The sequence below is a fragment of the Uloborus diversus genome, chromosome 10, assembly GCF_026930045.1.
Source record: "Uloborus diversus isolate 005 chromosome 10, Udiv.v.3.1, whole genome shotgun sequence".
Classification (NCBI taxonomy): Eukaryota; Metazoa; Arthropoda; class Arachnida; order Araneae; family Uloboridae; genus Uloborus; species Uloborus diversus.
Genome location: NC_072740.1, coordinates 119,510,648 through 119,632,543, shown reverse-complemented (window position 1 = coordinate 119,632,543; position 121,896 = coordinate 119,510,648). Strand labels below are relative to the sequence as shown.

The window sequence follows — 121,896 nt, the reverse complement described above, 5'->3', positions numbered from 1 at the left end:
ATGTTTTCATCCAGAAGGCAAATGCGTTCGAAATGTTTTGCACCAGTTATTCATTCCGAGAAAATGACACGTTAGCACGCAGCTACCAAAGGCAAGTTTCCCAGCATTTGCTGCAAAAAAACAAATTTTAAATATAAAATTTTCTGGGGAATCATTTAGAAAACACATTTTTATTTTCGTTTTTGACATCATCCCCGCACCGTCTGTGGTAAATCGTACTCGAGAGCTTTTCCAGCTTTTGGTTTTGGATTGGGTCATTTTCGGAAAGAGAAGTCAAACTCAAAGCGCTAATAGGGGGGTCTGGGGGGATGTTTTCGAAATATGTCCCAAAAATGCATTTTTAGGATACATTTGGTCACTTCAGAGGGGGGGGGGGGATCATGGCCAACATAATCTTCCCTCTGGATCCGTGCCAGATCATACTACGGATGCACAAATATAAAATAGGAAACATATGATTTTTTTTAAACAAGCAATTAAAACATTCATAATTATGAATGTTAAATTAATTGTAATTATTTATAACTTATCTATATTACTTCTCGTAGTCTTATCAATATGTTGTGCGTGTAAAGTAATCATACTTATGTGAGAGCCTGTAATAAAAGGCTACACTTTTATTATTCTGTACTTGGCGTCAATTCTCTACATAACACTCAATGAAAATTTTAACTATTACTATCGTTACAATCGTGTTCAGCGTGCAGTGAATGCTAAATGTTTTCTTTCAGGTACGCAAAACTAAAAGAAAAAATTCTTTTTAATTAAAAATTTTCATATATTAATGGGAGGCGGGGGGGGGGAGTCCAAAAAAGATTGAATCCTATTTAAGCCTTTTTTTTATTGGTTACTAATAAACGATATTTAATAAAATATTGTCAAATGCCAATCAAATTCAATAAGTTGCAAAATATGGCGTCCCATCTTTTTTCACGCGGTGAGACTGATGTCTATTTTAGGTAGGATTTAGATTTGTTAACCTGTTTGGAAGAGAAAAATTAGGATTATTAAATAGAATAAAAATGTCTCCTAAAGAAAAATGTTAAAAAATTTCCCCTACTTGCCAATGGCGATCAGAAAAGTTCCTTAATTTTGATCTCCAAAAAAAATTCCCCAGTTTTGCATTACTCAGAGGTGTCTATCTCAACCCCCAAATGAGCAATGGTGCCCCCCCCCCAATACTACAAAGACCCCCAAGAACGAGTGTCCCCGGAAAGAAAAACTACCCCCCCCCCCAAAAAAAAAAAAAAAAAAAAAAAATCAACGGCACAGTCTGCGCTCCTTTGGAAAGCACCCCTGCTTTTTTTTCTCCAGAGAATGTGATTAGGTAAGGTTAAAATAAAAAAGACAACTCAACCTGCTACCTGCTAGTTAACTTTTTTACTTTAACAAGTGCAGGTTTATGCTGTTTCTCAAACACACGCTGCTTCTTTTTCCCCTCACTTCAAGAAAATCCATCTCAAGACCCAGCCAAAACACAAAAGCGTCTGCTACGAATATGATCCTTTGTTGTATCTAGCTCATTTTGCAGGCAGTTTGGGCCGGGAGACGCAGACCAAGGGAAAAGGGAAAAAGGTAACTTCGTCCAACAAGCAACCAGCAACCGGTCTGCATCAAAACTTCGGCGACTCTCGATGCGACTGGTTGTGGAATAGCAGGTGGTTGCTTACAGCAGATGGCACGAATGTAAACAACGCGAAAGTGTGCTTGCCCGGAAACGAAGCGCTCGATTCGTGAACGTTATGTGTTGCTAACTTGTTGATCCTCCCTTGAATCACGTGTGTGAAGTTGGAAAATTAAAATCCTTGTTGTAGCACATGGTTGTCTCTGCAAACTGAAAAACTGACTTTTTAGAATGTGCATTGTACGTTTTGTTTCCAAGGTAAAATGTAAAATCTCACTTTGATTGGAAAATGGAATGACTATTTGTGATCACCGTTATTAAATGAAATATGAACGTTATGATTTCGTAACTTGTTGATCATCGCTTGAGTCACGTGTGTGAAGTTGAAAAATTAGGATTTTTGTTATAGTCTTTGGAAAAATTAAGATTAAGCTTGTGCAATTTTTAAGAAAAGTGTCTTTTTAAAACGTGCATTATACGTTTACTTTTGAAGACAAAGTGTTAATTCTCACTCTGATTTTAAAAAAGGAGTAAACATTTGGAATCATTGCTGTCAATGAATTGTGAACGTTATGTTTTCGTAACTTGTTGATCATCGCTTAAACCACAAGTGTGAAGTTACATATCTTCGATTCCACGATTGTTTTTGCAAACTTATATGCAATTTTAAAACAGTGACTTTTTGAAATTTGCATTGCACTTTTGTTTTTAAGGTAAAATGCAAAGTCTAAGTTTGATTAAAAAATGTAGTGAAGATTTGCTATTCCAGTCATCAGTGAATTAATCAAAACATGACATTATTCTTGAAAATGCTAACGAAGAGTGCGAGTGCGGTAGGTGAATATTATGTGCTCGTTACTTGTTGATCATTGTCCGAATCACGTGTGTGGAGTTGATAAATAAAAATCGTTGTGGCACATGATTGTTTTTGTAAATTTTTATCCAATTAAGAGAAGTGACGTTTTAAAACGTGTATTGTACGTTTTGATTTAAAGGTAAACTGCAAAATCTCAGTTTGAATGAAAAATTAGATTTGTGATACCAGCTATCAGTGAACTACATCAGAACATGGCATTATATTTGACAAAACTAAGAGCAAAAATATGATGGATGTACCTGTACGACGTCGCAATTTTTGAATAAATATGAAAAATGAGTTTTTTAAATATAAATTTATGTTTGAGCCGATTTAAGCAATGCCGAGACATTTCAGACCTTGCCAAATCAATTTTAAAAATCGATATTGCTGTTCATGAATGAAAAGTCAAGATGCCTTTTTATAAAAAGATCGGAAATTTCAATTCAAAAACTTTTAAGTTTTCTGGAAGAAGTGAAACATCTGAATATGATGCTGCAAATGAAATGCTCGTTACTGTTCTAAAACACTTAGCCGATCTTGTCGAATTATCTAGTGATGTTTTTGGTTCCGTTGAAAATGAATGCCGTAAAGTGTTTGAAAGAACTCGTAAATTAGCAATTAAAATAGAACGGTGCCAAGAAAAAGTGGATAAACTGAACGCCAAAACTGCCATTGTTCGTAAGTACAGTTTGATTTTTCTCCTTTTTGTTAGTTTTGAAAATGAGTGCGATTAGGTATGTTTTGTTTTTGTCTTTAATTGTTTTTCACAGTATTTGACAGCATTGCTAGGGTTTTTTTTTGGGGGGAGGGGAGCAATTATATAATGTGACCGCGTTCGCGTTCCGCTTATAGTGTATTAGTTGACGTTAATTGAAAAGAATATATGGTGTATTTAGTAAGACTTTTATAGACGTGTATTTTGAAATGATGAAAACTTTGTTTCATAAAGTTAATTTGTTTAACATGAGAGCTTGTTTTTCTTAACGTTTCTCGCTTAAGAGCTTAAGACTTTTCATTATTTCAAGTGTAAAAAAAGTTATTTCACGTTTTTAGCTGTAGTTCCTCGTTTTATTTCAGATTAATATTCGACAAAATTTTTCTTACTCTTACGAATTCATCAGTTTGTTTTGTTTTGTACTTGCTATTGCTCTTTATAATTCAGAATATTATTACCCTTTCGCATTATTTTTCTTATCAGTCTTAAAAATGCATAATTTGAAAATTAAATTAATTTCGTGCAGATATGCTATAAATGTACTGCAAAACATTTTAGTATGAAGAGACAAAAATTTCCTCCATTTCGGACGCCACCCGGGCGACTAAAAGTACATTGGCGACTTTTTTTTCAGAATGACACAATAATAATGTATATAAACTCCGACAATCTATTGTTCTGGCGACTCAAAAATTTTGAGGAGGAAATTTAACTAGGGCGGGGCTCCAGAAATTTGTTAAAAAGGGTGCGATTGATTTTTATTGCATCCCCCTTACTCAGGCATGCCGACCTAGGAGGGGGGGGGGGGGGGGCATGGCACAGATTGCTGTATTAAAATTTTTAGAGGACGTGTTTTGAGGGGTACTTTCCTTTTGGGGGGCTCTTGCTCTGGGGGGCCCCTTATGGTATTTGGGTCGAAGGGGGTGCGCCTTTGTCTTGAGGGAGCACCCCTGTCTTACTATGTATCAAATTTACACTCGCATGGGAAGAGGAGCCTCCCATGCGCATGCGTTTGTGAAAACTCAATTTCGAAAATTTCCCGTGGAAAATCTCTGAACACTCTCTCTTCCCTTGACATTACCTGAGATGGTCTATGCGTCTTAATGAATTCAGTTTCGAAAACTGCCCTGGCGTAGGCCCCCGAACCTCTCTGCTCCTAAATCACTAAAATTGTCTTTTTTTTTTTTTTTAATTTCAAGTTTGAAAAATTTCCGAATCAGTGTTCTGAACCCCAATCATTCCCTTTACTAACGTAATTATCGCTCCTACCTTGCATCTACCATTGGAATTTAGCTAGCAGTATTTTCATGTATTGAAAAAAAAAATCTCAGCTGTATCTCCGATTACACACAATGCCAGTTCGCTAGTCATTTCATCAGTATTTAAGCAAGAATTTTCTCCCGGAGAGGAGGAGTCAAAACAAAGCCTAATTTTCACCCGATAGATTTTTGTCATAAAAGACCTTACGTCGAACCCGTCATTTCAAATTCCTTCCCCGGTGGGAGGGGGGGGGGCAAAGGGTACATGCATAATATTTATTGTTGGGGGAAAAAAACACCAAAAGGCATAAACAAATGTATAGTTACATTGTTTCCAAAGTCCAACACTCTTTGGTTGTGAACCAAATGACGCGTCTGCTGCTCACGTTTATATATATATATATATATATATATATATATATATATATATATATATATATATATATATATATATATATATATAAACCCCACCTGTCAGTGTTCCGGATTTACACTATGTCTTGTATGCAACGCGTTTGCAATAATATCTTGAATATGCAAAATATATTGCAGTTAATTAAATCACCAAAAAAAAAAAACTTTTTTTCCTCTCTTGATAAAATTCCTCTGTTGGAAATGCAAACTGCAAAACCAAATGAATATTTTAAACCACTTTCACTGCTACACTTTAATGTTGAATGAACGCTTCTGTGAAACACATGAATCTGTTTCAAACAAATGAACACGCGCTTCTAACATATTTTTGATTAAAATATACATATTTAAAAAATTCTCCTTTTCTGTTACTCTTAGAAGTAAAATACTCCGAAGAATCGGGATTCGTTACACACAAACACCTGTTCTATATTCCTTAAAACATGTGTGTCATTTTTTTTCTTATCGCTTTGAGCGATTTGAATCAAAACTTTGGATCAGGCGACCAATGAATAACGCATTTCAAATGGGTCACACTTCTGCAACTGTATTCCCTCTTTATCTAAACCTTTCTAAAATATTTACCAACCAAAAAAAAAGTCTTCTTTTTTTCCAGTGACGCAATAAGAGTTCTGGAGCGTGCGCCCTTGATTCGATGGAAGAAGTGTTTAACATTTGTCAACAAGCAACGAGTGATGGGTTGAAGTTGAAACGGATCTTTTTAGAATTTCGCTGAATTGAGCTAGTTTCGGACTCTGTTTATGAGTAAAACACTGTTTATTTTTCATGGTGTCTGAATTTGAAAGATAAGGGAGATCAGATACAGTATTGCAGAGAATTGCTTTTGTTATTATAATTTAATTTAACGCGGTATTAAATTATCTCTGGTTTTATGCAAATAAATAAATAAATAAATAAATAAATAAAAGAAATAGAAAAATGTAAAAATATCCCTAGGAAAAAAAGATCGCTTTCTAAGATTTTAAAATTATTTTAGGGGGGAGGGAGAGAGAACCCAATGACAATGAGCCTCCAACAGAGGCGGCGAGTGGGGCTTTTAAGTGCAGGGGCAATTTTTTTAAAGAAGTTAAAGACTATTTTAGGCTATCTTGAGTGACTAGGGGGGGGGGAGGGGAGGGGGGCTTTTGATGTTCTCTCGCGTAAATGTTATGGAATTGTAGTTTTAAAAACGCCGTTTTAGTAGAGTTTTGTCAACGTTTGAGGAATGGAGAAGAGTTTCCAGGGTAGTCCTGTAATGTTTTTTTTAAATAAAGTAACTAATAATAATAATAACGAAGAAGTTTGGACTGTCTTTGATAATGTAAGGGTAAGGAAGGCTTTTCCCGGAAAAAATCTTGCACTGATTTCTTAAAGACGCAAATTAAAGCCATCTTTAGTCAACTTAGAGCAAGGGGTTTGGGGTTCTCTTCCAGAAGTTTTGCAAAGTTCAGAACATTCTTTGAACGTAATTTAAACCGTTATTACAGAAGGAGGAATAGGGTTCAGAAGTTTTCCCAGTATTTTTTTTTTTTTTTTTTTTTGAACTGATGAAATCCTAAGAACTCTTGAACGTCTTTTGGAGACTTCAGAAAAAGATCTCCGTTTTTTTTTAATTGCGGGTGTCTTAAAAACGCAGTTTTACGCTATCTACGGGGCTCTCTTCCTGAATTTTCCCCCTCAAACTGGAGTCTCCCTTACGTAAAGTTAGGTCATCTTTGAGTTTAAAGAAAGGAGAGAGTACGCTCGGAGATTTTCTCCCGAAAAAAAATGCAAAACTGAAGTTTTAAAACTGAAATTTTAAACAGTATTTAGTGACGTTAATGTTCGAGTAACCTCACCCAGAATGTTTTGAAATTGAAATCTTAACGTTGAGGCAATCTTTGATGATGAAAAAAGTGTGGGGACAGTCGCCCTCCTCCTTGCCGCCCCCCCCCCCCCGATTTGCCGCCACTGGTCTCCCAACTTGCTCCAAATGTTCGTGCTGTTGAGCTTCGCACCTCTCTAGCCCTTCAGAAGAATATTTTAATGGTTAATATAAAACTCTCTTCCCCTCAAAGGCAATAAAACTGGAAAAATTTCGGTGCGCCACTTCCAAAAAGTGGAGCGTTAGGGCTAAAAACGATGGTCCTATTTGGATTCAGGGGTCATTTTACAAGTAAGATGAAGCAGGAATGGTGGCAGAAGCATTTTGAAGGGGGTTTTTCTTTGCAGCGCAGTATCATTTTGTTTAACCTCTACTTTCATTAATTAGGACGACCTAGATACACTATATGACCGGATTAATGACGCACTACTGTATTATGTTTGTTCAAAATATTCATTCTTTGATTATTTTTTTAAAAAATAGCGAAGAACAGTATGGAAAAGCAATTACAGAATTCAAATTTCAACTTATTCTTACGCTTTAAAAAAACTATTGTTGAATGGTTAGAAAAAGCAATGATAAATTTAGAACCAAAGGCGCCCTTATGAGGGGCAAGGGGGGGGGGCTAGAGTACCCCCCCCCCCTCCTAGAAATTAGAACGTCCTTGCAGGTCTTCCTTGCCAAGCCTGATCGACGCCGTCGTGCAAATGTTTTTTGAGCCCCTTTATACACTGGCTTTCGGGGAAAATGTAGTAAACACGTGGAGTGACGGTTTGTAGACAAATATAAAATGGAAAAGAATATGTTTGGCACTTAATTCATTTAAAAAATAATGTTCGAGTGTTTAAATTTGGAGTATAATATATGTTTTTACTTAATATCTCCAAATTATTTCGAGTTCATCAGCTCCTCTGATATGCTAATAATGCGTTTTGGTAAAAGAAAGTATTTTAAATATCAAGTTAAAACGCCGCTTTGAGTATCTGTCTAATTTCTAAGTGATGAATTATTGATAAAACTTTTATGCCTGTCAAAACATGACAACAAGAGCAATGGCGCAACTAGAAAATAGTTGTAGGGAGCATACTGTAAAAAAATATTCTTCTTTAAAAAGACAGGTACGGGGTAGTGATTGCAACACCGGTATACCAGTATATCGGATACCGGTATTTCGAGCAATTTTGCAATTTCGTAATACAGTGAAGCACCGTTTATACGTTTCTCTTTTATACGTTTTTATCAATTATACGTTTTTAGAATTGGTGCCTGCAGAGTCTAATACACATTAACCTATACCTACTATACGTTTTTTCATTTGTACGCTTTTTTTGTACAGTCCCTTCAAAAACGTATAAACGGTGCTTCACTGTACCAGTATTTTCTGAGGTAAATTACCGATATTTTCGGTATTAGCTGAAAATAATAAAGTTTCAATTAAAGAAATTTCAATTTAACTTATTAAATATCTACTTATGTTTTAAATGTACATTTCTTTTCCATGACACAGAACCAAAATCAATCTATTGACGTACCAATTTGGCTTCAAAAGCACGAACTAATAGAATATATCATTAAACAAAAGTAGCAAAAAGATTGCAAAATGAAATTTTCATTGCTAAGTATAGATGGTGAGATGAATCGCATTTTTGTGCGTTTTTGTGCACCATGTTTTTATTTTCTCCATTTCCCTGATCACTCACTTTCCCTTATATGAAAGTTAATTTCGAGTATGATTTCGAATGTATTTTTTCTTTGAATAATTTATCCCAACCATCAATTGCAGTAATACTTAATGATATTTTCTTTAAATATTTTTCTCAACTGTACTGAATTTTGGTGAAATATTTTTTCTTGTTAGCAAAACAAATGGTAATTGTTTGTCACCGGTATTAGTTTGTTGTCATATCTCCCTTTATACTTAGCAAGATAATGTTTAGAAATTATAGAGTGCCTTGAAAATTTGCATTGAGGTTAAGCATAATATTCACATAGTTACATGATTATAATTGTAAATAATTTTGAAAAGAACGCGAAAACGAATAAGATTAAATTTAGTCAAGTTTATCGTAAATTTAAAACCAAAGGGCTAATAATAAAAATCAAACACGAGCCTCTCCTGATCAAGAGAAAATGATGTTAATTTTGGAAAAGTATCGTCTCCCGGAAAGAAATTACAACTAGCTATACATCTAAATAATGATAATAATAATAATACATACAATACAGAAGAAATACGCACACAAAAGAATTTTTTCCAAAAATAATGCATAAGATTTGAAGATGAAGGACTTCTTTCTAGCTTCCACCCAAAAAGAGGATGTGTATCACGCATTGTTAACAGTACCACCGACCTGAAATTGAATTCAGAAAGAATATTTTCAACTGTAGGAAAGTTGACAAAATGAGTTCCAGGCTTAGAGACAATGCAATAGATGTAGTATGTTTCTTACTATTATTGATTTTTTATTGTGACATTTGTTCCTTCATTATATATTTGATTACAGTACGTTTTCATAAATAATACAATAACTGTACAAAATTGTGAAATGTGGCAACGAAACAATATGTTTTCAAGCATTTTTTGAAAAATTTCAAGTACCGGCATTAATACCGGTATTCCGGTATCACTTTTTAAAAATACCGAATACCGGTATTGAATTTTTGGTCCGGTATTGCAATCGCTTGTCCGGGGGGGGGGGGGGTTCTCCTCGGAAAAATTATGAAACTTGTAGTTTTAAAAACGCAATTTTAGACGGTGTTTGGTGGGGGACGGGAGGTACGAGGGGACCCGCGGAAATTTGTAGAAGTTGAAGAAGCCTTAAAAAGCGATTAGGCCACATTTATTGACGTTAGAACAAGGGATGGAACTCTGGGACTCTCCCTGATCGTTTTTTTTTTTTTGAAAAATAGATGGAAATCAATTTTTCTTTTCCCTCCAAATTTTGGAAATAAAACTTCAAAAAACGCAATTGTAGATAACTGGGAAGATTTTTGCGGGAAGAGGAGTCCTGGAGTGTTTTTTTTTTTTTTTTTCAAAATTTAAGTTCTAAAAACAAAACGGAAGCAATATTCTATGATATTAGGATGAGAGGTTCGGAGGCTATTCCACTAAAATTTTTCTTAAGTCACGTTCAAAAAATCTAGTTTTTATATTAAATGAAAGCGGTTCGGAGGCCCTTGCCCGAATATTTTCTAAAATTGAAGTTTAAAAAACACGATTGTAAGACCATATTTGGTAACACAAGGACCCGCAATCTTTCGGAATTAAAGCTTCCAAAACTCAATTTTAGGTGATTTTCGAAAGCAGTTTCAAGCGATGTTATTTGGTAATCGGGAGCATTCCCTGGAAATTTTGCGAAATTGAAGATCTGCAATCGAAATTTGAGATGCTCCGTAATTCTTTTAAGGGGAGAGATTCATAGGAGTGGCATTCTTAAGACTTTAATTTCAGACGAACTAGAAAAAAGAAAAATTATAAGTAAAAAGAAAAGGAATAGGATTGGCGGAGTTGGGTAGCAGAAAAATTAGAAGTAACTATTGAAAATTTTGAATTCAAAGACTTCTTTTTAAAAGACGTCTAAGTTTTATCCCAACATCATAAGTTTACCCCAACAGAGCTCGGCGCCTTTTCGACTCAGGCGCCGTCGTGCGATGCACGATTTTGCACATAGGGACGGTGCGGCCCTGCTTCCTTGCTTTTAGTCATTTTTCTTTGCAAAAATTTAAAAACGTCTCTTCTCCAGCCATCAATGAATCGGTTATTAAAAATGTCAAACTTTAATGACTATAATTTGTCCTGAAATCGGTTTCCATGGGGAAAAGATCCTGCTAAACTATGGTTAAAATATCTGAGCCCTCTCCCCCCCCTTACAATGTCGCATATTATGGGTGCCTATGTTTAAAGCCCCTTTTTTCAATATCATAAAACAGCATATCGTAGCCTCAGAGCAACAGTGAGATATCTTAGTGTTAGTTCTGGAATTAGATATCTCTTACTGTTGCTCTGAGGCGACGATATAGTCGACAGAATTCGCACCTCGTTGCTCCAGTGTTAACGCACCGGTGATAACGCCTTTACCCGAGAAAACTGTTATTTCAAGTATGCATCACCGACATCACCCGTATCCTGGTTTGCTTATGTTCATCACAAATGCTTCGGTGCATTCAAAGCTAAAACTTTTTTGCTTAATGTATCGGCTATTTTGCTTCAATTTTTTAAAATTGTTTCATGGATTAATATTTATTTATTTATTTATATTTTATTGATGTATTAATTTATTGCTCTTTCTCTTTTAAATTTTTAGTTTTGCATTCAATATTAATTGTTTTACTGCAGAAGATTCGGAGTAATTGATTTCGTTGTTTGTTTTTGAACAAATGGCATCTGGTGTCTGACAGTGAAAAATATTGATGCTGACGATAAAATTTGCTCTTTTAAAAAACGTTCGTTTGTTATTGAATGTAACAACAAAATCTCATTTTAGGCGTTTCTCCGAGCAGCAGATTTATCGAATACAAGAGTACGAAACCATTCATTTTATTTCTTCCATGACGAAAATTAATTGAAGCTAAGTATTGTTCGAGGTAAATTTGTACCACATAACGATTGTGTTTCCATGTTTAACATTTATGTATTAATAACAAGACAAGGTGTTGAATGTTAGCTATTCACAAAACGAGGCAAGGATAGTGTTATTAAAGTGCTCTATTGTGAAGGTGAAGCTCATGTGCTGTTCACATCAAAACTGAAGTCTGAACAAGATATTATGACCTTAATTGCTTGATGAAATAATCGTACTCATTGTAAAAAATAAGTAGGTAACAAAATCACTCGTTTTTCTTGTCTGTCGAAACATTCAATGATTTAAGACGCTTTGTTACATTTTTCTCTATCTAATTAAAAACATTCATTTATTTACTATTATTTTTCATCTGATTTAGAACGAATATGCGAAACTGAAGAAATCAAAATAAGGAAATGTGAAATGAAAATAAAATACAACACAGCGTATCCAAACTTATTTGAAAAAAAAAAAAAAAAAAAATCCCATGGATGTCCAAGGTAAACTACTTGTTTAACGCAAGTGGCAGCGATTTCTTATTAGCACTTATTGCTCGCTGTCAGTTTAGCTATTAGGCTAATGTTATGTGGCTGTTGGCTCGAAATTCATGATGCGTAGCGCAGTAGTATTTTATTAAATCTCTTAACTGGTGGGGTGGGATGTCTACACAGGGGTGTCCCCCCTAAGAAAAAGGGGGCACCCCCCAAATCGCGAAGACAACCCAAAAAGCAAGAGCCCCTCCTCAAAAGGGAAAAGTACCCCTAAAAACACCCCCCTAAAAATTTCAATTGCGCAGACAGCGCCATGACCCCCCCCCCCTCCCTAGGTGGGCACCCCTGTCTTACACCCCAGAAGAATTATACTTGTGCATTCGAACGTTTTATAATGTTTTCATTTAGGGCTTTATAGTGCAATAGGATGATAAAGCGTAGTATCAGAAAAAAATTCATTTTTTGCATTTTTGCCATCTATTGTACCGGGTGATCAGAAAACGAGTATACATTTTGAAAATTGAAAATACCCGGAATAATGAATTTAGATAGGTAAAAATTGATACACATGCTTGAAATGACATGGGATTTTATTGTAACCACCGTTTATTGTAAGTTTGTAAAAGCATTATTACAACGGGGAATCTTCTCTCCAATAAGATGGTTGCAGCTAAATTTTGCTGGATTTAACCGATTCCTTGGTGAACATTGAATTTGATTTTTAACAGTATAAGGTCTCATGCAAAAAGAAAATGAGTTGGGAAAAATTAGTATGAAAAATGGCAATGTAGGTTCGGATCCATTGTATTTTTTACTACTGCTTCTAAAAAGGGTTGAAGGTCTAAAAAGCAGTTGGTGTATTGAAACTGTCTGCAAACCTGATGGCTAAGGTCTGGAGTCGGTGCAGCGTCAAGCTTATACATACAGTCTACAGTCCGGTTTGCAACATCCAGAGACAGCAATGTGGCTCTTGTTTGGCCTTGATGGGCTCATCAGTCTGGAACAGCTACAACAGAGCTGGAGGGAGGTGTTCTCTCTTTGATTACCTTCACCCTTCACACTGGTAGCTAAAATTAATTTAACACACTAGCGAAAGTCCACAAGCACAGTGCGGCTCAACCTGTAAAGTTAAGGTAAAAGTTTAGGAAATAAGCTGTAAGTTACCGCTCATTTAATTTTTGCTCTTAGTGTGAAGGTAATCTCATGTTCAATGAGACGACATCTGCCTTCCGCTCGGTTATCACTATTCCAGAATAATGCGCCCAAAACAAGGACGAAACTGCAGTCTCTGAATGTAGTAGCTGGGTTGTCGGTGTAAGTTTGTAGTTTTGCTTTAGCTCCGGTTTTATGCGAAACTTACAGCTTATTATCAAGCTTCTGTGGAAATTAATCGAAAAACTTTGGAGAAAGCCCCATAGGGACTCAGGATATTATCTAAAATGCAGCTTGTTTACAAATGTGGATGTCTATAGAATTTATCAAAACTGTTTATTGAGTTTATGAAATGTCTATAAAAATGGCTAGAAATTTCTAGATTATACCTAAACCCAAGAAAAAATGTATACTTTGCAAAATAAATCATATACATTATCTTATACATAGTTTATATGGTTACAGTGTTGATTCATAAACCTATAAGAATGTCATTGTCCATACATAGATCTCATGAATTTTAAATGTAGTGTTTTATAGGGAATGTGTGCACTTGTTAACAAGAATATTTAGTCTAATGTAACTTTTTGTGCAAAAACTGTGTACAGATTTTGTAAAGGTTTGTCGAGAGGATGTACGGAATGCGACAATGATTTTGTACCTAACTTTTATATTAAGCGAAAAATATTGCTAGAACATGTATGAATTATTTTTCTACGTTATAACGATGTTGAATGAATATTGTATTTATTTTTTGTGGTTATCATTTTAAAATGTGTCAATGTTTGCACTTAGATATACATTGCAATTACGTCTTCATTTGCTGTTTTGATCTATTGTACAACATTGGAAGAAAATGCTTTCCCAAACTTTATAGTTACCTGTGATTTACTACTTTACAAAGGGGTTCTCCCAGGGGTGTGCACGGGTAGGGGGGGGGGGGAGAGAAGGGACACATGTTGTTCCGGGCCCGAGCCTGAAGGGGGCCCGAGGTTTTTAAAATGAGGAGTGATAGATATGTAGAAACGTAGGGGTAAACAATATGGAGTAGGGACCGTAAAACTCATTTGTGACAGACCCCAAAACTTCTGTGCACGCCCCTGGGTTCTCCAATTCCTTTAGAATTTTGGATGGAGTTCGCAAGGGAAAAAAGGTTGGAAACCAATTATCGCTAGTATTTAGTAAAATTCTTTATGGAGTGTGTTGTATAAATAACTAACTGAGAAGGAAGTTTTATGTTTGCCATTTTTAGGCAGCTTTGAACGGTCTACCTCAAAAATAAAAGTTGTGTCAGATGACGTATGTTCAACAGTCAGGTTTAAATAAAACAATAAATAAATAAATAAGTAAATAGTGTAAAATTACCCATAAACGTGCAGAATTATTGTCATTAATAGGCCAAATATTCCATTTGTCGGATTTTCTGAGGAAACCCCTCTATGTGTTGTTAACTGTTGATTTGTATACGAAAAACCGGTCTAAGTGAATTCATGAGCATCAAAGGACCTCTGTGTTAAATTTGGCAAAGATCCGCCGTAAACTATGGGTTTGCATAAGGAACATACATGCACACACTCACCCACATGCAGCCCAGGACCGTCATTTAGGCGATAAGGGGGATCAATTGACCCCCCCCCCCTCCGCTGGATTTTAGAAACATAATGAAACTAGGCATTTTTTATACGTACTTTGTTGCTTTTTCCCAATAAAATGTATTGAACGCAAACCCTTCGTTCCACCCCCCACAGAATTGTGAAATGACGGTTCTAATACAGCCATATAAAAGCATATATGGATTTCTATTATTTTTTATTTAATGAAAAAAAGGAGAAATGTACGTCATATTGCTAAACCTGTTACATGTTTAAGTGAAGAATTCCTCACAAGAACGAAACAAAAAATGAGCTTTTTTTTTTGCTTTATATGTAGTATATGCGCCCTGTTGAGAAAGTGCAATTTCACTAAAAGCCAACTACTAATGATTCATCTCACATAACGTCAAAGCGCTTGCGGAATGTGAGAATTGCGAAGAAATTTCTTTTTCTTGAGAATTATTACGAGGCATAGAAAACTGGTTGCTGGTGGAGGTGTTGTCAGATTTGAGTCCAGCTTTCAGATATTTTCGTTGAATTTGAGCTCTCCAGACAAATGGCTATGCAAGAACTGAAGTTGACGAACTGGTTATGCAGTTAAAGACTTGGAAAATACTTAGGGTTCAATGGAAATTAAATTTTAAAAAGAAATACCGAGGTCAAGATTTGTCGTGGAATTCGTAGGTAAAGCTGCAAGAGTATGACCGCTTGTTTTTTTTTCTAAGCGGATCTGTTTAAACCTAAGGCCACTATATAAGGGGAGCTGACTTATCCGACATTTTGGTTCCAAAATTGCAGGGGCACAAAATTAGTTTTTATGAAAAAGCCTCGTTGCAGAAAACTGGTGCTCAAGCTTATTTAGCTAAGTTGCCTGATTGCTGTTTTATTATTTTATTCTGTAAATGAAAAAGATTTAATTAATACAAGTTAAAAAACAAATTAGGTGTGGAAATGACGTTCATTACAGTAAACATTCCCTGAAATCAAGGGCGCCCATATGCAAAATTTTAAGGGGGGGCTCAAAAATTTTCTCCATGGTTTAGCAGAATATTTTCCCCATGGAAACATATTTTAGTACAAATTAGAGATATTAAAATTTGACATTTTTAATAACTTATTCATTAATGGCTGGAAAAGTATTTTTAATACATTTTTGCAAAGAAAAAAGAACTAAAAGCAAGAAAGTTCTCATTTCTAAGGGGTGGGGGACTTGATCCCCCACTTGCCCCCCTATATGGGCGCCCTTGCCTGAAATATTTTTGTTTAATTTGTGAAATAAGTTACCTTTCTAGATTGACCTTAAGTAACAGTTTACTCAACTAAACATCAATTGTTTTACGCCATAGCAACCAGCAAATGTAATAACTTATTTATAAACTAGCCGCCTGCGGCGACCAGCTGGTCCGCCTTTTTACGCCAGGGGTGCCGCCTTCGGCGGCTGCTTAAACAATTTAGCGACGACATTAATCAATGTTTTTCTCTATAAATCAGTATTATCATTCGTTTTTTTACGCCAATGTTGCCGCCATCGGCGGCTGCTTAAATTAATTTCGTGGCGGTTTCAATCAATCTATATCTATCTATATCATTAATAATTTGAATAAAGTATTTTCTAGATCTGTCTCCAGTTTCGTCGTTTGGAATATTTTTAAAGGAGGGGGAGGGGAGACACAAACGACGTACTCTTCATGCAAATTTTGTCGAATAATAAACAAAAAGCACTTCCACTTTTATGTGAAAGCATTGTTTTTTCAAAGTCATGGTGTATGTGGAGGAGGGAGGGGGGCATTGACACCCAATGTGCAAGCAGCCACCTACGGCGGCTGTTTGACTAACTTGTCATTTACCTTTTTACTTCAAGTTTGCCGCCTTCGGCGGTTGTTTAAATAAATTTGGCAGCATTATTAATCAATCCATCTCTATCTTTTTTTTTGTGCCATTCATATTTTTACGCCAAGATTGCCGCCTTCGGCGGCTATCTACCTTAACAATCTATCTCTACATTTTCTTATCCATCTCTATTTATTTTGACCTCCTCACCCATTTCCTAATAAAAACAAAGAACACTCAAAAAACCGCTTTTTTTCATTTAAGTAGAGCAAAAAAAAAAAAAAAAAAAAGCTCAAATTCCCCGTAGTGGGCAAAAGCGTTTGACAAAGATAAAAAAAATCTCGCTGTTTTTATTGAATTAATGCGCACAACTATGAAATGTAACGTAATATAGATACAGCAAAAGGTCCAGCTTGGGAGGGGGGGGGATGGAAAAAGAAATAAATGCAATCCCTAAATAAAACAAAAAAAAAAGGAAAGAAAAAAAAGCAAGCGCTGCCGAAAAAACACGTGGTCATCACGTCAGAAAATGAAGTAAGCTATATAGTAAAAAAAAAAGATTAACATTGCTTGCGATTAAGATTCCATCGTAAATATCGAATCGAAACCCAAGTAGTGACGTCACAGGCATAAAGGATTGAAGAACGCTTTTTTCGACTGATGCGTGAAAGGACATGATGTGTTCAGCATTAAAAATATTGTAAAAAAAAAAACTTTTGCGTATTTTTAAGAACTTTTTTCTTCTGAAGAGGGCGAAATGGTTTTACTATTACCAACTTAAATTTCAGAAATGAGGCGTTGATACTTCTCGCAGGATGATATTAGAAAAAAATAAAACCCAGGAAAACATGCAAATTAAAGGTTTTTTCAAAAATTCATAAAAAATACAAAAATTGCTCTATCTTCAAAATTTTTTTGTTCATCATATTTAAAATTAAATTTCCGACACTATAGTATCAAAAATATTTGCCTGGCGCGATTGGTTCGGAGTCTGTGAGGTTAAAAGTACTAAAAAGTGCTAAAAATCACATAAAACATTAAATAACTTTTTTTCTAATTAAAATATCAAAAATCGAAGTCCGAGGTGCACAACTGCAGCAAAAACTACACCTGTATACCAAATTTCATCTTTCTAGGCCTTACCGTTTTCCCGGGATGCGCGCCACACACACACACACACAAACATCTCTTTTTATTATATGTATAGATACTAGAAACAGGGTTGGATTCAAAGCTGTCTTGGAACCAAAATGTCGGATAAGTCGGCCTGTCCTCTTATAGGGGTTTTATTTAAACCCATCCATCTGAACTAAAACCAGGGGTAGTCAACTGGGGGGGGGGGGATCATGACGTAGATTACAACACTGTCATTACAACATATCTTATACATTAAACCATCGAAAATTATTGATCTTAAAATTGAAAACTTTATGTAAGGGAGAAAAGAATATAATTAATCCGTATTCTTTCTACAAAAAAAAAAAGGTGGTGGTGGGGATGACACCTATCCCGAAAAAATATTCTAAATTTACATCAAACATCGCAGTTAAAAGCGGCGTTTGGGAGGAGGGACGTTCTCTCCCGAATCCTCATCAAAATTGAAGTCAGCATTTTAGCCTTTAATGACGTTTAGGAAGTGGGAAGTTTTCTAGAATATTTTCTAAAATTTTTGTTTTAAAAATATAATTTAAGTTTATCTTAGAGGAAGGGAATGGGGAAGGTTCAGGGGCTCACACGGAAATATTTCAGCTTTGAACACTGAGAAGCGCATTATATAGTTAGACGAAAACCTTACATTTCAACTTTTTTTTTTTTTTTTTTGCTTCCAGTAATAGATTTAAAGTATGATTCCCTCATTTAGATTTTTTTTTTCATCAAAGGAGCTGAATCGCCGTCCCCAAAAGTATGTAGCCCGGGGCGGACCACCCCCTCCGCCCCACCCTAGCTACGCCACTCTCTATATCTCTGTACATCTTAAATTCAATGCAATCTATTTCTCACATAATGTGTCGATTTTTTCTTTCTTTTTTTTTTCAGCGCGTTCTTTCATAGAGCAGAAAATTTCTGCTCTGGAAAAAAAAAATCCCACAGGAATAAAATATGGAATAGGTAAAAATGAGGTCAAAATGCGATTGATATTTTCCTGTAAGACATTTTTTGATAGCGCTGAGGATAGACGTTATTTGCCTCAAAACAATGGATGTCACCTTTCATGGCCATCGTGGCTTGAAAGGCTTCGAATTGATTTCTGCGTGCTTTTATATTTGTTTTGTGTTGATTTGCCTCTAGGCTAGTCCTTCATATGAGATTGGTTACTAACCGAGGGCCTATGTTGAAGGTCTTATTCAGCTTCAAAATGATGAAAGAAATATTTTTTGAAAAAGATTTAGGGGGAAGATTGGATCCCCTTATCTATGAGTGATATTTTCGTATCGATTGTAAATATTTTAACAATTGAATTATGGTGGCTTTATTTGAGGCCACCAATTTTTTTTCAGCCATTTGTTGAAGACACTATCAATTGGCTGAATATATATATATATATATATATATATATATATATATATATATATATATATATATATATATATATATATATATATATATATATATATATATATATATATATATATATATATATATATATATATATAAATTAAAATTGGTGGCTTTAAATGAAGCTACGACCGCGCCTCAAAGGGTCCAACATCCAGCACACAACATCCACTCCTTGGCATTAATTTGAATTTCGACATCTTGAATTCAAATTATGATTGCGATAGGAGTTATTTAGAGAAACAAGAAACCTAACCAGACCCTTGAATTCAAATTATGTTTTTCGCAGACACAAACTGCGATAGGGCCTGGTTAGGTTTCTTGTTTCTCTAAATAACTCCTATCGCAATCATAATTTGAATTCAAGATGTCAGAAATCAAATTAATACCAGGCGCATGCTGCACGTTTTTTTTTTTTTTTTTTTTTTTTTTGTGCGTGTGTGTATTGGCAGGGTCGAGAAAATTTTTATTTATAGGAACAAGAAAATATTTATTTAGCATTTAAATATATATGAGAAAATATTTATTAATTTGGAAAAGTCTTGATACTTTCTAAAAGTAAAATCTCTAAAAACCCTAGATAAGTAAATCACTGTTTAACCCGTTTTTGCTGCTTAAAAAAATCGATGCTTTCTTCATAAAAAAAGAATAAATCGTCGCAAAAATTTTTCTTTCTTGGACGTCCTCCAAACTATCTCTTATCACGCTATGCTATATTATATTCTTAGATAGTCGACATAGAATGAGGGGTTAGTTTGGCAATGACAAGAAAAGGTCGAATAAAAAGATTATCCAACCTTTCATTCTACACGAAATCGGAAAACGCTATTTTATGATGGAATTATTCTCAGATTTTAATTTTAAAAATCCATTAGCAATGAAAATTTGATGAGAAGGAAATGAATTGCTTCTGACATCGCGTGGAGATCATTTGTTCTGTGTTTGCTAGTAAATATGGCAGATGGAACTGAACTCACTCTGTAAGAGAGGAAATCGTTTTCAGGAAATGGTTTTATATATATGGTAGAATCCATGTCAACTCAACAAGGGCTGTAACATGATGGTCACGGATTTTTTTGAATTTAACATATGTTAAAATTCATAAAAAATCACGTTAAATAATATTACGTTTTTTTTTTCTTATACTTTTTTTTTTTTTTTTTGCGCAAAAAATTCCTAGGCCGAGATACAGGCCGCCAAAGATGGCAGTCCTGTCATGATTTCTCACTTGGGATTTTCGTCAAAATCTTTTAAAGTACATTTTCCAAAAGAACGGTAGAATATTTTTTGTTGCAGTTTGTTTTATTTAAAAGGATATTTTTTCTTGTTTAAAAAATATGCAACATTTTGAAATATGTGCTTTAGTTTTTTCCACAGTACGTATTTTGAAAAAAAAAATAGTTTAAAATAATGTTTTTGAATTTTCTCAAATATGTCAATTTCAAAAATTTTCATTTTTTTTTACAGTTTATTAGTACTACTGAGCACTACGTTCCCTGAAAATGAGAGCTTCCACTTTTTCGTTTTACAGATTTTAGAGGCACTTGAAAAAATGAGGGTTTTTAAGGAATTCTTTACGTAATTGCAGACCTGTAAATTCAAAAAACATTTTCGCAACAATTGGCAGAAAACACTTTTAATTAAGTTATATAATGAAATTTTCATTTTGAGTCGCCATTTTATTCAGGATATGAAATTTAGTGAGAACATTTAACTTAACGATTCTTTCGGCGCTACGCTGAAAGGTTGCGTGGGGAAATACAGCGAATCCGGCTGGAGATCGTGCGTTCTAGTTTTCATTAAAAATAAAACTCCTGGATAAAGTAGAGACTCAAAATGAAAATTTCGCTATATAAACTAATTAAAAGTGTTTTCTGGCCACTTGTTGCGGAAATGTTTTTTGAATTTTCAGGTCTGCATTTATATAAGGAGTTCCTTAAAAACCCTCATTTTTTTCAAATGCCTCTAAAATATGTTAAACGAAAAAGTGGAAGCTCTCCTTTTCAGGGAACGTAGTGCTCAAAGTTTAAAATTGACATGTTTGAAAAAAAGAAGAAAAATAACTTTGAACTTTTTTTCAAAAGACTGTGGAAAAAAAACTAAAGCACATATTTCAAAATGTAGCATATGTTTTAAAACAAGAAGAAATATCCTTTTAAATAAAACAAACTGCAACAAAATATATTCTACCGTTCCTGAGATAATGTACTTTAAAGATTTTGACGAAAATTCCAAGTATGAAATCATGACAGGACCGCCCGGCCCAGAATTTTTTTTTGGGGGAGGGAGGGGGGCAAAAAACACGTATTTCTTAATTTTTTATGAACTTTAACATGTGTTAAATTCAAAAAAAAAAAAAAAAAAAATCCGAGAGCATCATGTTACAGTCCTTGTTGAATTGACATGGATTCTACTATATATATATATCAAGGGGTTGAATTTGCAAATTTTCCAGCACCGGAATGCCAATGATAAATAATTGAATCCTGTCATGAAAGATTTTATGTGAATAGGAGAATCTCTTTTCCCAGCGGGGGTGCCCTCCCCCACCCCTGAGAGCAAGGGCGCACCCCCGCCCAAAATGAGAAAAATACCCTCCCCCTATAACTTTCAATGGCGCAGTCTGCACCATGACGCCCCCCCCCCCCCCATTCCCACCTGGGTGGGCACTCCTGTTTTCCAGAAAGCATACTGGAACGGCGTTCTAGTTTTTTCCTGCACCAAATCACCCCTGATATATATATATATATATATATATTTGCACTATCGAGTGGCACGAAAACGAAATTAATGAATGAATTCCCATTTCACTAAAATGGTCGTTAATGATAAATACATTACTTAATAAATGAATTTCAAGATAACAGACCAAGACACTAATAACATAGAATACATGTGAATAATTTAAAGTTCGATTGATTCAAGTATGCCACTATCACTAATGCGTTTCTGAAATAGATTCGTTTTATCAAACGAATTTTCATTCAATGTTCATAATTTATTTATTTTTTTACTTTTTTGGCGAAAAAACAAAGCTCGTAGTTCTTAGTTTGACAGATGAATTTTTCAGACCTTTTTTTTTTTTTTCAAAGAACCAGAGTGATCTTCGGAAAGTAAATTATATTATTTTCAAAATGAGTCGTACAAGGACCATTACCTCTTTCTTTCTTTTTTTTTAAATAGCTTTAAAAAGAATTCATCTGGAAGGATTCACATTTTTTCGTTTTGCATTGCGTAGTGAAATCAAGATTTTTAGAAAACGAGATTGCTTCTTGCTCCTTCCATAAATTTTACAGACAAGACAACAGACAGTGAGTGACGATTTCTTCAAAAACTCAGAAATGAGCCTTTACACCTATCAACTAGGAAAACATTTATACAGGTTTGCATACAATGTAGTGAACAGCTAAGAGGGAAATATTCGACTCTTGAAGAAGACGCGAGGGGCGTGTCAATAGATCCTGACGTCATTACGGTTCTGCGCCTTTACAAGTACACAGCCAGTAGCGGATTTACCATGTCGCAATTGCGAAGGACCCCCATGACCATTGGGGCCACAAAAGGGAATACAAAAATGCATATGATAGATATTTTTCATAGTTCCGGGATTGACAATGGAGCCCCTAAAAATGCATTGCGACAGGCCCCAAGTCTCGAAAATAACCCGCCCACTATAGTTCTTAACTAAAAAGGAGGACGCCAGTATCTGCATAGGTGTCAAGATTTGCCTTCTGCGTCAAATTTTTTCGTTCGGTTTTCATGAGAGCTACCAGTCTGTATTTCCATGTAATGGTGTCTATAAGAAAATTGAGGGAGAAATAACAGTACTATCGATATCGATGGGATTATCGATACTTTTTGGTAGGGGAGACCGGGGCTTGTATGCAAAGGGGTAAGCATAGGCGGATGGTGCATCAAAAAAGTGAGAAATCGAAGGAGCTGCGGGGGAAGGGAAAGTTAGGGGGGCGGTGTCCCTACAGCTGATTAAAATATGAAATCATGGGGAAATGACCAAGATGGGCGTTTATTTTTATCCTCAAAACGGGACATTTACTAATTTTAGGCATCTGCACCTGCATGTTTAAAAAAGTGCCATTTTGTAAAATAGTTAATGAGAGATACAACAAAAATGAACACTGAAAAAAGAAGGATGGATGCAATTATTTGATGTAAAAATTTTGCTTAAGGTGCTGATTTTAAATAAAAACAAAATTTTCATCAGAATTCCGTAAAATTTACTTTTAAAACAGTATATCAGTGGCGCACACAAGGGAGGGGTCCAGGGGGTCCGGACCCCTCCCATAGGTCTTGCTTTTTTACCGATTGATTATGATTCTATGTATTTTGTACGTAGAATAATTTCAAGCAAAAGGTAACAGTACTTTCCTTTGTTATAAGTGAAATAATAAAGTCCTCATGTTAAAAGATTTTTTAAAATGTTGTGCACTATTTCTATAACGAATTGCCTATAAGACGCAGAATGATGATTATAAACGAGTACACTGTAATAAAACTATGTTTTTAGTTTTGTAATTACAGAATAAAATGAGATTCTATGAACTTGAATCCATTTTTTAATTATAAGAAAAGTAACAGCATAATTATTTTGCTCTCTGGTTATTTACTTAAGTATATTTCATTAAACAATGTTAATTCAATTTCAATAGTTTATTTGTTACTGTTTTTCATTTCCGGGAATCGATAAAATCAAGTCAATATATTTGATGGCATATTGGGGTATGATAGGAGAATAAGGCTTTTGACCTTGGACTCTCCCCTTACAAAATTCCTGTGTGCGCCACTGAAGTATATACTTTAAAAACTGTCATTTGCAATTACGCTTTTTCGCTAGTTCACAAATTAATCATTAGCGAAAATATCTAAGCCTAAGCAAACATAAAATATCAAAATATTTTAATGTCTTTCCTTTCTTTTTTTGCTTTCTCTTCTCTTTTTTTTTTTACCCTTTTTTTTTTTTTTTAGTTTTGGGGCTGAACTTCTGAACACAGCGATCAAGCTTGTTCATTTTTCTGATGAATGTTAGTTAAAGTACGCTTTAAATAGTCATTGAAAAGACGAAGCTGTCGACGTTTTACATCTCGACGTTCCGCTCAAACATGCATAAGAATTGCGGTGAGATCTTATTTAATATCCGTTGCACTTCCGCTTCCCATTGTTCTCATTAACTTGTTTTCATCTTGTCCAAACGGCGCTAAGAGATAGTTCATGAAATGTTAACGGACATGACATTTCATGAACTATCTCACATATAGAAGATACATCTTTAGAAACGTTAACGTTATCTTCGCTTAGAACAATAACTATTGTTAACGATACATTAACGCTACAGCTAACAACTTCTACGCTTCTCTTTTCATAACCGCTTTTTATTTTCCACTCAATTTCGCACATTCAGAGAGTAAATATTTTAATTTGTTTATTCTTCAAATATTTTAATAGCTTCAACCCCGCGACTTTTCTTATTCAAAAGTCGCATTCCTATAAAATGACCTTTTCATGAAAAGGAAAACGGTTATTTCCGTCGGTTCAGTTCCGAATGAAATTTTTTATTTTATGTTTATTCTTATTTTTAATAAAAAAACTAGCAGTATCCGCACGGCGATGCCCGTGCTATGAATTTAAAGGAAGTCCGTTGAATAAAAAAAATCCACGATCTCTTCCATCCCTTCTGATGTGAAATGATCATTTTTCTTCAACTAAAATGCGTATACACATTTTCAAAAACCTATTAGAGTATCTTTGGAATTTATGATTCGCCAAAACACATAAAAAGATTAACATTAGCTTTAAAACTCAAAAAAATCCTTCAACTGTATCATATACAGTTGATGTACAGAACAACTGTATCTGTTTATCGCTTAACGCGCCAAGCAACCACGCTACCGTAACCCTGCCCTTTAGCGAGTGAAGTGGTTTTTTTTTGTGCAATTTAAAATGTTTCACCAAATAAACAATACCATAGTAAAAATGTTATAAAGCACAATCACAATTGGATAAAACGACAAATGAAATTATTTACTTAGATAAGTAACTATCTTCAACCAAAAGAACAGAAACAAACGTTGTAGAAATCAGGAAAACAAAACCCAGTGGAAAAATCCTACAAAATCACATTATGTAGCTGAATACCGAAAAAAAAACATTCAAAAAATCAGTTTGCTGACCACAACAGTCCCACAATAGCGTAGTTATCGACGCTGTCGGCCAGCACCCTCTCGAGTGAACTTACCACGTCATCTATTTGGAATTCATAGAACTAAGCTTACCCCGCCATCTATTAGTAATTCATAGAACTAAACAATTAATTAAACATTTAATTTGCAATTACAAATATTTCGGGAACTCAGTCGAATTTGTTAAAAAGTATTCTATGTCCGTCTCTAGGTTCAAAGCTACCTCCCCACCATTCATCCAAATCGGTTCAGCCATTCTTGAGTTATAAATAGTGTAACTAACACGACTTTCTTTAATATATATATAGATATTATTCTATCTCAAATGTAGCAATGTACATGTGTTGATGAAAATCATATGGTTGCAGTTATATTAGAAAATATTGTTAAGTTGGTTACAGTAACAAAATGATTGATATAGTATAGCGAATATCGAACGGAAATAAACCTTTTTTTCCGGTTCAGTTCCGGTTTTCACTTCGACCAAAATAATAGTTTTTTTCTTGCTTTCTGTTCGGTTCCGGTTCGAAACCCCGATCCAAATGCAAATATTTGGGAGATTGGCTATGCACCGTCCAATGATCTTATGATGTTATGTCACAAATAGTCACCAAATGCGACTTCAAGGCGAGAGCGAAGTATCGCGTCACTTAAATAAAGAAATAAAAATCTATCTCAAAACGCAGTTATGGTTATTAAATTTAAGTTCTTTAATCCTCTCTGACAGTTATGCGTGTAGTAATGCTCTTTAAGTTCGACTTCGGTGATCTTAAGCATAATATTTATTACCTATACCAAGAAAAAAGAAATGAAAATGTAAAAAGCTACTGCAAAACGATTGTGATAATGATTTCATAGTCCTCCAGTTCTCTGTCGTTAAATGCATTTACAACGCTCGTCAAATGGGATTTGAAACGCTAGTTCACAGAAGATTATGTGAAAAATCTTCTAAACCCTTTATTAAGTGATTTTTTTCAAACAGAAGTTAATATTGTCTTGATTTTTTTTTCCGTCTGTAGAAGTTTTCCGCAGAGAAATCAGTCAGTGCTTCACTGTTAAAATGTATTTTTCATCAAGAAATAAGTTAATCAGTTAATGCTGCACTGTTAGAAATATAATTCTATGTTTCACCAAGAAATAAGTTAAATCAGTTAGTATTTCACTGTTAAAAGAAAAAAATCACCTAGAAATAAGTTAAATCTGGCAAAATTAGCTGCACCCATTTGGTGATAAGTCTCACCAATGTGATGGTGCGTTTGGTGGTCACTAGTTCGTAAATACTGTCTAACGACGTAAAAATGCACAATTTTTTTTTCGAATGCTTTATTTACGTAGTCAGTTAATTTATTTTTTAATTCTAAAGAGGTTAAAAATGAGAAGACTGCCGATACTTGGAAGGACAACAGTTGCGTCTTCTCCACTACGCATGTTTTTTTCTATGCGCATGTACCGTGAACGGATAGCATAAGATGATTGAACCAGGGGTGCCCACCTGGTGTGGGAGGTGGGGGGGGGGGTCATGGTGCAGAATGTGCCATTGAAATTTTTATTGGGGTGTTTTAAGGGGTATTTTTTCCTTTTAGGGGGCTGTCGCTTTTTGGGGTGGATTTCGCGATATTTAGGGGGGTGCGCCCTTGCTCTTAGGGGGGTACCACTAGTTGTACAATGTACACTGTGCTCCTTGAAAAAAAAAAAAGGAAACCCTCCCTCCTTATTTTATAATTATTGTTACAAATTCTGTAAATAGTAATTATTTTTGTGATTAATTTGTTGTAATCTAGCTAAATTTGGCGTTTATTCCATTATCTTTCATCTAAAATTATCTTAGTAATGTAACCTGTAAATAGTTTCTTGTAATGTACATACAACCCCCTAACATTTGACTTAAGTATACGGTCCCCCTATTTCTGAACGATAAGATTTGTGAATGGAATAAAAAGAAAATATGAGAAATTTGTAGAACTTTGTAGGATTTTTTAAATATTTCTTCGCTCGGTATAAAACGCCGGGCATTTTGTCAATGGAGGAGTCACTTAGTTTGCTTTCTAACTGTGGAGTCTCGTTTTCAGCGTTCCGCTGGAAGTGTGTATTAGCCTTTGCTCTGTGTTGTTGCGTATTTTGATGTGAATATTTATCGATGTGTGATTTCGTACGTAACTTTCACAAGTCTACTGAATAACAGTTTTAGCATTTTCTCAGCAATACAACATTTATTTAAAAAGTATTCGCTCTTTTTGAGATATACCGTTTACTGTTGTTAACAAAATTCGGGACCTGGAGCCGTGTGCTATTACAGTGTACTTCACTACTTCCCAGCAATGTTGGGTCTCGGTGGAAGAGTCAAAAACACCGAATTCGAAATGTAGAGGGAAATAAAATCAATCATCAAACCAAGTCTTTCGCAGTTTGCCCTCCTCTAACTTCCTTGGTTTGCCCCTCAAGAGGAAGTTTGAAGGAAATTTTCTTTTGAAATGTATTTCTTATTGTAAACAAAGACGCTTCACAAAAAGCTCGTTTCCCCAACATTTGATTACTGCAACCTATATTTATAATTTTTTTCAACCAGTTTTGAAGTGAACTCGTCCATGGTCGAGCTCCAACAATTCTGAGCTGCACTATTTACTTACCAGTGGACAAATCAATGCCCATTTCTCCCCCATTTAAAGGATTCCGCATTGGTTTCTTTACTGGAAGAGATACTAGTACACGCCTCCCTAGATAGTTAGATGTTCTTAATTGGAGAGTTTTGGTTTTTATTAAAAAATATTCGCTCTTATTAAGACACCCTTTATTGCTGTCATCTGAATTCAAAACCATGTATGAGCAGATATATTATACATATCTGCAAACAAATCAGTGCCCGCTAGTACCACATTCTCTATCAGCACCCAATTCATCCTTTTCGCGAATTGCGCATTGATTTCTCTACTGGTAGATGTACCAGCATACGCCCCCTAGAGAGTTAGATATTAATAACTGGAATGTAACTTTTATTTAAAAATATTCGCTCTTATTGAGATACTCTTGATTGCTGTCGTCTGAATTCAGGACCTGGAGCGGTGTGATGGTATCTCTACCAGTTGACAAATCAATGTCCACTGGTATCTCTCTTTTTTCTATCAGTAGACAAACTAATGCCCTATCCTTCCTTTTCGCGGTTTCCCCATTTATTTATTTCTGGTAGAGATGCAAGCACAGGCTCTCTAGACTTCTTGAATTTAAATTTCATTTTAAAACATTCGCTCTTATTAAGACACTTTTTAATGCTGTCATCTGAATTCTGGACTTATGGTCGTGTGGTGGCATCTCTCTACCAGTGGACAAATCAATGTCTGCTGCATCTCTGTCTCATCAGTAGACAAACCAATGTCCAATCCTTTCTTTTCACGGATTGCTCATTGATTTCTTTTCTGGTAGAAACGCCAGCACATGAACCTCCTAGACAGCTAGATGCTCTTAACTTGAGTTATCTGTCCTACTTTCGCATATTTTTTGTAAGAAAACACAAAAGTGGAAAGAAAAACATCAACTCAACTTGGGCGTGTGCTGAAGAAACTTAATAAATATCTAGATGGTATCTATATTCGGGGCGGGGGGGGGGGGGTAAAATTAATTTATTAAACCAGACAAAGGAACTGAGATCAAATATATTTTCTTCATCGAGTTATTGAAAGGAGCCGAAGTTGAATTGCCAGTTCTAAAGATGTTTGATTTGATTTCAAATTTTCAACTCTGAGGTCAGAAACCTTATTATCCAACACCAAACAAAGGCAGCATTCATCTGAGAGCTTATTATAATCCTTATCATAAACCCAAAAGGTAAATAAATAAATGCTTTTCTTTAATCACGTTTATAGGCCTAAAGTTTAATATTTTCCAATTTGATATATTTTTCATAACAGGCCAGATAACATCAGCGGAAACTTCAGTTTCTTCCTAGATGATAAGGCTCAAAAAATAAAACATTTATACTATACAAAAATGTATCTAAAATATTTGCAGTCATAAAAGCTGAGAGTGGTGGAACTTGTACAGCATTGTAAATAAAGAGTATGTTTATGTTCAGGAGATGTTGTTTCTGATAGCTAAGGCTTGACCTTTCACTTTTGATGAGGAAAAAAGAAATTCGCAGCTTCCGAAGATGATAATGGTAAGCAGTCTACCAGTTCTCAGTTGCAAATGATTTTTCACGAAAAAGACATAAAATGATTCTTGCTTTTGAAATAGCAGTTAAGGAAGTATGCAATAAAATAACTTTTAATGTAAATCTTCACTCACGGATTACACTAAATGCGAGTAATAAACCAGAAATTACACTATACTTGTAAAATATTGCGACATAACATGAATAGAAAAATAAGTGTTCAATTTTTTTTTTTTTTTAAATCTTATATTAATCATGTTTTGCACAAAATTATTTTCATTTCTTCAACACAAAAAAAAAGGAAGAGAAAAAGGAGTTGTTAAACCTGAAATAATTTCATGCATGCATGTGATCTTGGCAGCGGCGTACGCAGACAAATCAGTTCGGGGGGGGGGGGGGGGGCTGAGCTCGAAAGTCTTTGAGCTGGGGGGGGATACTTATGAACTGTAGCTAAGAAAAGTTCATGTATCGCTTTTCTGATATCAATACGAATGTAAGATTTCAAAAATACATCATAAAAAAAAACTTGTTCTTTATTATAATTTTTATAATTAATTTTGAAAATTTCGGGGGGGGGGGGGGCTGTAGCCCTATCAGCCCACCCCCTGGGTACGCCACTGGATCTTGGGTATAGAGTTGATAAAATCTTGCACTGCTAAAGATAATTCATTAGAAAAAACATCAGATTGAAAAACTTTTTAAAAATTTTTTATCTCAAAATGTCCTTTTTCGTTTCACGACGTAAAAAACTTTCTGTCTGTGCACCTTTCGTCGTTCTGAGAAGATTTAGATCTAGGCGGGGGGGGGGGATTTATTTATTGATTTTTTTAAAATTTCAATTATTTATTTTATTTTATTCTGTTTATATATTATTTCATTTATTCACTGAGTTTGTGTGTGTGTGTGTTATTGGCGTAGCACAGAACATTTCTAATAAAATAATAATAATAATAATTAAAAACAAATAAATAAATAAATAATATTTCAAAAAATTAATAAATAAAAAAGATAGCTAAAAATAAAGAAGGGAAAGAGGGCTGAGAAAAACTGGGGGGAGGGGAATTGCGCCATTTCGGGGGGGGGGATGGGTACCTCTTCCGCCAGGCACTAGCGCGGTCAGAGCTTACCTTTTGGGGGTGTGAGGGCTTGCTCATAAACATCCTTGTGTGGATAAAAACTCATATTAGGTCTGGTAATCATCAGTGTTCAAACCAAAGGTTCAGGGGGTTTGACCCGCAAAGCCCCCTCGTGGCGTCCCTGGAAGATTTTTCTTTCATAGACGCATTTTAAGTTTTCTATATAGTGCCACCTGTATACGGTTAACTAATATTGTATTAATGGGTTTCATATGTATTGTTTCTTTTTTTTAATACAAATTGTCACTCATTCTTCACGCGGAAAATTTTAAATGGGTAAAGTACAAAAGCCAAATAAAAACAATTAACGCTTTTTATATAACTTGCTCTAAAGGCATATGTGCAGAACCGTTGAGAAATCTAAAAAGTTAGGGGATGTAGGAATTTTATGGCCCCTTAATTATTTGAAACTCATCTCAAATACAGAGAAAAATAATAGGTTTCAGTTTTTTGGTTTAAAAGGAAGTCACTACTAGGTCAAAGTTTAGACAATATGAAACTCATCTTGAGTATAATATTCATTCCATGATGTGGGGTGGGTGTGAGGGTTTTTTTTCACCCCCCCCCCCCGGAAAATTTTCCGATTTGTAGTCTTGAAAATGCATTTTAGCTTCATATTTTTCATAAACATGCAAATCCACTTTGGGTGTACCCCCCCTCCTCAGACGAGTGGCACCCGGGGTGGATCGCCCCCCCCCCCCGCCATTGCTTTTATTCATTCGGACAACCTGGATCCCCTATTTGTCCAGATTAATGAGGTTCCACTGTACACTTAGTTCTGTGACCCTCATATGTCCTAGATTAGAAAGTGTTAGACGGTGGAAAAGTGAAACAAAAGCCTAGCAACCTATGAACATCCCAATCGAAGACGTAATCCATAATACCTAATCTTGCTAGCTTGGAATGGGGCCAAATGCATGGTTTTTACGGCCAGAATTCATAAACGCTATAAATATCTTTCAACCACGTAAAAGAAGAAGAATACTGAGAAAACGCCCATATCAGCTTTTTCATACTGTTCATATCTGGAACTTTCGATTTATTTATGTTTTTTCGTGACCTCCTTAAACCTAACGGGTTACAGGGTAAATGAGGAAAATTGTTGAACGAAGTTTCTAAAATTCTAATGCTGTATAGTGAATCAGGCATTTTTTTTCAAAATGAAACATAATCATTATCATTATTATTATTCTGACGTGGGCAAGTAGAGGGTAGTAACTGCAAATTTTTAATTTTTTTCTGTATTTTTGTCATTTGTTATAATTGAGCTTTATTTTACAATCTTGCTTATTTGGCTTCCGCTGAAATAAAAAAAAAAAGACACGGAAAAAAAACGTCAAATTCCAACATTTCTGTGTTATTAATATTGAATCCAAAACGCATTTCTTTAAATGTCTCGAAAACTCATTTCTGCCGATACTACCGTTTACCTTCCCATGGTAGTATTATTGTTATTACTACTGGAAAATAAGTTCAATAAAATGAATTGAAAGCATCTTCCATTTCTGTTTTGAATAGACCGACCAATGAATGAACTCTTAAGCGTAATTTCATTTTCGAAAATTGATAACATCGTAAAAGCTGTAGCATTTGGCATGCGACAGTAAACACATTTTAATTTATGTAGGTAATTATGTTTAAAAAAAAAATGTGAGAACATTTAGGGCCCTGCGTCAGTTTATTTATTTATTTATTTATTTATTTTTTTTTTGAGGAGTTGAAATGAAAAATAAGTGCACCCCACCCAGTGAATGAATATCCTCAACCAGGACCCGATTTAAAAATTTTAGATCTGTAGTGCAAACGTATCTGCAGGAACTCCCTTGAACAGTACAATCGACATAAGTGTTGTAGAGTTGCTACCACACACTTTTGTGAAGAGGGGGGGGGATGCACTTCATTAGGGTACATCCCCCCTCTATGTTAAAGGGGGTAACTACGTAGTAAGGGGGGGGGGTAACTACGTAGTAAGGGGGGGGGGTAACTACGAAGGGCGTAAACTACGTAAGTGAAGTAATACTGAAATATGACTGTTTTGGTGCAAAAGGCACATTGCTATACACTTTATGTGTTGCTCTTAATTTTAAAAGACGTAGCAAATGATTTAAAGCAATATTTTGGTATAATATTGAAGCAGGATGATGCTAGATGAAAATAAATATTATTTAATACAACGAAAAAGTAGTTTTTATATCTCTCTCTCAACCTCATATATAGTCTTTGCAAAATTTGGAAAAGAAGTCCTTTAATGCTCAGAAACTCACATAGGGTAATTTTTGGAATTAAAAAAAAAAAAGGTCTAAATTTAAATTTTGAGTCATAAAATTTTTCTTTTCTACACGCTGACGAAAAATTTTACCCTATATTTTTTTTTTCTTGATCACTAAGCCGGATTGTTGAACATGCGTCACTTGACACAAGTTTTATTTTTGAGGCGTAACGCAAATAGTACAGAATCAACTATTTATAAAAAAAGAGGCCACTATTGAAATACAGTGAAATCCTGTTGCAACGAACTTCAAGGGACAACGAATTTTATTCGTTGGTTCGGGAATTCCGTTGTAATAGGCCCAAGCTTTGTAACCGCTATTAAATCGAGACTGAACATTTATTTCGCTGAAACGGATATTTCGTTGCAATTTTATTCATTGTAACGGGATTTTACTGCATTGGTATTCTTAGTTCCGGGATTTTATTGTATTAGGAATCAACCTAAAGTTAAACGAAAACAGGTAGGATAGGATGAGGCGGAGTCTGAAGTAAAGTACTATTGGAATTTTTTAAAAAATCGCCAGTTTTTCTAAAAGCTTGAGTCTATTATTTTTACTCGAATCTAATATTTTTAACATTCCAAAATTTATTTGTCTGAAATAGATATTTCGTTGCATTGATATTCGTTGTAACGGGGCTTCACTGTACTACCGGTCACAGGTCAGGTGACTAAAGAGACCTTTGCTAGTTTTACCCTTGGCTGAACATACACAAAGTCATTAAAAGTTGGAATCTAATTTCTTTTTTTTTTTCTTTTTATATGCAATGATCTGTGAGCAAGTTTTTTTTTTTTTTTTTTTGTTACTTTTTGCAGACAATTTAATGCTCTGAAAGATGTTGTTAAGCATTTGCTTTGCTGTCCCTATTTGTTTTCATAGTTTAAATTACGATGGCTTTGTTGTCATGAGGCAATTCTTTAAATGCCTCATAAATCTGAAAAAGTTAAAAACCGACTTCCGGTTAGGAAGAAAAACAACTTTCTTTCTCGTTAACTGCGGAAACAAAATGTGGGTACGCGAAGAAATATTTGTTTTTTCATATAACCCTAACGATGCTGCTTTTTCAAGTATGCGGGGTTATTTTGGGAGCCAGAACTGCGTTATGTGTGTCAGCAAAATAATTTCTGCCCATATTCAAAAGAAGTAGGCTCTTAATATTTTAATAGTAGGGGAATGTGGGGCAAAATGAAAGAGTTAAGATAACTTATTTTTTTCAAAATGAACAAGTTGGAAATTTGCTCTGAAAATTACGGTACACGTAAAGAAAGAACAATATATTTTATCATAAAATTCGCATTGAAACGTTATTTTTTTATTTTTGGCAGTAAATTTGTACCTCCAAATAAAGGTGGAATATTTTCACATCTTTTTTATGTGGCAAAGTGAAAAATAAAATAGTTTTCAAATAAAATATTTTCTATTCGATTATTAAAGATATTTTTGATCAATTAAATGAGTACATTAAAGAATGAAAGAATAAATGAAAAGGAAATGAAACAATAAACAAAGAAATAAATAAATAAGTAAGAGAAAAAATAAATCAGTTAATAAAATAGTGAACAGTGGCGCACACAAGGGAGGGGTCCAGGGGGTCCGGACCCCTCCCATAGTTCTTGCATTTTTCTTATTTCAACTGATTATGATTCTATGTACTTTATACACAAAATATTTCCAAACAAAGAAAACAAGAATTTCAGTTCTAATAATAGAGAAAAAAATCCTCTTGTTAAAAGATTTTTTAGAAAATGTGTACATTTCTTGTAAAGAATTGCACAAGCGAGAGATCATTCTCAACTTTGAGAAGGCTAAAAACATACTTAAATAGTACTATGTATAATGAACATTTAATGTGTTTACTGCTGAATTCAAGCAATGTCACCATCACTAACTGAGGAAGTTATAAATAAAATCGAAAAATGAACTAGAAAACTAAATTTTATTCTACGATGTTTTGTAAACCTATAGAGGCAGACTAAGGGTGACTGTAAATGAAAACAGAGTAATAATAATGTTTTTAGTTTTGTAATTACAGGTTAAAATGAGATTTTTCTTGTTCTTCAGACTTGATGCTTCTTATACTTGAATTTGGGCATCTGTTTTCATTTATGAACAATGATAAAAGTAAATACATTGCATAAATTCGTTTGCTTTCTGGTAATTTAAGTATCTGTTATTAAAATTTTTTTATTAATTAGTGCTAATTATTTATTCAATAATTTATTTTTTACTGTTTTTGTTCTCAAGAATCAATAAAATCAAGTCAATGTGTTTGACGGCATATTGGAGTATGATATGAAAATGGGACTTTTAACTATGGACCCTCCCCTTGCAAAATTTCTGTGTGCGCCACTGATAGTGAATGAATAAGAAAATAAGTGAATGAATGAAAAAAAAAGAGAATTATTAAATGAAATAATGTAAGTGAAATATTTAATAAATGAATACCCAAGTGATTTGATAAAAGATTGAGTAAGAAAATAAAAGGAACTATTTCACTTTACCCCATCCACTTTGCTCCGCATGCACTTAAGTAGCTGTACAAAGCATTTAAAATCAAATAAGTTTAATATTAAACACAAAAAAATACTGCATTGAATATTTATAGGTCTTAATTATTTTGTTAAATGTTAATAACAAGAACTTTATCATTTAATAATAACGAAAGTAATGTTTGACTTACAACAATGTATTACAATATGAGTGTCAATTTTTGAAAATTGCTTGTATTACCATATTCTTTGATTTTCAGTGGTAATTATTTCTTGACTCGAATAGACTACTAGTGTTATTACATAGTTAAAATTTAACTAGATTGGCGACGCTAAAAGCAGAGTCAATATTTCACCATTTCACTTTGCCCCACATTCCCCTACTTCGTGTCTTGAAAATATCCTTTCCTTCATCTGGCAGTTGATGATTTCAGCTAAAATTGATTTACAAATTTGATCTGATTTGCCTATTATTTAAAGTATGCCATACTGCTGCCTGGCAGAATGTATTTTATTAGTAAATAACAGAAAAACACAATTACGTATAAGCATTCAAATAATTTTTATTCTATAGTCAACTGCAAAACTATTTGCTGGCTATGAGCTATGCTTATTTTTCTCACCCTCATAAAGAAAACTGTTGTGGAGGAAAAAAACTGCCATTACTTCAAAAACTTGACTCAATCAGAGAACAGTAGGCTACGGAGTCGGAGAGAAAATGGCCGACTCAGACTCTTAAATTTAAAGTCTTCGATTTTCGACTCCCGACTCTTTTACTTCAAAATCAGTCAAGGCGGGTGCCAATTCAGTTTGGTTACCCCCCTCCCATACCATAAACTTTAAAAATTTATGCTGCTCCTTTTCCGAGCCGGGGCCCTCCACCAGTCGAACCCCTAGTTTCTGATTCGGCTGACATGGCTCTCGTCGGCCCTAGGCTCGACATTTAGTGGGGCCAGGGGGGCATTTCGCCCCCTCACCCTGTTTAACTTATGATTTTACACATAAATGGGTGGGGTTTTTGCAGTTTTTTTTTTTTTTTTTTGATAAAGTATGTATTATTCACCCTTTCCCCACCCTCCTGAAAAATATCGAAATGACAGGCTTGAGATCAGTTCTATTTTTCTATTCTTATTCTACTCAAGTATTTTGTTCTCCAAGCTTCATTTCTTCTACTAACTTTTAAACTGAAAGTATAGTCTTGAAGTTTAGGAATTTGAGCAATGCATTAAGCGCGTGGAAATAGATATATAGCTATTTCGATATCGATTGCAACAAAAAATCGGCAAAAATGATCTGCACTTTATTTTCTGTAAAGGGATAATTTTGTCACTTTAATACTAACTTTAACCTTTTGATATATTCTATGGCGTGTGGGAGACGTCATTTATATTTAGCATTGTAGTTTTGGTTTTGTTTTGTATGTACTTTTGAGTTTTGTTTATCAATTTGCACTTGTGTATTAATTTATCTGCAATTTTTTTTAAAATCCTTTATTAACAGAGCGGACATTATTGCACATATAGGCGAGCAAATCACATAAACAGATTATTTGAAGCAGATCAAGCTAGACTAAAAAATATGTATAGGGGGAAGGAAAGGGATTTTTTTAAAAAACAAAACTGGTCTGGTCACCCGTTTCGCGAGAAAGTAGTGTAGATCTAAAGTAGTAAGTAGTGTAGATTTGAAAATCAGGTTTGAAGATTTTTCACTTCTTTTGGATGAAATGGGTTCATTTATCTACATTCGGTTAATCATCACCATTTTTTTTTTTTTTAATATAAAAGATCGCGGCGCCACCTGCGAATAATCGCGAGTTCACTCTACAAAGTATATTAATTTACGACTATGAAACCAAAAAGAGGTTTTAATTTTTTTTTTATCAGTTCATATGATTCACTCAATACCAGCAAGAAAATATTTTTGTGAAATTTCATTTTTTTATTTTTACATTCCTTTTAATGCGAACCACAATTTCCCCAAGATTCCTTAGTTTTTCTCTTCTCTTTGACGTTAGACGCTTGCATCTGTCACCAACCATCGATTCTGTCACTGGATAAGAACATCCATTTTTAGGAGTCTCTAAAAAGTTTTTAAAAGGAAAGCCTGACATATCTGTATTTTAAATTTTAACAATTCTCCGTCAGTTGACAGTTTGACAGTCGCGAAATGCGTCTAAAAGGTGAAAAGTGATAGCGTTATTTAATCGCTACTCATGTGTGTGTTTACGGTGGAAAAACTGAACAGGGTTTTTCCATAATCTTCTCTGCGGTTTCAAGATTAATTTCATCTTGTTTTAAAATGATTTCTATTATTTTAAATTTTATTATTAGTTTGTTTAACCCCTTAAAGACCATGGGACATACAGAGAGATCTAAAAATAACAGACGTTTTTAGTGATAGAATAAAATGAGTCCGGTAATATATTTTAAAGCTAATATTTATTCAAAATTACGATCCATTTTACTCAATACTACATTGTTCAACTCGTCAATTGAACCGCACCATTGCTGCGGACTCGCGCTGGAGTGCGAAATTTATTTTAGCTACCAATTTGTTAGCTTCAATGAGATGACATCTGACTCCAGTTCAGATATTGACTATTCCAAACTGACGAGTTCCTAACAAGGACGAAACTGCAGTCTCAATTTAAAATTATTTTTCCTATTGTAAAATTGTCTTGTCATAGAAAAAAAAAACAACTATATTATTTTCATAATTGTTTGAATAAACCTATTAAATGTTAAAGCTTATTCAAATGTGAATGTTATAGATCCTTCAGTTTTCCGTTTTTGATCTTAAAAAATAAGTAAAAATTCTTCTTCTGTTTTTTTTTTTTTTTTTTTTGAACTGTGCTGGGCTCCTTGAATTTTCGTCACGAATGTTTCAAACTTTTTGTGTTGTGCATCATTTTTTAATGGAGATTATTTCCCTAAACACAATGTAGGGTACTTGAGAACCATTAGATTTCATATCTTTTTACCTCTTATTTACTTATTTATTATTTGTTTATTTTCCTTATTTGTTTATTTATTATTACTTTTTTTTTGTTTTCGTTTTAAACTTTACAAAACTTAACTCTGCATCTTATTTTGACCAATTTTTAAATTGGAAGTATGCATCTAGGTCTAACGGTTGCAAATATAGAGATAGATATGTTGCAGGTTAAGCTAGAACACGCTGTAGATAGCTTTATATGAATATGTATATCACTTACGGTACTGTATCAGTTGTATTTGCTTGAATGAATAATGCAAAAATAATTGGAAAATTCCCAACTTTAATTCGTTAAACTTTGTGGAGTGCACAACAAATCTAATGTTTGGGTTAAATAAGCCTCACCTCACCACTTACGTAGCGAAAAAATCACCTGACCCCTTCAGGGCCGTAATTAAAGGGTGGGTTTTTAGGGTTTAAACCTCTTCCGAAAATTTTAAACTATTCCCCCCCCCCTCCAAAAAACACACACACTTTTTGCATTTTTTTTACTGATTAAATTATCACAGTCGAACTCGCTTATAACGAGCCCTGATTTAACGAGAACCCGTATTTAGCGAGGAAATCAGAAATACTTGGCTGGTACAATGTTGAATCGATGGGAGCGGGAGCATAACTCGCTAGCAAACCACGCTTAAAGCGAGCAATATCTTTGGGATTCATAAAATTTCTTTTGACTTCCAGCTCAGTTTATTTTTTTATTTTTTTTTAAGGTTTTTTCCTTAACATTACAAAGTCAACCAAAGTTAGTGATAAATCATGAATCCTGAGAACAAGCGATGACAGCACTTTTTTTTTCAAATTTGTGGACTGTGGAGTAAAGAAATATTAAAATTTAAAATGTGTGTATATGTGTATTTCTCAAGAACAATGACATAAGAAAGAAATATTTAGGCAGCTCAAAGTAAAGTAACCAACTTCTTTGACACTGTGGAGTGATTAAAAAGAAGAAAAAAAAACAACTATAAGGAATTTTTATGATTTTTTTCACGAACTCGTTTTTTACGAGCACTCGGTTGTAACGAGCAAATATTGCGGTCCTTTTGCTCTCATTATAAGCAAGTTCGACTGTACTGATTGCTATTTTATGTATTTTTTAATTTAGTTTTTAACTTCACTTGAAAAATGAAAGTATTATTGAAGAAGTGTGCAAACTCAATGCTTTATCTGCAGTTCTTGTTTTTATTTTAGTCATTGCGAACATCCTTTCTTGCAAAACAATTCAGCGTTTTTCTTCAAATTTTGAATACCTGACGCTAACAAAGATATCATAATTTCTTAAATTTAAAATTGCTAAACTCTTTATTTAATATTTCTTATAACTCAAACATATGAATTTAAAAAGTATTACTTCGAATGTGCTAATATGAGTATACGAATCTTTTTTTTTTTTTTTTTTTTAAGTTGTTAAAAATGCATCGCATGTTTAACAGAAATGAAGTTATATATTGTACAATGTACACGTCAGATTTCTTTCCTTCAATTAATATATTTGTCTTTTTTTTTTTTTTACATTTGCTCTCGTAAATACTCAAATCAGCACCCCCTCATTTAACTAACCTATTGCAATAAAAATCAATATGGATGACGCGTTTGTTCAACAGATGCGTTGTGACAGATGATCACGAAGACATGCATATTTAAAAATCAGACTGAAAATAAGCAAAACCTTAACTAGTGAGGCGACTTTTTTGTATCACACACTGTGATACACACATTTTTGTATACACTGGAGTAAAATTTTATTGATCATATAGATTTCACGAGAAATGTGTTTTCGGTAAAACCCTCCCCCGAGACAAAAGTCTAGTAATGCCCTGCCCCACTTACGTTACATAAAATTCAACTCACCACTTACGTTACAAAAAAGTCGCCTCACTAGTTAAGGGTTTGCTTATTTTCAGTCTGATTTTTAAATATGCATGTCTTCATGATCATCTGTCACAACGCATCTGTTGAACAGGCGCGTCATCCAATGCTTTATTGCGCATTTCTGCCGCACCTCAAAATTTCTCGTTGCCATCCACGCGTCATCTGGACCCCCTTTCCGCCCTCTCGAATTAAATTGTGCGAGACTTCCAACGAGGAATTCCACGACAGATGGAAATGCGTGGGGGAGGGGGGGGGTGCCCGTTTCGTGGCCTCCCGTTCTACCATGACACCCCTTAACTTTTCCAGGGGGAATGTCAAGGACAAATTAGAAGCGTGCAGGAGCATCTTTGCGCGACGTAAAATTCGTACGTATTGATGCTAAAAAATTCGTTCCACAGTACACCTCAATCCATCATTTCTCGTCATTTTCTGAACCAATCTGTAAAATTGTCTTAGGCCCGGTAGCAGAATGTTTCCTCAATAGTCAGCGACGGAGGGGGGAAAAAAAAACCAAAAGTATTCTGCAAGGTAGAAAAGCATTAGATTAAGGAATGATTGAAAATTAAATACTAAATTAAAGTTACGAGTAAAACGAAAACTAAAAAAAGCTTTAAAAATAAAATAGAAAACTGAGGCACAGGTAGCTGCGGAAGCAAGTGCTTTTGGCCTCTAAGCTACTGAGGACACTTGGATAGATTAAGGCGCCTTTTCTTGTTTTTAATTTTTCTAAATTTCATTTTGAAATGTATTGTTCTGCTTTAAATTTGAGAAATTCGAGCAGAAAGCGAAAAAAAAAAAAAAATCCAATTGAGAAATAGTCAGCAGACCTACTCAATAATCTGCGACGGGCATCGTTGCGTCGCTCTGTTTCTGCTACCTTGGCCCTTTTTTTTCTACTATAGTTTTTCAGTAGTCTGCGGCGGAGATTGAAAACCCACAAGTAGTCTGCAAGGTTGACCAGCATTAGATTAGTCGTAACAATTACTAAGAATTAGCAAAAAGGAATGCTTGGAAATAACTTGCTAAATTAAAATTATGTGTACAACGAAGGCTGAAAAGCTTCAAAATAAAATAGAAAACTGAGGCACAGGTAGTTGCGGGTGCAAGAACGTTTGACCTCTTAGTAAGCTACTCTTGCATAGATTTAGACTCCTTTTTGTTTTTTGAGCAATCATGATTGCTTATTGCTTTCATTTGACTGTTTTGATGTCCTATCATTTTATTTTACCGCCAGCACCCTCTGCAGCATCACCGTTGACCGGCCGCCTCACGATGCTGCTCCTCTAGCGAAAACCGTCTCCAGGTCGCGTCAATATCCTACACTTACACGCATACATACACGCACATACACACACATACATACGCCTACACACATACACACACCCAAACACATACACACACGCATACATACAGACACCTACACATACACACACCTACACACAACTACCCACACACTCATGCCTGCACACAGACACTATGCCTACACAACACACATACACTATGCCTACACAACACACATACACATTCCCCCCCCCACACGTACACAAACACTCATACCTGCACGCAGACATAAACACACACGCCTATATATACACACACACATGATTGCGAAAAACATAATTTGAATTCAAGAGGTCAAAATTCAAATTATTATTATTTTTTATTTACTTTTTTTTTCTATTTCACTTTGAACTGTATTTTTCTGCTTGAGATTTAAGAAATTCTTTCTGAAACTGGAAAAAAAAAAAAAAAAAACTTTAAAATTCAGAAATAGTCTGCAGACCTACTCAAAAAAAAAAAAAAAAAAAAGCGATGAGCGTCGTGCTGTTTCTGCTACCAAGTCCATTTCAGTAGCAGCTTCCCTGGCCCCCTTTTTTTCCCTAGAATAGTGTTAGAAATCTTGCTGGTTATACTTCGGGCGGACACAAATATTTAAAAAACACTGCATTCACCGCAAGTGCATTAATTTTTGGAACATTCATTTTCTTTTCCAAAAATTTTCATTTATTAACTTTATTTCCGAAAAGGATTTTTTTTATTTTAATATGCAGCTAATTTGTGTTCGTTCAACAACAAATTTGTTAGCAATGCCTCGTACTCCTAATTCGTTTTTCTGCTTCATCCACTTTCTTCCACTCCACTCTATCGCTTCGTTATTTATTTATTTATTCATTTTTTGAGAGAGTATGGCAGAACGGTTAGCATTGGCAGCCATTCAAATCTGAACGGTTGAAATACGAAGTTTTTACTTTTGTAAACCGTACATTGTATTACATCTAACCTTAGCTATTAAAGTAATTAAAGACATTTTTGACAGATGGTGCGGCAACTTAGCAGTCAGCACTGCCTAGAAACATCACCTGCATAATTTGTTGGTCATCTGAAACTGAGTGAGGCAATGGCAACAAGAGGGGGGGGGGGGGAGATTAAAAAAATGCAGAATAATCCTTACCCTTTTTATTTTGATTCATTTATTTACTTTTGACGATATAATATTTTATTGCTAAGAAAAATCTATATCGTTGCCTAACCTAAGAAATAATGTTGCACATAAAGTGAAAAATAAAATTGTTAACTAATGTTCACTTTAATTAATTTCCGTAACTACTCGTCGAACTTTCAAAAAAAAAAAAAGGTGAACTTTCCAATAACTTAACTATTTATTCTCGAAAGTTAAGCTTTTATTCCTGAAATTATTTATCCGCAATAAAGGATACACCAATGTAATTGACTCTCAAATTCAGTGCCCGTGTCCGTACCTGAGGGTGTCCGTACGAGGTCTGGGAGTTAAATACTCCGCATAAGAGGGGTGTCCACATCTGAGGAGTGTCCGTTGGAAGGGGTTTTACCAGCATTATTATTATTTTTTTTTTCATACTAATATTACAAAAATGTCTTCGTTCCTGAAGAACAATAAAATGGCAAGTTTTTCGTGACAGCAGAGTTTGATTTTTCTGTCTCCCTGTGTCTTCTAAAAATCAAAAAAAAATAAAATAAATAATAATAATAATAAATTCTTAAAGAATAACGGTATCAGTTATTTTATCAGCATATGAACGATGGCGAATTGTCAGCAATTGACACTGAACTTTAATTGGTCTTTTCAGGGGAGAAAGTTTTGAAAGCTGCTCCCATGCTGATAAATTCCTGAACGATTACTCATCGCCCGCGGAACTTGAAAATCGGTTCTGAGGATGGAGGAAAAAAAACTGCCTGAGTCGCTACGTAATGTAAGAACCATCCCTCAAAACAAACAGGTAACCACAGTAACGTCAAATGTTTCCGTTCGCTAAAAGCTCGGGGTGCTGTAATAAAAACAAAACCAAAATAACCGAATGCATAGCCCCCGTGCTAAATGGAAGAAAGGAAAAAGGGCTGGGCGCATGCGCAGATTTTATTCCAGCGAGTCATCATCGGGATCGTCTGCGTGCGAACTATAGAGCGCCAAAAAGTCTTCGACCCTTCGCAAGATCGGACAGGTAACGAGCGGGGAGTTTGGTGGTTTGTTTATATCCACGTTTTCGTCGTTTCATTAGCGGAGAGGATTTGGCCCTTCCAAATATTTAGTTCTTTGTTTTAGTCTTGGCGTTGTTTCGGTTTAAATCTGGATTTGGAAGAAAATAAATCTGCATCATTGCGTAAGTAATTTTTGTTTTTGTTTCTATTACGTTATAGAAAGTTTTGTCTATTGATCAATCATTAAATGGTATAAAAGTCATTTTGAGACATCATCTACTTTTAAAAAAAAATTTCATTTTTTTCAGGATAATTATCACAATTAAAAGGACCACATCGTAATTCCTTTTGGCTTTGTTTACTATTTACTTCTATTTACTTATTGATAAATATTAATACCATAAACTTTTGAAAATTAATTACTGCTGAACTGGGGGGGGGGGGTATTTTAAGTCTGGCCGTGACTTTGATATTTTTATTTTTAGGGAGTGGGTAATAAATAGGATTTTGATCTCATTTTGGGGGGCTCTTGTTCTAGTGGGGGGGGATGCCACACCAAATTAATATAAAACGTTTAGATACGGAAATTGTAAATGATTTATGTATGTTTTTTGTGTACGAAACATATAATTATATTATAAATATAGCAATGTTCATGATAATGACAATCATATGGTTGAAGTTAAACTAGAAAAGATTGAAAAGGAAGTTACTGTAATAAAATGACTAAAGACGTAGCGAGCCGAAACCGATTTTTTCTCGGTTTAATTTCGATTTTGTTCCGACAAAAATAACGGATTTTTCGATTCAGTTCCACTTCAAAGCCCGGTTTGGAGCAAAATTCGGACTTGTACTTATATCGTTTACACAGAATTTAACGATATAAGTCCGGAGAATTTAACGATACAAGATAACGAAAGAAGTTTAACGTTAACGTATAAGTTAATTAAAATGCAGCAAAACTAATAAGTATTTAGAGTCTAACAAATACTGAGCGACTATAAAAAGGTTTTTAGTGACTGATTCTCTCAGAACACGAATATCAAAATATCAGAAGCCATGTTACACTCAGTTTCATTATAAAGTCTGAGAAATAATTTACCTGATCTCTTAAATTCTTTCTGGCTCCTAACATTTTGCATTTTTCGTCGGTCTCTAAGTGTTTGTGTATTTAGCTTTAGAGAAAACTGGACAAAGTTTTTGTATGTTTGCATATGTATTAGGGTGGTTCAAAAAAACTTTTTTTCAGCTAGAGTCCAGGACACTCCATATTTCTTTAAAACTTACTAATTGTATTATGCTGTAAAAGTTTCAGCGTCTTACTCAAATTTTAAGAGGGTGCTCAATGACCCCTTAATTTAACATTAGCCGTAGCATAGGAAATGCCACAAAATTAGAAACATTTATTTTCCCCAGCTGCTTTTTTTTTTTTTTTTTTGTAAATAATTGTTTTATTGCAATGTATATGTATATTACTAGTGTATATTTTAATATGCTGCATTGTTTTTTCAGTTCAATGTATTTTTAACCCCCCTCTCCATACATATGAAGTTTGGGGGAGGGGGTTGAGCACCCTCTTTCAGTTGAAATATGAAGCTAAAATTCTTCCAGTATATTACTATCCACAAGACTAAAATTATTCAGGGGTGTCCTGTTATCTAGGAGAAACTTTTTTTACATGTATTTTTGAACCACCTCAATGTGTATATTTCCTATTTATGAGATTTCTGTAGAGATATAAGTCATGTTTCGAAACGGTAAATCTACATTGCGGAAGATGCTAACCAGGAAACCATGCGACAGTGTCATAATGAATTTTTTAAAAAATAAATAGCATTTGAAAGAGCACATTAAAACATGTTTCTAGACGCATATATTAATTGCCCTCGTGTCCCCGTTTTCGAAATATAAGGTCTCATAATCTCCCGAAATTTTAAGAAAAGTCGCAAAATTAAGCGAGTTTCGGTGAGTGAGTAATGAAAGACATCTTTCACGCGCTTTGTAGATGGATGTCCTGCCACGTGGTATCTCCAATTTCTCCCCAAGTCTTTACTTGGCATGTTTCTTTAACCTTCGTTAGACATAGACCTTATATATCGGTAACGGAGGCACGAGGGCAAATCATTTTTGCGCCAAGGAAAATAAAGTCTCTATATGCTCTTTCGATTGCTACTTACGAGTATTTAAACTTTTCCCATAATTACACTATTAGCGTGATTCCGTGGTAAGGACAAAAAAAAAAAAAGTTTATGAGCATAGTAGCAACGTGTTTGAGAACGAGAAAACTACCTACAAAATGGCTACCTACAAAATTATTAATTACTGATATGTCTAAAATACTATCCCACGAGTCAGAAACAAATAACTCAACGAGAAGTTCGATAAACTCACTGATAAGACTAATTGAAAGCACGCAAATCGGAACGGGGGAGGGGGTGTCATAAGTGTAAATAATATTCAATTTCAATTAGGGGGATCTGGCGACCTTCCTAAAAATCAAGATCTAGAAGTTGTTCTGGTCACCAGTAACGAGCAGAAGTAAATTTATTAGTCGCCACTGCTTTTACTCTAGTCGCAACTTTCTTCGTAAACTAAAAGGAAAAAAAAAAGTAGTTAAATAAGAAGTTAGCTTTTAAATTACTACTAAAACATAAAAATAGTCCAATGTTTTTTGCAACTCGAAATTGTTCTTTTTGATTCAAAATTTACTCTTCCATAACTTATTAGTCAGGAACAGGAAGTCTTCTTAAAATAATTTAATGGAGATGGATCGAGTTGAGACCGGTGGCAAATGATACTGATAGTTTTAGTCGCCATGTTCTTTCATTTAGTCCCCAAGTGGCGAGTTGCGACCGCTAATACTGATCTTAAACGCTTCCTCAGTAATTTCTCGAAATGAAAGGACACAAAACTAGGTGTTAAGCTATTTTTAATCGTAGGGGAATAATGACCCACCCCCTGAATCCATACTTGGGGGTTGTCTATAAATGATATCACGCTTTGAGGGGGGGAGGAAGTTCGAGATATTACTAACAATTTGGGACCAGGGGAAAAAGGGGTAACAAGGATCGAGACATCACGCATTTTTTAAAAAGAATATGTTAATGAGAAATAGCATGACATGTGACAAAAAGGAAGGGGGGGGGGGGTCAAAAATGTTGTAAAAAGAAGTTTGACATAATTTATGGACATCCCCTTGGTTGGATGCCTCCTAGTTGTGTGTTTGATTTGCTAAAACGAGAATCCATTAAAATAAAATACATGAGGCTAGTATGATGAAAAATGCTGAATATACTCTTCTCAAACAGAGGAAGATGCGTGCATTATGTCTAAAAGTTCTGCAAGCAGAACTTTTAATTAAAAACTGCTATTAAAGCAAACAGGAATTTACTTGCCATAGTCAGATGAATACGATGCTCTTTCTGTGGAATTCAAAGTCTATTTGGGAGAAAGAAGTTGGAAGGGGAAGAAATGAACATGAATACTTTTGCTGATTAAAAACGATTATGTAAATAATCATGCAAAGTCGTTTCTTAAAAGTATTTAGAGTATATGAGATATTTACTTTGTGGGTATTTTATGCGGAGTTAGTACCTTCTGTAATAATGCAGGTAAATGTCAGATTTTTTTAAATTATTTTTTTCGGGTTATATCAATCATTTAACTCAGAGGTTCCCAAATTTCAGACCTCGGTGGACCCCCTCCGGAAAAATTAAGAACTTCACGGACGCCCCCCACCCCCACCCCCGGGCGCGTGAAAAAAAAATGATTTGACGCAGTTAAATCTATTTTTTCTAATATATTTTTATGCTTCTTTTCCTATAAACTTATTTTTTCATTGATCTGTATATTTTTCAGAACTCTTGTCTGGTTTGGTTTTCATTTCTTACATTATTATTTTGAGTTATGGAAGTAAACTTATGTTTGAAATTCAATAATTAGGAATGAAAATGTTTTCACCAAATTTATTCAACAAGTTTACTTACAAAAATGAACTTTTAAAGTTAGTGAACAAAACAATGTTAGCCTAGTTTAAGTGCGTTAATTTTTCATATGAGTGTTTTTTTATGGCGTATTACTTCTGAGAGTTCCGAGGGGGGGGGGGGGGCTGCTGCGTCCTGCATATACTTAAACAAGAACTTTTTTATTCCTCATAAATGTGCTTTCTTATTGAATTAAAATGTCATTGCTCGTAATTCAATCTCAATTATATTTAACGTTTTAGCTGGAAAAGCAACGCGGACCCCCTGTCATAGACTCGCGGACCACAGTTTGGGAAACTCTGATCTAACTAAAGTTTTGCATTTGATGGGACATGTTCAGTTTTTACTTGCGTGTATGACAGCTATATCTCGAGTCATCGGAATTTCAATGCTTGGTCTTTATTTTTTACTAGTGGTACCCGTACGGCTTTGCCCGTAGTTGAAAATTAAAAGGCCATTTTGTTCGTTTGTATATTTACAAATAATGGATGACGGATTTCTCGCCAATTTGCGATGTTCATTTGCTCGTCAATGTTACAGTTCCACGTTATGAAAATTTCGTAATTTACTCTTCCGTGTTGTGATAATTTGCTCGGTAAAATTTTCTTAAAATTGGAATAGAAAAAGAACAAAATCGAATTTTCGAAAAATCGCTTCGAGGTGCACACCCCCATGCTACAAATTTTGTGCCAAATTTCATGAAAATCGGCCGAACGGTCTAGGCGCTGTGCGCGTCACAGACATCCAGACAGAGATCCAGATATCCAGACAGACTTACAGCTTTTTTATTAGTAAAGAAGAGACGATGAAACTGTCAAAGTAAATAAATATTAGAGTTGGAACGACATTAGATTAACCAGCAGCCGCCCCCCCCCCCACACACCGATGGCGCACATTTCCAAATGCTAAAGAGCCGCCCCCAAACAAGATACCAAAAAAAGAAAAACCCCGAAAAAATACTGCCCCCCCCCCCCCCCCCCGCGTCTTGCCCCTTAAATTTTAATTGCGCAGCCTGGATTTTGATTGCCACTTTTTTTGAGAAAATTAGTAAGCATATAATTTACGCTAAAAAAGTACACAGGGTTCTACTCAAAATCTGCCCGAGTCCGATTCCGCGGCCCTGCAAAAATTAATGGTTGATGCTTTTTATGAGAAAAAGTGTATGAAAGTCATAACGCGCGAGTCGGTCTACTGCTTTGATACACTATTGTGCATTCTTCTTGTTGTCGTTTAAACAAATTGCGAGTAGTTAACTAAAAAGGAAATATTTGAACAACGAAACCGTGAATTCCGATTTCAATCAGGGATGCGGAATGGGATGGAGAAAGACAGACTTCAATTTCTGAAATTTTAAAACCTCCTGTTCCTTTACCCCAAAGTCAGTCTACCTTTACCCTAAGGAAAATTAAATTCTCTACCTGTTTTGAGCTGACTGAAAATAGAGGGTTAGAGTAGTGAGACCATTAAAAAACTATTACTACTCATTAAAAATATTTTAGCATCATAGCCATAATTACCCATATGAATATCTTTTCTTAAAACTGAAATAAATAAATAAATAAATAAATAAAATTGCCTGCATACCTGACTCAAAATAAATTGAAGTTCAAGGGATAGATGCGGTTCAATGGGTTCTCTAAGCTGCTAGAGGAATAACAAACTATTAACTATTAAAAAAAAAAACTATTTGAGAAGCATGACCGCAAGTATAAAAATAATTACGTCTTCTTAAAACTGAAAACAAATATCTGACTGCCTGATTGAAAGTAAATTGCAGTTCACGAGGCAAATAAAAACGTACCTACTGAGTGTGTGTGCGCGCGTTTGAAAGAGAAACTAGCAGAGGGCATAAACTCTTTGGTATGCCACTTTTCTAGTTTATATTTTAAAGTTTTAACTCACTTCTAGGAACAATAGCACACAGTGATACATTTTATTTCCAAAAGATAAGCCATAACGATGCGTTTAGATTTTGCATGATAGAAAGACGTGAGACAGAAATAATGGCTGTATTGTTAATGTTTTCTTTCTATCTATGCTTATTCTTTATGGCTTTAATCCTTTATTCCGACTTCATTCGGAGACGATAAAGATTAGATTTTAATAGCAGGTAATCGTCGAATTTAGCTTCTAAAAATGGATTATATATCCGTACAAATTCGGGCTTTTACTTTTTGAGACATTCTGTAAGAGAATAATAATACTGATCCGTATTTGTGATTAGAGGTTATAAAAGAATCGGTATGACTTCTAACAGTTTTTGATTATTACTTTGACACGTTTTTGATTTCATTCATAATCCTACGTCAATGAACAAGATATTCTTTTAGATAGTGGCAATAGATATCAGGGAGGTAATGTCATCTTGTTTCTACAATGGTTGCAGTGATGGGACTAATGTTTATGATTGAAGGGCTCGGGGCAGAAAAGTGACATGACACAAGGAGTGACTTTTCGATCAAAATTTTTGTTTCTCATAACTAAAATTGAAATAAACATGACAACGAATTATGTCATTTGGAGAAAAACATATCTGGTTTTAGTGTTACAGACAGTATAGAATGTACAGGGTGGTTAAAATTAAACGCACAGTACTCAGAGGCTCAGAGCTCCGGTTCTACTGAACGGATCCGAATGAAATTTAAAATATACGTTATGTAGAACATGCGCTCGAGGTTTTTGTAAAAAAAAAGTTTAAATTTCTCGCCAATAGATGGCGCTTGCGAAATTGGCCATCTATTGGCGAGTCTATTGGCGAGCATCTATTGGATGGATATTGCGAAAACCATATGCAAATGAATAGCGACTGTATTCTGTGTATAAAACAGAGATGCAAGCTCACTTCCCTGATGAACTCGTCATCTCGCGGACTTTCCCAATTGCCTGGCCAGCAAGGTCACCAGATCTAAACCATTGTGACTTCTGGCTGTGGGGATTTCTCAAAGATCGCGTCTATCGAGGAAATGTCACTAATGAAGCAGAGTTGAAAGCGTCTATCGTACGCCACGTCTCACTAATTCATCCCGATATGTTGCATGCGGTCGTTGAACACGCGATCGTATGCTTTCAGCATATTGTTGACCGGCAGGGTATGCACGTAGAGCATACGCGTGTGTAACTTAATAAACCTTCTTTTATTCTTTTGAATTTTTAGTGTTATCTTTCTTCTTACGTCATTACAGCGCCATCTATTGGCGAGAAATTTAAACTTTTTTTTTTTGCAAAAACCTCGAGCGCATGTTCTACATAACATATATTTTAAATTTCATTCGGATCCGTTCAGTAGAACCGGAGCTATGAGCCTCTGAGTACTGTGCGTTTAATTTTAACCACCCTGTATAATACCTTTGAAGAATTCTATAAATATTGTTTATAAGTTGGAAGTTGGCCTTCTGAAAAATTCACATCATGTGGCATATCACATTTTTGCCCTTCAATTGAAGACCTCGGTGGAAGAAAGAGACAGCTCCACTTTTTAAAAACTTTAAGAAATCACAAAAAACCGTTTTAAAAATTCATTTGAAAATAATTTCAGCTTTATATTTAATACTCGATGCGTTGTTCGACGTTGCACGGTCTGCGTCGAAAATAAAAGTTGTGTGAAGTGACGCATGTTCAGTAATCAGGCTTTGATAAAACAAAAGACAAAGGTGTAAAATCTCTCGTCAACGTGTAGAAACGAACAATTTTATGACTCTAAATTTAAATTTAGACCTCTTAGGGTTTTTTTTTAATTCTGCAAGTTCAGTCATTGTTAATAATGGGCGTACACATTCTTTTTCACGGATTTTCTCGCAAAAACCCCTGTGTAAATTCCTGAACATCAAAGGACCTTTGTGCCAAATTTGGCAAAGATCCGACATAAATAGGATTTGTCAACCTAGTCGAAAACTAGGGGCGTGGCCCTTTGGGGGACCTGGCTAGGAATTTGAGTTGTAAAAATCTTATAAGTTTTATCGGAGGAGGGGGTCCGGCGACGAAACTAACAAAGGGCCGGCCTCGGCTCTCGGCGGCCCTGCACATGTTGGCAATTTTTTGCGTATTTTCACATTTTTAATATTTTTGTTTTTACTCTCTAAAAATACATATTTATTTCTCGCCGTTGAAATTTCATCAGGAAGTTATGTTTCAGCAACGTTTAAATCATTTCTAAGATATCGCTATGTTATTGTGTTCTTAAAAACTTAATGCGTAATATTTCCTGGCGTGTTAATTGCAGAGTTGGTCATTTCAAGGTTACTTTAAGTTCTGTTGCTTAGTGAAGCACTATAATCTTTTTGCAGCCTTCATGGCGGGATCCAGTATTACAACCTAATAATGGCGAATTTAACCTTCAAGTGCTTTTTATTGCTGAGTATGTTAATTTGATGAAATGCATAAGTGTCGACACTAAATGATTATAGGATCAAATTTATAAGTCTTCTTTTCACTGTGTTATTATTTTTCTCTTTCTATTTTCTTTTTGTTGTAATATAGCCATTTGCACTTTCGTTTGAGGAAGTATTAGCGCCAAACGCTGCTTTGAAGATACCGGTAATTGTTCTAAAAAAAAGCTATTCTTTTGTATGATGATATCTTTCACTTTAGACCGCGAATATCTCTGATGCTCAATAAATACAATACTCAGTGTCTGACAAATCCAGGGTGCTAGGTCGGCCAGGAGACTAAAAAAAAAAAAAAAAAATTCTTTGGCGACCAGCTCTTTCTAAACACGCATCTTTCAGCAACCATGTTTGATAGAATTTTTCTATTCACTTTGAAAAATAATTTGTTTGGCGCCTTAAATGTGTTCTTATATGCTAAGGTTTTACAATTTTTTTTTTTTTTTTTTGTTGGTCTCAGACTATAATAATAGTTTCAATTTATCCGATCGGGAAAGGATGTCAGTTAGTTCTTTTCCGAGTGCTAAATAGAAAAATTAAAATAAAAAAAAAGACAGTGGAATAAGTATGAGTAATATAAATAAACTGTCAGCAAACTCAGAAATATTAATTGTTAGGCTTCTAATTTTAAACAGTACACGGAAACCTGGAGATCGCATCTTTTCTTCAACGTGAGGGATGAACTAAAAGAAACTATGGATTCATTAGAACTCTATGGCTGTAATAGTTCTAATGAATCCACACGGAACAATTTTAGACTAGTTTCTTTTCTGAGTATATAAGATATAAAAAAAAGACAGAGAAATATCAAAATAGTTCTAAAAGTAATATTAAATTGAAAATTAAAAAAAAACTTTGACTCAAATAAATCATATCTAAGAGCCTGTGATGCCAAATACTATATCTTAATATAAGGTACCCAATGGCCGTACTTATATTAAGATAAATCTCGCGGGCCAAAACATGTATAAGATTTAAATACATTTAAATTTCATACATCCTTTGGAACTTGGTTCAAGATCGAGGGGTCAGGCGGCTATTTGCCTATGAGCAATTCCACAAGGACGTAGCCAAGGGGGAGGTCCATGGGGTCCGGACCCCCCCCCCCTTCCCGAAAGACCATTGTCTGTTTTTTGTCAGTTGCACCTCACATCAGCAGAAAATTTTCAAAAGAGAAAGAATTTATGAAACCCGGTATTTTCGCCTTTAATATTCCCATTAATCGGCAATTTTCCCGCATCCGTGTCAATTCAGAACACGAGAACCTCCTGAAACTGCAGTTCCTTCTTGCCGCCAAGACAGTAAAGTAAGCAGTTTATAATCAAATATTGTCACGATAATTTTTAACAGAGCATATTGCCATTTTCCCAGTAGTTGTTTACAATTTTTTTTTAATTTGAAAAAGACTGATTTGTACAGAAGTTGTTTTGTATCAGCAGAATAAACAGAACTCGTGTTTGGTGGTGAGATAGGTGGGTGCAGTGCCTCCTCTTGATCTTTTAAATGAAGCATCAAATTCAAAACATCAGAGGAAAATTTCCAATAATGTTCAAATCATTCATGACCTTATAAAAATAACTTTATAAAAAGCAATATTTACATTTTTTCCAAAATGTTGTTAAAATAAAAATACATAGATGCTTAATTTCATTCATTATACATTCCATCACTCGCCATGTAAAAGATCTCTCAGGTATTCGTTTGGCTTGACAAAATTAAACCCCTAGTGCAGTTTCGCATCGCAGAGAGCTCAAGTGTTTCCATCTGGTGGAAATTCAGCGTCAAAACCTCCTATGCCAGTCATATCCGCGAATTAATGGTAGCATATGAAAGACTAGATGCCATATCAGTGGTTCACACTAGGTCCGAAAAAGCTAAAGCCACTAACGAAGCCCCATTAGAAAAAAAAAAACAATACCATAACGGATCCTAAGATAGCTTATTTTACCAATTCGTTGCAAAAAAAATAATAATAACGATAAAAAAAATGGCAATACGCCTTTAAAAAAAATGATTGCAGGAAAGGAAGTCTCCGTCCCTCAAAGAGTTAATAGTTTGTTCAAGCTTTTAAATGATGGTTAGAAATGATAATTAGAAAACGGATAAAATTAGAAATTTCATTCAATTTCGTATTATCAAGAGAATGTTATAAACGTAAATAAATAAAGACCTTTTTTTAAATGAAACCTTGCTAATGTTTTCGTCGAGAGGGTGGTTGAATTTTGCGAGAAATCTTGTTCAAATCGAACTGGGTGGCGGAATTACGTTATATAGCATTCATACAGTTATACATTCGACTCGATAGATATAGATTTCTTTATTTTTTCAAATAAAATGACTTGTACGTATTTTGTTGAAATATATTACAAAGCTTTAATATTTTATTAAATTACCACCTGCATTTTCCAAGTAATCCCTAGAACAGTTTTTGTTTTCCGATTTTCTTTTATTGTGAACTTTTTATTAATAGGAATTATATCACTCATTTGCAAAGCATCAGAACAGAGGAAGCTTATGTGATGGAATTTTTCTATCCATGTTTGGAAACTTAGTATGGGATAACTTTTTAGTTTAATGTTAATTTTATAAACTGACAATTTTTTTGCCACTTCATAAAAAATTTTTGTCAACTAATTCTAACTAATTGCTCTATAAATTTCAATTATTTAATTAATTTTAGTTAATTATCATATTTTCATAATTAGTTTTAATTAGATTAATTTTTTTAACGTAAATATGAGCTACTAATTCTGCTTTAGCATGCCTCCTCTTTTGAAGCTCGTGCAACCTTGGACCCCCCCTTAACAAAGTTCTAGCTGCGTGCCTGAATTCCATGTCAGAAAAGTCATTTTCTTGACCTCACCATTTCCGATTTCAATAAAATTTGGCATGAAGGATACATATGACAAGATAAGTAATCCTGCCAATTTTTCGTTTTCTATTTTGAAAATTGTTCGAAATATAAGCCAGTAACACTCAAAATGTGCGAAAAAAAGTGTCTTCTTACAGATGACTTCTTACAAAAAAGTTAAAAGTGTCTTCTTACAAATGTAATGACTAAAAAGTGTCTTCTTACAGTCACTGTAACTTCTCTCTCAATTATAGTAGAATGAAAATTCAAAAAGTATTGTAAAGCTAAAAAAGAAAACCTTTCTAATAATGTATAACATGACCCTCTTACGAGAGATAGATTTAAATTTTAGGGTCTTTAGTTTAGGGTAATAGTGTGAAGGATGGTTTGTTTACCCCTGTTAATAGTATTTTCAGAAAAATCCTGAAACACGTTAACTTTAGTTTGTTTAGTTTTTTCAAATTTCCAATCATTATTTGAATTTTTGCAATTAAAATGTAAAGTAAAAGAATATATTGTACCCTCTAATTTCCAGTTATCCAATATTTAGTGGTAAATTTCACCCTTTTAAAAGTTTTTAATGCCGATAAAAAAATACGGGCTCAATATTTTTACGTGTTTTATCGATGCGCGAAGTTTTAATTCAATCGGTGATTAGGGTTATTTGTTAATTATCAGTAAAGCATACACACTACTTTCAGCTTCGGTTGGTTGCAAAGATGAGCTTTTTAACATATCTGCCATTTCGTTCGAGGAACTGTTGAATTTTGATACATTCTCTCGCACTCATGAATGAAGTACCTACGATATCTCCCGAATTTCCATCGAAACGACGAAATTCTCTAAAAATGTGATTGTTCCGTGATTAAAATTTCAGGAAAAATCCCTATAGTAAAACGATCACGATCGCAAAACCGAACGGTCATTTTTGATGCATTATTTCCTTTTCATTTTTTTTTTTTTTAATTTTTACTTCCCAAAATTGAGAGAACATTTTCCCGATTTTTCTCCGAATTTCCTAAATCTTTACCAGCTGCAAGGAATGTTTATTGTCACTTATAAGGGAATATAAACTTATACTTATTTTTTTACTTTAAAAAAGAAATGAAATTAATCTCAGTGTCCGAATCTCGAATATTGCCGGATTTCCGAACACCGAATTCAATGCACCGAATTCTAACTTTTCTGGCATCGATATATTTAGAAGTTAGTGCTTGTTTTTTGCTGCTTTTTGGTATAATTTACATTGAGTACATACCCTTTGCCCCTCCCGTGGAAAAATTCGAAATGACAGGCCTGCTATTCAGAGGTGCCTACAGGGGCGGGAAGGGGGTATGGCGCAAGTTGCGCCATCAAAATTTGAGAGGGGGGATTTTTTAAAAATTCTTTATTGATTTATTTTTAATTTAAATTATTTATTTTATTTTATTTTATTCATATTTCATTTCATTTATTTATTTAGTTTGTGTGTGTGTGTCTGTCATTGGTGTATCACTGAACGTTTCTAATAAAATAATAATAATAATAGTAACAATAATAATAAAAATAAATAAATAAAAGATATTTTAAGAAAAATAAAAAAAGAGAACTAAGAAATAAAAAAAAATAAAAAATTATATTAATTTGAATTTTTGGCATCTTGAATTCAAATTATGTTTTTCGCAATCACGAGCGTGTGTGTGTATGAATGCGCGTGTGTGTTTGTGTAGGCGCATGTATGTGGGTGCGTGTATATGTATGTATGCATGTGTGTGCGTGTTGTGTATGCATTGCTGTGTGTGTAGGCGTTCGTGTGTGTGTAGGTGTGTGTGTGTGGGATGTGGACGCAACCTGGACACGGTTTTCGCAAGAGGAGCAGCATCGTGAGGCGGCCGGTCGACGGTGATGCTGCAGAGGGTGCTGGCGGGAAAATAAAATCAGCGTAACGCCAAAAACAGTCAAATGAGAACAATAAGCAATCGTGATTGCTCAATAACTAATATTTAAAAAAAAGTAAATAAAATGAAAAAAAGGTAAAAATAAAATAAATAATGAAGGGAAAGAGTGTTGGGGGAGAAAATTTTGAGGGGGATTTGCGCCACTGAACTTGGGGGGGGGGGGCACCCCTAACTGCTATTCGAATCCAGACTCCAGCCCCCAAAATCAGTCGGACTCCGACTACGTAGGACCTGGTTCTAAGCAAGTTCGACTGCATGAATGAGATATTTTAAAACTGAACGTGTCACAATTCATGAAATCGAACGTGACGTAATTCTATCACTTAGAAGTCCTCTTACCCATTTGTTAGTAGACAAAAAAAAGGTCAACGAAACGAGAACAAAGCTCATCTGCTGCATTTGCCATGATGACTGGAACAGTCGGAGAAGCATATTCACCTAGAAGTAGACCAAAATAGTTCCTCCTTGCTTCTTGTACAAGTGAGGAGCTGCCATAAAAAAGCCATTCGGTTAAGATATTCATCATTTTTCGCCTTACCAGCAAGACAAAAGGAATAAAACGTAATTAATGGCGCCGCCCATTAACCTGCTTGAAATGTTATTTCCCGCTCAAAGCAGAAGGTGAAGAAACGAGATGGCAGTTCTACATTGTTGCACGCGAGGCTTGGACTGCATCCAAACCAAAGCTTCCTTCTTGAATAACAGCAAAACTGAACTCATTACAAGTCACTAATAAGAAATAAATGACGTGTTACTAAATTAGACAAATTAAAATGGATGAAACGGTATGATAGATGCCTCGTTATTGGGCGTAGCACCATGAACCGCTTTGTTAAAAATCAATAGATCTCTATCAATCGAAGATTGTTAATGCTTATTAAATTTGCTCTCAAATATAATCAAAGACAATAGAGTTAATTTTGACTTAAATCAATTTTAAATTTCTGATTTTAATCGATTTTTTTTAAAAACTTGTGACTGAAATAAATCGCTGGTTTTAGAGTTTTTTGTTTTTCTTTGCGTAAGATGAATGTTTGTAAGAATTTTTAAATTAGAAATATCGAGTTAAAACGGAAAGGATTTAAACAAGATTTTTTTTTCTTCTTGAAAACGTTATGTTCCCCCCACTGCTGTTTTATTTTATTTGCATTATACTATAGTGGCCATCGCTTATATTAATCACGTTTGTTCTCAACAGTTTTGATTTCATAAAGCGGCTGATTCAGTAAAGCGGCTTATTTTATAAAGCTGGACTCTGTTCTGCTTTTGACAATTTGATTCATTAAAACGGTTGATTCAATTAACCGGCGTCCACTGTATTAGCTATTAGGATTTTTCCTGATGGTATTTTGTTCGGGTAGAGAGTTGTCATGATATGATAATTGACAAAAAAAATTTTTTTAGACACACACATCATTTATTTGTACGCCAAAAAAAAAATTATTCCTTTTCATGACTTCAGTTTTACATCGTGATTCCGAATATGTCGCGCGTTATATTATCTCTGGATAAGAGCGATATAACGAGGGGTTACTCTGGGGCGCTCCGAACGCAAATTTTTGGGAGGGTGAAAATTCTCAATTTGCCGAATGAAACTCCTAATTTCACTGAATGATGATAATTTCGCGGAATGGAACTCCAAATTTTGCTTCATGGAACTCCAAATTTTGCTTCATGGAACTCCAAATTTTGCTTCATGGAACTCCAAATTTTGCCGCATGGAACTCCAAATTTTGTCGAATGATAATTTTGCCGAATCGTCATACAAAATTTGCTGAATTATGAAATTTTTGGAAGGTCACAGTGACTTCCCATGGAGCGCCCCTGGTGTTACTGTATAAAATATAACTGACACTCGAGTTGAAAAAGATTAGAAACGGTCCCCCCCCCCCCCCCTGAGGTCATCATTCTCGGTCCAAGAATGGTGAGCTCTGAATCTTCTGACACGAACCATCTACGAGTGTGTAATACTCAGAAAGCGAACAATGTACTCATTGTGTTGAATAATGATAGGATGCCCTTCTGATCAATACGAGATTTTGTAAGTGTTTCTGCTGAGTTTGTCATGTAATAACTTGAGCCGGGGTATTGTTTTAAATCTTTAAAATTTGTCTCTTGAATCGATTCAAATTGTTGTGTACAATTGTTTTGTGTGCAATCGTTTGTTCAATATTTTAAAACTTTCATCATTAGTTTAAGATTTCAGGAACTAGAAAGTGTTCGTTGAAGATTTAAGTGTTTACGGTAAAGATATTTTGAAGCGAGCCCAACGAATGAAACATATTTCCTTTAAAAAATGAAATCCATGCATAAAAAAAGATTTCACTTGAACAATTTTTTTTTTTTTCATTTGTTTCAATGAATGGTGGAAACATTAGGAAAAATAATAATTTCAAAACAATGTCTTTTTACTTGTGGATCTATCGGAATTCGATAGCTGTTCAGAAGTAGATAACAAGTGGGAATAACAATACGAAAGAAAAGCTCACATATTGCCTCTCAAACGTAGTCGTAATTTTCTACTGGCGAAGGGGGAGGGGGGTCAAACTAGACTCTCACGTATATAACTTACTATACTAGGACTGAAAATGTCTTAAAACTTAAGAGTTTTGAAAAGGTTCTTTTGATGGGAGTGTTCTCAAGAATTACTACTTTTAATAAGAAAAAGCATAACTTGATTCTCAATTAAGAATTTCCTCCAGGAACTATTTATTTATATTGATTTGTGTTTTGAAATATGTATCGAAACTCTTATAACTAAATTAAATTAGTTACTAAGACTAACTATCCTTTTAGCTAGCCCCAGAATGTGATGGGAACATATTTTAAGTTAAATTGACGGTAAATATTTAAGCTATCAATTCATTTGACATTTACGTGTTACGGCCAGATCAATTGCTGTAGCGAAGTTTTTTCAATCAAAATATACGTGCAAAATATAAATATGTACTAGATTTTACGTTCAACAAAATAACTGGTCAGTCAACACGGAGTGATAGGAGTCCTACCCTGATTTCTAGAAAAGTTAATTTGATTTTCTATTTCAGATAGTTAAAATGCGCTTTTTTTATTATCCATTCTTATTCAATTTCAATTTCTTGAAAATAATCATGGTTATCTCAGATACGTTTTAGGAATAAAATATTGACTTCCGTACTCAGTCAGCCAAGGGATTTCTGGAAAAGGTTGCTTAGATTCGCTTAATTTCAGTAACTTAGCGTTTTGTATAGTCAACAGCATCCACTTAGTTATTTTTCCTTATCAATTAAAGAATTATAGTTTCTTGATTGAATCACGACTCATCTCATATCCGCTTTTGCAATGAAAAATTTACTTCCGTACTCAGTCGGACAAGGGATATTTCTGGAAAAAGTTGCTTAAATTTGTTTTATTTCAGTAACCTTGCGTTTTATACAACCAACAACAGCACCCATTTTCGTATTTATTCTTATCAATGAAGGAGTTCCAGTTTCTTGATAAGAATCACGACTCATCTCATATCCGCTTTATAGATGAAACTCGACTTCTGTACGAAATTTCCGGAAAATGTTGCCTAGTGTTGCTTCGTTTTAGTAACCTTGTATTTTATGTAGTTAACAGTACTATTTTTGTTTTATATTCTTATTTAGAAATTAAAATCTCTTCACAAGAGATTTTACTAGATTTCACTAGACTTCTGTCATATCCGCTTTAGCTATGAAGAATTTACTTCCTAACGTCAACCAAGTGAGAAGTGATTACTGAAAAAACATGTTATTTTCGTTCGTTATAATAATCCTGCATTTTTTATAGTCAACAGTACTCATTTTGTTATTTATCTCTATCAATCAAAGAATTAAAATTTCTTGATAAAAATCGCAACTCGTCTCATACCAGCTCTAGCGATGAAAAGATTACTTCCATACGAAGTCGACCAAGAAATTTTTAAAAGCAGTTGCCTTGTTTCGTTTGTTTCAAGTTTCAGTAACTTTGTTTTTATGTACAGTAAAACCTCAAAAATTCGGACTAATAGGGGGATCTAGGTCGTCCGAAATAATGAAAGTACGGATTAAACAAAATAACCTATAAAATGGGTCAAGATACATAAATAAACTGCTGTAGAGAGTAAAAATTGTATTTTGAATTCAAGAGAATGAAGTATAAAACTGCATAAGAGAAAACGAATTATAATGTGTACATACATTATTTTACAGGCCTGCAAAAATAATCATTGCGCTAACTCGCCTTTTATTTATGCAGTATGTACATCTAAATGGCTGTCCGAATTAAGCAAGTCCGGTTTAATAGGGTCCGGATTAATGATGGTTTCTGTAGTTAACAGGACACTATTATTAATAACTATTGTCTGTGAGAAATCTTGCTGTAGGGTTTTGTTAATCCGGTTTAATATTTAAGATGACTTTACACCGCAATCTTCAAGTCCTTATATCTGTTTGTTTTGGGCAAATAAATGTTTCTTTACGGGCAATTTCTTTCACTTAAGTAAGACAATGAATTTACTTGCCAAATAAAACTCAAATCAGGTTTTATTACAGCATAATTGTTGATCTCTCCTCTTATGTACCGAGAGCACTAAAAGATGAATTATGACTGTCATCCTAAATCGTTGCACATAAATCGCCTCTTTCTTAGCGTCGCGAAAACGACGTTCAGTGTTTCTAACGTCTTTTCGTTAGAAGAGATAAAAAACAAAAAAGAATCTTCGCTTATGTTTAGTTTGACAACAACCTCTCCTTCATTTGGTATAATTAATTATGTATGAAGTCATTCATTCATCAATAATGTATGCTTTTATTGTTCGCTTAAAGACGAACCCTAACTATCTCAGATCAACAGCGCTTGGCTGTTGATCAATCCATTTGTACAAATGAGACGTTTTTACGCATCATAGTAAACTCCCGATTAATGGCGGTCGGATTATCTGCGGCTCTTTTTACATTTTTTAAAAACTTTTAATGATCATTAAATGTTTTTTTTTAAACTTATAATTGTGTTATTCTTCGTTTTCAGCTTTTACATATGTATATTTTTTTTATTCAATGTTAGTGGATGCAATGTAGCAATGTTTTTAGCTGTAATTTAAATGTATAAGTTTTATTCATATTTTTAGTTCTTGTATGCAGTAGTATTTTTTTAACCTATTATTCGGATTATCCACGATTTCAGTGCCACCCTATTCCGCGGATAATCGGGAGTTTACTGTATCTGCACTTAGTTCCTGGAATTTTGAACTTGGCCTTTTATTCCCAATATGTTTGCAAAAAAAAAAAAAAAAAAGAGCTATAATGTATCATTATAAAAAGGACCAATTTTCAAAAATTTTGTTTCTTATTTAAAAAAATAATAATTCGTACGTGTTGCTGGACAGTCGCTTGTACCCGCAGCACATACAAGTCATTATTTTTTTCGTACATTTTTTTTTTTTTTTGGAAAGTTACTACTTCATATTGGGATTTATATTGGTTCCTTATATATTCGAATATACTGGAATTAAGAGACTAAGTTTAAATTTCCGGGAATAAATTGCAAATATGTCACATCAGTGCTAATGGATTGAACATTAAACAATGCATAATCAATCATTAAACAATGTATTACGAAGATTTAGATTTCAAACTTTCTCACTGAATGTGGAATTTGGTAATAACTTTTAATTGACGTACGTTATCGAGTTAAAAAATTTCTCATAATGACTTTTTCTAATGAAGAAATTATGAAATTTAGAAATGCATATATTCATCTGGAGGAAAAAATCTTTTTTCAATTGCCGCCAGATCTTTTTTTTTTTTTTTGTGAAAAGCTATTTGATAGAGGATTCCGAAATTCGATTGAAAAACGAAAATTCTATTCTATACTCTGATATAATAATCTTTTATTGCAAAAGTTAGATTAAAGTGGATGTTTTTTTTTTTTTTTTTTTTGCATAATTCTTTCTTTTTTCTATTTTTTTCTCTTCTTTTAATGAAAAAAAAAAATTAAATTTCGAAATTCATATTTGGCAATTTTTTTTTTAATTGTGAAAGCTTTCGGGTATTTTTTTTCGTTCTCTTTGAAAAAGCTGTTCAATGGAGAAGTCAAAACTCACAAAACTTCCGTTTTAATTTTGAACGGCACGGTGTTTTTCTTTTTTCTTAACGTCTATCTTACTTCAAATTTTGAATGAACCGCATTTGTTCAAAGGAGCGATAAAGGAGCTTCTCTTTCTCACTTATTTGGGAGTTTATCGACATCGCTCTGAATATTTGCACTAAATTTGTCATCTGGATGTTAACAGCGGTTTCGCAAACTTGATAAGAGAGCATTAAATCAAAGATGGAGATTAAGCAGATTTTCTAGCTTGCTTGAGAAATTTGTTTTGCTCCGATGGGAGATGCATCTCAGGCAATTACTTTTTCTCAAATTGTTATGTGATGTTTTTGCTCCGTCATGTAGAAAAGATGTAGGAACCACAAACTTGCGGTCATCTTTTGTGGTACATTTGTACATCAACTGCAAAATCCAATTTTACCAACTTTTTACTTGGGTGAAATAATGAACATCTTTCATCTAGTATTCTACCGAGTTTAAATTTTTATGAATGAAAATTAAGTACGGTCCCTAAAAATCCTTAATTTTTAGATGCTGATTTTAGGTCCTTCAAAACCTTCAATATTTTCACAAAAAAAATCTAATAGGTACTAATAGGTAACTAAGGTACTAATAGGTAAACTAATTGTTTCGAACTCCCGCCTTTCCTTTTCATCACTCTTTGGTAAGAATTAAGTGGAAAAGCATTTTAACTGAAACAAAAAGCTGTTGGGCAAAATATATCTTTGTGATTGTATCAGTATGTACATGTATAAACGTCTTTTATAAAGTTATCATTAAAAAAAAAAAAAAATAGGCTTACTGCTATGGATGGATTTATACAGAAATGATGTAACTTTAAGAACTTTTATTGATCTTTATATTTTCCTATTTTTGTCCTTAAAAGTGTCAAAAAGTCCTTATCAAGCTCAAAATTTGAGTTAAATCTCTGGTATAGAATAATAAAAGAACGATCTGATATCGTCAATAAAAATATTTTTGTATTTCAACTTCAGAAATACATTCAATTTGTAAATGACTGGTAAAGCAACCTAAAGCAAAAAAAAAAAGGGGGGGGGGGGAGGTAGAAGTTTTTCACAAATGCATGTGAATTTTTTTTTTTTTTTAATTTTAATTTTCATATATACATTACCTACGTGGGGTTTGCTCTATGCTTTATGTTCACAAAATTCTTCATATGAAGAAAATTATTACTGACTCTATTGGAATAAATATGATGGCGAATATATTACCAGAATCAACTTCTACAGATCCTTACTTAAATTGTAGTTAATTACCAGTTTCATTCTGACGCGTTACAACCCTCCTTTTGTATGATCATGATCCGTTGATGATCGGAATGTCGTCTCCAATTTACTTCCTGAGGTAATTTCGTGACCTTGAAGCAACAGCCCTCCATCGTAAATACCTGTTTAAAGAAAGAGATTCCCTACCCTTTGTCCGAAAGGATTAACGTCAAATGGCTATTGCACCGTTTGTCCTGTTTCTCTTTCTGCAGCCACTTTCTCATTGGTAGTTGCTTAACAAGTGAATCAGATAATCTTATTTTTTGCCTTCGACAACCAGTTCAATCGCTGGGCTCGTCAATCGTCAGGTCTAGCTTGGATAACAAAGTTGGATTTAATTGAGCTCTTGCTGCAGGTAGGTTTTGATACTGTGATTTCAATCGATTCTTGCTTTTTTTGCCTTTAAACTTATTTCTGAATTAGTAAACCATAACAAAGTTGGATTTAATTGAGCTCTTATTGAAGGTAAGTTTTGACACTGATTTCTAGCAATTCTTGCTGTCATTGATTTGAATTTATGTATAAACAAGCAAGAAAACTACATCAAAGTTGGATTTAATTGAGCCCTTGTTAAAGTTAAAAGTTTTGACACTGATTTCAATCAACTCTTGCTGTTGTGTGTGCCTTTAAACCTTTTTATGTACAGAAAGTAAACTACTATATTTATTTTTATGTTTTCGACAAGAATTTCTTTTATTGATTATTAATATTCATATTGAATTTCTGTGCGTATCGCTAATATAATCATGCCGATTTGTTGACTATGTATATGATTTTTCAGTAAACGTTCAATGCACGTAACGTTATTTTTCAATTTAGCTGTTGTGCAGTAGCAATGACTGTTGTTAAATTTGCTCTTCTGTTGTGTATTTCCCTTCTACTTCAAGATGTTATAGTTTCTAAAATAATTTAATAACCAGAATTCATGCATTTTCTCGTTTAAAAATTTAAAGATTTTATCGAGTCCTTTATGTTTCTTTAAAAAAAAACTTTTTATTTAAATAATAGAAAGATTTATTATTATTATTTTTTTCCATTGCTCATGAAGATCAATTTTTTCCCCTTCGTTTCTCTTCTTATATATAGCTTTCTTTCTGAATACAGAAAAGCACCGTTTGTACGTTTTTGAAGGGACTGCATGAAAAAAGCGTATAAATGAACAAAACGTATAATAGGTATAAGTTAACATGTATTGGGCTTAGCAGTGACCAATTTAAGAAAACGGATAATAGATATAAACGTATAAAAGTGAAACGTATAAACGGTGCTTCATTGTAGTTAGATAAATCATGAACGATGTCTTTATTTATTATTGTCACGTTTTCTTTCTTTGGTGATTACAGTTATTTAATTATTCACTTATTGAATATCAATCAATATCCTTTTTTCTTTCTTTCTTTTTTTGCATTATTTTCAATTCATCTAGTATTACAGATAGCTTAATAACATTTCAACTACGAATATTGGATTCTTTTTTGCTGTTGTTGGTTATATCCGATGAGTATCGTTATTCCGTTCTTTGCATAACTTTAATTGATATGATCTTTTGAATGTGAAAGTCGGAATTTTTAACACTTTTTCAATGATCATACTTCCTGCTTAGTGGCAAATAACAATTTTGCTTCCGATTTATGTATTTCAGGATGCATGCCAAATTATGTATTCTTTTGAATTCATACCTTCATATTAGCAGAATATTTTGATTTGTTATTTCTCCCATCAGGACAGGGCCTAAACATAAAATAGAACAATTTTCCCCCCACCATGGAAAGAATTTACTTTTCCGACTTGTTACCTTACCATTGATTAATTTATTTTTAACTTACACTTCATGAACTTCTAAACTAATTTTCTGAAATTTCTAACTGTCTCACGGTTATAAATGTAACTTTTTTTTTCATTTGTGAAGATTTTTAAAAAATTTGTTTGTTGCTTTAAATGCTGATTTTTTGACTACATGTATGCATAAATGATGTTTAGTTTTTTTAACAAAAAAATAGTTCTACTCCAAATGAGGTGAATGGTGCTTTTTCGAGTATGAATAGCACTTATATTGAAATATTATCACAAAATCAATTTAAAAAAAAAAAAAAAAAAAAACCTTGCAAAGCGTTGTTTTAAAACACTACTTGGGATACAAATGAGCATGGATGTGAATATTTATTTGTTTCGATGCTTTTTAGAAACTTGAAAATTCATTTTGACATTTAGTGCCCATCTTTAATGGCAAATGGCAGCACATGTTTAACAATGCATTTACTATAAAAATAGAAGTTCCGAACAACGTTTATTCGTATTGAAAACAGAACGTGAAATTCGTATATATATTTTTTTCTTCTGAAAAGAGGAATTAAGTTACAGTAAGTTTTGAGCCAAAATTGAATTTAGTCACGTTTAACCAATTGCAGCGTGCCCTGAGAGCGCATGATTTGACTCACTTGGAGTATACCAGGGAGAGGGAGGGGGGTGAGGGATCTCCTGGGCGCCCCTTCTGAAGTAAAATCTAAAAACGATATGATACAAGCAAGGGAAAAAAAAAACAGATGTTTTGGAATTAGTTGAAGTTTTGTTATTTAACAAATTACGCGAATGTTTTTATCAACAGTTTTGCAACGATACACTTACCGCTACCATAAGTGAAAATAATGATACCGATGAAGAAGCAGAATTTGTTTATGAAACAAATCACAATTGAAGTGTTTGTTTCCAAATGGCGTGAGGTCAGTTTTTTCCATTCTTGAAAAAACACGATTTTGTTTTAGATTTGTTATTGAATTCAATGAAAATATACGTTTTTTCTAAATTCCAAAATTGCATAAACCATATATTTTTGCTCCAAAAGGGGTAAAGTTTTTTAATTTCTAAATAATTATACTGACAGGTTTTTTTCCATCACGTAATTTACTGTAAGTATCATCCATAGTTTAGTTGGGAAAAATAATTTTTCTCCTAAATGCAATAATAAATCTTGTATAACAAAACCGCGTTTTTTTTTTTTTTCAAAAGAGGAAAAAATTTGACCCCCGTAGTGCTATTTGGAAACAAGATCTTCAGTTGATTGCTTAAATATTGTTCTTTTATTCTTTTAAATACTTGACTGTTTCTGCTGCCCAATTGCTCTTACATTTATGGATGAGAATCTATCACAGTTCGTTCGGTAGAGTTCAACTTTTAAAAAAAATCCAATTGTTCCTTTGACCTAATTTTCATTTAAAACTAAGATTTTGTATGCTTTTAATAGGATAATTTGAATGATGCCCCTTCGAAAGTTCTATCGCTGGTTTTGTGGCAGATAATATGAAACTTTTTAAACAAAAGAGCTCTTTTTTTTTTTTGCGGATGGGAGTATTTTCCGCCTATTTACTGGTTGTTTGTTTTCACACCTTTATATTTGATGATATTTTTCAAAATGTCAAATCTAGAAAACTTTTTCCCGAGCTATAAATTTGTCAAGCAGATTTTAAATTAGGGCATGAAAATTTAAATGGAATCAATCGCGCAATTAATTGCCCCAAAATAACTTCACGCTATTTGTTTGTCCTAAAAACGAAGATGACACATTAAAATTTAATTTATTTTATGATCTAACTAACAGTTACTGACCTTTTGATCAAGTTGAGCTCATTTTTATTTACTATTGTCTTACATTTACTAGATATCGCATGGAAATTTAACATAAAGCGATTATTTCTTCCTGAAAAGGAAAATAAAATAAGAGGACAAGTATCATATATAATTAAGATTACCCTACTTTTCTGGAAATACTGTGTTTAACGATGAAACATGCTAATAATAATAAAATCCGGGGAAACACGTTGTTAGCATCAATTTTTCTTTGTTTTAGAAAAAGTAAAATGAATAAATCGACAAATAAACTGAAAACAATGTGTTTTATTACGCGCAGAAATGTTTAAGTAAATCTTGTTCAATTGCCGTTAAGGAATAATTACTTTTCAGTGTATCTTTTATTTTTCTTTCAAAAGATGATTTTACCAAATATGGTTGTAGAATCCATGCTCGTTCCTTACTACTGATTATTTACGTTCCTTCACCCAATTAATTGGATAAGCAACATATGAGAAAATTACCGCAAGTTACTGAATAAATGAATTGATGCTGAAGTATAAAACATGAAACATTGAGTGGAGTTTTAAAAAATGTCGGGAAATGTGGGGCAAAGTGAAATGGTAGTTTAGATAACTTACATTTTTCAAAATGAACAAATACGAAATTTGTTTTGAAAATTACTATACAGAAAGAAAGAACAATGTAATTTTGCATTGAAATTTTATTTCCTATTTTTGGCAGTAAATTTGTACCATTAAATAAAGTGGAAAGTTTTTATTTATTTTTTCAGAGACAGAGTGAAAATAAAATAGTTTTCAAATGAAATATTGATTATTTAATATATTTTTGATCAAATGAATGAGTAATCATAAGAATACTGAACAAATGAATAGTTGTTGAAACAATTAATAAATAAATTTATTAATACACGAGAAAAAATAGATGAGTGAACAAAATAGTGAATGAATAAGAAAATAAGTTAATGATTGAATAAATAAGTCAATGGATGAATAAATAAATGAATTATTAAATGAAGGAATGTAAATAAATAAATTAATACAGACATGTTTTAATAAATAATTGAATAAGTAAACGAAATGAGTTATTTTACTCGGCCCCGCATAATCTTGAACATTTAAAATAAAGATAAGCTTAATATTAAATAAATAAGTATTGCATCGAATATTAGTGGGCTCAATTTATAGGAATAACAATAACTTTATCATTTTATTGTGATAGAAATAGTTTTTGACTAACAACAAAATATTTCAATATGAGTATCAATTTTTAAAAACTGCTAGTATAATCATATGCTTGGATCCTTCAGAGATAACTTCTTCCTGACTGGAATGGATTATATGCGTTACTACGTAGTTAAAATATTGCCAGATAGGTGGCGCTAAAAACCGAGTAAATATTTCACCATTTCACTTTGCCCCACGCTCCACATTTAACTACTACTCATTATGAGCAAGGACCGATAAAAAATTAAATCACAGTCTCTAAGAAATTTTTTTAGGCCCCATACAAACTACTTTTCAGAGCTTATACGACATTTCATTGCAACACGGCTTCTGAGAGATTCTTGTTCTGAAAGAACTAATTGCCAAGGTATTTTTCCGTCGTCCGGAAGTCCTGGTAGCCCAAGATTTGTTGGATTCTGATTTATGATTGTGGTTTATGTTACATGTGAAGCGGCAATTTCTAACTCGAATTTTCCCATGAAAGATAAAAGTAAAAAGTAGCGGATTATTCACAAAATAATGATCGATTCAGCATTTCGGTAAGGTAGTTTCATAGTTAGTTATTTTCCTCATAGTAGTTATTTTCCTCAAATAACTGACGACCGAATCAAATGCTAGTTATTCTTCGTATTTCGCATTTTTCAACTCATCCTTCGTATTTCGCATTTATTCAACTCATCCTTCGCATTTTGCTTTCATTCAAGTCGTTCTTCGCATTTTGCATTCATTTTTATACTTCGATATTGATAATGAAACAAACAGGGGAAAAAAAATCAAAGCGAATCGTAACAAGTGCTTTTTTTCTAATAAAGAATCACATTGGAAAAGCTTTTCACTTTTCTGTGCGGAAAAATTCATTATATTGGTTATAATCTGATTTAGTTTTTAGCAGCATGTCTTGAAATATCGAAAAGATAGTTCAATTGATAAAAAAAACCGGCCTATTTATTTATTTTCCTTCTCCGCTCTACACTTGTCTCCCCCCCCCTCCATACCCACAAAATTAGGTAACACCCAGGAACTTGCTGTAGGCTGTAAGGTATTCATATTTTACTCCCTACGCGAAATAGTGAACTTTTAATAGAAATATGGTAAAGGGTTCACTCTCAGAAATGCAACCCCAAATTTCACGACATTTTCATCGTGTTTGACGAAATGATGTCATGAAAAATGCTCCGTTTAATCTTCTTATCACGTTGAGTCAACTTTTCGTCAAACTGACGAAATTTCGTGTGATTTGAGCATAAGTTTCTGACCCAGCAAGGAAAGAATCGTCATAAATGACGAAACGAGTCTCCCGATTGAAAAATTCTCGAAGCATTTCTGAGAGTGTAAAAGCAATAATTCCTGATTGGCTCTTTTGATTACTGGATTTCGATAAAAATACGACCAAGAAAAAATAATTGCTGAGAACGAAGATTAAATGGTTGGAGTAATTTCAATAGATTATACATAAACCGCTCTAAGGGCTAACAGTTATTTTGAACATAGTGGAGAATGGGTGGATTTTCGAGATTCCCTTGTTCTCAATCTGCTTGTGAAACGTAGCGAGTCAGGATATCCGCGTCATAACGAGTCATTAGGCAAACTTTAATTGGAGATAAGCGATGAATGAACCGTGCTGTTCTTATCTCCAAAGATGAGGGAGTCTGAACAGATCCTTTAATTTTAAACTACGTCAGCACTCTATTATTAACTTTCAAAAGAAACTGCCCCATAACGGAAAGACAAGAAATTTTTGTGAAATTCACTCGCTCATTTTTTCAACCACGCCTAATTCTTGATGATATTAGAGTTGTTTAATGACTGTAAAAAAAATTCTTAAAGTAATTGACAAAAGCTCAATTCATATGTACGAGTGTAATATTTTTATGTATATATACTTTTACTCCCGGAATTTTAAATAATGGTTTTTAGTTTTTACGTATTTGAATTTAAGGAACCATTATATATTATAATAAAATTATGTATTGTATTTAAAAAATAATCATTCGAACGTGTTGTGGTTGTGACTAGTCACACCCGTAACACATATAGATCATTATTTTTCAAGTACAATTTTTTAAAAAGAAAATTGATAATTTTATTATATTACATAATGGCTCCTCAAATTCAAATATATAAAAACTAAAAGCTATAGTTAAAAATTCCGGGAATAAAAATGTATTCGTAAACATTTTTTTTTTTTTTAATTTTTATTTTTGTAACATAAGTGGCGATGTCGGGTGTTTGTAACCCCAACATTATACAGGGTATCCGAAGAGTCCTTGACATATTTTAAAAATTCAAAAAAAAACAATGAATTGTCTTATCAATATGCGGTTTGCGCCATAATGTTTCATAAGGTTCAAGAATTGTTTATGACAACGTAAAAAAAAAGTGTAATTATATAAGTAATTTACTTTGACTGCAGTATCGTCACAGTAAGAGAAGCAAACGTAATGTGAGGTGTTTCATCATTTTATTAAACAGAAAGCAATACCTTTCTTTACCAGAGTTCAATGTGTGCACCGTTTGTGAACATGGGAGAACTTCAGTACCGTTTATTAGATGTGGTTCGAGCTAGAGATGCTATATACGTATTTAGGAACTCTAGTTCGAGCAACATACGGTGCACACATTAAACTCTAGTAACGGAAGGTATTGCTTTATGTTTAATGCAATGATTAAACACTTCAAATGATACTAGGTTATCCCAAAAGTTCGTTAAACACTTGCTAAAAATGGAATTTTTAGCATTTTGGAAAATGTATTTTGTTATTACATGGCAAGTAAAATTTCAATTTGCAAGTGTTTACAAACTTTTGGGACAACCATAGTATTTTTTTCTCTTACTGTGACGATACAGCCGTCAATGTAAATTACTTATAATTAACCTTATTTTCTCCCCCCCCCCACTTTTTTTTACGATGTCATAAAAAATTCTTCAACTTGTGAAGAATTATGGCGCAAACCGCCTACTCATACGCCAACTTGTTGCTATTCTATGAATTTTTAAAATATGTCAAGAAATTTTCGGGCACTCTGTATTTCTTGTATACTCCACAAAATTTAACAGAAACTGAAATGGGAATATTCCCAATGATTCTTTATAATTAATGCAACGTAAACCATAGTTACATTCTGAAACACAAGCCCTGGCAGCCTTGCAAGTTTAAGTAGTAATTACACAAAGAAAAAATTAACTTCGGTAAACATTGGATTACAGATAATCGAGATTTTACTGAACTTCATTTGAGTGTTTTGAAACGTTAAAATGGACTCGTGCTAGGATAGAGTGTTAATTAAGTTAATTAATTAATTTTTTCCCCTCGATGATGATTTTCTATATTTTGAAAATTACGTATGTTAGATCAACTTTAGTTGTTTCAACAAAAGTAAAATTGAGTTATACAATCTAAAGATTAAACTGAGTTCACAATTTAATTGCATTCAGGAGTTTCGTGTTTTACGAGCTATAAAGGCAAGAATTCGAAGTATATTTCTCGGGGAGTTCCTAAAAGGAAACGTGCAGCAAAAGATATCCACTGAAACATTGTTTTTTCTTCCCTGAAACTCAAACTACTTTCGTTTTGTCAATCAAGTAAAGCGGCAAACAATCGAGTTTTAAATCGATTCGATTAATGATCGTGTTAAAAATAAAAATCAGACTAATAACGATAATAATTTAGAAATAAAAACATCATACGCCCCCCCCTTTTTAATAATAAAACTTTGTTCCATTTTTTGCTGTTTGTGCCCAATGAACAGAATATTGTAAAATCGAGAATGTCTTTTTCTTCGATCTGGCAAAAAACACAAAACACAAGACACAGAACTATACAAAATCGAATTTCCAATAAATCTTTGAAACAAAGAAATAAAACTAGATTTAATGTATTTTCTCGTTTAGTTAAGAGAGAATTGGATTTTGGAATATGGTTCTATTCTGTACAGTATTGAATAAAACTAAGTGCTATTGGATATACCTTTTAAAATCTTTCTAACGGGATAAAATATGAATATTGCTGGGTGTGTAGTAACCATTAACATTCATCATCATAGATTTTAATACCATTTCGTTTTAGATCGTATGTTGTTTCTTAATTTAGACGGTAGGTCTTATAAGTCTCAAGATGGCTTTATATGGATCTTTCTTGAAAGTTTAGTCACTCTCCCAGTAGCAGATTTTTTTTCCAGCAATCTGCGAAGCAGATCAAAAAAAAAAAAGTCTGCAGGATAAACCAACTTTAGACTAATCATAAAATTTAAATCGGCACCAAGAAATGCTTGTAACTTTTCATTGGACGGAGGGAGTCTACTGAGGTCATTCAACTCGATTTTTTAGGTCAGAAAGAGAATCAATAGCAATGTTAAAATCCAGTAAATATAGCGCAATTTTCCACAGAAAAAAAAAGGTCGGCCTTAGTGGCGCCGCCCATCGAACCTTCCTCCCTCAAAAACACATATCTCTCTTAATCCCCCACTCTTTCAGTGTACCAGTCGCCTATGTATACAAATAGCGTGCATAGTGCGCCAACTTATTTTGTAAAATAGAAAGCAGAACACGTAAATTAAAACCTTTCCAACCGCAGCAACTGTATTGGACTTTCTAGTTTATCTTTAAGTAGAACTATTAAAATATATGGATTGATAAAAAGTTAATCCACGTGGTTCAAAGTTCACTAAAATGACTGTAGTAATTGATCTTCACTTCGCAAGACGTTCGTTGAATACGTTGTGAAAAGCTCTTCAACAATCCTTGAGTGACAAATACTTTCCTCTTACTTGGCAAGTAATCTTCTTGCTGACAACTGTCGTTAAGAGAACTTGACAGTAGCATTTACTAACAGAAAGATAACCCTATCGCGCTATTTGCGAACAAGTCTTTTTAAAAATCCGAAGCAAGACTGTTCCATTCTCTTTAAAACAGTAGGGCTGAGTTGTTGCATCGGCGGCAGATGTTAAATTGGAGAATAAACGGGTCCATCGGTCTTATAAATCTCGATAAATCGCAAAAAAAGTAATAAATGCCGATGAATCGCCAACATTTTCGAAAAAAAAAGGAAGAAAAGTAGACTTAACTTTTCTTTTACTTCATAATTGAAAGTAAATGGAGGATAATTACCTTACAAATTTAATACAACGCCCATTATGGCTACAGCTAAAAAAGTACCTTGGTGACTATTTTTTTCGAAACAAGTTTCTCAGATGGCCTTTCACAGAAATCGCTTACAAAGTGAACAAAGAAAAATTTGTCCAGCGCCTAAAAATTTTCCTGAATCCTATAAATTTACAGTTTTTGTCCGTCTCTGCTCATTAATCATATTTAACAAATTATACAGTTAATTGTTTTTGCAGTCCACTAATTGTTAAGGCTATATTTTTAAAAAACTCATTCTTCCTAAAATAACTGATAAATTATGAGAATCAACTTGAAATAAAGAAAGTTCATCCATTTTGGCGTCAAATTATCTGACAAAGATTTCTTTGTTGGCTTACATAAAACTGAAAACTATATATAACTCAACAAATATGATGCTGCTTGAAGCATTCCGCACCTCAAATCCAAATTCCAAGCTGTAATTTGAAGTCTATTTTTAGATTAACAAGCAGATTCCCGTCTTGACGACATATCAACTTAAAAAAAGTTTTTTTTCTTCTTTCAGATAGTATTTCGGAATATCCTGTCTTTTTCAGGGGGTTTTGGGGTTGAAACAGCTGTTGAGGGCTAGCGATAACTTTTGAATACGAATCATTTGAATCATTTTATTAATGTGCATGAAATAATGGAACACACATAGCGGTTCAGCATTAGAACATGTCTGAAGCTATTTGCTTTTCGAACACGCTTTTGAATGCAATGGAACATCGATTAACCGGCTATGCAATGGAACATCGATGAACCGAAACTTTTTAAACCGGAACGTCGTTTAACCGGCGTTGGTCTACCAAAATTTTATTTATACATTTTGGCAAGTAAACAATTTAGGTCACCGGAGGTAGCCATTTCTACCGCAGTCATAAATTACTGTCCATGCATTTCTCCGGCTGTTTTTTTTTTTTTTTTTTTTTTCCCCTTCGAACAAGTCTTAGTCTTTTGTTCCTTAAGGGGTTAAGTCATTCTTTCTTTCTTTCTTTTTTTTTAATCTCTTAATAACTTAAATTGTCAGGATTTTTTCAAACATATAATTTTGTGCTATTTTCATCCATAGATAACTGGGAGAAATTATCTTTTCCTTAAATTCAAAAATAAGTATTGCATAACAAACATCGCGTTTTTGCATGAATGAAAAAAAAAAATGTCTTTACGCCATTTGGAAACAAGCTCTTTAATTGTCCATGAATTTCTCCCGCTGTTTTTTTTTTCTCTCTCTCTCTCTCTCAAACCCGTCTTAGAGAGGCTTCATTGTGCTTCAGTTTTGAATAGAATATTAATATTTAAGAATTAAAGTTGAAAAATAGTTGATGCTTGTCTACAACTGATTAAAGTGAAATTATTAAAATATTGCGAATTACAAACATATATTACTTCTAAATTAGCAAGTACACGAAAAAAAGAATGAGGGAAACCTAACGATGAATTAATCAGCTTTTTCACCACTAAAATTACCCAATCATTCAAAAATTCAATTTGCTAAAATCTTTTGACCTGATGCATTATTTTTTAAATTATATCAGTTATCTCCTCCTGAAACCTATTTTTTACCAATCAATGGTTTCGGTTCCGTTTCCTTTACTAACCGAGATGGGAAATTTATTCACGAAATTAATTACAACAAAAATACTTTTAACGACCACCATTGCGTCAAATTATTAAACAAGAATTTAAACCCCGGTATGTGAAAATTCAATGAAATACCTTTTAAAGACTAACGGTTTTTTCCTTTTATTTTAGCGAGCAGAATACCATTTTATAGAGAAACTGACTAAATTGATGTTCATCAAAACATGCTTTATTATTCATCAACCGTAGTTTTGCTTCCACGGCACTTGAAGTTTCAACAACCATTTAGCCCATCAGCGTGTTTAATCATCGGATTTTGCTCATTAATTAATCTTGCAGCTTCCGAACTGCAATCAATATCCCTCCATTTTTTAACATTAAGCGAAAAACAAGATCCAAGATTCTAAACCATTACGCGAGCAATTTAACTCCATTTGGACGCTATTCATTTTAAAATGAGCCTAAAAAGTAGTGCCAATTTCGCAAACCTCTTTTTAATAGTTTTCCCTGAAGAAGAAGAAGAATTTTTTTTTCTTTGAGGATGGGATGAGAGTCTATAAAAATCACGTTTTCGTGGCTGTTTAGCGTGCGTGGAAATCACGATTTGGGAAAGGGCACGGCTGCGGGAATTTATTTAAAGAAAAAGACAATGCTAGTTTCTGAATGTGAGTTCATTTCAATCAGAACGTTACAAGGGGTCTGTTGGGATAAAGTATAAACTCTAGCGGAAACGTAGAAAATGCAAACAGGAAAACACGAATTGAAAGTGGCTTCTCAGAAAGTCATTTTTATCATCGAAATTTAAAACAAAGGCTATTATTATAAAATATCAAAAGCAGACACGGGCTTTGAGAGAAGGTGATATTTCAACATTCCTGAAAGCAAACTGATGAAAACTTGAATTGAAATTGGCTTCTCAGAAAGTCATTTTTATCATCGAAAATTAAGACACAGGCTATTATTATTAAATATCAAAAGCAGAGATACGGCATTGAGAGAAAGTGATAGTTCAACATTCCTGGAAGCAAACTAATTAAAACTTGAGTTGAAATTAGCTTCTCTGAACGTTTTACAACAGATAGGGGCCTTGAAAGATGGTGAAATTCCAACATTCCTGGAGAAAAAAAAACTGATAAAAAAAACGTGAATTCAATTGACTTCTCAGAAAGTCACTTTTATCGTGGAAATTTAAGACACAGGCTGTTATTATAAAATATCAAAAGCAGACACGGGCTTTGAGAGAAGGTGATATTTCAACATTCCTAAAAGCAAACTGATGAAAACTTGAAGTGAAATTGGCTTCTCGGAAAGTCATTTTTATCATCGAAAATTAAGACACAGGCTGTTATTATAAAATATTACAAGCATATGCGCACATTGAGAGAAAGTGATAGTTCAACATTCCTAGAAGCAAACTAGTAAAAACTTGAATTGAAATTGGCTTCTCAGAAAGTCATTTTTATCGTCGAAATTTAACGCAGTAGTTATTACCGTGCACTAAAGCCGCCAGAATTACCGCCTGGAGGGTGTTTTATGATCAAAACCAGCCCTTGCATGTATTAAACTACTGCATTGGGATTGGCGATAATGTTAAAACCAAGACTTCCGGGGGGTATTTTTACCCCCTAAACCCCCATAGCTGCGACACTGTTATTATAAATTTATAAAAGTAGACACAGTCATTTAGAGACTGAAATTTCAACATTGCAACAAATTGATTAAGACAATGTTAATGAAGCATAAAAATTGAAATAACGTACATAGCATGGGCTGTGGAGTCGGAGTCGGACCAATTGTGGGTTAAAGGAATCGGAATCTTTAAAACTGCAAGAGACGGAATTGGTGATTTTCCCTCCGAGTCTGCAGATTTAGCAAGGCTGAAGACGGAGTCGTACTTATTTTAGGGTAAAGGTGTCGGAGTCGTTAAAATTTCTGGAATCGGAGTCGGTCACGTTCCCTCAGACTCCGCAGTCCCGTCTAGAGCCACCAGCACGTATTTGGTTCCGTTTTTCTCCGGATTGCCTTGCTTCGAAAATCATTTTATTTATCTCCAGTTTTTGCAGGCAGCAACTCGGTCACAATATACTGATACATACAGACAGGGGCGCCATGAACTTAAATTTTTGGAAGGGCAGAAATTCTAAATTTGCCGAATGAAACTCCAAATTTTACCGAATGATGATAATTTTGCCGAATGAAGTTCCAAATTTTGTCAAATGATCATAATTTTGCGGAATAGAACTCAAAATTTTGCCGAATTGTTAAACGAAATTTTCCGAATAAAGAAAATTTTGGGAGGTCACAGTGACCTCCTACCGGAGTGTCCCTGCATGCAAAATTCAACCATGGGTGATTTGGTGCCGGAACGCCGTTCCGGTACTTCTTTTCTGGAAAAGTAAATTTCCCTATCGTATAGAGTTGATCACGACTCGGAATTTAATTATTTCTTATTGGCGTTCCACTAATGCAAAATTTACTAATTGATCTCTGACTTCAACGTACATAATATTTTTGTACATAGTGTTTCAGTGTTTTAAAAATTCGGAATGTGAAATTTGCATATCCTTGTCCGATATTATTTGTCCTTCGTGGTAAAACTCATTGTACTTCATATTATTTAGGAAAGGTCAGGCGATAGAAAACACTAAAAATGTCTTCCAACATTACAAAGGAATAAACGAAATCCTCAACTCAAGGCACCAACTCCCTTCACAGAAGAAATAAAATGGCGCGATTCCACAATTCACGTTTTTAACCAGCGAGTTCATATCGTGACTAAACTTTATGCCTTCAAGCAAGTAAATTATATGATCATTGTAATTTCTTACATATTATTTCACTATTGTAACTTGAACGCTTTGTGTAAATGTATGCATAAATTAACAAAATGAGTAAAAGCATTCATTTTTAAAATGTAGTACTTTTCGATCGTACAAAAATGGAAACATTCGCAAATGTAAAAATTAACAAAAAAATGAAAGTTTATGAATTATAAAACAGAAAAAAGAGAAAGTAATAAAAAACAGAAAAATATAATTTTTTTTTCATAAAATTACAAAAATCAACAATAAATAAATAAAATTAAAAAAAATATATTAAAAAATAAAATTTTATTACAAATTTAAAAATACTACTTCATAAAATTATAAAAATCAACAACAAATAAACAAAATAAATTTAAGAAATAAAAAATCGCGAATTTAAAAAATGTGTTTACAAACATTCATTTCCGAAAAACATTCGACATCAAATCCGCGCTATCAAATGCTCAAATATATATTTCAAAGGTAAATAATAACCTAACACTCGAGCAACAAAAAATCCCTTTTAAAAGTTCTAAAGATATTTATGTTTCATTCGCGGTACACGTTACGCTTTTTACTTATCTGAAGCGACTACGAACATAAGGAGAGAAATCATTTAAAGTTAGGATATAAGTTTATTTTCGTAGGTTCTTTCCCTCGCCGAGCAAAAAAAGAGAGAGAGAAACTTGAAACATGTTTCACATGTTCATGTCAGGTGACACAATTTCTTTTTTCAGCTATATATTTTTTCTTCTTTTGTGAAAGATATTTATATACACAGAAGCGTGTTTAGATTTTTCCTCTTTTTTTAAAAACAAATCCAGATCTCTAAATATAGGGTACAACTGTAGTTAAATAGTAGGTTTTTGCAGCAATCGTTTCGGGAAAATAAAAACTGCTGTATACCGTTTGTTGAAGAAGAGATCATTAAAGCGCTTTTAAACATACGCTTGAAACGTATCCGTTAAAATCCTTTCTTTTATAATGTTTTCATTTTCGCAAAAAATGATTTCTTAAGTGCCATTTAAAGACGTTTTCGAACAATTTGTTGTAACTAGAAGCGTTTGGAAGCAAAAATTTTAGTACTGAGATCGTCAGTTTGATGTTGCTTCTTATAATGGACACTTATTTATAAATAATTAATTGAGTAAATAAAAAGCATTTAATTACAGACAAAAGTTAACGTAATGTCTGCCATTATATTAAATTCTTCCAATTGTTGCGGAAATAAGACTAGGAAAAAGTAATTTAACTAAAAAAGCTGTGACATACGAACAGTAAAAGACAAAAAAAAAAAAAACTTTAATGCGTTCTTAAACAAATAGAAAATTTTTTAAAAAAGAAAAAACAAAAAAAAAAAAAAAACTTGAAATGTTTTATTTTTGAAACTTTAAAATAATTCATTTTGTTGGAGTGGGTAAAAGGAGACTAGTGCATAAATTATGTTAATGCTTTGTCGATTAACTGATTGGGTTTCTGCTAGAATAAAGACTTCTTCTCCAACTAGTACTAGTAGACTATGTACCTGTTCACTCTTGGCGCAAGCAATTAATGAGCATGAAAGTCATGTAATATGTAGCTTTTTGCATTTTCACAGTCAATGATTTTAGTACTCCAAAAGTCAACTGCACATATCTTACTCTTTTTGGGTACTACTCTTCGGCATGAATTTGCTGAAACATATATTTTTATAGTTCTCTGTTGGAGCAAGCAGATTTTAACGGTCAAAAATGGAGGGGAAAAAAAACTTTTTTTCAGCAACTTTGAGTGATTTTTGACCTTTGGGCCAAGAGTGAACCATGAGTGTTTATGCCCTAACAGTTAGTGAGGATGTAGTAAGAACACAGAATAATTGTCACTGCCATGGTTAACCCTTTGGCCAAAAATGATTGGCGAATGTTAATCGGTGTGTTCTTAAGTCCAACCTTGATCTCCCAATACTTAAGGATATATGTTTTTTTTTTGTTAAAAATAAAAGGAAAAAAAAAACACGTGTGTAAAAATTTTACTAAAATAACATATGCTGAAAATTTTTGCAAAACTATAAATGTCAACTATCCAACCTGCTTGATTCTTAAAAAAAAAAACTGGTTCTTAATTATATTTTATCAATAAACGATGCTTTGAAACCAATTTACTTTAAATTTGCATTAGTTTTACAACAATAAACCGAATGTTTAGTTCAACGGTGATACCCCCTCCCCCCACCCACCCCCAAAAAAACTACGGCACTAGAAAAAAAGACATTTGACAAGAATTGTGTCTAGTTTAGTACAAGACACTGGCATAGCAAACCGAATAAATTTCTCTCTGAGGGCGTTTTTAAACTCCGACAAGCACTAAGTAATCGCCATAAAGTAATAAAAAAAATAAATAAAACAAAAAAAAAATCAAGCATGGTACCTCAGTTGTAATGAAAAATGTTCTGAAGCTTCCTGTTATGGAGGCCTGAGTGCCCGACGAAAGCTATAAGCTGAGTGACATAGTGATTTTCAGATGATGTATCACTGTTCAGTGCTACGATAAATTTTCTTCCTTTGGAATGTAGAATAGGACTGACGGGCGTCGTCGCTTTAAAGTTCAAGAGCCACGGATAACAAATAGTTGGAAATGTCTTCTGGGCTCTGATTATAGTTTTTGAATGAATTCGTATGACCGAGAAGAGGAAATTTTTAGATTTGTGATGAAGGTGTGGTTTTCAGCCTAATCCATGAGCACACAATGTAATGAGAGTTGATGTTGGCAGGACAAAACTGTCTTGCATCAATTTGCTGCATGCTGATTTTTAGGCGACCTCTCCCCCTAAATAACAATGAAAAAATTCAATTTTGTAACATTTTTTCCCTTTATATTTATTTTTCTTTTAATCAACCATTTGTTTCTAAAAATAAAAATGTCTGTGCCCTATCGTCAAGGTTGAGAAAGTGTGAATACTGCTGTTACTGTAAGCATTGTCAAAGACTTTCTTTGACAATATGGCAATGCTGCCGTTTTAAAGTTCAAGAGCCACGGATAACAAATAGTTGGAAATGTCTTATGAGCTCCGATTATAGATTTGAATGTAGAACAGGAACTTTATTTAGTGATGAAGATGTGGTTTTCAACCTAATCCATAGGCACACAATGTAGTGGGAGTTGATGTTGGCGTTATTGAAATATAATAGAAAAACGTTTTTGATGCAATTTTGCTGCATGTTAATTTTTAGGCGACCTATCCCCTTAAAATATAATTAAAAAAAATAAATTTTGGTAATATATTTTTTCTTTATATTACTCTCTTTTAGACAAGTATTTTCTTCTTAAAAATTGAAAATAGGTCCGTAGTCAAGAGTGAGCTAGTGTGAATACTGCTGTAACCATCAACTATGTGTATGAGGGGGAGACACAGAAGGGGAATTTTTCATAGTCTATGATAAGAAAATGTATCAAGCGCATAAAAGGAATGAGAAAGAAAGTTTACAATTTAAACTTTTAGCTTAAAACAACATGTACTTGAACTCTGGTTGAATCATAACAAATCTGTTTTAAGATATGTATTTTAAAGGTTCTTTTAATTAATAACAAGTTAAACAATCTTTAATTTTAAAATTCATTTGAAGCGCAACAAATTTATTTTAAATACTTCTTTTAAAGACTCTGTCTGTAATTTCGTAATTTGAACTTCAATTTTTCTGTTGATGCAACTTTTGTTGGATATCCAGATTGACATAGTATAATAGCTGCTATTCAGAATCCTGCCATTCTTCATGCCTTTTTTTTTCTTTGCTAAGAAAAACTCTAAAAGCGATTTAACCTTTCATTGTGACATTACTTCAACACTTCACTAATACAATGATATTTGGAAAAGCACCATTAAATTGGTAAAGCTTATCACCAATTTTATGATTGCAGCCTAATTTTTGCTAGATTTAACCAATTTCTTGGAAAAACAGGGAACATTTATTTTTAACAGTACACTTGAAAATCTCCAACAACTAACATTCGGATCACATGAATTTGAAATGATGAAAAAATCTCAAGTTTTACTACATTGTACCCGATAGCTCTGGAACCACGTACATATTGTCATCCAATAAACGAATTTAAATTTAAAGAATATAGCTGTGTACCGATTAACTTGTTTGTCAAAAAGTTGATGTTCCAAGAAAAATTATTTTACTATAAGGATACATGTGCTGCTTTGAGTCCGACCGTAGTATTGTATGCATTGCATACAATACTACGGTCGTAAAATCACTAATCGGCACTTTGAAAATGAACTATAATTTCAAGTCTTTAAGTCATAACTTCCGGAGTCCAGCAGCATTCACACCTTCTTGAAGTACTAAACATTATTTATAAATCCTCACCTAACTTCCCAAACATTTACGTGGGCCCAATTGACCTTTCTCTTTGTTGTTGTCCGTCCGACCGATCTTATAAATTCATTTTTCATTTTTATATACCTACTAGGTCTTATTAAAATTCTATCGGAGTCTTTGTCGATAATGTAAGAGTCACGAAGTCCATTAGAACAAAGGCTCAACCCGACTAACCTGCCACAGCTTTCACACAGCTAGCTCTATGATTATTAATGGTGACACTTCTCTTTATGTGGCACCTTCTCAACAAATCATTCACATCCTAATACAATACTGTCGATTCACTCCTGGCTGGTAGCTCAGATTAAGTGCAAACAAGGGTCAGGACCTTGAAAACTCACTTACAATCCACTCACCTGTACTAAGAATGATTTTCCGTTTTCTATTTCGAAACAGCAGCTTTGGAATTATCTTTTAGAACTAAGGTGGCCTTTCTTTACATAAGCAGGTCGTACGGGGCAGGGGGGGGGGGGCTGGGAGCAAGGGGGCGACTGCCCCTTGCTTAAGTAAAGGGGCCTTGCCCCCTCACTTTTTAGAGTTACAATTAATGATTGATTGAAAAATGGTTTTTGATAGGGTGGATTGATTTATTTTTCAAAAATAATACAATACTAAATAAATGAACTTTTCTTATCTTGTTTCATAAGAATGTAACTTTAAAATGGAAAGGGCACGTCTGCGGTGACCATCCGTCCCGATTTTTGCTATCGTATTTATTCCACATTTTTAGAAGTTATCAAATCAGTAATATAGCTCAATTTTACAAAAAAAAAATCAACTTCGGGGGACACGCCCCCTAACCCCTACATTTTACACCCCCCCTTTTTTTTTTGGTGCACCAGCCGCCTATATCTCTTTTTATGAGGCATTCAGAGCTGAAGTGGATCAAATCCATGAACGACATGATCCACTTTACCTCTGAACACCTCATACATCGCGCTTATTGGGAGACCAAAAAAAAGGGCGATGTATCCAAAAAAAGTGATATAATCGAAGAGATTAAAAATAATTAGTCAATTAATATGCAAGTAAATAATATGTGCATTTACAAAAATTAAGTTTGGTTAATATCTTTTGGATCCTTCAAACCGCTTTATTTCAGAGACCTGTTACAAAACTCTATTTAAAGTGCTTAGTTTTGAATTAAAATTCAGAATAATTTTTACATGCTGATTTTTTTTGTATTTGTTTTTAACTGAAAGTATTTGTAAAAATAAGTTTCGTTTTCCCTCCTTTTTTTCTCTTATCACCTCTCTCTCTCTTTTCAATATCCAAGCCCATTGTTTTATTTCTTTTACTGAAATTTGAAATTTCAATTTATTACTAAGGACAACTGCTCACCTTTTTTTTTCAGTTCATATTCCCCCCCGCCTCAAACTTCTATGTATTAAACGTTTATAAAAAGTGTTCCCTCCTCCCGTTTTCTCAGTTTTCTTTTTCAAAACTGATGATATGTTTTTAATAAACTGAGAAAAACCGCTCGTCATTGTTCATGTTTTAGTTTGATTAATCAGTTATTCTCACAAAGCTCACTCATGAGCGAATGGAGGATGGACGAGAAAGAATAATGCGCTTTAAAGTGCTGTAGTTTGATTTCCATTTTGGAGTGGGAATCCTGCATTTTGATGGAATTAATCTAAAGAGAAAGAGATAAAGAAATATAAAACAGTTGACATTATTCATTATTAGAAGTGCAAAAAAAACTTCGTTTTTCAAGTTACTGCTCTGGCAGCAAATGTGATTTTATATTGTCAATTGAAAATTTATAGTATATTTTATTTATTATTACTTTATTATAAGGCTCATTGTCAGTGCATTTATTTTCAATTTACAGTTGTGATTAAATTTTAAAGTACATACTACCACGGAATGGAAAGAGAGAAGACTAAAAGACTGAATTCCATTAATAGGAATCTAGTGAATGACTTAGTGTCCAACAATAGGGCGTATTGTTAAGGTCTGTGGGAAGAATGCGGCCTACCTTCGCTTTCCCTCAAGAGGCACTGAGGCCTACATAGGGTATGGGGAAGACGACATTTACAATGATCCTTCTATAAATTTTATGCCTGTGCCATGAAAAAGAAAAAAATCTGTATTCAAAGTCAAAATTTCACTGGTACTTTAGTGGTGGCTGCAAATAGCAGTGATAGGCCGATAGGGAATCGCTTAATTTGCGCAATGGATTGTTTTTTAAATCAGATTCTTAAAAAATGAATAGTTACAGCATTGATGGAGGAAGCTGGTGCCTGTTGTTGCACGCAGCAATTGCCAGTTCCAATGCATTTTCTCTTTCTTCAAGTGATATAACTTAGTCATCGTCATCGATGTCAGAGTCATCGTGTTATAGTGAACCACATCGGAGACAATTTCATTTATTTTTTAACTAAGAGAGCGTGATACCGTGTAATGAAGTACAAAAGTATCCCTCCCCCTTTTAAAGTTTTTTTTTCGTAATTATAATACTAAGCTATAAAATTTTATTTGGTTTTACAATTAATCATGGTCGGTTTAAGCGGACATCCCATTAAACGGCGGTCGATTAATCGGGTGTCTTCCGCATTTCTTTCAGTTTCAAGACTGAAATCTTCAAACCATTTGGGAATCTCTTTTACGAAAAGAAAAAAAAATGTTAATGCTTTTTCGAAGAAAATTTATTTGACTGCAATTAAGGTTTATTGAAACTCTACATTGATAAATGAATCGATTTTTTACAAAATGGGGAGGGGAGAGGACTTTTACGTGGGAATAAAAACATAAAGAAATCACTCCAAGGTTTCCCCAAAGTGTGACGATTCCTCGGCCGAAGACCCCCCGCCCCCAAAATGGGGGGACGGCGCAACCATCGAGGTGGTGACAAGTCCATAGCAATACACGAAGTATAGTGGAAGGTGACCCCCCCCCCTGATTGTACGATTAATATTGGCAACCCCCTCCCCCGGTTCTGGGGAAGTAAACAACTCGACATCATTGGTTTCGCAATATGCAAATAATAAATGTTCGCCCTAACGGTGATCATGCGCGTGATTTACAAGTGTTCGTCAGACCGCGAAGGTATTCCAAATTGCTAAAGAAAACGGCGGGAGGGAAAAAAAAACAGTGTTTGTATATCGCTTGAGTCTTATCGCCATCAAGACCTTCAATTACATCATTACCATAACTGCAAGGTTTCGTTCAGGGTTTTCTGACCTACAGAAAATAGAGGGAGATTTGATACAGGTTTCGACGAAGCATATTTCATCTCGTTGTACCCGTTTCAGTGCGTGCGTTTGCAGGTCGTATGCTTACGTATTACACTGTTATTTACACCAATATTTAGGGCGCTATCTACCAATAACTTTAATACCATGTTCTATATTGCGTAAATTACAGCTTCTCACTATTTCGTTGTCAGCTGACGAATTTTTAGTATTAGTTCGGAAAAAGCTGAGTAATTCAGCTGTTTGTAAAATAACTAGCAGAAAAGGTCCAGCAGTTCAAGCCACTCTGTTATAAAAATAAATACTGTTTACTTTTTCATACAAGAGCTGAACAGATTGCAAATTAATTAAGAAATAGTATAATGTGGCTCTGATAAGTTGACTTCCGATAACCTGAATTTTAAACGATTCCATTTGAGCCATTCCATTTCAGATCAGGCAGGGCCTGTCACATGACCATCACCGATGTTTTTGAAAAAATTACAGTAGTTACAACTAAGGGACATATGAAGTATCCCAAAAGGATTTTGCTAGAAATTTTTTTTTCTTCAGTTACAGCCTACTAAAACTCTGCACAAAATCCGCCATTTTGGAAAAAAACAGCAAAGCACTCCATTTGAAATGGACACTATTTCAAAAGAATTTAACCTATTTGAATAATTCTTTTTTCTAAAAATAAATTTTTCCAAAGCAATTTTAGTAGGCTGTAAGTGAAGAAAAAAAAAATTTCTTGCAAAATCCGTCAGGGATATTTCACATTTCCATTGTTTGTAACTACTGTAATTTTTTCAAAAAAAAAAAAAAAAAAAATCGGTGAGGTCATATGACACTTTTCATACCTACCTGCCTGATTTGAAATGGAATGACTCATTTGTTAAAATAGGGGCAATGTAAATAAGGGTGCCAAAAAAAAAATCAAAGAATTTATCCTTTTTGAACCCAAAACTAAATGAGTTCGTCCAAGTTCAAGCATTTTACCAAAACCAGACTATATTTCACGCGTAACCCATGTTTTTGAACATTCCATCCACAGCAGTTCTTATATGTATGGATTTGTAATATGGTTTACAATAAAAGTTTTGTTTTACAATAGATTTTTTTTAAAAGCGAAGAAAAAGGGTGATATATATCCCATAGTTATATAACGAGCGGTTATTGTATATTTGTATACAAATATTCAACGAAGATTTTCTCCCTTGTCCTAAGGGGTCACATTAGTCCTTACCGTTCCCTTAAGTTCAGTGATCCTTACTTTTTTTAAAAAGATTAATTCTGTGGCTCAAAACCAAAAATTCTGGGGGATGGAGGGGGGGGGGGGGTGAGGGGTTAATTCTCAAATGCCCCTTACTGTGATTTTGTATATGAATAATATTTATTGAAAATATGTAACTGTAAACGTTGAATTAGTAACGAAGATATGTTTTATGTCGCTAATTTGTGAAGGCTTTGTATGTGGAAATTTTTTATTTATCATGGGGAGGGATTATTGGTTATAACCTCTGTATTATTTCTCCATTGTACTTTGAAAGTGCTTAAACCAAAACCCATTGTTATTATGAATTGCTAAGAATTTGGGTTTTATTAGTTCTATGGTTTGTTTTTAAAGGTAAGAATATAACAACACTGAAGTTGTTAAGTAATCTTATCTACTAAAACTGCATTTGTCTCCTATCTCTCAACAAATAGCCGTTTTTTCACAAATGTTTAAAAAAATAATTTGTCAACTCATACAACATATTTTTTGACGCATCTTTAAGTATTATTCTTAACTTTGAAGCCAACACATATCAATCTTAACCAAAAGCGACCAATTTTGTAAGATACGGTACTTAGAGTGAAAACTCTTGATACATATACATAACTAAAGATTTTTTTTTTAATTTAATTTAATTTTTTCTCGTATAAATATATCCTAAAATTTTTATTTTCCAGAATGTGCTTACAAAGCACATTTTAAAAAATGAAATAATTGTGCTAATACCTTAAAAAACCCTTCCAACATTTATTAATAATCCTTTGTTTGTTTCAAAAAATAGTGATAGACGTAAAACAGTTATAAAGTTCACTTTCCACGAGCCAACTGATCAACTTGATGCACCTAATTCCAAAGGGGGAAACTATTAAACAATTGTCATTTGCAAAATTTTAGCCTACAATTTTCAAAATGAAAGAATTTTTCAATATCCTAGAAATCCTTCCAAAAAATATTTCTTCTCTTTCTTAGTCGGGAAATCCTGTTAGTCGATACAGCAAGCTCACTATCTGTAATCGAAGGTCAACGGGGTCAACTTAAAAATGCAAATTAAAAAAAATAATAATAATAATATTTTCCTGAATAATTTTATCCTATAATGATCGACTGGTGATTTTATTTATTTTTTTTTCTTTCCAAAATTGGTTTTTCAGTGAAGTAATGTTGTTAGATCGATTTAAAGAAAAAAAAAAAAAGAGACGAGCTTAAGTTAATTTTTATCCTTTGGAGGAAAACGTTTATTACAGTGGAGCAAAGTTGGATGTAACATTTATTGGCAGCTTTTTCAAATTTAATCGCTCTCTCAGGGGGGGGGGGACGCTCTCCTATAAAATTTGGATTTTCTAACACCCAACGTTGTTCCAGATGACCATTCAATTGTCTCTTACAAAACTATAGCCTACAATTTACAAAATGAAAAAAGAAAAAAGTTTGATGTCCAAGAAATCCTTCCAAAAACTATTTATCGTCTTTCGCTGTGGAGAACAGACGTGAAACAGCTATTTAGCTCACTTTCCATGAACCGAAGGTCAACGGGGATTCCTTTGCTACACCTGAGTGAGAAAAAGAGAAGCCAAGAACGGAGACGTTAGTGAAGCGTAGCGAAACATCCTTCTGCGCAATTCCTTTCCTTCCCTTAGATCCTTTCGAAAGAAGTCTTGAGTGCATGACCAAGCCATTTAACCTTAACACCTTTTATTGTTATTATTAATTTTGTTATAGTATTTTGGTATCGGCCTACGTGTCTGGTGCCATGGCCAGATTTCGATTTCAGACGAGGTGCAGGGATTATCATGAACAACATCACAATGAATGTTCGAAAGAAATAAAACAGCTCCTTCGTGTTAAAAATGAATAGAGCGTGAAAATATTTAAACGTTTCTCACAAAAAGAAATGTATAAATAAAATATAGTTGATGGTATAGCCGAATTTTTTAATTTCAAGAACAAATAATGATAATGAAAGCCCGGATAATATGCATTAAATATGCAATTTCTTATTTTTGCTTCTTTTGGCGTTAATGTATATAGTATAACTTCGATTTAATGATTTCCTCAATTTAATGATACATTTTACCGGTCCAAATTGGACTGTATTAAATGTCTATGATCCATTTAATACAGAGTCAAATTGTCAACAGTAATTGTCAACAGTGCAGTCAAATGTTTACGATGTCTATGATTTAACGATATCCTTGATTTAACGATAACTTTTTTCGGTTCCTTGACAATCGTTAAATAGAGGTTATTAATAGCAAAAATAAGGGTAAAATTTCAAAAAAATTGCATTACCATTATGTTTTTCACTCACTAATAGATTTTTATTTATAGAGAAAAGATCGACGAAAAATTATATTCTTCTTCATAAAGAACAAAAAATCGAGACACCTGTGGATTTTTCTCGGGTTACTCACCTTTTTGTGCATACTATTTTTCGGGTATGTTATCGCCAAAAATATAAAAAATGCAAGAACTCGAGGCACACTCGAGGCAGTGAGAAGTAAAGGGATGCAAGTGCAAAATTTTGGAGATAACCAGTAAAAATAGTAGGAGAACCTCCCCTCTATTTTAGGGCAAGAGATGGTACTAGTGTCACTTGTAGGGTGTTGCTATACAGCGTGATTTAAAAAAAAAAATGTTCGAGATTTGTTCTTGTAAATAATGAGAAATGTATGTAGTTACTTTCGATTTCGCGACGCTCTAATTTACGAACACTTTCGATTTTACAAACAGCTTACCAGTCCCAAAAATACACGGTATAAGAGTGATAGATATGTATTTTCACTACATCTCAATTAATTTCCTTCATTAGATTTTTTTAATGTTGTTTAATTCAATATTAAAAAAGAGCATTTATAAACGACTCGAGATTTGTTGTTCCTAAGTAAATACAGTATAACTTTGAGTTTACGATTTCCTCAATTAAATGATACATTTCACTGGTCCGGATTTAACTGCATTGAATGTATATGCTCTTCGATTTTACGATATCCTTGATTTAACAATAGCGTTTTCCAGTCCCTTGACAATCGTGTACTGCATGTGCTGTACACAATACTGTAAAATGCATGTAGTTGACGCTCGATTTCTCGACGCTCTAATTTACGAACACTTACGGATTTACGAACAGCTTACTAGTCCCAAAATATTATTTAATGAAACAATGCCATTCGATTTTGTGAACATGCTTCTTTGTCCCTAAGAATTTGAGCTTCATTGGGCAATGCTACGATAACACACGCATCATTTTTTTCACAAAACGGCCTACAAAGACTTCGAATATGTTAAATTCTTGTTTTATTACATACATTTAAAGAAGAACATAGACTCCACTTCGATATAATGCCGTTAAATTTTGAAGATTTTCAGAAACAATATTATTTTCTCTTTTACGGACATATCTCATAAGATGATACGTTCGTTACCGAGCCAAAAAAAAAAAAAAAAAAAAATCGTATAAATATTTTTTCTGGTAATCTATAAAAGGTTAGGGGAATAAGTCACAAATGCTGAATTTGTTTAGGAGATATAAAAACTATTCAAAGCTATCTTTCTTTTTAGTTTTTTATGACCAAAATACTCTCAAACATTTCATAAATAATGTTAAATTTTGTTCACCGTACAATTTTACAAACTCGGATTTGATTCATTTGCTATTTGGATGGATGAAGTAAGCAATAAGATATTCATTTTTGGACTTATGCTCCCTTTCCCATTTCAGCGCATCAATTGATGCTTTTATTTAAATGGAATTGCCGTTTAGTATTAAATTTTAAACGAAAGATTTTTTCCTTTAAAACTCGTAAATTTTGGCTGCTTGCTTCATTTTCCTTTTTACTTTCAGCTTTGGGCTCGCTGTCAGAACAGCAAGTGCCGACCCTCACTTTCCTGAGCTGTGATGTGGAGAAGAGCCACCCCTCATCGCTGTTCGCCACTTTCCCGCGCCCACCCTTCGTCAATCGTCTGCGTCAGTTGGCCTATGGACCTGCGCCCCCCGCAGTCATCCCCCATTGCAACTTAGCACCTGAAGCAGATGGTAGATCAGCCTCGAGTTCTACAACGCACATCTATTGCCAGCCCCTCAAGGTAAGAGGGACCTCTTTAAAAATCTTTCCACAAGGTAGTACTCTGCAACAGCTGTTCACTCCAGTTGCATGGGGAAAAGGGGGGCGGGGGTCTGCCTGCTAAGTCTCATACATTTCAGAATACCTTACTTACTTTTGGTTTCTATAATCTGAATAAGTAACCTATTTTCTATCTATGTTGCATTAAAAAATATTATAAATACGGTTCCTATTTTTAAACTAAATTAAATATTAAGGGGACGGAAAGTAATTTTTTTTTCAATGAAATAAACTTTAAACAGTTTTTGAATTTTTAATCAGTCGTGTACTATCCCTTGTTATCAACAACCTTTTGCCCTCTAGTGTGTAAACTTCCAAACCCGTGTCAGGGCCCGATTTGAAAATTTTAGGACATAACGCACGACACTTCTACAGGAGCCCCCTTAAACAGAACAGTCAATGAAAGTGCTACAGAGTTGCAACCGCACTTTTTCTTCACATGCTACAGGCTAAGGTATTGGGGCACTCATGGTGTAAATTTCCCAAGTGAAAAGCTAGAGGACAAAAAAAAAAAAAAAAGGGGGGGGGGGCTATTTTGACGTTAAAATTCACATTGTTAAGCATTTTGTACATCACTTTTGATTTGAAAAACAGTAACAAACGATTCAAAACCCTGTTTTTGAATGTTTTTCTATTTCGCCGGCTGGTGGCGTGATGGTTAGGCGCTGGCCTTTTGTCTAAAATTTTTGGGGTGCCTGCCCCAAAACCAGGCTTAATGGGCCGAATGGTGAATCAAGCCCTGTCCATATCGACAAAGATCAGTTCGTTTTAGAAGAAGATGTGTGGAGATGGCATTTTGTATTCATTTTCAAGTTTTTGTCGCATAGAAATAGCTGTAACGATGAGAATAAAGGAAAATCGGAAATTGCAGCGCCGCGACAGAAAATTCCAGCGATCGTCAACTAAAAAACGTGATATTGAAACATGATAGTGCAAGACAAAATTGCACAACGCGAATCCTGAAAAAATCAATGAATTGTGGTGGGTTGCCACACCCGCCATTGCATCACCTGATTTCCCTTTATTCCGATCCCCGTGTGACAAAAAACTTAACTGTGACAAAAACTGAGATGATATCAAAATACTATCTTCAGATATTTTGCTCTCAAAATGTATCGATCCGGGATTAAAAAATTGTACTCTAGATGACATAAGGTCGATTGTTCATATCGAGAGTAATTACATCATTACATCTTTGATTAAAAATACACTCCTGTTTGTGAAAATTGCAACACCACGAAGGACTTACGCGAGTGAGCTGAAAATTGCAGGAAATTAAAATAGGGCATGATACGCAAATGATTTGAATTGCAGACCGGTAGCGCATGCGTATGCTGAGCAGCGCCTTCTGAACGGCGGATCGAACCGAATATAAATAGACGGCTGTAACGAGGCGTGTATGATTATCGGTGGTTATATGCTAGAGTAAACGCGTTAGACTGAATCTTTACTATGCCTTTTCGACGAAAGAAAGCGAAATTTGAGCAAATTTCGGAGTTTGAACGAGGGAGAATCGTCGACCTTCGTGAAGCTGGAATGTCTTATCGTGCAGTAGCCGCTCGTGTGCAGCGTAACAGCAGCACAATCATGCGTGTTTGGAAGCAGTGGACGGACGAGGGTCGGACGGAAAATCCGGGAGTGGACCCAGAAATGTGACGTCAGCTCGCGATGACAGACACCTGGTGCGTATGGCGCTGACGGACCGCACAGCCTCTTCTAGACAATTGGCAGCACAGAGGTCAACAGCTACAGGTGTTTCATTGTGTGCTTCATCAATTCGGAGACGTCTGCTGCAGCGTGGGCTGCACGCAAGGATTCCTTTATACAGGAGTCCTCTCACACAAAACCATAGGCTTCTGCGGCTACAGTGGGCCAATGTGCATAGGAGCTGATTGGCAGCAGGTCGTCATTTCTGTCGAATCCCGCTTCAATTTGTGGCACCAGGATGGCCGAATTCGTGTCAGGCGCTATGCCGGTGAACGGCACATTCCGGAGTGCATTATCGAACGCCACTGTGGACGAACACCCGGAGTTATGGTCTGGGGATCTGGAGTGCCATAGCATATCATGGACGATCACAATTGCTACGAATTGTGGGCAATTTGAACAGTACCCGATACATAAACGAAGTTTTACAGCCCCAAGCTATTTCTTTCCTGCAAGGATTGCCAGGGGCTGTATTCCAGCAGGATACGCCCGTCCACATGTCGCCAGGACTGTCAAATCCTACGTTGATTCGCAGCAGGTACAGCTTCTTCCTGGGCCTGCATACTCCCCGCATATGTCACCGATTGAACATGTATGGGATTTCGTTGGGCGGCGGCTCGCTCGTGATCCTCGTCCTGTTGCTTCGACAGACGAACTTCGGCTGCGCATACAAACAATGTGGAATACTCTTCCGCAGGCAGATATTCAAACTTTGTTTCACTCCATGCCGAGTCGTGTAGCAGCTGTTATTGCGACGGGTGGTGGCCACACAAAATACTAATTTCTATCTTTTTTCATTGTTTGTTTGGTTGGTTTGAAAATGTAATCATTTATTTGTACCATTACCACTCAACTGTGTACTAAATTTCATTCAACTATGATGCTTCCTTCATGGTGTTGCAATTTTCACAAACAGCATACAAACTTAAAAATATATATATTTTAAATGAAACCGACATTGCTTTTCGTTCCACCTGATATGTATACTAAAGTCTGAAATTCTATAACCGAAACAGTCTTAAAAAAGAAATAGTTCGGTTAAGACGGAAACCAAACATGTCGCAAAAACATTCATATTCGTCTTGAAGGCATTTATTTCTTAAGATAAAGGTTATTTATCAGAATTTTTCAGTTTTTCAATCTATATTTCGATCTGAGGCTTTAGTAAAATTAAAAAAAAAAAGAAACAGAAAATAAAAGGGTAATCTGATTTTTTTTTTTTAAAATATCGTTGAATTACGACCGAGTTTCTTTCAGAAAAGAAAATGTTTCTCAGATTCGCGAGTTACCACTTTTTGTACTTTTATTACTATTTCCTTTTCCCTTTCTTTGCTCTACTTTTCTCAAAGTAATTTTCTAACTTGCTGTTCTTGGGGAAAATTCACCTAAAACTAGATGCTTGAAATGAGGAAAATTGGATAAGTAGGTATACTAATGATACAGGTCGATAATTCTGAATCCTTTTTTCGTCACGCTCACGGTACACTTCTGAATATAATTTAAACATTTGGCTATATATTAATTGGTTGATGTACCTTTTTTTTGTGTGTAATTTGCACACAGTAGTAAGGGTGGATCCAAAGTTTTTTTTATATTTTACCCTTTACTACACATCCTGGATGTTGAATCGTATGTTTTAGATTTCAGTTCCGAAGCATGTCTGGTGAAGGGTCCTGATTCCCTTCCTAATATAATCGAAAACAATTTAAAAGTGTTTTTGTACTTCAATACAGAAAATTTTTCAGAAAATCCCTCATGGGATGAGCGATCGTCCCCATTGCCCATCCCTTATTACTACACAATAATGTGGTATTATTGCATATGTGAAAGTGAAATTATAAGTTGCAGCTTAATTTTATTCACACAACAAACGGGCGACTATAGAAGCGTAACTATAAAAATGTTGACTGCTGGAAAGGTTAAACGTTGAACCGACTGATCTTCCAATTTGTATGTGTTGGTATGTGCAGCGTAGACACTGAATTGATAGTTACATACATAGTCGCAGATCAGACTACGCTATTAAGTTATTTTTTTTAAATGATAAATGCATTTTAATGAAATAAATGCTAGGGATGCATGGGTTAATCGGCAATAATCGGTAATCAGCCGCTTTGCCGATTATTGATAATCGGCGGTTTTACCGATTAATCAGCGGAATTTTTTTAATCTAAGTTGCGTTAAGGATGCGGTGAAGAAGAAAACATGATTAATGAATTTTTTTACAATAAGTATCTAAATGATTTTGTTTAAAAATAATAATAAACTAAAAGAAAACCAAAAAGAAAAAAAACCTTTATAAAAAGAAATCATAAAAAGAGTATCGCGCCGCATGTTCTCAACTATGCTTTTTCAGAATTTTTTTTTTTTAAATATTTAACCACCGCTTATGAGCAACTGTCAAATTCAGTAGAAATACTCAATTTCTATTGAATTGCGCTTTTGAATAAAAATATCAGTTCGTAAACTTGGATAACATTTTTATATGCAAAAAATTAAATCCCTATTTTCACTAGTTTCCTGATCTAGCATTGTCTTTCATGTTTTAATTTGTTTATTGTACAATAATTTTGTGCTGTTTACTATAAGCAAAATAATATATGAAATATTTTGTCTACTTTAAAAAATCATTTAGGTCCCATCTGTCGACGAGTCCTGTACTAATGTAGATAGCTCTACAGACAGAAGCATGACATCAGTGATAAAAGTCAACTCAAATGTCGTTCCTATTGATATTAGTGGCAAATCCTTCAGCAGAATGGCCAGTTTTAGACGTTCTCTGATTCACGTAAGTACATTTTTCAATTCCTTTCTTTTAATTAGGCTAACCTCTCGTTATATCGCGCCTAATTACATAACCTCCAACATTGACCACTTAGTCATCCGTAGCGCTTGTGCTATGATTGAACATATCTTTCAAAAAAAAAATACAGATATGGATGTAAAGTCGTAAAATTTCAAATCAATATAGTATCGGTATTTCCAAATTGTTTTAAACAGTTATTTACTTTGAATTTGAACTTGACTCATTTTCGAAGTAACTACGGAAATTCCCAAGCAGTTGGAGGTTGTGATGTTAAAACTGTCTATTTGGAGACCATTTATGACGTAATAACTATCTACATTTCTCACAAAAATCATTATATTCCCATTTTAGCAAATAATAATAATAATAAAACAGGATGTATTCAATTGTTCTGGATTGGCTGCCTTTTAAGTTGTGTTAAGATTTACCAAAAAATAATCAAAATTTTTGTAATTTGTTTTTTATATTAAAATGGCGCAATTAGTAAGATACTTTCTTTTTTTGTTTTTATACAGAAATTCCTCTGAAAAAGAATAAAATAAATTGTTTGTGGATTCACATTTCAGTCACTTGAATGTTGGTTGAATCTTTTACTAATCAAGATTACTTAACAATTGATTCCAAATTTCAGTAGTTAAAAACTCCATGACATTGAGGTTTACTTTAATAATCATCGTCTGTTATCATTCTTGGAAAAAAAAAAAAAATCTATTCATCACCTGTTACCGCCCAAGACGGTGGGGGCGATTTCAGCAAACAAATGAAGGAAAAGTAAGTACCAGTTATGACCTGTGACCTCTCACAGGAAGCTCCTAATTTTTTCGACGAAAAAACGTTCAACACACTCAAATGCTTATTACCTAACTTTGAGCGAGGAAAAAAAAAAAAATCTGTAATGAAATTCAAAACAATACGGCTGAATCTGGTGCCCACTTCACGTGGCAAAGGAAAAGGAAGTACTAGTTACGAGTTCCTACAGAAAGATCCTAAATTGTTTGGCAAAGAAATGTTTAACACACTTAAAAGCTTGTTACTTCATTTTGAAAAAAAAAAAAAAAAAAAATCTGCATTGAAATTCACAATGATAAAGCTGACTCAGGCGCCCCTTCAGCAAGGCAAATAAAAAGAAAGTACTGTATCAATTACGAGCTCCTATAGGAAGATCCTAAATTTCTTGGAGAAAATTTTTTAATCACACTTAAATGCTCGTTTCTTAACTTTGGAGAGAAAAGAAATTCAGAGCGGTAAGGCTGAATTTGTTGCCCCTTTAGCGTGGCAAAGGAAAAGGAAGTACTAGTTTTGAGCTTTCACAGGAAGATCCTAAGGTTTAAGCAAAAAACTGTTTCACACGCTTTAAATCTAAAATAAAATTTAGAATGATAAGCCTGTATTTGGCATCCGCGCGCGGTGCACGCCCGCTTATGGCGGTCCTGATCACCTGATGCTACTGAAGCCTAACGATTGGTGTTGAATTAATTTTGATATGTGCAATTAGAAACTCACAAAAGATATATACAGTCGGATCCCGACTTACGCGAGGGATGCGTTCCAAGACCCCTCGTGTAAGTCGGAATTTCGCGTTGTGGAAGAACATATGTTTAGAAAATTTTTATAAGCATACGCAATTATTTCAGACATGTGTTAACACCTCTCAAACTGTTTTAAACCATTTTTTAACTATATATGTATTACCGTATCTTTTATAAAGAACTGATTTTTTACAGTATTTTAGAAAATCGTTACTATTTAACATGATTACTGTTATAAAGCACAAAATCTATACATACATGTACTTAAACAGTAGGGTACTTACATTAAGTACATTATTGCATTATAATAGCACTGAATAGTAGATATCGTAATTTTAATTATAATTTTTAAAATTATGAAGATGATGGTTTATGCTGTGTGGGAACTAGTGATGGGCATAATCGAGTTCTCATAATCGAATCACTCGATTATTCAAGATCATTCGAGAACTCGATTACCACGAGTTCTCGATTATCGTATCTCGAGTTCTCGATTATCATTTCTCGAGTTCTCGAGCGATGAACTTCTCGAGTACTCGATTATCACTTTTCGAGTTCTCGAGCGATGAACTTCTCGAGTTCTCGATTATCACTTTCTGAGAACTCGAGCGATCAACTGCTCGAGTTCTCGATTGTCACTTTCCTAGTTCTCGAGCGATCAACTGCTCGAGTTCTCGCTTTGAACTTCTCGAGATGTTGAGTTCTCGAGATGTTGAGTTCTCGAGATGTTGAGTTCTCGAGATATTGAGTTCTCGAGATGTCAATCACTCGAGCAGTGTTATTCTTCGATCGATTTGATAATCGAATGAACTTCTCAATATAGTTGACTTCTGACAAGGGTGCCCGCCTATGGAGGGGGGGGGGTCATGGCGCAGACTGTGCTATTGACATTTTTAAGGGAGAGTTTTTTAAGGGGTATTTTTCTCGTTTGTTGGGGGGAGGTCTCTGCGATATTGAGGGGGGGGGGGGGCTTGACCTCAGGGCGGGTGAGCACCCTTGCTTCTGAAGTGTTTTAGTTACAGGGGCGGATCCGTCATTTAGGCGGTCAAAGGGCTGGCTTTGAAAAGTTAATGATTTTACTTATGAATGTGCATGGTTTTTTTCTGTCTTCCGCAAAAATTTGCATTGAAACCTTTTAACCCTTCCCCCAGAAAGACGGGCTGCGCTGAGGAACCCACAGGGGAGGTGGGTCATTGCGCAGACAGAGCCATTGAAATTCCTAATGGACGTTAGACTTTTTTAGGGAGTGTCCTTCTTGAGGGGGAGAGAGGATCCCTAATTTTAAAGTGTGCCAGCACACTTGAGGAATAGATCCCCTTGCGATCTAAATGGTATTACAATCAAATAATTGCCTTTCGAATGTTTCATTCGAATAGTGTTATAATCGAATGTATACTGTTGAATGCTTGATTATCAAATGATTCTTTGGGATGCTTGGTAGTCTAATGATATGTTTTGAGCGAAAGGTGTTAATGAATAAACACATGGACGGGTCTGTGGGAGACATGTGTTGTGACTCCCGGTGGTGGAAGTAAAGGTTGGAGGCGCTTATATAAGGTTCTAACTTGAGAGGCATTAAAATTATAGTTCAGGTAAAAAGGGGGAATACTTAAGTTGAAAACCTGAGGGGACGTCTTCCCCCTTACGTTCATCTTTGACTATACGATTGGGTAATGATACAAGTGTAATAGGCAATAACAAACGTTTTAGAGCCCAAATATACAGATCACTGCAGACACGTGTTCGGGCATGTGTTGTGTGAGCGGCGGATACAATGGAGGGTCGTGGGGGTCATGACCCCCCCACCTGAACTCTCGAGAATAGTATCCGTACACATTGTGTTCAAATAATTTATGCATAAAATGCAAACGATGACAGTATCTTATCTTTTCAATACATTAATTATTTTTCAAAGAAAATATTTGAACTACTACTTTGTTTTATTGCTTATGAAATTAATTTGCAACGTTTATCCCCAATTATGTGCCTTATTCCTGACCGATTTGGGGCTTTTTATTGACCCCCAAAAAAGTTTCAGAATTTTTTCGTACTTAAAACGGGAATTTCGTTCATGGGGGAGGGCTTTCTTCAGCATGACCCCCACCCCCCTTCAAATGGTTTTCTGTATCCACCCCTGGTGTGATCCGGTGATGAAATCTTGAAGCAAAGGATAGAGAAACGCTTTCCATACTGTTTTGAACTTGACAGTTATTAAGATTAAATGCGTACGTATGTACAATTTTTATTTAAAAGTGAGGGATAATGATAATATGGGCAAGTCGTTGGGCGACACTAGCAGGTTTAAACTTGAGAGTTGTTAAACTTAAAAATATATTAAACCGGTATCAAGGGCTTCCATATAGGGGGGGGGGGCAAGTGGGGGCTCAAGCCCCCTCCCCCTTCTTTGAAATTAGGACATCCTTGCTTTTAGTACTTTTTTTTTTTTTTGCAAAAATGTAAAATCATTTCTTCTCCAGCAATTAATCAATAAGTTATTAAAAATGTCAAATTTTAATAACTCTAATCTGTACTGAAATCGGTTTCTATGCGGAAAATATCCTATTAAACCATGGGGAGAATATCTGAGCCCCCCCCCCCTTAAAATTTTGCATATGGACGCCCTTGACCGGTATGGTACAAACCGTGTAATTGAAAATTTAATGTAGTCTTAACCCTTTTTCGGATTATCGTTTCTTGGGGGAGGGGGGGATTGTCATAAAAAGCTCGCACAGGGGACGGACGGACACCCCTGTCATTCTATAAGGTTTTAGAATCAAATAATTGCTTCTCAAATGTGTCACCCCTGTCATTCTATAAAGTTATTGAATCAAATATTTGCTTCTGCTTTTTTTCTAATGGGGTTACTCAGAGAGCACACTTCGTTGAGTAAACGTTTTAAAGCGATTGTTAACGCTGCGACAGCCATGTTAAACGCAAGGTGTTTATAATTCAGTGGTGCCCCCCCCCCCCATGACGATGACACTCATCCCTCAAATGCGACGTTGAACCCCCTAAAATAAATTAAAGCCCGCTTAAGTTACCCTCTCCTCTTCAAAACTTCAATGGCGCGGTCTGCGCCATTTACCTCCCTCCCCCGCGCTCTCTTTTGTATAATATATTGTTTGTTGTGGAATGCTCGGTTATCGAGCATCTCGGATGATTTGAAAACCGAATACCTAATTTGCTTTTCAGAGAAACTTAACAATCAATTTTAACCTATTTGAGGACCAGCGCACGGAAAATGAAACGTAGCTACGGAACCTTAAGTTCCGAAATGGACCGTTGCGAGCCTACGCATTTTCAGCAGTTTTGCCTCAACTTTACAAAAAAAAAAAAAAAAAAAAAAAAAACCCATAAAATCAGCACATTAATTTACTGAAAATTTTTTAGTTGAGTAAATAATATACTAATCAACATTTACGAAACTATAAGGAATATGACATAAACAGAAGCGAGTAAAACAAGCAAAATACTTAAATTTAACTACCCACGCGAAAATAAATGCTACGCACACAAGAAGTCACAAATATCTTGCGTATGGAATTTCAAAAAAAAAAAAAAAAAAAAAGCAATCTGTATAAAATGTAATTTTTATTTAAAAATTGGGCCGAAGAGTGGAAGCTAAAATTAATCCCACACGACAAACTTCAATATTTCTTTTTAATGCACTCAAAAACATTTCACTCCCAACACTTTTACTCTTATTGCATATTCCTAAAGTCGACGAATGAAAAATAAAAATAAAAAAGAGCGGATCAAGAAAGAAAAAAAATAATCATGAACTTCAATGCACTTCAAGCCACACTTGTACACTTTTCAATGCGTCGGGAATCCCAATCCTCTGGAAAACGCAATCAGAAATATTTTACCCTCCCTTCTCATGTATTAATCAGATAAATATACTCAACTACTCTCAAACAGGAACATCCAAGAAAAAAAAAAAAAAGCAAAGCTATAAACTAGGAAAGAATGAGTACTTTTGCGCATAGCAACTATTCCTCTACTTGTTTACATTATTAACTTCGTGTTTGAGAGTCCGAAACCATTCGAAATAATCACGTGATAAATGAAAATCATTAGTTTAAATGCATAACCGTTCGAATAAATCACTCAGTCGCCCAAATGCCGAGCTCCTAGTTTCTGACAAGCTAACAGGGAATCTAGTCGAACCTGCATCCCCCAAGGATTGCGACCCCAAAATGAAGACTAAAATCTATCGAGTCGACCCCCTAAAACAAGCTTGCATTTCGAACTTTACCGGAGGGTAAGGGGACAAAAGGTGTATCTGCTAATTTTATCGGAAAACAACAAAAAACTAGACCCACTTAAATGTAAAAACTAGAATTTTTCATGGAATTTGGGGGGAGTGGTATTGATTCCCCTTCTAAAAGGGGGGTGTCAATACCCCCCCCCCCCAACTTAACCTAAAACTTCTAAAAGCCAGGAGGGTTCACCCCTTATTATACCCCTAAATGGTAGGCTAAATGTCACATTCCTATCTCGAGCGCACCCCTGCCAAAACAACTCGGGAATTCAACTGAAGTCAAGGGAGTCCACCTCCCCCCTTTCGCAGGGCGATGGCGCACCCTCTCAAATGTTACGGAGCATCCGTCTAGAAAGAGCTCTCCCCCCCCCCTCCCGAAATGAGATTTAAAAAAAAAACTCTAAAAAAACCGCTTCTAAAAATTTCGGTTTCGCAGGCTGCGCCATGGACCCCCTCCCCCCTTTCGAAAATGAAATTAAAAAAACCCTCTCAAAAAACCGGCTCTAAAAATTTTAGTTGTACAGGCTGCGCCATGCCCCACCCCATTTTAGTGGGCACCCCCGTAGCAGTCAACTCAATTTTGGAAAAGCTCAGAACTACTCGAGTACTCGATTCAAACGTCTCGAGATCTCGATTTGAAACATCTCGAGATAACATCTCGAGATCTCGATTCAAAAGATCTCGAGAAGTCAATCGCTCGAGTACTCGATTTCAAAGATCTCGAGAAGTCAATCGCTCGAGTACTCGATTCGGAAGATCTCGAGAAGTCAATCGCTCGAGTTCTCGATTTCAAAAGATCTCGATTATCAATCACTCGAGTGATCGACTTAAAAAGATCTCGATTATCAATCACTCGATTATCAGAAGTACTCGATTCCCGAGATCTCGATTATCAAAAGATCTCGATTATGCCCATCACTAGTGGGAACACACCTATTTCTGGCCTCGCTTCCAATTTCATGATGTTTGTATTTTGCTCAGACACTACTCTGCGAGCTTCACCGTTAAGATTAAAGTGCTCGTTTGGGAGCCATTCTGTTTTATCAACGTTCATATGTAGAAGGAAAAAAAACTGTTAAGAATCAAAGCGGTTATTTGTATAAACGAAAGCAAAGCGTTGTTTAGACTAATACAGTGTGTGAACTTCCGCTTTCAGTGATGTGAAATTAATGAAAGTCCGTCCACGGAAACCAATATTTAGTGTCAACGAAGCCCATTCGAACGCTCCGCAGCTCCTTTCCAAAAAATTTCATGCTGCAAGCGAACAATTTGCGTCAGCAATAAAAAAATCATTACTCATGAAAAACTCGCGTTATAGCCATTTCGCGCAAGTCGGATCGCGTTGTAGCGGGATCCGACTGTACATGAGAAATTCTCACAGTGAAATGAAACATACCAAGTAATTATGACTTTGTTTATGTATGTGTGGAATCGCATAGATTTTTATAACAACATGTTTATAAAAAATATTGTGACGTATGACCTGGTGGGCCCCTCTTCCTACCCGGTCATACGTTATATTTGTCAATCACACTGCACCCCCCCCCCCCGGCTGAAGTGCGACTGACATCGTTCATGAACAGTGCCATAACTGATTTCCATAAAACCTGCAATGGGAGCAAAATTATTATCTTCACTGAAACTTATCTTTCATTGTAATCAAAACGTTTATGCTAATTTATCTAATTGTGAATTTTTATTTCAGGTGGACTTTTTGATTCGGCGAAAGAAAAAAAAAGATAAAAGAAGAAATACAGTAGCTGAAGGAGAATCCAAAGATGCTCTGAACAAATTCATTGCAAGTCAGAATCAACAGGCTGACAATTCAAACTCATTTCCTGAACAAAAACTGATTACTGCATCCGAGAACTTCAACAAACCAAACTATCAAGAAAAATTTAATGATACTGCGGAGCGAAACAACAATACAGATCCAGTGAAAAGTTCGAACTATTTAACAGAAAATGAAATAGAATTAAAACTAGAAAATAAATCCATAGATAATAGCCAAGTTGAATGCAAGTATACTGACACTACAATGAAATTACCATATAGCAAAAGAAAATCCAAAAGCAATCTTCCAATATCGACAATATCTGCTGCTATGAGTGTGGCAGTGGAGATGAGACAATCAAATGGTAACAAATCGGATGATCATTCTTCCAGTGGCAATTGGAGCTGCAGTAGTGATCAGAACTCCTCCGATTCTGATAAAAAACCTTCTTTGAATAATGACCCACAGAAACATCTTCACTTGAAGGATAATTCGAAAATATCAGAAAGTTTAAGTCACTGCAAAGAGAGGTAAGTTTTTTTTGAGCAGTCACGATTGCTTATTGTTCTCACTTGACCATCTTTGGCGTTTGGTTCCTTTTTCAGCTTGGCCCACCGGCCTCCGGTCCTGAGCACTGTTGCCCGGTAGCCGCTTCTCCTGGTCGGTGGTGTCGATGTCCTACACACACGCACGCTCACACACATGCACACTCACGCACGTACAAACTCACACACACGCCTACGTGCATACACACAGGTCTACGCACACACACAAGCATACACGTGCACGCACTCGTGCCTACACACACCACTATACACACGTAACCGCCCAGGAGGAGGGGCAGGTTTGGGGGACAGGAGCCGTTTCTAAAAACACCAACTCCAATGAGTAGGGTCGTGTCACAACTCGTGATTGCGAAAAACAATTTGAATTCAAAATTTCAGAATTCAAATGAATATTTTATTTATTTATTTATTTTTTGTTTGTTTTTGTAAATATAAAAAATCTTGCAATGGATCAAGGTTTTATTTTTTTAGTTTTAGTAATTTAGATAGTAATTTTTTCAAATTAACAAATTCAAATGACTTTAAGGAGGAATGTGACTGACTGCGCCAAACCTTAATTCCTTTGACATTTAGGAATAAATCCCCGTGTTTTAAGTTTTTCTGCACGTTGACATACTGCAACAATAGTGCAAAACTATCATGCATAATGAAGACTACCGAACTTTTGCGCCTTTTTTTGGATTATATTTTGTGGATGGCCCTTACTATTGTGTCCGAATAGAGAATAGTCCTCTTCTCTCAGCCCTTTCTTAGCGATAAAGTGAGGCTGAAAGTGGGAGAGTTTCTTTCTTTCTTTTTAACCGACTTCAAAAAGGAGGCGGTTATCAGTTCATACCGTATGTATGTTTTTTTTTTTTTTTGTTTGTCCACTCATAGCGTCTCACCTAGTGAACCGATTTTGATGATTCTTTTTTTAATGGATAGAGGATGGCTCAATTTAGGTCCCATTACTTTGTTTGACCATATTTGTTCTTTAGATAAAAAGTTATGGGCAAAAAACAGTAAATTTCCCTATTAAATGATTAAAATGATATTGTAGCGAAGTTCGCACGTTTCATCCGTGGATAACGGTGGCTCAGTGGTAGAATTCTCGTCTCCCACACGAGCAACACGGGTTCAAATCCCGACTAGGACAAAGTGAATTTTACTAAAATTTCGTTTCTACTGTTTCCCGTATTTTCTCGAATGTTCTATTAATTTCTGTATCTTTCCAAGTCTGGAAAGTTCCAGCACTTTCTCAAGTTGTATATAAGGAGATGTAACGTTCATTCGTGGTTCTGAATAAAGATCTCGAGTTGAGACTAACGAGTATTCGCTTCATTTGGCTTTCACATTGCCTTCGCTATCTTCATCTACGCGACAATATGAAACTCATTGTTATAAAAGTTTGGTGCCATATAACTGTAACATTAATAGTAATTGTAATGATAATTTTAAATAAAGGCTTTTCTAAAGTGAAATATCTACATTTACACTAAAAAGAATGAAATAAAAAAATTTTGAAAAAAAAAAAAAAAAAATAGAACCGACTTCAAAATTGCTCTAAAAAGTGAAAAATAATTTTATTCTTTAAACACCATCGATAATACTTTTAAACATAATTTTTGAAGTTGGCGCAAAAACAAAAAGTAAAATCCATTGTAACCATGCTTCGTTCATATTTTTATCAAAAAATCATCCAAACTTAGGAACGAAACATTTATATCGTTACTCAAATATGCTGTCATCAATGCGTAATGCATGTGGTAGTGAAGAAACTGGACGTGGTTAAATTTATACTTGTAGTTGAGTTATTATGGCTGTGAATGATTCTATCGATCGTTTTTGCGCCAACTTCAAAAATTATGTTTAAAAGTATTATCGATGGTGTTTAAAGAATAAAATTATTTTTCACTTTTTAGAGCAATTTTGAAGTCGGTTCTATTTCTTTTTTCAAATTTTTTTTGAATTTTCCGAGTTGCCAAAATCCCGAATTTGGCTGCAGACTCTCGTTTCAGCCGAGTTTCCCACTCTCCCGATTCATAGCTTAATTCTCCCGATTTTTACAATTGTTCTTGAGAAATTTCCCGATTTTCAAAAATTTAGTTTAACGTTTCGATACTTGAGTAAAATTTTTAGTGACCAACGATTTGTGATTGTTCGTAGTCGTATTTTACAGTCTGAGTTGATTAGATCGTCTTAGACCCCTCCCCGCCTTTTAGTCTTAGAATAAATTCAAAAATGAACTCGTAATAACTGGATTTTGTTTTTTGTATGTACTTAATTAATTATTGGAAAGTTAATTATGAAACATGTGTATCGTTAGAAATTACTTTTCTTTCTAATATTGATCGGTTTATAAAATTTTAATTTATTTTGAAGACTAAAATAATTTTTACGAATTTTAAAAGATATCTTTTATTTAAATTCAACTTTTATTTCTACCTTGGTACAAAAATAGAAAAAAAAAACTTATGTTCTGTAAGCGTGCTAACATCGAACAGATTCCTCTAAAAATTATTTGCCGTACTTGAGGTAACCTGAACCTCAACAGACCTTTGCTTGCATCCTAAAAATATTTCGACTATTATAAAGTTGGAAGACGACCCATGCCACTTAAAAGCTGCTTAGTTAATTTTTTATTTTAATAGTAACTTTATTATTGTAATATTTTTTTTTAAAACTTAACAAATTTATATCGCTTTTTAGATATTACAGCATTAAATTCAATTTAAAAAAGGAATTATTAACACATTGAAAAATTTTGATGAATTCAACACTTGTTTTCCTAAAAAAAAAAATTTCTGCAAAATTTTGATAATTTTTTTTGAAGATGAAAATGATTTTCATGTGTTTTTTTAACATGTCTGTTTGAATTGAATATGCTTAATTTCTAAAAAATATAATAAGAAGAAAAGTCCCCTGTTTTATAAACATGCCAATATTTAACACGTGCTTCGACGAAAAGAGCACGCCGCTTTTGAGGTTTCAATCCTTTTGCATTCTGCGAATAGTTTATATATATATATATATATATATATATATATATATATATATATATATATATATATATATATATATATATATATATATATATAGCGGAAAGAGAAGTATAACATTAGAATGTTATCGATTTAAATAACTTGTAGAGCTTGTTTATCAATAAGCTTGCTTCAAAACACGTCATTTTTGAGAAATGTTTATAAACGTTTTGATACGGTCAGCGCTCCCCCCCCCCTGCACGTTTTATATCGGTAGCTGTTGTATTCAGTATAAAACGTAACGAGATGTTTTTCAAATCTCTTCACGATAATGATATAACTTGAAAAAGGCGAAAATTGGCTGTTAAGGCAGCTGTAATCTTTATTAAAAAGTGAAAGAAAGCCATTTTATTTAAGCCCCAGAGGCATAGACGGCTCGTACGGGGGGGGGGGGGACAGCCCTCTCCCTTACAAAAGTAAAGAGGCTTTGCCTCTCCACTTTTCTGAGTTCAAAATTAATGATTGATCGAAAAATGATAAAATTGATGGATTCACGTGTTAAAAGAAAGAAAAATTAAGTGTGTGTTTTATATTTCTTTCATGTTATTATTTCATAAAAACTAAAACGTAGCTTTGAATTGGAAAAAGGAGGTCAACCATGTGACCATCTGTCTCAGTTTTTGAGGCTGCGCCCGAATTTTTAGAAGAGGTCATTTAATTAATGATGTAAAAATTAAATGTAAAAAAAGTCAACTTTAGGGGCACCGACCACCTCCCCCCTCCCCCCGCACCTCCTTTGACAACCAACTTTTTCGGGCACAAGCCGCCTCTGGGCCAGAGAGTTTTTGATTAATTGCATTAAATTTGTCGAAAGATTATCAGATGGGAATAATTTTCTGAAGAAGTTAAAATTTTTGAACCAACATTTGTTGGAAATTCTATATCAAAATTTCGTTTAAAAGCTGTCGCATTTTTGGCAGAATTCATTATACATATAAATATTATTTCGCAATAAGTGGATGAAGTTGCCTCCAAACACTAGAGGTAATTAATAGTGAAAATGATGCATCTCTTGATCCCTTTTGAGGGAATATTTTCCGGCCAGCGTTCATCATCCTTCGGGCGACATTGACTGATGTTGGAACTTTCCTATAACTTTACCCTTAGATCCCTATGTAGGGATCATCATAATCATAAAAGGTGCAGCAGATTAGGGAAACAGTGACGGAGCTGAATACAAGGGCCACACCATAGATGTAGTCAAGGGCGGATACAGGGGAAGGGTTACTGGGGTCATGCACCCCCCCCCCCCCCTCTCCGTCAAAACGGTCGACACTATCATACATCCACATTGTGTTCAACCAATTTATGATTCTTTTGTAATTCATTATAACTTTTGGAAAGTAAACATTTTAAATACTTCTTTTTACTGCTTATGAAATAAATTAGTAACGTTTTTGCCCTATTAGGTGCATTATTCCTCGTCGATTTTTGTGCTTTTTATCGACACCTGATTATTTTCAGAATTTTTTTGCACCCAAAATTGTAGGTTCGTTCGTAGAAAAGGAGGAGTCGAGGAGCCCCCCCCCCCCCAAATGGTAGTCTGTATCCACCCTTGGATTTAGGACAGTATACTTCCGATTAACCGGCTTAATTGGGACAAATGGTAATCCAGTTAAAGTGAAGGGAAATATCTACTTCCTAAAAATGCACTATTTAAAACTGTATTAAAAACAATCAATCAACATTTAAGCTGCGCCCAGACTATTAAAGAACAATTTTAAAAAAGCATTTTGCACACCAATAAGAAAAGTGCTTCAAAAATTTCAATTTTTTTCTTTTTTTTTGCTGAAGTTTGGAACTTGTTGAAAAAACCGTTGCAAGGCTAGAGGAAGCCGAGGATTGCTGTTTCACACAGCATAATGCCATTTGCAATTCATTTGCTTCTGTATGCGATATGACGCGGTTACATTTTCATCGAGGTGGGAGTCATTGTCATCGAGCACCACGCCAGAGTTTGTTCCCATAGGGGGGTACTCGTACGGGGGGGGGGACAACTGCCCCTTAACTTTAACAAATAAAGGGGATTTCCCCCTCCACTTTTCAAAATTAACAATCGTTCAAAAAAATATGAAATGCATCGATTCCAGTATTTAAAGAAAGAAGAGCACCTTGAACACTTAAAACATAACATTAAACTTTCGTCAGAGGTGCCATTGGTCACCTCCCATCTCCTCAAGAACGAGAACCCCAAAACGAAAGTCAAAACCGTCTAAAAATACCCCCCCCCCCTTCCTCCACACGGGCACCCCAGCGTTTGTCACATGAAACATATGAAGTATTTTTTTTAATAAATGTATTTCCCAATGTTAAATTTTTTTTTTTTTCAATTTTCTATGCAACACTAAAAGTAGTTACGTTGTTCGTGGGGGTAACACCATTGAGTAAAGATAAAATAGAGAGAGTGAAGACTTTCATTCGTGAAGCAAAGGCCCCAAATCATAGATTTTAATGCAAAGCATTGGAAGAAATTAGGTTTATTTCGCTAGTTTTACGCAAAACGTTTCAACCATTCGTTGTTGTTGAGTCACGTGACTTGGTTTTTTGGCCTCCGCTTTTGCTAAGCCAATGATTGGACTTGCTACCTCTCTTTACTAATTCCTGCTCTAAGGGTAGCACTAGTTCTAGTAACACCAATAGGCGAACAGAAAGTATTACATATGTTTCTGGGCATTTTTCATTTATTTTCAGGACAAAATTTTGCAGCTAATCCTTATGGTCCAAGAGTAGGAAAGTGAAAAAATGAATTACAAAAACTGAGTATTACTAAGCTTTGAATGATAATTTTTGGGCCCAAAGTATATTTATCTACAAACAAATTAGCTAACGCTTAGATTTGAAATAAAATTGTAAATTTGTAACATTAGGAAACATTTCTTTACTGCACAGAAACAAACCTACATTCTTCTATGCTCTGAATCAAGTTTCTGAAAGCCCTTGAACTGTGTTTTAGTAATGTTGGTATCAGGCTTGGAGTAATCGTCGATTACGTAATCGTAATCCGCGTAATCGATTACATTTTTGTGTAATCATAATATTAATCAAGTGTTTCTTGCATATCGTAACTGTAATAAAAATTTAATTAATCGTAATTTAGTCTTGTAATCGTGTAATCTCGACTTGTTGAAAGTGAAAACTTGTAAGTTGCGATTCTGCAAATGGAGGAGATGAAGCTTTTTAGTCAGAGCCTAAGGTGCTGTTGTTTAGTGGTCGTTAATGGCTGTTTGTAAGCGAGGATCATGAACGAGCCGATTTGGTTTGTACACCGTCGTAGGTGCAATTGGCAGGAACGTCTCTTCGGATTTCAGGATTGATCATCAATGTAAAAACTTCCAAAATAAAACAATGTGATTCAACGAATATTTTTATGTAGCTCAGTAGATGATAAATAGCACCACTGATTTTAATATGTGATTACTAATATAAATGTTTTTCAATTGCAGGTTCAAAGCAAGATCTCTGTCAACTAACAAGCAAAGAATACTTTCATCGGAAAAATATGAAAATCACGATCCAGATGTATCTAGTTCGACATCATCAGAAATTGATAAATTACATGGAGATGATATCACATCAATTAATACATCCACAGAATCAGATGCTTTTTTCATCAGTAGTGATGAAAGTGATGAATATTTATCCGACATACCTTTTTCTCATGAAAAATATGGATCTGCTACATCCCTTAGTACATTAAGCGATCGGAGTTTAAATAGTCTTCTCTCCCAGACTGGGTCAGAAATAACATCTAGCACTGGAACTTTAACTAGTGTAGGAGAAGAAAAATTACTTATGCCACCGCCTCCCCCTCCTCCAAAAACAGTAGCAGCTTCAATTCTTCTAGAAATTAAAAATGAAGATGTGCAGGTAAACTTTATAAACAAAAAATGTGATACTGTTAAACCAGTTATAATACAAAATTTGCCAAAGAAGTCCAAAAAACTAAGAACTTCTCATAAACAATCACAGCCACAAAAAGAAATCTCCAAAAAACATCTCAATTTAAAAGAAAACTCTAAAAACATTTTCACTAATCTTGTTAGCATTAAAACAAATGTAAAAGAAAAACAAAAACCACAAAGATTGGAAAATAAAATCCAAAACAAACTGAACTCGCAGCCGTTTTTTGACATGTATGGTAGTAGTTCACCAAAAAAGCCTAAGGAACTAAAAGTTTTCACTGTAGAAAATACTGCATTGCAAGAGAGCAATATTAAAGTGCCTATGAAGTCATTTTCTTCACATCATTCAAGGCAAGACTTAACTGGGGCAACAAAGGAATCCATTCAAATTCATCCCATCCCAAACTCTAGCAACACCTTAAATCAAAGGACTTCGTGGCCACAAAATTCGTTTGAATCAAGACAACCTGTAAAAACAGAAAAAGAGCCATTAAAATATGAACATTCTATCAAGGTTACTCCTATTCAAAGGCACAATGGCTCTGAAAATGGTAGTAAAAGTTCAGCTCATTTACGTGATAACATCAATAATGAAATTCCGAGTCCGCAGAATACCAACATTATAAACATGAGAAATGATAGAAGAAATGACACTAATAGTGAGAAAAATATATATTTAAATAAAGCAAAACCTATGTGTTCAATATCTCCTTTATTGGAGAAACCAAAAGCAGCTGCACATGTAGTTTTAGACTTTGATGGTAAAGTAATATATTGTACTAATTCATTAGATCGCAAAAATCATCCAACCTCTGTGATAAACAATGTGCATAATTCTAAACATCCAGCAACTGCGCAGGGCTCAGCACCCCAAAATGTGAAAGAAGTAACTTATCATAGACCTTGCTCTCTACAATTTATGCAGCCTAACAGCACCTGTTCATTTTATTCAAATGGGAAAAGTTTTGTATCAAAGTCTAGGTTATCTCAAAAACCCATTGAAGAAAATGTGATACATAGTTCTATGCATAATTCTTGGGTACCTCCTTTGAAAGACCAACAAATGTTTTCGACTACTTTTAATGCTAATACGATTTCAGGAGAGGAAAGGGAATACATACCGAAAAATTCCATGTCAGTTGTGGAATCTAACCCACATTCAGCAATTTACAGTTATGCAGATAATAAAAATCTCAGTCACAAATATTCCATGACCCCCGATCCTAATATTTCAGGCCTGCCAGACAATGAAAACTTACTCACTCAGTATAATGTAAATATGCATTCTAAAAGAATGGAAAGATTAAGTTTGTCACCAAATGAATCAAATACAAATAACTCGTTTGAAAACAAACTATTAAAACCGCCTTTGCATCAAAAATCACCAGAAAATCCTGAAAAAAATGCAAAACAGCAAAGCACTATGTCAACAGAAGACTTGTTTGCCGTTATTCACAGTTGTAAAAAGCGTCTAAATATCAAAACGGACTCTGAAATATCGTTAGCATCATCTTCCCGCTCAAGTTCTCCGTCCTACATTCGTCCAAGCTCATCAAAAGGTACTTTAGCCGAAACAGGATTTCTTTCACCTAGAAATTATGCTTGTGATACACCTGGTTATAGAAAAAGTTGGGCAGACTTTCGTTCTACAGAAGGTAGTGAACGTAAATCTTTAGCTAGTGATAGATTAGGTCCAACAAAACCAACAAGCATGCATGATTTCAAAATGTTGTTGCTACAAGCTAGGAGTAGCAATAAAAGTCCAGGTCCTCGAAAATCAGCAGTAGAGATGTTAAAAGTTTCTTCACCACAGGAAACTAGTAACAGAATTAACGAATTACCTTATAATTTATCACCAAGAAACTCAATTTCCTTCCCAGTTCAAAACTCATCTCCAGAACTATATTTTTCAAATGGACATTCCACTGTTCCATTTAAAAGAGGCAATAGATCCCGTTCTTCGCTTCAAACAAGATACACAATATATCCACCTATTTTTGAAGATTGTTCAGAAGAGTATGAAAACTGCCATGATTTAAATTTACAAAACCATACTTCTAAGACTTTAAAAGAAACAGAAACTGAAATAGGAAATAAGCACTTAAATACAACTGCTAACTGCAATGGGGGTTTTATCAATTCAAGGAACTGGATTTGAAATGTTAATGGTTTTTACAATTTTGTAACAGGTCCTTGACTGTATGTATATATCTATAAACACATAAAGATGCAAAAGTTGCAATTTTAGGGTGATGTTGTTGTAATGAAAGAACATGAAAGTTTATACCTATTTTGTAAACTGTAATATAGATAAATGATTAAATTGTTTTGAACTATAAACTTTGTATTGAATATATTTCTGGCTACACGTTTTACAAATAAAATTCATAGTTGGTATTAAACTTTTTATTAAAATATCAATTCTGAAATAAAAAGCAGTACAAAAATTCAAACGTACATAGTTACAGAATCACAACTGATTGTCACACTAACATAGTGGAATATACAGGGTGTTCATGGACCCTTGTACAGAAGAACAATTAAAAAAAATGTCAGATTCATGATTAATTTTCTTTTCCCTTCTTAGTGTATAGCATTAGTTAAAGTGCTGTAGGTGGCGCTAACATGGGAATCTCAAAATGACGTCTGTTAAAGAAAATTTCAGCTATTCAACTCAAAACCTTTGTGGCTCGAAACAAATAAGGAGTTTACTTTCCAAACAGATTATATTCACTTTTGGAAATTTTTTTCGTTTTCAGAATCTCCAATATAAGGCCTATCGACCCATGAATTTCTTCTCGAAGTGGTTTATATCTGTTTAAAAGTGCGTAAACATTGGTTTTACTAACTTAAACTGTGTATATCCATCCCCTTAATCGCCAGGCCTTTTACAGCTAAGTGGAACTTATCCCTTATTTTCCGGTACCCACTCATTCATTTTCATATCAAAAGGGCGCATATCCAAATTTGAATTTACCACTTCTAGTTCAAAAATAGTTCACAAATAAAATAGCGGAGCAAAGCCCTGGCTAAGCATTTCCAATCAAGCCTGATAACCGTCCGTATTAAGAAATCACCGCACCTTGCGCCTAGTGCAGGGGTTCCCAACCTGTGGGCATTTCTTCGGGGGTCGCGACATTATCTCTACACTTAAAAATGTATCATTGCATAGTCGAATAATTAAAATACTCTGGGAAAAAATAGCATCATTTTAGAGTAGCATCAATACTTGAGCGTAATGGTGAATCCAGAAGAAGGGCTATGGGGCTACAGCAACCCCTCCTTCCTCTCATGCCAGAGTACCTGATTTCAGAACATTATCTAAGATTATCTTGAACTTTGGTTTAGGGACTTCAATATCTAAAAATTTCCTCGAAAGATTCCCGAATTCACTCTCTCTAACATTATCCAAAATCGTCTAAAATTTCGTTTTTCGAACTTCAATTTAGAATAGCTTCTGTATGAGATTATCCAAACCCCAACCCTTATTCTGAAAGGTGTCCTTCAGTTGCATTTTTGAGACTTTATTTTGGAAATATTCCGGGGAAGAGCCCCGAACCCCTTCTTATCCTCGAACTTTATGAAAAAAAAAGCCAAGAAATGGGTTTTTAGGATTTTAATTTCGAAAAAAAAAATTCATGGGAGTGCCTGCTGTCCTCCGTCACCAAATCAAAGATCCTACAACATTTCGTTTTTAGTTCTTAAATTTAAAAAAATAAATCCGGGTGAGGGTCTTCGAACATTTCTCCTTCTCATCAAAGATAACTTACTATTCTGATTTTTAAACTTAAATTTCGAAAAAATTTTTTGGAAGTACCCGAAATCCTCTCTCCTGCCTCATTAAAACTCGTCTAAAATTTCATTTTTGAAACTTCAATACCGAAAAATCGCTGGGGGTGGGGAGAGAGGCTTCAAATCCAAACTTTTTTCCTATCGTTTACTATGATGGCCTATAATTGCGTTTTTAGAACGCCGAACTCAAAAATTTTCCGGGGAAAGGTCGCCCGAACTCTTTCTCTAAATTTCAACAAAAATAGTCTACAACTGAGCTTATTTAGGGCATATCATTTTCATTTTCGAAAAACTAGAGGGCATGACCCGATCCATCTCCCCCTCCCCCATCGTTAAAAATCGTCTAAAACTTCACTTATACGACTTAAAGAAGTTTTAAAGGCAAGTCTCCGAGCTTGAATCGTTCTTATAAGTCCCTGAACCTCTCCCCCTCCGAACATCAGAGATAGTGTAAACTGCAATTTTAAAAACTACAATTTCCGGGGGAGAACTATCGTGAATGTTACACTTACGACCCTGTAGATTCATACTGTTAATTCCCTTTCTTCGCTTATATAACGCAATTCTATTAATTTGATTGCTCAATGACACCTCCTCCCCTCTCCCCCTCCCTCCAAATATAAATCAGGACTCTTTCTATCTTGCTATACATAAGTTTGAAAAAAAAAATTGAGGCTTCCGAAGGCCCCCCCTTCCCAATTTTTTGACTTCGCGACGGCCTTGTTAAAAGAAAATGTATTCATTCACTTCACTGAAAGTTGGAGAAAACTAAATCCTGCATTTGCCACTGCTAGGACGCAAGAATTGTGAAAGTGCCGAAATGTATGTTTCGCATTATCGATGCTAACTTTTTTTTTTAAATTTCTGCACTTATTGCAGAAAAAAAAAAAAAAAAACCACGAAGCTTAAATAAAATATTTCTTTAAGCACCTTGAGTTATTATGTAAAATATGCGCAATGTCTGTGCATACGCACACATACACATTATATATATATGTTATCAGGGGTCGCAGGTTTTTTATAGTTAGTGAAAAGAGGGTCACGACGTGAAACAAGTTGAGAACCACTGGCCTAGTGCAAGTCTGTTATCAGTTAGACTAGCGTGACCTAAAATTGTGAATTCTAAATTAATATTAAATAATTAATATTACCATTAAATTCTAAAATTAATGATTGAATTGTGATTAGTTTTGAATTGTGATAAAGACTAATCTATTAATACCTACAACGTTATTTGAATCGGCTTGGGCAATTTTACTGTTCATACTTAATTGGGTCGAAGGTCCCCTTTTTTTTTTTTTGAAATGTTCAATGAAAAGAAAAAAGTAAGTAAGAAGGAATAAAGTAGAGTAAAAATAAAAAATTGAATATTTAGTTTCAAACTAGTAAAGTTTATTTCTGAAGAAAATGCGTGTTTGTTTTTTTGCAAAAGGGATGATATCCAGTTTTACACCAAAAAGGAATGTGTCCAAAATAAAATTGGCAATTTAGGTCTGGTAAAATAAAGGAAAAATTCCTAGACCTATGCCAGTAGTCACTTGTCATTCAAAAAAAAAAAAAACATTGCGAGAAATTTAAAATTCTAACAGTTAGTGTTTCCGCGTAAAACGTTTTTTTCGTTTTGCCAAAAAAAAAAATAATAAATAAATAAATAAATAAATAAATAAAAATAAATAAATAAAAATAAAAAATAAATAAATAAAATAAAAATAAATAAATAAAAACAAAACTGCATATAACCCGTTTTGAAAGTTAACGCCTCAGATCCTATAGTGTAAAACTCTGCAAGTTCACTACACTATGAAGCGATTTGTAAGGATTGGGGTAAAAGCTTAACGTATTACTTACAGAAAACCTGTCACTGCTTGGACGATTAGCAACGCTATTTGTCTCTAGAAACCCTTCATACCAATGCTTGATGCTGTCATCATGCAGGGGGGGGGGTCTGGTCCATAGCTATTCTACATCTTTCTTTGTACACTAATTGGTGATCTACTCCCATGATGGAATAGAACACAAACTTGATCCTTGGACACCATTCTCAGTTTCCAATGTTAGTGCCACCTACACTACTTTGGAAATTATACAGTTATGAGATAAGGATTTGAAATACCTGGCGGATACAAGGGGAGGGTCATGACCCCCCCTCCCCTAAACCATCAATCATAGTAACCGTTCACACTGTGTTCAAACACTTTGTGAATAAAATGGAAACAATTTCAGTAGTGTTTCTAATTCATTAATTATTTTTAAAAGAAAATAATTGAAATACTACTTTTTTCATTGCTTATGGCATTAAGTCACGTTTATGCTCGATGGTGCATTTTTCATACCCAAATCCGTAGGTTCGTTCATGGGAGGGGAGGGGGGCATTCTTCGGCATGATCCTAAAATGGTAATCTGTATCCGCCCTTGTTTGAAATACACATGAAGGACTCTGGGTAAGAATGTGATATGCCACATGATGTGAAATTTCAATAGGCCAACTTCCAACTTATAAAAAATATTTATAGAATTTTTCAAAGGCATTATACATTTTATATTCTGCAATATTAAAACCAGATATTTTTTTCTTCAAATGACATAAACCATTGTCATGTTCATTTCAGTGCAACTTTTCAGGAATCAATAAAAAGTTATTTCATTCAAAAATGATTCAACAAAAAATGTTACGACTAGTCTAGCCACAAGTAAGATCATTACCTCACCTTAAATTACGTTTCATTTCATCACAAAAGTTAACTGAAAATGTTTTTAAAAATTGGACTTATGCCTTTTTTGCAATAAATATCCTGAAAAGCTAGTTTAGCAGGATGAAAATGTAAATCAAGTGAAACAGATTTGTTTCAAACTGATTTATGATAATAAAAAAATAATATAACAAAGTGACAAAAATAAATAGTGAAGTCCGAATGCATAAATTCATTACCTTAAAAAAAAAAATATCTTGTATTTTCCTCTTTCTTTCGTTCTGTTTTTTATTTATTTTATTATTTTTTTTGAAACAATAAAGATTTTGAAATGATTTTTTGAAAAAAAAAAAAATTAAAAACTAACAAACTGAGGGGGAAAAAAAGCAAATTTCACATGTGGATAAAACTATATTCATATTCATCAAATACAACCGCCATGGAAATCTTTTTCTATCTTTTTCTTGTCTAGTTTCATACCAAGTTCGATGTACATGTTAGTATGATTATGTTCAAAATTGCACTGAATAATCATCTTGATATCTGTTATTTCTTCCTACAATATGAAAATTTTCCCTTTATACTCAGTATTGGCAAAGGTAGTTCAGCCGACAAGCGTTACTTTGCAACATGCTCTTGAAAAGTATATAAAATAGCTAGCCTGAAACCGTTCCTTTGATGTTCTATCGAATATTTAAATATCATGAACGTTGAAAACATTTTTCGCCTAGTAGAATTTTTTTCCACAATCTCAATTTGGGAGAAAAGTCCTCTTAAAAAATGAAAGGTACCTGTTTTGGCAGTTACAAATTTCATTGTTTTCAATAGATTTGACGGTGAATCCTGATGTACACTGGCCTCAAAAAGTTAAAGTACTTAATATTCTTCGGAGCTCATCATTAAAAAAAAATAGCAGTAACAATAAAATGCATAGTTTGCATGAATCATAATAACAAACTTTAAAACAATTATTGAAAAAACGATAGCTGTCTCTTTGATTTTATTGAAAAGAACATATCTTTATGAGTGAGAAAAAAATATGCAAATATCAAGCTTTTGTACTTTTGTGTGTAAGCTGTGCTGATTTTCAACTCTTGTTGGCAGCTTTGGTGACAATAGTTAATAGAGTTTAGAAAATGTCTCAGAGACATTTTTTTCCCGATTCGTTAAGGTGGCGGGCAGTTGGATGGATGGAAATGGGATTGTCTCAGGCTGAAGCTGCTAGACATCTTAATGTCTCGTAGTGTTCAGCGATTTTGGGATCAATACCAATCAGAAGATTCTGTGTCCAGAAGAATTGTTCCAGGCCGACCATGAGCTACAACACCTGTAGAAGACCGTTTTCTAGTTCTTTCGGCCTGAAGGAGAAGAACCACTACTGTGATGCAGCTCGTTGCAGACCACTTTGCAGCATCAGGAAGAATAATCTCTGCTACTACGGTGCGAAATCGTCTTCACAATGTAGGTCTCTTAGCAAGACGATTAGTTGTGTGTGCTCAATGGACCACAGCGAGGGATCCGCTTATGCTGGGCAAGAGAATATGTTTCCTGGACCCTGCAGCAATGGGCTTCTGTGCTGTTCACAGACAAGTTCAGATTTACATTGGAGAGTGATTCAGGTGGTCTACTGATCTCGAGGTAACAGCGCACTAGAAACCATCAATCCAACAGTTGAAAGGCACAGCTATAGGAATCATGGTTTGGGCAGGGATCTCGCTCAGTGGTCACACTGACCTGCATGAGTTAAATGGAAGAACTCTGACTGGTCTGAGATATCGGGATGAAATCCTTGATCTATATGTTCGCCCATATGCTGGTGCTATTGGTAATGACTTCATTCTGATGGATGGTAATGCATGACCTCACCGAGCTCAGATTGTTGAGGAGTCTCTAGAGGACCACTGTTTGGAACGAATGGAATGGCCAGCTTGATCTCCAGACCTGAATTCAATAGAACATCTTTGGGACAATCTTGGCAGACCAGGTTGCTGCTTTATATCTTCCTCCAAGGTCGTTACATGAGCTGAAACAAGGCTTACTCTGTGCCTGGTCTTTGGTCTTCGCTTCCTGTTCCGGTGTCCGGCAACTTAATAAACAACATGGAAAAATTGATGCCACCAATACATTCAAGTTTGGGGGGGGGGGGGGAGAGACACATTCTTTATTAGAACCCATTTTTGTATTGTTTCTATGACATTTTAGTGCATAACACTGTGACGTTCTGTTTTCTTCATGAATGGACTTTTCCACAAAGATAGCTTTTTTTTTGTTATAAATCGTTTTTGCAATGCACTTATACAAATTTCTAAGACGCATTCAATAAAAAACTATCTACTGCACATATCCTCCAAATTTTTGTTTCTACATTCATTCATTTGCAAATTAGACAAAAAAAAAAAAAAAAAAAGAATGTACCTTAACTTTTTGAGGCCAGTGTAATTTCAGAATTTCACTTATGAAAGATTGGATTTCATATGGTAATAATCTGTTATCAGTGCCATAGCCGAGGAAGGGGAGGGGGGGGGGGGTCCGTACCCCCTTCAAAATGACTGTGTAAATATATGATAGCAGAAAAAATGCATTGTGTTAGTAAAAAAAATGGAACAAGAAAAATATGCATATATGTTTATCTTGTACAATGTAGAACATACAAAAAAAACACCTTGAGGGGAAAATTGATAAAGTAAAATGGGCGGGGGGAAGGGGGGACGAAATGAGGGAGCGCTGTAAGGCGTTGAGCTTTTTTGCAATGATTCTCAATTTTTCGCTAGTGTGCGAAAATATTCCCTTGTATTATTGAAGTAGATGCAAATTCTGAGAATATACCTGCTTAGAATTTAACAAAAGGCACCTCTCCTTTGTTTAGTCTCCTCCAAATTTTTTTAGAATTTTGCCCCTGCGTGAGTTTCTTGGGGAAGTTCGGAATCTATTTTGCATTAAATTTTGCTGCTTGTTTTAAATTATTACTTGTCAGAAAGAAACTATTAAATAAAATTTTCATCTGTAAAATCTATTTTGCTTATTTTGAAGAAGATCTTCATATCAATGTCAAATTTCCTTACCCGCCCCCCTCAAATAACTTCCTGGCTAAGCCACTGATTAAACCCCCTCTGAAATGAAACCCTGCCTACGCCACTGTCTGTTATATCTATTTAACATTCGTTTTACTGTCCCAAAATCTCGGTCGCAAAGGACAAACAAATGTCTTCTCAGAGGAAAGTCATCGGCAAAATTTCTTCAGTGTTCAGTGTCATTTCTAGAAAATGTCTTCTACAGTGTTGTTCTTATTTTGACCAGTGTATATCTCACTGAAAGTGTACTATTTTTTTACAGATCCTAGAGTGAAAATAAAACCCCTGAGAAATTAGCAAATTTCATTACAATACTTTTCTGCCTTATCTCTACCCAGGCAGTGATTTCGAACCTCCCCCTAGCCCCCGACTGAGGAACCTACCATTACCGTAATAATGCTAGATCCAAGGAGTTATTTGCCAATTACGCCAAAAAATCTACTGGTTCTTCTATGATCTTGCCATATATTCAATTGCGTCTTACTATTAGTTTGTTCGTGTTTAGTATAGAAAGGGCATAAATCTGGGACTCATGCCCTTTCTGCACTAAACGAAAAATGTGACCCCTAAATAAAATGCTTTATTGTACAAGGATTTACTTCCCTGCTACACCAGTCTATATTTCTACATACAAATATGGTAAAACCACAGCTAACCCAATCTTGAAAAAAATGTGCCTATGCCCTTTCCGAAATAATCGATTCAGTTATGAGCAACAAAAATTTTGATTGAAAAGTCACTCCTTGTGGCGTGTCACATTTCTGCCCCGAGTCCTTCATATATACACACACAAAATCTGTATTATTTTTTTAAAAATACATTTTCTTCAGCAGTGTAAGACTTCATAAACCCCATACTTGACTAAACACACTTAGTCGATCATATTAGAACACTAGACTAAAAAAACTTGTTCATAAACATGTAATGAAGAGTGTCAGGTTACAAATTACTGAATTACTTACATCTCGCTATTTATGAAATAACAGTTGAAACTAGCATAGGCAGAAGAAATACTAGTTGATTTTTATCTTTCCATTGAAACCATGTTAGCCTATTCAAAATCAAATGCCATTCTTATATTAAAAAAAAACTACAAGTATTGCTAAGATAAATAAATACCTTTGCACTGAAATGTAAAGTAAGAGATAACAAGGTCAAAAATCACAAATTGCGATTGCTGCAGACAAGTGTTTCGGCGTTACAAGGAACGCCTTTTTCAATGCAAAAGAATATGAGCTTATCGATGAAAAGACATCCGACAAAAGCCAAGAGCCAGATAAGCAAACAGCTTAAAAGATAAAAATAGCGGATTAACCAAACAACCAATGAGAAAATTATAAACCAATAACGAACTGATAGGAATGCAAACAAAGAGTAAAAGCTCTCTCACAAGTACAATAAAACAGAAAGAAAGAGAATTCAATTGGACAAAGATTAAGCTACAAAGCTAAAACAAAAAAGAAAATGGGAATAACCGCGAATTGCAAGAAAAGAAAAAGCTAAATGGAAGAAAGAACATCA

The 121,896-nt window shown here is 34.4% G+C and overlaps 1 protein-coding gene across 1 annotated transcript; it reads left to right on the top strand.

The window, feature by feature from the left end:
- The first annotated feature begins 2,893 nt into the window (after nt 1-2,893).
- Nucleotides 2,894-113,644, top strand: LOC129231145 (serine-rich adhesin for platelets-like). The gene is made up of 6 exons (XM_054865393.1): nt 2,894-3,161; nt 90,975-91,216; nt 95,597-95,749; nt 103,266-103,864; nt 110,364-110,787; nt 113,582-113,644. Exons 1-6 carry the CDS (start codon nt 2,894-2,896, stop codon nt 113,642-113,644), a joined length of 1,749 nt encoding a protein of 582 aa, XP_054721368.1.
- Nucleotides 113,645-121,896: the final 8,252 nt, after the last annotated feature.

Excerpts from the sequence above, each read along its gene's own strand:
- LOC129231145 (XM_054865393.1), top strand. The coding sequence starts at position 2,894 with ATGCCTTTTTATAAAAAGATCGGAAATTTCAATTCAAAAACTTTTAAG. Across the intron at positions 91,217-95,596 it reads TCTATTGCCAGCCCCTCAAG|GTCCCATCTGTCGACGAGTC; the intron begins GTAAGAGGGACC and ends AAAATCATTTAG. Across the intron at positions 110,788-113,581 it reads TTAAAAATGAAGATGTGCAG|AATCTCCAATATAAGGCCTA; the intron begins GTAAACTTTATA and ends TTTCGTTTTCAG.